General features: G+C 39.5%; 1 protein-coding gene across 1 annotated transcript; it reads right to left on the reverse strand.

The window, feature by feature from the left end:
• Window positions 1-5,784: 5,784 nt before the first annotated feature.
• Window positions 5,785-118,686, reverse strand: RSPO2 (R-spondin 2). The gene is made up of 5 exons (XM_051610817.1): window positions 118,579-118,686; window positions 63,959-64,147; window positions 51,363-51,506; window positions 50,213-50,401; window positions 5,785-7,877 (listed from the first exon to the last, which is right to left on the reverse strand). Exons 1-5 carry the CDS (start codon window positions 118,670-118,672, stop codon window positions 7,768-7,770), a joined length of 726 nt encoding a protein of 241 aa, XP_051466777.1. The 5' UTR covers window positions 118,673-118,686; the 3' UTR covers window positions 5,785-7,767.
• Between the last annotated feature and the right edge of the window lie 3,586 nt (window positions 118,687-122,272).

Below are 122,272 nucleotides of genomic sequence, written 5' to 3' on the forward strand. Positions count from 1 at the left end.
CGACTAGAAGAGGAGCGCTGCTGGATCTTGTGCTCACCAACAAGGAGGGCCTTGTTGAAGCAGTGGTGGTCAATGGCAGCCTTGGCTGCAGTGACCACGAGATGGTGGAGTTCAGGATCCTGTGTGGGAGGAACAGAATTTCCAGCAGGACCAGAACCCTGGACTTCCACAGAGCAAACTTCGGCCTCCTCAATCAATTGTTAAGGGAAGTCCCATGGGACAGAGTGCTAGAAGGTAAAGGGGCTCAAGATAGCTGGACAACATTCAAGGACCACTTCTTGCAAGCACAGGATCAGTGTGTCCCAATGGGTAGAAAATCTAGTAAGGGAGCTAGGAGACCAGCGTGGTTAAAAAAGGAACTGCTGGGCAAACTCAAATGGAAAAGGAAAATCTATAGATCATGGAAGGAGGGGCTGGTTACTTGGGAGGAATATAGGACTGTTGTCAGAGAATGTAGGGAGGCAACTAGGAAAGCTAAGGCCTCCTTGGAACTTAACCTTGCATGCCAAGTTAAGGATAATAGAAAGGGCTTTTTCAAATACATAGCCAACAAAACTAATACCAGAGGCAATATAGGCCCACTGCTGAATGAGGCGGGTGCCCTGGTGACAGAGGATTTAAAGAAGGCAGAGGTGCTAAATGCCTTCTTTGCCTCTGTCTTTACTCCTGCAGGCTTTCCCCATGAGCCCCAGTTTCATATAGCTCCAGTAGAAGTCAAGATAAAGGAGGAGTTTGCCCAGGTAGATGAGGATTGGGTTAGGGATCAGTTGCGTAATCTGGACATCCATAAATCGATGGGTCCAGATGGAATGCATCCAAGGGTGCTGAGGGAGCTGGTGGAGGTCATTGCTAGGCCACTCTCCATCATCTTCGGTAAGTCATGGGTAACAGGAGAGGTGCCTGAGGACTGGAGGATAGCAAATGTCACTCCAGCCTACAAGAAGGGCAAGAAGGAGGACCTGGGTAACTATAGACTGGTCAGCCTCACCTCCATCCCTGGAAAGGTGATGGAACAACTTGTCCTTGGCACTATCTCTAGGCATATCAAGGACATGGGGGTCATCAAGAGCAGTCAACATGGTTTTACCAAGGGTAAGTCATGTTTGACTAACCTCATAGCCTTCTATGAGGAAATTACTAGGTGGATAGATGATGGTAGAGCGGTGGATGTGGTCTATCTTGATTTCAGTAAAGCATTTGACACTGTCTCCCACAGCATCCTTGTAGATAAGTTGATCAAGTATGGGTTTGATGATCAGGCAGTGAGGTGGATCAAGAACTGGTTGAAAGGAAGAAGTCAGAGAGTTGTAGTCAATGGGGCAGAATCTGGTTGGAGGTGTGTGACCAGTGGAGTCCCTCAGGGGTCGGTACTGGGACCGGTGTTGTTCAACATCTTCATCAACGACCTGGATGAAGGTACAGAATGTACCCTCAGCAAGTTTGCTGATGACAACAAGCTGGGAGGAGTGGCTGACACACCAGAAGGCTGTGCTGCCATTCAGAGAGACTTAGACAGGCTGGAGACTTGGGCGGGGAAAAACCTGATGAAGTTTAACAAGGGCAAGTGTAGAGTTTTGCATTTGGGGAAGAAAAATGTCATGCACCAGTACAGGTTGGGGGCTGACCTGCTGGAGAGCAGTGTAGGTGAAAGGGATCTGGGGGTCCTGGTAGACAGGAGGATGACCATGAGCCAGCAATGTGCCCTTGTGGCTAAGAAGGCCAATGGCATCCTGGGGTGTATTAGAAAGGGTGTGGTTAGTCGGTCAACAGAGGTTCTCCTCCCCCTCTATTCTGCCTTGGTGAGGCCACATCTGGAATATTGTGTCCAGTTCTGGGCCCCTCAGTTCAAGAAGGACAGGGAACTGCTGGAAAGAGTCCAGCGCAGAGCCACAAAGATGATTAAGCGAGTGGAACATCTCCCTTATGAGGAAAGGCTGAGGGAGCTGGGTCTCTTTAGTTTGGAGAAAAGGAGACTGAGGGGTGACCTCATCAATGTTTACAAATACGTAAAGGGTGAGTGTCAAGAAGATGGAGTTAAGCTTTTTTCAGTGATGACCAGTGATAAGACAAGGAGTAATGGATACAAATTGGAGCATAGGAGGCTTAAGGTGAATATCAGAAAAAATTTTTTTACTGTGAGAGTGGCAGAGCACTGGAACAGGCTGCCCAGAGAGGTTGTGGAGTCTCCTTCTCTGGAGACATTCAAAACCCGCCTGGACACCTTCCTGTGTGATGTACTCTAGGTGACCCTGCTCTGGCGGGGGGGTTGGACTAGATGATCTTTCGAGGTCCCTTCCAACCCCTAGGATTCTATGATTCTATGATGATTCTATGAACGGGAGACCCCCTACAGCATGGGGGGCAGGGAGTAGGGTGCAATCAATACCCCCAAGTCCACTCAGAAAGAGAAATAAAACAACCTCTTGCCAAAGTTTCTAATAAAAAAGGGACTTCACAGGAATGGAAAAAAGCTCTTATCTCTCTTTTGTTTCCCATAAAGTCTGACAGGGAAGCTAAGACATAGTTGCAAGCCAAGACATGACATATTCTCTGACTGCCACTCTTTGGTCTCTTGAGCTGAATTTCTATTTTGAGATGTGACTGGGGAAAAACAAATCAGCCTCATTTTTAGTGTTTATTAATTTGTGGTCTATGAACTATTAGTTAGCTTCATTGGTATTGCCCAATTAAAATCAACAAGATTACATGAGTGTCACCGAAGACACAATTTGAAAACAAGGAGACTAGGCAGATCTTTCATAGCTGGTACAACCACAGATGGCTGTGACTATCACATAGTTTAAGTAAGGATCCAGCTTCACTGAGGTTGAGGACATATGTTCATTACACATAAACAGAGCTAGTCTGCATTTTGAAAAAATATCAGTTGAAGTCTAGAAGAGTTCAACAATGTGCTGAAGGCTGGGGTCATTTAGGATGCTCTTTCTAGTCATACATTCTTCACAGCACCTTTCACTCCTGAGAGGAGCTGCACTTCACACACTGGCCTGCCTTGCCTCAGGTGTCCTGTAGGTGAGGCTGCTCTAATCCGTCCTAATGCTAATAATGTCTTTTCCTCACTCCCAGACAGTCTTCTCATGAAAGAAATTATGCCAGGTTCAGCACAGAGCTTTCGGTAAAGAACTAAAAAAGCTGACAGTGGTTTCTGGGTTACATTTTCAGAAGGGTACGTTTTGTTCTTGTTGGCATCAGTCCAAAACAACATCAGTCTCAAGTTTACTGGAATTTATGCTGGCTTACACCATCAGAAGTGAGTGAGCTAGTGTCAAGAGACAAGTCCTTGGTGGTGGTGAAGGGGAAGAGGTGTTCACTTTGAACTACCCCCTGGTAAGAAGTAGCATCATCCATTTAAAAAAGCATGGCACTTGTGCCAGTAGGATCAGTTAATTCTATCCTATATTCTATTTCATCAGCACAACAAAGCTGAAGTACTAATTTTGATATTCATCAGTTAGGGAAAGTTGTCTCAATTTAGAAACTTTCAATAGAGATTTTATCAATATTTTTAGTTTTAATTAAAAAAAGTTAATGTGGTGTTTAATTGATTTTTTTTCTTACTCAAATGATAATCTGTATTTTTTTCTAATCTTCAGTTTTCTATACTACAAAATCCTAGTGATAAAGGAAGATACATCATGTAAGTTCTACAATTATTCACTCTTCTTTCACAGACATCTTTATGTTAAGCATACAGGTGTAAAAGGTTAAAAATTTCCTAATGCTGGCTTGCATTGCCATCATGTGGAACACAACTCCTTTTTTTTTTTTTTAAATTTTTTTTTTTTTTTTTTCCCCGGGAGTAAGAAAAGAGACATGCAACAATAATTTCTCACTAGCAAGAACAGCTAAGATGCATTAAAGACCAGTCAGCCACAAAATAATTGCTTTAAACTTGCACCTGTTTTTTTCTTTTTTTGGTGGACTTTGTAAATTTAAAGAGACAGATGCTAGGAGGTCAGGATAAGGTAAGGAATACTGAGGATAGAAATATCTTAAATGCAGAGTGGGGCTATGCAACTGTTTCTTCTGGGACAGGTGAGTAAGATATAAAAGAATGTACACTTTTGAGGAGTAATTTTTTGCCCGTCATTGCATAGTAACACTTTTTAAACTGATTACTACAGCATGTAAAGTTCTTTATCCTACTACCTTAAATCTCTTCTGGTTTTAAACAAATTGCCAATAGCTAATCATTAAGCTGGGGGCATAAACACCTTGTGAACACAGAAACTCCAATCTTTCCACTGTGTGAGAGAAACATTAAAAAAAGTGATGACAGCTTTGAAAGAGTCAAAAAGTGGCATCTGTACTTGGTCAGCTGCTTACCAGAAAAGAAGCAAGACCTTTACAAGCATGCTTTTGATCAAATTTAAATGAAATAAGAGGCACAGTGGCCACAGGCTGCTTTCATTATACCTGGCTTTGAAAACCTGATCTTCACTTTACCAAGAAACATTTGTTTGAAGATCCTGAAGTAGTAGTGTAAGCCAGAGCTGTCCCCAGTTCTTCAAGCATCCCAGTAGAAGTATGAAAGTCACCACTGAGAGATCTTCTCTGAGTCCCAAAAGGGAGACCAGGAGAGGTTGGACCTCTTCTGCCCAGCACTCACGTGTCCACCACTGGGGTTCTGTGGCTGTGAGAGGAATGGACTAATTCCACTGGAAGATAACTAAAATAGTTTGGGGGCTGGAGCACAAAATATCTTGAGACCAAACTGAAGCTGGATGTTTCAACTGGAGAAGAGGCAGCTAAAAGGAAATCGAACAGCAGTCTTCAGTGGCCTGATCAGGGCTTACAGAGAAGCCTGAGCTCAACTCTTCTCAGAAATGCACAGCAAAAGGACAAGGGAGAATGTACACAAATAGCAACAACAACAAAAATCCCTCTGAAGATGGTCCAACATGGCAACACAGACTAGAGAGGTGGTGAAATCCTGTGCCTCAGGTAGATTTGATACAAATTCGAGGTGAGCCCTGTTTCAAGCAGAGATTGGGACTAGATGATCTCTAAAGGTCAAAGAATCGTAGAATCATAAATGTCTCAAGTTGGAAGGGACCCGTAAGGTTCATTGAGTCTAACTCCCTCCTCCTTCCAACACTACCATATGACTAAAAGCACTATCCAGATGCTCCTTGAACTCTAACAGGCTTGGTGCCATGACCACTTCCCTAGAGAGTCTGTTCCAGTGACCCATCATCATTTTAGTGATGAATTTTTTACTATTTTCCAAGGTACGGTCCTTTCTAATCCAGGACAAGTATGATCTTACAAAAAGCCCAATGCTATGAATACATGGATAGGATAACCATGTAAATGCAGGTTAAAAACAGATGTACAAACAGGACAAAGAAGAAACTACACGAGAGGACTAGCTACTTAGGGATGAGTTTCTTTTATCTACACTCTGAAGGAAACACTGCATATAAAGGTGGCTGAGACAAGAGAAACCCATGCATATCTAATATACAGTGCCTTTTCAAACATTGAATTGTTTTGGTTGGAAAAGATGTTTAAGATCATCAAGTCCAACAATCAACCTAGCACTTCCAAGTCCACCACTAAATCATGTCCCTAAGCACCACATCTACATGATTGTTGTGCACATTTAGTAGGTATCAATAAAATAGCTCTTTGGAAACCCCTCAAACTTTCCACTCCACACTTTCTCCATTTCTTCTTTGTGTATGCTATTCCAAAGGAATACACTCTTAGAATGAAAAAGGACCAAAAATTTTTTACTTAAAAGCTTGTGACATCATTTTATTGTATTTTGTAGCATTCTTTCCATGACATGCCTAATACAGTATTTGTAACCACTACTAAAATGATTGTATGAGGGCATTCACTGCACTTACAGCCAAATTTGATAACCAATAAGCAAACAGGCAGCTACAGTTCTTATTGTCTATTTTTTTTTTTTTTTAAGTGAGCATTTAATGTCTAAAATAGCAGCCCAGGATCAGATCTTATTTTCCTTCAGTTTATTACATTCTAGTTAAATATGAACATATTCTAAATGAAAGATGGTGAAAACCTCATGCTTAAGTGGAAGTCCACAAGGAGTTTCATGGAACATTTACATGTGCCTAACTACTGCACATTTTTGTAGCAACATTTGTCCTACCTAAACCCAGATATATTTGTGCTTATAGACACTTTCTTTCCCTAGTTTATTTGTAAAGTATATAACCCATAAAACTAAAACTGAGATTTGTGGGATTTTTCTAGAGTATATGTTAATAAGAATTTTGTCTTTTTGAAGTCTGGTTCTGGGGTCTGTTTTAGCTTTCCTTGCTTTGTGTCAGTCATATACAAATTTAAGTCCCAGAACTGGAATAACTTCTCTAAGTTAAAATTAATTGTAGCCGTTTTAGCATGGTCTTTTCTCAGCAAGTATTAAAAAAATCTCCTTAAATGTAAACCCAGTAATGCTAGATTACCTAATTACACATCCTGAGCTGTTTTAACTTCCTACACTGAAAATTCTCTCCACCTCTCCCAAAAAATTCCTCAAAACAAACATCAGATGCAGATTAAATTTGCTAAACTTCTACAAATAACTTACAATACAGGAACATTGACTGCAGATTGCTATAGTTTTGACTGACTGCACTTACATAGCTTTTTCTTTTGTTTCTTCCCTATTCAAGTATTTGTTTTCTGTATCTGACTGGATCAGAAATCAAACACTGTGCATTCTATTAAAAAAAACCCTACACATACAATATTAGATATCAAGAATGTTCCATATAATTTCTCTCCTGACACTAAAAACATCCATCATCATTGTGCCTTTTCTTAAAAGAGGTACATTTCTTCTTCTGAGACAAAATACACGGGCTGAGATAGGAGTACAGAATAGCAGAAGAGACTTGTGGTTTACTAGTCTGGCAAGTATGCTTCAGACCTGACACTTGATTGTGAGGGTCAATACAAGGTAGTTTAGCCATTTGAATGTGTTTTCCAAATGAGAAAAATAGTTTGTAACTATTGAGAAATATGAGAAGTTACTTAAAACACAGTAAAAAGTAAACATTTAGTGGATTATTTTAAAGTATATTATTAGAACCAACAGGACATAACTTTCAACATGTATAAAGTATTATACATAAAAATGCATAGATGTACAGTAAATATGTTCATTTATATGTAGACAGAGTAATATGTACACACAGGGTCTGTTGTACTTCTGGAACTCTAGGCAGTGGTTCCTGCAGTATATTGTCTTAAAGCAGTTTTATTATACAACTGTTCCAACGTAGCAGGGGCTGAGAACAACGTACATTAAGTAAGTAAGTCATATCCATTTACTCTTAAAATGTACAAATATAGGAAACAAAGGCCATATATGCAATAGTACCTAAACCTCCAAGACTTCCTTTTTTATTATTTAAATATGCACAAGTCCGCCTAATGGTGATGTAGAGGTTTCTTTCCCGCTTCCCTTCCATGTCAACATGTTGACTGAGCACTCAGGACAAATCTGTCACACACTTCAGAGCCACTTTTCACTGATTCAACTCAGTGTGCTCCTGATCTTGAAGTCTTCAGGTCAAAATTGAGAGGAAAAAAATAAAATAAAAACAATATAAATAAACCAAGCAAGTTTGTGGGCTTTTCTTTTTTTTCACAAGGTATTTGCCACCAATACTGTCTAAGCAGCTGAACCGTAGTGCATCCATGGGCAGGAGCATATAGCAGCTTTTGTGCACTTTGCAAAAAAATATATTAAAGAAAACCAAGTCTTTACTGGCTTGTTTTATCTGTTGCTAAAAAGATGCTGTGCTGCTTCTGAGCCCTTTCCATCAAATTCTTTTTCTTCTTTTTCTTGTCCTTTGTTTTTGTTGGCCTTCTTCCTAAAAAGAAAAGGAAAAACGATATCAAATGGTCAATTATGTCAAGAATAGAAAGGTGATACTAGACTGCAGTCAAAAAACTCTGTGGCACAGAAATGATCAATGGGGACTGCAAAGGTAATATGCTGGCTAATGAGCTTTGATAACCAGTGAAAACAGAAGTTTTCAATGTGGTACAAGAGGAAACAGGATCATTGACTGTCATCACTTGTCCAAAGGCACAATTTTGCTGTTGTAGGTCCCACTTTCAGCAGGGTAAGTCCAATACATCCATGTTTTCTATGAGAGATTAGGCATCACAACCCATGTATTTGACTGGATATTATCCTACATGCTTTGGCAGAAACAGTGCCACCTATGCAAAGAACTGTTTTTATTGTTTATTAGTGCCTAATTCTCAGAGCATATTACTGTTCAGAAACAAAAATTTCATTACATGCTTCTTGCTATTGCAAGTTCACTGCAAAATAAACAATATCAGGAAATCAGGATCAATGCAGGCAAAAAAAAATCCTCAGCCTCCGGGATGGGGAAGTTTTTCCCTGTTCAGTTCTAATAATAAATTAGTGCCCTTTGATTATCTGAGCAAAGATACCATGGACTGAAAAAAAGCTAGCTACAAAGGCCCTCATTCAGCAATTAATATCTTTTAAGTATACGTTTCAATTATATCAACTCTACTAGGATTCAGGGAGATGACCAAATGCTGTTTGTAGTGAGAACAGTCTCTGTTTTCTTGGCAGTATCAGATACTGACACATGTGATCAATGGTAAAAAAAAATAAGGTTATTAAACTCTAGATATGCCAACTTTGTAAACTTTCAGGATGACTAACTTAAGAAGACAGTAGAAGGAAATTTAAGTAGCAGATGACACAAAAATGTGAAAATGCATTTTTCAACTACAATGTCAGTGCATTATTAATTGCGAGAAATATTTGCCAGTCTGACTTGGTCTTACTACCATATCATTTTTCAACTAAAAAGCCTCAAACCAGTAAGAAACATTTTTCTCTAGTTGATAATAACATTGAATAAATGTGACTTAAAAAATATAAAAAAAAATTATTCATTAAAAACGTTGGGGTTTATAATTGAAATTACATATTTCTAACATATCCAGGTTACTATTCTGTAGGAATTATCAGAGTACATATAAATAAAATAGGGTAGGGCATTAAGGTAATGAGCATGAGTTTTGTTCATATTAAAATCATAAGGGTCCTGGGAGTTTACTTCTGCTTCTTATTAAAGTCTGGCATTAATACTACTCTGGCATCTTGCCATTTTTAAATCCACTTAATCCTACACAGTTAAACCTCAGTCCAACCAATCATTAATCAAAGAGGCTTTTACATTAAAACTCTTTAGTAACACTGTACCTAATGACCAGGCACACCTAATGAGGTCAGAGGGAAGGAACACTTGACACAAAGTGGAACTGCAACAAGATGGCTTCAATTACAGAAATTTCCATATCAAAATTTTGTTATGGGATTCTACCAGTTGGTATATGGTCAGATATCAGAACTGGGATGAATGTATAGTCGAACACTGTCATCTATCTTGCACTTTAAGTATTCTGAATATTTTAACTCACAGCTTTGAAATGCTTATTAAGGAAGGAGTAGATGTGGGAAAACAATCTGACATGAGTGACAACACTGTTCATCAGAAGAACAGTAGAAACACTTTGAGCTTTACTGCAGTTTCACTACCCTGTTTGCTCAGTGATCTTACTTTTTTCACTGTATAGACCGATTAATAAAACAAATATAAACTCCAGTCAGAGTCACATCGTTTTCTCTACAGTCTCCTCCACAGAACTAGAGTAAATGCTTGCTGTAAATTTAAGGTAGTGAAAGATTCTATTATTTTTCCTCTGAAAATTCTGACATGCACAGATAAAACTACTCAAGATTCACTTGGTATCTCTTTCAGTCTTACAAAGTAGCTACTGTAAATCAAGCATCAACTCAAACTCCCAGCATGCTCTCCATGCAATATTCTTAAACCAGAAATTATCTGGACCAGATTTCAGTGTTTTGACATGTCACCAAGCAACAAACACATTAAAGTGCTTCTGCTGCTCTGCATGATCCATCTCTGTACCTGCTTTTGCCCCATGGCACACTGAAGCCAAATAACTTTCCTTTACATGTGCCATGGAGTAGCAACCTGTGTGAGGGTATCAACAGGTATCAACTGTTGATACCTGGTAGCTTGTTAACCTCTTAGTAAGCTCTTTGGCATCTCACCATATTTCCAAATGTTCAGTTGTACAGAGTAAGTTTCATTATTCTCAGGACAATACTAAACCACACAGAGAAAATCCAAATGAATGAATCCTGAATTCCAACTGTCATTTTAACCAGAATGCTGAATATAAAAGGTATTTATTGGCTAACCATCAGTTCCCATATTGCTACTAGAACACAACAGAGACTAGAGATTATCGAGAAAGAAGTAACTATAAAGACTAAAGAGTTCAAAGGAATCAGAACTTTTATTAAATTCAGATTTCAATTGCAGTGCTTGTTTTGCCAGCAGAAGCACAGTGAACAGAAGCAACTTCTGAATATCTTGCTACAGATGTATTTTGAAGAACCCGATGTTTTTGATGCAGAAAGTAGATCCTCAAAGAGAATCCAGCAGACAAACTCTCCCAGTTCCCCAGCTGGAGGGCAGTGGGGTGAGGATGGCTGGTGGAGGAGGTGCTTCCCTGAGAATGGGATGGCAGTGGCTCCTCCAGCTTCATGTGGAGAACCTCATCCACAGGGGGCCTTGCATGGCCTCCCTCACACCTTGCCACACTCTGGAGCACAGGAGCCCTGAACCCAAGCCCCTCTCTCCATGGGAAGCAGCAGGGCTTGGCTTTGCCAGTGCAGTTGAAAAGTAGTGGAACTAGTAGCAGTGTATTATAGTCCAGAACCTGCAGTTGCACTTAGAAGGAAATTCCTGGCTGAAGCCAACAAGGAGGAAAAGCAAAAGGAAGCTCTCTCTCTAGAGAGTTTTTACCACTATCAATAACAGGTTATAATATAACTGCACATGACAGAAAGTGACAGTATCTGAAATATTAAGCCTTATCCACCTAGTCTATAAACCCCTCCTGACTGGAAACAACACCCAAGTGAGCAAATCGTCCGGCTCACTCTTTAGGCAACATTACATCCTTCCGAGTGGTAACTCGCCTGCTTGTCACCCGGCAGACAGCCACACATCTGGCTTCTCCTTTCCAAGGTACAGTCTTCCACATCAAGTCTAATCGTCAATATTTACTTTATGATTGCAGACAATCTATTTTTTAAAGCCTTTAGTGTTAACAGCAATGGAAGAAAATACAAATAATTCATGCAAACAACAGGATATCTGAGCACTGTTCAGGCTACTGTGTTCCTATTTTAATTTTTATTATATTTTGCTTTGCATGCCAACTATCTAACTTTTCCTTGAAGAACATTTTTTATCTCTGACGGTCTAAAAAAGGGCTCCTCAGTTTTTATTATCAGGGTCAGCTCTGAACATAATTTACAGAACTTGTTTAATACTTTGTAAAGTCTTGTGTATACAGTGAAATGTATAGGGCCTAAGGAAGATCTGGCATTTAGCTGGATTTGGTGTTCAATTATCTAGCAAATAAAAGCCCTCAAAGCTTATCTATCATTCTGTATCTCATATTTCCACACACGTTATTTAACAGAAGCAAGATTGGCAAAGCCATTAATTCAAAACTTTTATTGTAATGTTATAAAATTCAGTTTTGCTATTTGCTTTATAAATTATCAATGAATAAGCCCTCATTGTCTAAGCAACTTATCTCAATGGTTGGTATCTTAACAGTGCTACTCATTAAACTTTTGTTTGGACCACTTGGTTCTGACAGGTAGATGGGCAACTAAGACGCTATGCAAAAAAACATTATCATTAGCTAACGATGTACCACAACTTCTATGATCACATACAGGTATTGGTGCAATACCATGCAGCTAACAATGCAATGCCGACATTAATTCCTGAAAAAATATAATTTATGCTAATATACACAGCAACTGTCCGTACACCAGAGAGTAACAGCTACGAAAATAACTATTTAACTTAGCTCTTGCTGGATTTTCTTCCTTTTTTGTTGTTTTTGTACCATTTTATCAGTATTGCTCCTACAGCTGCTGCATACTGGTATATTAGAGATCTGTGCTCAGTTGTCTGGTTTGTCTCTTGCCCTGAGGTGAAAGGTGTATGGAAATTCTGCATGTTCCTTCTGGATGGACCCACCTAGTCAACTAAGAATATACCTTATCTAGTTCAGAAGAAGACTTCATCACTTTCTGTCAGCTGCAAAGGCACCTTTCTCCAGAAAGAGTTTGGGCAGCAGATTCCCAACACTCAGGGCACTCTTGTTTCTTCAGAACTAAAATTCAGCAAATGTATTCACAGGGACTCCGAGCCACATTACTGGAGATGCTTGTCTCAGAAGGACAGCACCATTTCAGTATCTGAATTGCCCTTCATCTGCTGTATAAATACTATCATATGTACTGCTCTTCTAACAAAACATGTCCATTCTAGTTTCAGTAGACAGAGCAAACACAATTTACACCCACACGAGGGCAGCAAGGATTTAAATTTAAAACATTTAATATAGCGGCGTGGGGGGAAAGCAGCACCTATCTGTAGCTTTATTTCATTCCTCCCAAAAAAAATGTTTCAGTGTTCTTGCACACAAATTATTATTTTAGAGATATCAGAACGTTTAATACTCCCTTCTTTATTTAAAATATTTTTATATCCTATTGATGATTACTGAATAATGGAATTTACAAGTGTCTGCCTGGTTGCCTTCTCTAGATTTTCACATACAGAATTTCCAATGCTGGCAGCAAAGTCACAATTGTGTCCTGGGACAACAACAGGCCTTGGTAAATACTCCTTCTAATTATTTCCTCCCTTTCATTTGTCTTTTTAGGAGCTAAGTGTTGCACATTTGTACATTGTTCTACAGCTGCAGTTCTATCATGGACCCCACGTGTGGCAGCATCTCATCCTTGGGGGAAGCTAGAAAAGTTATTACACTCAAATCATATTACTGAAGGATGGCAGACACCAGGGAGCTAATGACAGCAGTGTAAAGATTATAGAGATATTTGATGATTACCCAGTCAGATCAACTCAAAAGAAAGATGGCAGATGTAAGCTTCTGGAGGAGCCCTCTCTGGCAGGACTTCTGTCCTGCACAGACCCACAAATAGCTCATCATTTACTCCCCACTTGCACCACACATCAAACTACACATAAACAGTGATGGCAAAAATCCAACAACCAAGCAAACAAAGGATTCCATCCAGAAATTATTCCCCAGAAGTAACTTATTTCCCAGGGCCTTCAGTAGGTTAAAAATTTTGGATACTAAAACTGCCAGAGAAAAGCAAAAATTGTTAAGAAATCTTATAAACACACAGTCAATGAAAGAAAAAGATTCCCCACTGCTACAAAGTCAACCTCTCCCTAAAGAACGTTTTACAAACCAAGGCTGACAAGCAGCCCACAGGAAGAGGACTCAAAGAGCTTTTTCATAACTTAGCAATCCACATGCCACGGGCACCTCTACCAACGTTACCTGCTACCAAATTCACAACAGCTTTCCTAAACTCGTGTGCAGCAGATTTTTTAACAAATTTAGGCTGGAATTGGCTATGCTCAGTGTGTGCTACTGAAGGAATAGGACTTAGGGGAAATCAGCCAAAGTCAAATAGCTTTTTTGGACAGGGAGTGAAAGATGCTGGGACTTAGATGGTGACACTGGAAAATAAGTAAGAAGGTGGAGGAGATAGGAAAAAAGGGTCGAGTGTCAGAAACCAGTTCCTCCTTTTCCTGTGTGAGTTTCTGATGCCATTTTAAGTCCTGTGAACACATATTTGCCTCTAAAGACAACAGAAGGGATGGTATGTTCACAGAGAGTACACCACCTGCCACAACACCATTTCAAATCCCCAAATACCAGAATTTAAAAAGATGAGTTAATTCATGTTTGCAAAGCACTGAAGCACAGTGTTAATGGACACCATAGAGAAACTATTAATTATTTTAGCATTCTCTGTTCATTATCAAGGGTTGAATAATGTTGAGCAAATGAGGGCTTAGAAAAAATACTGAATAAAATGGAAAAAAATATACCATAATTATAGACTTTGTCACAACTGATAGAAGGGAGGACCAAATGAAGACACTTCTGCTTTGAAGTGCTTGAGTTTGCTTTGAAGTGCTTGAGTTTGCAAGCTTGTAGATCTTTTGTACTTTTTGGTTCAATAGTAATAGCTACTGTTATAAATTATATGTATTTCTGGCCTACTGAAATTAATAAAAGACTAACAATATTAGTTCTGTTATGTAAATTCACAGTTTTACATTTTTCACACACTCTGGTCTATTTGACGTCAGCATTCTTGATGAAAAATTACAGAAAAGTCTGTCTTGAGTAAACCTTCTAATGCACTACCCTGGTAGTGCAGAGCTAACCTGCATGATATTTTATTCAGTTCCTGACAGTCAGAATTCTGATATTTTATTTTCAACTTAATAATTTCACAACTTTGATTAAATTATAACATCCCAACCAACACTTAACATTCCATATACTTGGTGTTTGTATACAGAAGGCATCAGATACTGAGATGAAAGCTAATTTAACAGTATCAAAGAATCAACTAAAAAGAAACACCAAATTATCCCAAGTTTCCATATCTTAATCCCACTACCTTTTTTTGTTTAGACACATTCATCAAGAAAGTAAGGAGTTTACTATTTAAGATAGAAATAAGTTAGGTACTCTCTCCCAAAGGACTCATCTATTTTTCATCTAGCCTGAATACAAACTAACTAAGCAATACTAAAATCTGATATTCTTTCCTTCTGGACAATATTGAGTATCATCAGACATTGTCATCTGTTCAAGAAATACTGATTCCTCCACAAAGAATGGAATTTACATGTCACAGTCCACTGAGATTCAGTGGTTTCTCCTCAACTTTAGGGCAAATTCACTGGGAAGAGTTATCTTACATCGCTGAAATGCAATGCATTTCCCACAGTGCAGTTTTCCAACGTACACAGTAGATGGCAGTGAAATATGTACTGAAAACTGCCTTCCACTTCTATCATTTCAAAGAACATAAGCCATTCTATTTATTAATTAATATAAAAAGTGCAAAAAATTAAAATTCGCACATATCGACTCAGAGGAGAAGGAAAAAGCACACTAGGGAAAAAGAAAAACTAGCAAACTCAAGGTGACACGGGAACTCTTAGAAAACTGTGATAGAAGTCCTATGTTTAACTGAATACATAGATGTTTAAATGTTGGGTTCTATTGTCCTTTCAGTCACAGTTGTATAAACTGGTGGGTCTCAATTGCAGCCAAAATGTTTATCTAACGTAGATGCACCTCAGAACTCAAATGATATGAATACCAGTGGCATACAGGGTCCTCCCTACTTTTATCTTAGTCACCACCATGTCAGATCAGATGCTGCACAGGCAGAGCCAAGCATAATATGTCCAATGACAGTTTGGGATGGCTTATTTTCCTTCCTTTTGCAGTGCAATATGAAATAAATTTCAAAATAATATAAATTTTATACACAGTCAAGTGTATACATACAGCTATAAATATTTTTTAACTCTATAGGCAACAATTATTGCTAAAAACTAATTCACTTTGATCTTCTCTATGTTTCACTGGATCCTAACATGACTTAAAACTCTCTTTTTCCAGTTTTTCAAAACAGATTTTCTGTTCTCTTCCATTTCTCCTTTTTCTAGCCAATTTAATTAACTTTATTTCTATCTCATATAGGAAATAGAAAACAAGTTCTACTGAGACAATATTTATTTGTAGCACCTGTGAAGTTTAATTTTGTACTGGAAATCATATTTTGTTCAATTAAGGGTTTCTTACAGAGAGAGATTATACTGGGAAGTTTATATGTTTTTAGAGATATTTTTTTTTCTTCTATGAAATACTATTTGGTTGTGAAGAGTTTGTCTTTTTTAATTCCCTTCAGGAATTTTGGTCAAGAGCTGAGGAACGATTTTGTGCCAGGACCTTTTTCTTTTTTTCTTTTTTTTCATTTTTTCTTTTTTTTTTAACTGAAACTGCTAAAAAATAGTTTTAATTATCACTCTTCCCTCTCTTCAAGTAATGCACAGGTAATCTTATTGAAGTCAGTAAGAAAAGCAGCTAAATTGAACACCAAACAATGGAATAAAGTACAATCCAGCAAGAAGACTCCTACTGAATAACAACTGGAAGTGAAGATCAATGTATGATTTCTAATAACATGATGTAAAATTATCTCTCAGTCTGCTCATCAGGAGTGGTGTACCATAACAATGGCAGCACCTGCATTGCTCACAGATATTAATTTGGTTTATGCTCAAGAAGGTGCTGAAACAGAAGGTATTCATACTGCATACCTATATTTGATCAGGTTAGTCTCTGTTTATCCACAATTACACCAGTTATCCTGGGTGCACTTCTTTCTCTTCAGACATTTGTCTGGTGCAGTGGGATGAAGCACGTGTGCTTCCTTTCTTCACCAAACCGACAATCAGAACTTCTCCATCCATTTGCTATCTGAACTAGGGTCATGATGGAGTCGCTGTCTTGGTCTTCTAATTAGCATGTTGCCGTTTTTGATATTCCCCCCCTGCTGATGCAGTGCAACACACTCTTTATACCTAATGATCTACACTTAGCTTTCAGGACTTCCCCTTGACCTGTACATCGCACACACTATGAACACAGACCTCTCCATGGAAATTCTACACCTGCGTTACTAAATAAAACAGTGTAGGAGAATGTCCCCAAATGCTACACCTTGATTATCTGTCATGTTGGACCTGGGACAACCCCTGCTCTTCTCAGGGTGACAGGACAGGCCAGGGCTGCTCCGACAGGCATGTCCTGGGCTCGGGAGCTCTAAGCAGAGCAATACGGATGTGGACCAACCTGTGGCATGCAATGCAGTGCCAGGTAACACCCCAGCATGTTTAGATAACTACAATAGAGATAGTCACCATCTTTGAGCTGTGGTTAGACAGGACTTAATAGAAATCCTGAGTTGGATGGCTTTATCCCTAAATGTATTCCAGTAGCTTTTCCACTAGCTTAAAGAGAAGCATTTTCCCAGGACTGCTTATGAGGACCTAACACTCATTTGCATGCCAGGCTGGTTTATGCTGTAACCAATTAACTCCTAATCACAAAATCATAGCATCATAGAACGGTTAAGGTTGGAAGGGACCTTAAAGATCATCAAGTACCAACACCCCTGCCATTCTTCCCCCAGCCTGTATTTGTGTCTGGGGTTGCACTGACCCAGGTGCAGGACCTTGCACTTGGCCTTGTTGAACTTCATGAGGTTAACACTGGCCCACCTCTCCAGCCTGTCAAGGTCCCTCTGGATGGCCTCCCTTCCCTCTTGGGTGTCAACAACACCACACAGCTTGGTATCAGCAAACTTGCTGAGGATACACTCAATCCCACTGTCCATGTCTCCAACAAAGATGTTAAACAGCACTGGTCCCAATACTGACCCCTGAGGGACACCACTCATCACCTGCCTCCACCTCCACATTTAGCCATTGACCACAATTCTCTGGGTGCAGCCATCCAACCAATCTCTTATCCACTGAGTGGTCCATCTGTCAAATCCATGCCTTGTCAGTTTGGAGACCAGGATGTCATGTGGGACAGTGTCAAACGCCTTGCACAAACCCAGGTAGATGACGTCAGTTGCTCTGCCACCATCCACCATCTCTGTAGCCTGGCTGTAGAAGGCCACCAGATTGGTCAGGCATGACTTGCCCTTAGTGAAGCCACGCTGGGTGTCACCAATCACCTCTTTATTTTCCATGCACCATAGCAGACTTTCCAGGAGGATCTGCTCCATGACCTTGCCAGACACAGAGGTGAGACTGACTGGCCTGTAGTTCGCTGTAGTTAAAAATAAGGGGCTCTGTTCCCTTTTTTTCAATCAGTGGGAACCTCACCAGACTATCATGACCTCTCAAATACGATGGACAGAGGCTTAGCAATTCCATCCACCAGCTCCCTCAGGACCCACAGGTGAATCCCATCAGGTCCCACAGATTTACGCACCTTCAGGTTCTTTAGATGGTCATGAACCTGCTCTACTCCTACAGTGGGGGGTAATTCACTCTCCCAGTCCCTGCTTTCACCTGTTGTGGCCTTTGTGCTGAGGTTGGAGCACTTGCCAGAGAAGACTGAAGCAAAGAACCTCAGCCTTGTCAATATCCTGTGTTGCTACCTTGCCCGTTTCCTTCAGGAGAGGGCCTACACTCTCCTTGGATGTCCTTTTCTCCCCAGCATACCTAAAGAAGCTTTTCTTATTGCTTTTAACATCCCTGGCAAGATTTAATTCTAGCAGGGATTTGGATCTCCTCACCTGATCCCTGGCTGCTTGGACAACCTCTCTGTAATCTTCCCAGGATACCTGCCCTAGCTTCCACCCCCCGTATGCTTCCTTCTTCAGTTTGAGCTTTTCTAGGAGCTGCTTACTCTTCCATGCTGGCCTCTTGGAGTTTCTACTTGACTTCCTCTTAGTTGGGATGCAACGCTCTTGGGCCTGGAGAAGGTGATCCTTAAATATCAGCCAGCTCTCATGGGCCCCTCTACCCTCCAGGATGTTATCCCTAGACACTCTCTCGAGCAGATCCCTGAAGAGGCTGAAAACTGCCCTTCTGGAGGCAAGGGTAGTAAGCTTGCTGTGAGCCCTCCTTGCTGCCCTAAGGATCTTGAACTCCACCATTTCATGGTCACTACAACCTAAGCTGCCCTTGAGCTTAACATCCCTCACCAGCCCTTCCTCGTTGGTGAGGACAAGATCCAGCACAGCATCTCTCCTTGCTGGTTCCTTGATTACTTAGAAAAAGAAGTTACCATCCTTGCACTCCAGGAACCTCCTGGGTTGTTTGCGTTTAGCAGAGTTGTTCTTCCAACAGATGTCAGGGTGGTTGAGGTCTCCCATGAGGACCATGGCTTGTGAATATAAAGCTGCTCCTATCCGTCTATTTAGTGCCTCATCTATCATTTAGCTACAAGAAGCTTATTCACTATGAGAAGCTGGAGAAAGGGCACTTTTCACCCTAAATCTTAGTAGTTTCCCAATAGTCACACACTAGCTTTTCATGGATATTCAAATTAATACTGCACAGACGTTTATAAAAAAAAAAATAAATTATAAATACAGTATCCAATACGGCACTTCACCTTGCTAAAGTTTTTGTTTGTGTTAAACCACTGTCACAACTTTAGAAACAGCTTCATGGCCCATGGAACTTTTTTGGAAGTCTGTAGTTTATATGGAGTCAACTTTACAATAAAGTTTAGAACGTAAAATCATTTGAGTGGGTTCTCTTAACTATGATCTGGACCAGCCTTCGAAGCTCTGCTGTTAACTTAGGAAGAGGGTAGCATGAGGAGTTCTGCAAGGAAATGGCAAGGCATCAGGGTGACAGTCTCTCCATAACTTGGTCATTTTGCACCTAAGCCCGGCTGCTGCCTCCGTGGGAAGTGGCAGCACAGCTCTCCCAGCATGTTGATGATCTTTCTTTTTCCACTGCAAACATGCCAGGGAGAGAGCACCTTGGAAAGGAAAAGCTGGCCTAACTGGTGAGTTTCAGCACTCCAGGGCAAAACACAGTTCCCTCCCTACCCCAGAACCAGTCTTCAAACAGGAACACAACTACCATACGCTCATTAGAACATACACAGTGTGTGTAACTTCTTTGGTTCTAATGGAGACTTATTCAGACAAAAATACCAGACACCGACTGTTTCATGCTGCCTGACAGATTTGGCCTGGAAAATGAAAGAAGGAAAAGTTGTATGACCATCAGCTGTTTGCATTATTGTCTTTTTTTTATTTAATAAAGAAGTACCAGTAACCCTATTTTAATTTTCAGGCACCTAGAGCTTTGCTGTAGCCCTGGCTCCTGGCCTGGCCCTGTTTCTGGCACACAGACAGTGTTTCTGGAATCCATCTCAAACTCTGGATCATGAAACTGTAAAAACATTAATCATTCATTTAAAACTACTGAATGAAATTTCTTCAGACTTCCTCCTGGACTTTTTTCTGAGGGTTTGAGCAATGTTTGGTTCAACTCTGCATAAATCTCGCCACAGGAAAGCTCTGCACACCCATCCCCACAAAACTCCCCACAAGCAGCTCTTTAAATGCCCCCACGTTGCTGTGAAGTGTTAACTAAATTATTTTGACCAGCTGGCATTTGTGGCTTGAACACAAGCTGGCTGAGGACAGCAGGCAATATTAGTAAATCAGGATCAAGGACCTAAGATAAAATGATCTTAAAATTACTTCTTTTTGGCTTTCTCCAAACTAACGCATAAACCGATCATGGGACCACTTAACTTTTCCCCCAAGGCACTAAACTGGTGTATAGCACTCATTTATTTCTTTTTCCCTAGAAAAATAAATTTTCTTAAGGTATCGTGAGCCTTTAAAAATATGATAGTTAATGAGTTTCAGTGAATGAGTTGTAAAATATTTAATAGCTTTTTTTGGTATTCTCAATGTTGAGTTACCAATAGGCATTTTCTCCCTTTTTTAATGTTAATCAGAATACAGTGTAAAAGAGCTAAAAGCATAAAATTCAATCTTATATGCTTGGAGATTTTCAAAGTGAAAGAGTGACATAGGAAGGAAATAAATTAGGTGGTTTCAAAGTTACAGTTATTTAAAAGTTCTCCGTACAGAAGAAGTTCATATAGAAACAAACAATTTATGCTGTACTTTCTTTGAATTATGCTCTACAGCTTTTCCAAATAAATTCAAGTCTGCATGTAACAGCAGTATTAGACATAACGTGTCCTAAACTAAATTTTACTGCAGATGCACATGGGAGCATAGTAAGGATAAACCACATGCCAAATAACCTGTGATTTCTCCAAGTTTATTATTAGATTTAATAACCTAAAGTGTCTCATTTGTCTTGAAGCCAACTGAATCAGTTCTGATCTGAGGTTCACTGCATCAAGATTGTCTCAGACCTGCATATCTTTTCAAAGTCTGTAGATAAAATAATAAATACCTAGATAGGAAAATTAGATAATGTCTCTTTCAGAATGCTTTATTCTCATATGCTGTTGAGGCTAACAACTTGTTGCAGAGCTATGTCCAATCTGGATCCAAAGACAAGAGGAGACGGAGGACCCACCACTTCCTCTGGTAACTGTCCTAGCAGTTATTGATCTCACTGCCAGACATATATGCCAAATTCCTAACTTAAATTTTAATATCTAGCTATTATTTATTATTATGCTTTTCTAGCCTAGATTAGACTTTTTCTCTTTATGTGTTGTAGATAAATTTCTGCTCATCATCCTTCTGGTAAGTTAAACATATAGCAGGCTTTGTGTACCTTTCTTTAAAGTTTATTTTGTAGCCCTCAAATACAGTTTTTGCTCTTATCTGCACAGTTTCCAACTGAACTATCTGTTCAGCTTTCCAATATCTTCTATATGGGTCAGAGTTCTGCTAATACATAGGATAAATTGATTTATTGTGCTTTTCCCTTATTACCAAAGTTATACAGTCAAGAACTGCATTTGAATTTTTTCTCAGCATTGTAGTGGACTCATGTGATTTCTTCTGAGAAACACTGCTTTTTAGATGCCACTCCTCATCCTTCAAGTATGCATTCATTGTTCTAAAACTCTTTGCTCCTACAGGATAACTTCACATTTAACTAAATTAAAACATCTTGTTTGAATGCGGGCACTTTACAAAGCAACCTGGATTTTCTTTATGTTTACTCTAGCATATTATTTACCATTATCCTCAGATAGTTTATTTAAAAAAAAAAAAAAAAGAAAGTTTATATAATTGACTGAAACAAATAGCAATGCTACAGAACTGTATTAAGGTAATCTCCACTTCTTCCTAGGCATTGGGCCAGCATGTGTTTTAATTTTATTTTTTGGCAAAGAGAAGAAAAGTTTATAGACCTATAAATGTCCCCAGCCTGAACATTTTCAAGTATGGTCCCTAGTCCTGCACGTGACTTTTGTGATGCTCCTGTTCATTTCTACCACTGCAAATATTAATGCAAAAGGAACTGATTTTGCAGAAGTTTTCAACATAGGAATATAAAGGCTTAACCCTCACACAAAGAAATTTTACTTTGAAAAGAATTCTATTAGGTTAAACTTACCTGCTGATGGTGGGACAAAAACAAACAAGCAAAACCTACCTTGAGATGGACCTAACCATATGATTCGAACAAATTTTACATCAAAAGCTGCCAAAAGGAAATAACAAAATGGGATCTACCAGGGGAGTGCCATAGACTTGTCATTCACCTTCCCTATAAAAACGTATGTCTAGGAAGAGCCACGAGAAGCCTGAATGGAGTGTTATTTCCAGAATGAAACCAATGTTACTGCAGTACGGGATCCAGCTGGAGCAGTGGAGAACATTTTTGCCCCAGCTGTTCCTCAGTGCCCACCACCTGGCAATTACCTGGCACAGGTCTGCAGAGGACATACAAACAACTGCTAACGCAGGGCAGCACAAGGCCAAGCCTGCAGGAAAGCTGGCTGCCCTCCTTGGTGCTGCAGGACACCCAGCAGAGCATGCAGGGCTTCAGGAGAAGCACACACATGTCCTTCCCCACAAAACACAGCTGCAGGAACACCAGCAGTGGGGCAGCACTGGCTTCACCTATAGCAACCATGCAGAACTACAAAAAAGATTTGAAAACTATTTTACCAAACTGAAGTATGCTTTTGACAGTAAATTTATCCATTAACTGTTTCACATGCTTAAACAGATTGAATAATGAATATGTATTTCAACCCTAAGAGCATCAGTGTTTAAACATGTCATATTTAAAACCATGTATTTTTTATATTTAGCATGGACATGAAGAACAATGAAAATACTTTTTGCCCCTCCCAGAGGTAAGAGACATGGATTTGCTGGGGGAACTAATGGTCTGCTGCATCTCTGCTACACCAGTCTGTTGCTGCAGCCACTCTCAGCATCATGAGGGCTTCTTTCCCCTCATACACACAGCAGCTGGATACAGCCTTGGCATCACATGATGTGAGCAGCAGTATAACATGGTAGCTAACAATATAAGTGGAGTGGACAAATTGGGTTCCCTTCTTATTCTGATGTACATCTGCAAGAAAGACAGCACTATCATCTCCACCACCAGTTTAAATAACCAGTCTAAACTAAACTGGAAACTAAAGTGTTCAGTTTTTTCCTTCATAAAATATTTTCAAGTATATCTACACTGATAAACTAGAAGAAAAATGTATGGATGCTTTAAGAAAAGGAAAAAGAATATATGAAATAAACACAGCATGTAGCTTAAAGCTTTTACTTGCCATAAAAGGCTTTTCCTGACTGCAAGTTACAGATGTACTTAAAAAACAGATGTACATCAAAGACTGGTGATTAGAAGCACAGAGAGAAGTAATTATCAGGTTTTTTTTTTTTCAAAAAAGAAATTATTTATTCTAATACCAATAAAACCTTAGTACGTACAGAATTATTCCATGGGTTTAATTAACCATATGAAAAATATAAATGTATATGCTATTCCTGCTCCACATCACATTCTTAAGGCTAATTTGGGTGAGCTTCTGATGGATATGAGATCTTGGCTTCATTATTTTGTGACAGTATTAGCTTAAAGACATTACATAAGTGAAATTGTTCAAGATCTATTAATGTTTTGTTTAGAAGTGTCTCATACTAATAACTCTTGGTGGGCCAGAGGTATATACAACAGTAGATATGAAGGCTGGCAGTCTTAGACAGCCCATCCTGCAGTATGATACAGTGGGAACAGCAGCACATACCACAGCTCTTGCTAAACTGGTGGCCAGCTGCAAGGGATGCATCTTATTCATAAGATAAAAAGAGCCTGAGCACAAGTTTGAGCACTGTCCTGAGACACCAGCAGGTTTCCTGGCATGTTTCTGACTTGTGCCAACTCCTGCTCCCAGGAATGGTCCTCTCTTCTCTGTACATACTTTGTGGAAGACCAAGAGAGGATGAAAGAAATGTTTACTCAAACCCGTTCACTTCACTGATTTCAAATTAGCAGCTTTTTTTCAAGCTGAACAACTTTTACAGTTCTGATTTTAGATGCACATGTGGTAAGACCCTGGACTGGAATACAAGGACCTAAAAACCAGACATGCAAATGCATAACTTTTGGGGGGGGGGGGGCTGGTTGATAGTGCATTGAATGCTGGAAGGAAGTATTTATTTGAACCAAAGCTCAGCTAAGTGATTATCAGCTTCTCTGAAGTATAGTTGATCTCTGCTGAAGGGTAATTATTTCATCATGTTAGCAAATACTCATTTCTTGGCCAGTGCCTTCATCACAATCTGTTCCATGTGTTGATTTAAACTGTCCTATAAGATTAATAGTGGGTGACAACTGAATCATTTAGGGTGTGACATACTTATCAAATTAGTTACAAGAATCCATCCACTCAAATGTTTATTTTCTCTGCTGAGACAATCAATCTACTATTATAGCCACCTTCCTTCCCTCAGACTGGAAGGTAGTGTTTTCTTCTTCTCATTTGCTGACTTCAGGAGATTCCTTTCAAAATCCTATTTTAATTTATTCTCTTTCCAGTTATGCTTAAGAGCTTTCAGTTTCCTTCTGTTCAGCTGAATAATGACTTACTTCCTAACACTATACAGTTATTCTTCTTTAAACTTCTTTTCACATGTATAGGCTTTAAACGTGATTTCTGTTGCTGTTAATTCCTGTGTAAATAAACTTTAGATAACAGCTCTTTCCCCAGACCTGATTTAATCAGGAAACATAAGGTACATGAAGTCAAGAAATGTCTGTAACACAGAACAAGCATTTCTCCCTGGTTTGCCGGTCTCTGTAGACAATTAAAATCTGCACAGTTATAGGGATTACTAGTTAGAAGTTGCCAGTGTTGTAATTTCTCTCCATCAGAACTATGGAAACATTCTAGGTAAGAGTCAGAAAGCAGATTTACTCTCATATCTCCAAGATGAACACTCGTAACGTGCACTAATATTAATTTAAATGCAATTAACTAAACGGAAAAATTCTGCCATCTATAAAATAAGCATGTCACATATAAAAAATAAATACATTTAAAAGGCAGTTTAGGATATAATATCATCATCATACCATAAGTAAAAGAGTAATTTATAGAGCTAAATTTTCATTGATACATGCTTAGCTTTTCAAGGGAAAATACCTTAGCCATTTCAATATCTCCAGAATACTGAAAACAAATTGACTATTTTAAACTACTTATCAGTTTTGCATGGCTCTAAAAAACAGACAAAACACACAGAAACATTTAAGAGTGATTTGTGAGCTAAGAGCAACAAAGCAATTATTCACTGTCAGGAAATGTGCCTATTTAGTTAAATGATCATAGTATTATTTGTTTCCAACAAATACAATTCTATGATCTTTAAACAATGCATTATTTTGAAATACCTCTGAGTTAATAAGTTAGATGACTGATTTATTTTTGAAAATCTGGATAAATATACAAGTGAAATCCTTGTGAATCAAGACTTTCCATGCCAAGTCTCTACTGTGAGGGACTTTTTATGATTAAGTATGAATTCCTGGAAAACATGGTTTATCACAGAAAAACTGGCAAAACTTTCACAGTATTTGCTCTAACAGGCGCCACTGTAATGGGCTGCAGACCAATGAACAGGCCAAGAACAGAAGCTAAAACTAACAATGAAAAATACAAAATGATACAAAGTGGGAAGATAGAGTTTGTTTTTTTTATTGTTTTCTAAATTGTAATAGATGGGATTGATTTCAATCCATAATTTACATAATGAAGAACTTCACTGGCCAGATCTCATAATTTCTCAAAAACATTGTTTTGATAAATGATTCTGTTCTGAAATTTCATCTGACAATGATGGTCATTGCTGAAGAACTGATCTATTCTCTTCTTGCAAGAACTACTGCTTGGGAACATAACTGAGCTTTAAAACAACAGACCAGATATAAGTTACTATTGCTAGCAGAATTTTGTTCATTCCATGCTGGCTATAAGTCTTCAACAACATGTTGACCTTCAAATTTCACAAATCCTTAAAACCCTGTGTGCATAACATTATGGGGTGAGATGGTGAGCTGGTAGCATCAGAACACAAAACCATGAAAGCGGTTGCTTAGGGTCAACCAGGGATCCAGTGCAACCACTACTGCAATAAAAGCCCAAAACTAACAGGTCAGTAACAGCTTCAGAGTAGGACAAAAAAAAAACCCAACACTGCCTCTCAAAAGAAACTTCACTACTAGGAGTGAGGCCTGGCATGTTCGTGGCAGCACAGAGACACTGACTGAGGATGGGCTCGCAAACAGGTTTTTGCTGGGAAACGTATTTTCTGGTCAAACTCCTGTAAATGAAAGCCCCACCATCTGCCCTCCTGCCACTCAGTAACTTCTTTGCCACTTCATGATCCTAATGCTGAAAAGCTAATTAAGGTCATGCAAGCATGACATTTTTGGCTCACAATTTTTCAGCTGATAAGATATCAAGCCAAACTTATTTTGAACAGAAGGGGCAGCAGAATCTGCATGACACTGAAAATGCACAAAAGCTGGGCTTACCAAGGTAAAAAACATGGAACCTGCAGGTCTCATGTGTACTTCCTGAGGCATGAGAGACCAGAAACAATAAAGGAAAATCCAAACTGCTGTATGAGATGAAACTAACAGAGAGCGGAAGAAAGAGTGGAGTTACAGCGATCAGAACAATGCTTTCATGTTAAAAATCAGGATATTTGTTATCTCATGGCCCTGAATATCAGGTTTGTTCCTGACATGATAGGACGTGCATGAATTCTTTTGCATTGCCAACCTACAGAATCATACAAGGGCTGTCACTGAAAAACTTGTAGCTCCACAGCGTATCATGCAAAAATATACGCATCACTCACCTCTAATATAAATGCCTTACAAACGAGGCCCATAATTCCTGCATTTTAGTACTCCTAGGTTTAAAACTATAGAAAGTGATTGCATTTTTGAATATGGCTTCCAATTACCAAGAGTTTTGAAAGATGAAAGCATGTGGAGACAATTTCTGATAAAAATGACTTGTTAATATTCCCTCTCATAAGCTGACTTCATCAGAAAACACTCTGAAGTAAGAGCTCTTTGTGAAAGGAAACAGATAACTATTTATCCTGTGCTTAAATGGGGTCAGAAAAGAGAAAGGAATCTGTTAATATTCTGTGTTGGGGCAAGCTTATTCCGCCAACTATTGTGTTAATGCAAAATACAACCGTTTGCTGCAGATGTGCAGCTGAATATAATGCAGCCAGATCATCTGGGTTTTTTGCAGTAAGAAACCACTCACAGAAGTTGATGGTGGGTTCAATAAGCATTTTAAGATAATTTTAAATACAGTCCCTTCCTGTCAATGGCCCTGTCTCAAACACCAGAACTGCAAACTTTCAGTTAATGTTATTTTGAGAAGATGAAGATCTAGGGTGATTCAGAAATCAAAGTGGCTAATGGATTTCAGGCTTTAATACTGACATTTCATGGCAGAAGGAATCTTTTTAAGGTTCTATAGTAATTTAATTTATATTATTAGTATTAGTAATAGCATTGTAGGAGAGAGACAGAGGTTGATAAGAGTGACTGTAAAATAGAGGAAATGTTTTAGGATATAAGAAAGATACAAAAATTGTGCTAGTGTCTCAGTTGTAAGGAAAGATCCCTCCTAATGCAGCCCAGGACACCATTAGCCTTCTCTTCTGTAATGGCACATTGCTGGTTCAGACATATAAATATATTGAGGTTTCTTATTTAAAGCTTGTACAAATACACCCTCCATTTACTTAGATTATCCATTAAATACAAAACGGTATAATCACCAAGCATCACTATTATCTGGTAGGCTGATAAAAAGGATATTACCAGTCTAAATTAATTATATCAGTTTATTTATTTCACACAGAACCAAAGACAGCTTGCAAACTTGGAAGACTGAATTATAGCACTGATGAGTAAACAGAAGAGGAATTGTCCTGGTTTGAGTCAAACTGTGACAGGCATATAAGTGGAAACCTCTCGTTATTAAAAAAATAAAATAAAATGCAAGCATAGGAAGCAGAAGTAAACCAGGGAACTGGGGACAAATATATTTAAATGGAGAACTGTGTCAAAGAGAGAAACATAGAATGGTTAAGCTTGGAAGGTACCTTATAGATCATCAGGTTCCAACTGCCCTGCTATGAGTTGGACGGCTAGACCAGGCTGCTCATCCAACCTGGCCTTGAACACCTCCAGGGAGAGGGAACAACCACCTCCCTGGGCAACCCATTCCAGAACCTTACTACCCACTTAGTGAAGAATTTCTTCCTGATGTCTAACCTAAATCTCCCCTCTTTCAGTTTAAAACCATTACCCCTCGTCCTATCACTGCTCTCTCTGATGAAAAGCCCCTCCCCAGCTCTCCCGTAGGCCCCTTCAGGTACTGGAAGGTGCTATAAGGTCTCCCCGGAGCCTTCTCTTCTCCAGGCTGAACAGCCCCAACTCTCTTAGCCTGTCTTCATAGCAGAGGTGCTCCAGCCCTTTGATCATCTTTATGGCCCTTCTCCGGACCCTCTCCAACAGTTCCATGTCTTTCCTGTGCTGAGGCCACCGGAACTGTCTGCAGTATTCCAGGTGGGGCCTCACCAGGGCAGAGTAGAAGGGCAGAATCACCTCTCTCAATCTGCTGGCCACACTTCTTTTGATAAAGCCCAGGACACAATTGGGTCTCTGGGCTCCAGCACACACTGGCAGCTCATGTCAAGCTTCTCATCTACTACCACCCCCAAGTCCTTCTCAGAGCTCCTCTCCAGTCATTCTTCCCCCAGCCTGTATTTATGTCTGGGGTTGTGCCAACCCAGGTGCAGGACCCTGCACTCGGCCTTGTTGAACTTCATGAGGTTGGCACTGGCCCACCTCTCCAGCCAGGAAGAAGAAAGCACACTGAGGAAGTAGAGATGTCCAGAAATAGTTCTGAAATGTGCTAGGAGCCTGGTAGTCAGTAGGCATAACCAAGACAGAGGAAATGACATGTAGACATTTTGGTGAATTTATGTTAAGTGATGGTTGTTTGTAATCACCCGCAAAATTAAGTAATTACTTATTTAATATATTAGTTTTTAAATAAAGTATTGTAATTATGTTATGGGAGGCAGAAAAATGTTAGTGTTTTGCAAGTCTGCTAAGCTCAACAACTTCAAAAATTCAGGTTTTGGTAAAGCTGCTACAGTTTGATGTATACCTGGAGCTGTGAATTTCAATATGCACTATGCAAGCATCTCCACAAGATCTCTATGTGAGTGCAGAGTTGCTCCATCAAACAAGAATATAAAATTTTGCCTCACAGAGAACTGAAAAATTATGTGTAAGATTTGAATTAAATATTATTAAATACTATCAGACTTTTTTTTTCCCTTCAAGTGACTTAAAAAAAAAATATCAATTTTTTTGTGGCTATGTTAGAGAACTAAGTAAAAAAAAAAAACAACAAACCTAGAAGTAGAAATGTCCCAGCAAAAATGCACAGTGTGCTCAACAGCTACATCTTCTCTCCAAGCTGCATTATTCCAATGAAACACATTTATTGAAGTAACGATGAACTGGAGTTTTAAGGTTATTTTAAAGTTATTTAATAGCCACATATTGACATTTAGAAAAATAGTTGTGTATCAAGTAACACAATTATACACAGTACGATAACAATATAATTGTACAAAACAAAACGCAATCTGTTAACCACAATTTTAATATTTTCATCTGCTTCTGCAATTCCCACTTTTAGCCAGCAATAGAAGCTCCAAAAGACTTGAAGAAAAATTCTTCTATGGCATGATTACAAGGAGAGATTTTACATCTTTTTTTAATGGTAAGATAAATCAAATGATGGTCAAGAATTATTGTGATGATACAGAAAGCTAAATATTCTTGAGGTCATGGTCAGGATTCTAGGCATGTGGGTTAATACCTGTATTCACAAAATACTGTGCTATCATTATTCCAAACTAATAACTCACTCACAGGTACCTACAATAAAGAAATTTCTGTCCCTCACTCTTCCTCTCAGTATTTCACCTCTAGATTTAGCTCTCGTAAAAATAAGGTTTTAAATACCTGAAAATAAATGGAGTATATTTTCACTGATACCAGGGAATTCCGAGCATAGTTAAAAAGGAAGTTTCATTGCAAAACTGTTTCAAACTCAACTTCTAAACCGAAGTCATGGAGGGCTCCTTAGGGAGTATTCAGCACATGCAACCACTAGATTATTTTGTCCCATTTGGACTAATAAACGTAACTACAACATAGTCAGAAATATTCCATAAATTAGGTCACTGCTCCTGGAGGGGAAAAAAAAAAAAAAAAAAAAGAACATGATTCTATGGGACTATTTGTAATCTAGCATTTTACAATCTTGAATTTTACTATGGAGAAATATGAGACTGCAAAAATCCCACAGCACGTTCTACATTACTGTGGGCAGAAAAAGACTAACTTTATGACGGACATTTTCACAACCCCCCAAGGGATTCAGAACAGCAAGTCCAAATAGAAGTCAGCAAGGCATTTTGAAAAGAGCCAAAGGAAACTCATTACACACATTCATCCTTCTGCAAGTGCACTCTTCAGTAGTAAATGTTCAAAAGTGCTCAGCACATAGCAGGGCCCATGAATAGCAGAATTGTTAGTGAACACATTTTTGAAAGCCTTTACAACAGCTGTGTATCAAAAGAAGTACCAATAGCTAAAGACACAAATTATTCTAGATGCAAGTATCTTCTGGATTGAGGAACTACTAGCAAGCCTAGAAGCACACAAACACTTTTTTTTCTATGCATATACACATGCATGTTAGTATTTGTATTACATATAAACAAACTACTGTCCCAGTCTCTCTAATGTGGAGCATTAGCTTTTAGGGATATAACATGATAAGTTTAAGGTATGAATGAAAAACATGAGATGTCAAACCTATTTAGAAAGAAAAAAAAGCACATAAGAGCACACAAAATCAAAATTTCTGTATCTTAGCCAAATGTGTTCAGAGTTATAAAAATCAAAGCAGAATAAGAAGCTTTGGCTTTTGAGCTACAGTAACTCAAAGAAAAATATTTCCAAGTTCTAACATTATATACACAATTAAATACTCCATTTCCTGGAGGTTTTTCTTCCATCAATATTAAGCTAGACTGTAATAAACACTGTATGAAGCTTCAAGCAAGGAAGATTTAGACCTGATTGTTATTGTTTATTTTAAAAAAATTGGCAGAAAAACTTTCCAAAGCTTCCAAACTAGGCAAAGTACCTCTTGCACTTCAAACTGGACAAAGTGTCTCTTGCACTTATCTTCAGAAGTCTAAGATCACCATAACTACATTTTAGCTACTTTTTAATGGGAAAATATATTTGCTAGGAAGAAAAAAAAGAAGAGGTTATGGGGCTTGTTCACTTTTACTTCTGCCAAGCGTAAACAACTTTTCTGAGTCCATCCTGAGTCATATGGCTAGCAGAAGTAACTATTATCATTTTCTGTAAAATGGCTCAGGCTTGAAACCTACCACACAGTCCCCTACTCTGAACTGTTTAACAATCAGAAAGAGATTGCTTTCAGTATCTAATATGTGTGGTAGCATGGTGGTATCACTACTGTTCAATGACCTTTTAAAATGTGCTTTTTTAATTTCAAATCTGGTTTAGCTAAACACCATGTTCACAGTAACACTAGTGTAAAGAATAACTTCAATCAACTCAACCTTGGACACTACAAGTAACATTTTTTTTTTTAAAGTTACGTTTTACTAGCAGAATGTAAATGTAACTGAAGAATGCAGTATTTTTATCTGTAGCAGGAAATTGCTGTGCTTAACAAAGGATTTGGAAAGTCTTACTGTATCACAACCGGGTTTAGTGTAATCTCTTTGAAGACACAATTATACCTATTCAAGACAAATTAAAACTGCTGACAGGAACCAAGGAAGTAAATTACCAGCTATTATTTTGCATTGTGTTAGTTCAATTTTCAGAGTCTAAACTAGAACATGAATTTCTAATCTCAAATCAGCATCCTACACATCATGGCATTGAAGTGTTTTTCATTAATGACACTTGATTTTTTGCTGCTGACTTGGTTTTATGTAAAGACCACAGAAACAAGCTCTTTGGAAATACACCAAAACTATAGTCCTACATTAAAACATTCTCTTCTTCATAAATTATATTCCAAATGTTTTAATAAGAAAATACATCATCATTTTCACATTAATACCTACATGAGACACAGCATTTTAGCAAACATCAAAAAATCTAAATCAGCACCTTAACAATGCTCCTTTTGGGTTTGGATGTCAAGTACGACTTTGACAACCACATTGAGTTAAAAGTCACAAGTAAAATTTAAACCCACTAGATTTTAAAGCAATAATTAATTTTTAATGTTTTTTATTTAATTTGTGGTGTTGAAAAATTCAGGGTGTCCCTGTTTCCAGACTCTTGCCTGCAGCTACAAATACTGGAAAAACAGCTAAAAGACGAAGGTTGTTATTATGTGGTGGTTCCAGCAGCTGAGCTTCAAGAAATCTGGAAACTACTGGCAAAAATCACACAAGAAAGTAATACAGGGAACTCCCATTAATGTCCTCATTACTACTTTATTCTCTTCACTTAATTGTCCTGGGAAGTAATAAGGTAAAGGCTTTTTATAACAATTCCTGAAAGTAACAGTAACTTCCACAGTTGGGGGTTCTGCTGAAGGAAGCACGTGAGCTTTCTGCCAGTGTCCACATGGGACGAATACTCACAGATTTCAGGGCACTTGCACCTTTCCTTTGGCAGCTGAAACACTGCCATGCTGATAGTATCAGAGTTTCACTTCCTGAAAAAGTGTCTTTCCAAAATCAGTCATTTTTGATTGAGGCAGAAGCCCAAAGTTTCCACATTATTATGCTGTTCTCTGTAAAAAGGCCTCTCCCTGTTCTCGTTTATTACTGTCTTGGAACAAAACTATTAGAAAAATTAGGATAAATGATACAAAAGTATATAAAACAATTCAATTGCTAGTGAACTGACATCATGTCCTTACCACGTACAGACCAGTTGTAGAGAATTTACACAGTTAATTGTATAATTAGATTGGTTCACATAGAAAAATAAAACACAGCACTATTGATAGATCCACACCCTGTTTTAATAGCCCTGAAAGATGATACAGAGATGCTGACTTAGACAATGGTCTTAAAAAAAAAATAAAATAAAAAATTAAGTGGTTCTTTTGCAACATGTTTCTCTCAGCTTTGAAGTGCAGGCACTGATGCAGCCAGTTATACCTCCAAGTCCAGCAATGCTACTTAAGTTCTTATTCTATACTTAACTGGTTGGGAAAAGTCGGGGTTTTTTGTTGTTTTTTTTTTTATCATTTATTCTCTGACAACCTTCTCTGAACTAGAAAAGGTTCCAAAATTGCTCAGTGAAGTGAGAAGGACTGTAGTTATATTCCAGCTCCTATTTTAAATTCACTTTTAAGTTCTGAGATCATGTTACTTTGCAGAACCAGTCATGATTATGAAACAGCCTCATTTTCTTCTTATTTAAACCAATAAAGCAATGAAACTTCAATGGAACTTCTGACTTTTGGCAATAGCAATCAAGAAGCTCATGCTCATCAATGCTACGAGAGATCAATGGGACATCATCTACAGAACAACACTGACCTTTTCCAAATAAGTACCTCACCCAAAGAACCAGCATGTGAATGCTTTATAAGCCTAATTCACACTTTGAGATACTGCAAACCTATGACACTGACACAAAAGGGGGGCATGGATATTCCCCTCCAAAGGCATGGAATCTCTTTTATCTCCCTGGAAGCAATAATACAGATGGTTAGAAAAAAAGTGAGAGAAAAGTAATATATTATTCTTTCACAACATACTCAACCCAAAAACACTATTCTGGAAAAGACGTATGAATCAACTTTTTGTGGAGCCTGAAATTTTAAGGACAATAACTTATTTAATAAAAAAACTTCAGTTGAAAGAAATATTCAGCATGTTATAAAATTTCTTACGAAACACTTTGCTGTTTTTTGGGCCATCGCTATTACCGAGTTCTGCAGAAATGATAAATCCCTCTTCTCCTTTTCCTTGCCACAGCTGCAAGAGAAACATGAACCTTATGTCCCAGGATTTTTCCATTTATACATCTAGGACTCATGATGCACTGGCTTCCTCTGCTCTCAGAAGAGGTACTACTGCAGCCTACTGAAGCTGGCATTGGGCTGCAGAGCTGATTAAGAGTCTCGTTGCAGAGCACAATAATCACATACTGAGTACTGCTAATTAGAGCTGATAGCAGCTATTCCTAAATCCTGCAAGGAATATATGTTTAATCACCTTCAATGATTAAAAAAAAGTTATTTTTTCCACTATATCAGAATGTCAGTACTTTGTATTCTTTTTACTTCAAGGCTTATCTCCCTATGTTCTGTTTCTGTTCCTTCTTTTAGCTAGAAAACTTCTACCAGTTATTCTACTTTCTTAACCAGAGAAAAGATTTGAAGCCTGACACAGGAATTGCTCAGTAGATATTTTTTCTCGGTGAAGTTTTTATGGCCCAGAAATTTCTGAAGCCATTAGTTATTAAATAGAATCCCTTGTCTTCCACTGTACATACACTCAATTAGTCCTACTAAGGCTATATAGCAGTTGTGAACAGAGTTTTAGTGCATCCCTCCTGCAAAATCTTTTGCAATGCTTAAAAGCTATTCTCTGTATTTGGCCAGGTCGTGGGTTTTCTTTGCTAGGCCTCACAGAAGTTGTTCTTTCTAGTTTAGATGTTATAAGGAACAGATGGTAAATCAGGAGGTAACAAAATAATCTGGTCTATAAATTCAGAGAAAAAAAAAAAAAAGCTGGAATTTATTCATCTTTGTGGTAGTTTTTAACTACCTTTGTTTTGGAAACTCTTTAGGCATTTTTCATGTCAAGTAGCAGATAAATGCAGAACTTTTGTCTGTATTGAAGATACTACAGTATTAAAACTAAATGCAATCTAGCTTCAAGGCAGCTATGATTGATCTGATCAAAGCTGGTTGACACTTTTATCTAGTCAACAGCTAAGGTTTCATTGTGCAACTTAAAAGCAATGAATTAAGTAAAAAAAGTTTGACAGTATTTGCAGTACTCTTTCTTCTGTGCTGAACTCCTTTCATACGTACAGTTGGCAACCCATTCAAGATGTTCACGTTTGTATCTGACAGAGAAGCAGAATAATTTAAGAGCTAGCTGTCATTTTCATCAGTTCACTACAATGTGTGTCATGGAGTTATCATGGGATATTAATGTTACTAGAAGTATCTGTGATCTTTGTGCTACATGATAGTGCAAATCAAACATGAAACTCATGCCCTTTTTTGACCTTCTTAAACAAAGTTCTTAATAAATCTGACATGCTGTAAAGCACCTGCTCTTATTGGTGTCCTACTGCTGCTGCTCTTTGCAACTAGATACATGCACACTGCTCTGCTCTCTAGTAGAGTCTGACTTGGTACCAAGTTCACAGAAGTCATCTGACAGGTGCCTGATCATTTAAGAATGCCAAGGAATGCTCATAGAAAATCAATAAATAATAACTTGAGTAAAAAGGCTTGAAATGGACAAAGATATGAACAGCCAAGCTAATCAGGTTCTACAAGAAGAAAAATCTCAAATGAATAGCCTTAGAAGATGAGCTAACAGTTTGCTACTATGTCTGTGATATTTATATGCAGTAAATAGATGTGTGACTAAAGTGTCAAACTTGAAAGTGATATGCAAGGCTGTATAAACTCAGCCTTCTTTTGAACTCCAGTAGCCTCCTTGCTGATTCATGCTGTACAAAGAAACAGAAGTTCAAACTCTCACAAAGACTACATAAGATTCTAATTCAGTGGAGGACACTTTCCATTAGACTTTTCAGGCCCATTCAGAACCTACACTGTGCCATTTTAGACACACAAAATAAATATGTCTAAGAGAGAGAACTTAGTGTATAATGGCATAAAAGAACCCCTTTGGGAACCATCATAATTCACAGGGCTTCTATGTTTGATCATCTCGTGCAGAATGTTATACTGACACATGTACAATGCTGAGTTATTTCTGAGGTATTGCCTTGCTATTTTACATGTTACTGCTCATTTTAAACAAATTCATTGTTAAGACTGTGTGCAGAAAATTATTTATATCTATCCATTTTTAATGTGAGGCATTAATACCATGCAAAAGAGAAACAGGGAGCTACTGAAGAGAGTCCAGAGGAGGGTGATGAGGATGACTGGAGCATCTTTCTTATGAGGAAAGGCTGAAAGAGGTGGGACTCTTTAGCCTAGAGAAGAGAAGGATGAGGGGAGACTTTATCAATGCCTATAAGGGGTGAGCGCAAGGAAGATGGAGACAGGCTCTTTTCAGTAGTTCTCAGTGTCAGAACCAGGGACAAAGGGTACAATTTGGAACATAGGGAAGTTCCATTTAAATATGAGGAAAAACTTCTTTACAGTGCGGGTGACAGAGCACTGGAATAGGCTGCCCAAGAAGGTTGTGGAGTCTCCATCTCTGGAGATATTCAAAACTCACCTCGATACAGTCCTGTGCAAAAGTGTTCTAGGTTATCCTACTTCAGTGGGAGAGTTGGACTAGATGATCCCTACAGGTCCCTTTCAACTGTAACAATTCTGTGATTCTGTGAAAAGCAATGCATTGTAGGGATGTTCATCAAAAGCACTTCTTGCTTTCTGTTGCCCTTTTTCAAGGGCTCGTGCTCCCACTCCTTTTCCAAACATTATCTGTGTTTGAAGTTCTTCAGAATAAACCTGAAATTCAAACTGTTCAAAAGAAAGTTCCTTTCATTCACCTCTGAGCTGCAAAGCAATAAGTACTACGGCAATCAGTGGTGTTTAAGCTTTCTAACTTGAGGCAAAATGATCTCAAAATATCTCAGAAAGCTCAAAAAACCCCAAACAAACAAAAAAAGCAATACAAAACTCCAAACAAAATTTTAAAAAGAAGAAAAGAAAGTAAAAGAAAGTAAAAGAAAAGCAGCAGATCTTTTTCTCCATTCCCTTCTTTCTGTGCTGCTCACAAGATGTAAAGATGTAGACATACCTAGAAACTCTCTACAAATTATTTCCAAAACACATCTTGAAAAATCAGTGCAGTTGACTCCAGCCTAATTCTAACACTGGCAATGACTTGATCAAGTGAGAGCAGCTGGGAAGATTGCTCCTCCACCTGTTCCCTGTTGACTTTCCCCTATAAGTCCTGTAACCAGCAGATCAAGTTAATTAAATTAAATTTGGCCTACAGCAGAGTACTGGAAGCTGCTGCATTTATTAATTGATCAGTGCCCCCTTCCAGAATTTTTGTGAGCCCCTCTGTGGTAACTGACAGGAATAAACCCCACAAGAGAATGAGTTTCCCACATTGGCACTAATGAGCTATGCACCCATACAGCAAAACTTAGTTCCTTACCTCAAACATAGCACCTCATGCCCTGAAAACATTGTATCTGTACTGCACTGTGCCAGATCTAATAAATCTCTCAGCAGGGGTGATTCACTCCTGCACAATATTATGCTGACACTTTAAGGCTGCTTCTATTTCTTGAGCTACCTTATTCAGCACCAGCTTAGGAGCCTCTGAACTACCCATTGCTGTAGATGTGCCCATTGTGTGTCAGATTTTAAAAGCCACTGGAAACCGGTCAATGATACAGCCTGTGTGGATAGGCTTTACCTTATGCACTCAGCTAGCAAAGTCATTAATTAGGAATCAAATATCCTTATATTATTTTTTTCTCTCTGAAGAGACACAGAACAGAAGAAACCATAAGTGTCTGTTTCTCAGATTCTTTCCTCTCTCCTCCTCTTTGCTGGATTCTTTATTCTCCAGATTTGTCCTGGCTGGTTGTGGAACAGAAACAATTTATGCCGAATTCGGCCTGAATCCATGAGGCTTCTGTTTTAGGCTACCTTAGGGTGCCACTAGCTACACGAGCAGGTCACAAAGCTTTTATGAAGGTTACAGACAGGCCATCACAATCAATCAAGTTGCAGCAGTGTAATGAGTTCCTAGCTTAACAACCAAGCAGCTATAATTAGCTGCGTGTACACTGCAAGCCAACTGCAAGGCAGAGGGCGATAATTTACTTTGCATTGGTACTGTGCAAAGGGTATGCACCCATGTATGCCTCAGCTGAAAAGCTTTATCTATACTGAATAGTTTCTAAATGTTACAGTATGGAGAAGTCTTTCTACTTCAGTTTCAGTTTCACACTATTTATGGGGTAACTTCCAACATTCAAACACTGTAATTGTTAGTACATGTTCTGCTGGAGAGATGAATGGTACAAAAGATGAGAAGTGTCAAAAATGCCCAGTTACAAATTCTGATAGAAGTACATCAGGATGTGGCCCTTCTATCAAGGCAAAAAGTGTCCCTCAGGGATCAGTACTTGAACCAGCATTTGTTCTGGTTTGGTGGGTTTTTTGGTAGTGGGGGAAGGGTGCCAAGAGTGGCTCTAGTATGAAGCTGAGAAGCTTCCCCTGCTCCAAAACCAGCCAAGGAGCCATTAGAGGACAATAGATGCCCTCAGTGATTAACATATGAAAGAACTGAAATGAGCTGTGCTGGTGGTTGGTGAAGAAGAAGGGGAAGAAGGTGCCCAAAAAGAAAGTTTGCCTGCAACCCATGGTGAGATGGCAGCTGTCCCCCTGCACTCATGGAGCAACGTGGTGGAACATTCCCTGAAGGTGCCAGGAGGGGTGAGCTTGGCCAGTGGAGTTGGATTTTGTGGGTATGAATTTGCTACCTGTGGACTCTGATTACACAGCTTTGGAAAACCCTGGCGCCAGGGGAGTTTGTTCCCGAAGGAGCCCATGACTCTGTGGGAAGCCCAGGCTGGAGCAGCTTTGGACCTTGTGGGAAGGACTCATGAAGGAGAGGTTTGTGGAGGACTCTCTCCCATGGGAGGGACCCTGTGGGGAAGCAGGGAAGGACTGTAAGGAATCCTTCTTCCTGAGGAGGAAGGAGCAGCAGGAACCACCAGCCTGTGAACTGACTCTAAACCCCATCCCCGGGGAGAAAGAGGGAAAGAAACCAGGAACAAAGTGATTTGGGCCCAGGAAGAAGGGAGGGGTGGGGGTAACATATGCAGGCCCTGCTCTTTGTGTTGTCTGTGTCCTGCATGTTTGATTAGTGTGAAATTATTTTTTTTTTCCCCAAGTTGAGTCTGTTTTGCCCAGGACCTTAATGGGTGAAGAACCCTCCTTGTCCTTTGTCTCAATCCAGGAGCTTTGTCCTCCTCATCCCAGTGTGTGTGTGTGGGGGGGGGGGGAAGTTGAGTGAGCAGCCATGGGGCTGTTCCTTTGCTGTCCTATTGGGCCCAAATCATGATAGCATTGTTTAATATCTTTATTAACGATACTGATGGTGGCACTGAGAGCACCCTCAGCAAGTTTGCTGATGACACCAAGCTGGGTGGTGTGATCAATAAGCCAGAAAGACAGGATGCCATCCAAAGGGACCTGAACAAGCTGGAGAAGTGGGCCCAGGTGAACCTCATGAAGTTCAACAAGGCCACTGTGCAAGGTCTTGCACCTTGGCTGGGGTAACAAGAGAGACTAATATAGGCTGGGGGAAGACATGCTAGACAGCAGCCCTGGGGAAAAAGACCTGGGGGTACCAGTGGATGAGCCACCAATGTGTAATTGCAGCCCAGAAGGCCAACCACATCCTGGGCTGCATCAAGAGAAGTCTGGCCAGCAGACTGAGGGAGGTGATTCTGCCCCTCTACCCTGCCCTGGTGAAGCACTGAATCCAGCTCTTGAGCCCCCAACAGAAGCAGGATGTGGACCTGTTGGAATGTGTCCAGAGGAGGGCCACAAAAATGATCAGAGGGCTGGAGCACCTCTCTTATGAGGTCCCCAAGATCCCCAAAAGGGCTAATGGAACCCTGGGGTGCATTAGGAAGAGTGTGGCCAGTAGAGGTCATCCTCCCCCTTTACTCTGCCCTGGTGAGGCCACATCTGGAATACTGCATCCAGTTCTGGGCTCCCCAGTTCAAGAGACACAGGGACTGTCTGTGACTGGAGAAAGTCCAGCGGAGGGCAATAAAGATGACTGGGGGTTTGGAGCATATCTCTTATGAAGAAAGGCTGAGAGAGCTGGGACTCTTTAGCCTGGAGATGAGAAGGCACAGGGGAGACCTTATTAATGCCTAGAAGTACCTAAAGGGTGGGTGCAAGGAGGATGGAGCCAGACTCTTTTCAGCAGTGCCCAGTAACAGGACAAGGGGCAATGTGTGCAAACTAGAACATAGGAAGTTCCATTGAAATATGAGAAAAAACTTTTTTCTATGATGGTGGCAGGGCACTGGAACAGGCTGCCCAGGGAGGTTGTGGAATCTCCTTCTCTGGAGATATTTAAGACTCGCCTGGATGCAGTCCTGAGCAATGTGCTCTGGGCCATCCATCTTAAACAGGAGAGTTGGACTAGATGATCTCTAGAGGTCCCTTCCAACTCTGACAATTCCATGATTCTGTGATTCCATGAAGACAGGCTGAGGGAGTTGGGCTTGTTCTGCCTGAAGAAGAGTCCAAGGGGACCTTATAGCGACCTTCCAACACCTGAAAGAAGCCTATAAAAAGCCTGGGGAAGAACAACAGGACAAGCGGTAATGATTTCATGCTAGAAAAGGATAGATTTTTGTTGAAAATAGGAAAAAGTTCTTTAATATGAGGATGGTGGATCACTGGAACGGGTTGCCTAGAGAGGTGGTGGAGGCCTCATCCCTGGAGACATTCAACATCAGGCTTGATGGGGCTCTGAGCAATCTGTTCTAGTGTGAGATATCCCTGCTTATTATAGTGGAGTTGGACTAGATGACCTTTATAGGTCCCTTCCAACCAACAACATTCTATGATTCTATGATCAGCTACAGCTTTTTTCAGTATTTGTATTTCCATGTGGATTAGGAGCTGGCTCTGCTTCAGCATTTTTACAGAACCCTGAACTGTGTAATTGCCATGGGACAGTTCTAAATCACACTCTGGTTATTTAGGAGAATTTACACTCTGGTACTAACTCAGTTATTCATTAAAAACAGATGACTCCCATTGGAGTTATTGCATCACATGATACTCATGCTACTTCTGAAATACAATATACTTCAGGAAACACACATGTTGAAAGTATTTATCTGATCTAACATATAACAGCAATAAATAAATTGCTCATACAACCTTTTAATAGTTGGAAATACTGTGTGAAAGTCTTCCCAAGAAAGTACTTCCTCTTACTTTAATTACAAGGGAGACTGAAGGATAATTGCAGGAAAAACGTGCTGGAGTTGGCTCTTTTGCACTGCTAGCAATTGCCTGATAATCCCTTGAAAAACAGTTTAAAATGTATCATTACAAGGCATAAAATTCCACAGACTGAACTGTCTTTATAAGGTATGTAGAACTAAAACCTTGCACTCAGACAAATATAGTCCATTGCAAAATACCACTGCTTCAGGCAGTGGTACCAAAGAACAAAAAGTAAAACAAAAATCAGATGCCAACAATCGTTTTCCACCAAAGTGTTTTGCTGATGTTGTGAAAGGTACTCTCTAAAGTGAACTTTAGACAGATTTTATTTCTAGTCTTAATAAACATCATGTATTTTTAAATTCTGCTCAAATCAAAGAGAACTAAGCCTCTTAGAACTTTTCGCAACCTGACACATCAGTTAACTAAGCAAACAAATGAAAACAACACTCCACTACAGCAGCACTCAGGAAATTTAGGCCACTTATATCTATCTAAGCTAAGCTATAGGTTTCAACTTAATTATAATTTCACCATATTCACACAAATCCACATTTGGGTGGGGGATTACATTTTTAAAACAAGTGCTGCAACACTTCAGCTGAAATATTTTATGTGCAAGGAAAGTTTCAGAACAGGATTTTATACATTTATTCAATCACATATTCCCTTATTCATATGACCACATAACACACAAATTATACTCTACGAAAACTTATATTTATGTTATTCTTTCCATATCTCTGTCCTATAGCTGTGAACATCAACATGTCATACTTGGTTATCAGGAGCTAACAGATTTGTCATACATCAGCCTTAAGGAAAGAACATACTTGCTGATGTTTTATCACTAACACACCTTAATTTTCTTTATTGTTCTGACACAAAATCATGGAGAAGAACACTCCTCCATCAACAGATTCTTAATTTTCCCATCCCTGCTGCAGGAGGAGAATAGAAGACAAACACATAAAGAATATCAGTACACGATTTTTGTTTCTAATGAAAAAAAATATGATGTTTTAATTCAGAAAAGAAAAATCATCACTTCTTGTTATATTTCAGTTACTTTCCAGTATCCTATCAGCTGAGAGGTACACTGCATAACTTTTATCTGCAAATCTAAGAGGCATCAGTTACAGAAGTGCTCTAATAAATGTACATACATGTATGCACATCTAAGTCTCGGTGAATGCAAATGTCATTAAAATATAACTACGAATTTGCAGTGCACTTCTCTATTTTTCAAAACAAACTTTGAAACAAACAAAGCCAACACAATTTTCCCTATAATTTATAAGTCATCATCTCATAAATAATCATATGAAGAGGAAGAGAGTTATGACCAAAAAAAAAATATAATTAAACTCTTATAATTGTCAGAGTAATAGCTAATCCTGGTTTTCTCACAGTTGACCTGATTTGAACAGAAGACTGGACTAAGTGAACTCCTGTGGTCCCTTCCAACCTGAACTACTTATGATGAAATTGTGATTTATTTATTTTTTACTATTACCAAAATTTGTGTTCTTTTTAGAATCTGGCATAAACTTATTGACTGTTGTTGATATAACTATACATCTTGCCTGTGTGCCTTTATTTAAAATACTCAGTCTCATTGCAGGAACTCTCACTGAAATGAGCAGTCCTATGGGTTTCATTTTTCTAAGGGCTTAGTTTTCCTTTACTGTCACTTTTCACCTCCAGCAGTCCCTTCTGTATGTGATCAGCTAAAGGGTAGAAACAAACAAACAAACAATATTTTAATACTCTGAGCACAACATTTTCTGTATGAAACAGATGTTGACAATCCAGAGGAGCAGATTCTGCAGCTGACAAAAGCCTGTTTCCTGAACAAACATTCTAATAAGCATGCCAGGCTCTGAGGGTTAAGCCACACTATAAAACAGGTTTTGATTTCTGGAAAGCCTCCAAATTACGTTCATCTTGTCCCTTCTTACTCCCACTTCCTGGCTCCTTCACAAAATGTGCAGAATGGCCATCGACTAAAGTTCTCACAAAAATATTTGCTCATTACTGTTGCTTTCCCAGCCTGAAGTGTGCAAAGAAGGTCTTTGGTGGGGTTTACTCCTTGTAAGCTTTCTGCTGATGCTGAAAAATTTTTTTCCTTCTTACCTTCAGAATCTTTGAGTTGTGCTTTTTAATTGAAAACAATAGGTTCTATTTTCATACAATCCAAGGCCAAGTCTTCTTGGTCAGAGTGTAATTGGTGCTCACAAAATACCTCAAGGAGGCAGCCTGCTTGGTGATACTAGTATTCTAGCGAAGGCAGAAGTCAGTGGAGGTATACCTAATGCAGTTTCTGCCTGTCTGCTGAGAGCAAGCAAGGGCAGATTTGGTCCATTGCAACAGAGAGCTGCAATAGGCAGTGCCAGCATATTGTAAATTCTATGCCCTACAGTCTTGTTCAAAATGCTGTTAAGATTTGTAAAGCCTAGTTTTTAGTATTACAGTGATAAATGGTATTCTGATGTCTTCAGGATTCATGCAATACTAACCAAAGCAGTAGGATATTGCTGTTTGTAAATCTTTTCAGCTTTCCCAAAACCATAGTGCTTTCTGTTTGCTAACTTCACTCTTCAGATCATGCCTCTTGAAGTAGGTTCATTTTCTTTTATCTCTAACTTGCCACATTTATGTCATGACTTAACTAACAATGGAATAAAATACTCAAGTTACTAAAAATGTCAGCAAGTTAGACCAGACTTTTCTTTAAGATCTGAAAAACCAAAGAAACTCTAAAACTAAAATACAGCTCTTTATCTGCACCTCTATAGTTCCACTGCTGCAGGAATGTTTTCTTAGACTGCCATAGCACATTAACTTAAAATAAAGGTATATTGTGCTATGTATGTTTTAGTTACTCTACAATATTTTGAAAGTACAAGTGTGAAGCATTCAGCAAAAGACAAATAAGTGAACAGGTCAAATAATAATACAGTAAACAAAGAAATCAGAACTCTCAACTAAGCTTGCATCCTGATTCAAAACACTAGATAAACTCTGCATACCATTTCAACATCCATAAAACAGGTCACATTAAAGAGATCTCAGCCCTGTAACACTGGAAAGGCTTGTTTTGCTCCTTTTCTCTATGACCAGTCATTACAGCATCTCTCTAATTGGGAGTGGAAGATACCAGAAATTTTGCAAAGCCAAATCGAAGAACAGTGTTCTTCTAGTGAAATCCCACAGCACTTTCTGCAACCACCCAGGTTGGTCCCCAGTCCAACTTCCTGCTCTCGGTAGCATCAAGACCATTCAGACCAGATTGTCTATGGCTTTGTTGAATCAGGTCTTGAAAACTTCCAAGGATGGTGAATGCATAGTCTACTGAACCAGACTAGCCAAATGCTCAACTATCCTCATGGAGAAGGCAGCGATTCTTTGTGTTCCTGGACCAGCCTTTGCCACTTCATCTGTTCTTGTGGCAACATAATATGACAAACAGGAGACATAAAATGAGGTGGTGATGTTTACTGAGACCCACCTAGAGCAAAACCATTGGCTCTCAAAGGGCAGATGGTGTTTGTAGGTATTGTGCACTGAGACTGACTACAAGTGAAAGGTATAACTGAATGTCTTAAAATCATCCTGGCTTACGTGTTTTTTAACATTGGGCACCACAAGTGTAGATGTAGTCGGAAAGCTCAAAATAACATAATCATCTGTCACAAAGATCACTCACTGAGTTCCCGTGCTACATTGACTTTGAGCTTTTTGGTTTTTTATTGCTCACTTATAAAGAAGAGATTCATTGGAGCTCAAAGGAACCCATTAAATTCAACAAGGACAAGTGCAAAGTCATGACCCTGGACCACTTTGTCTGACCCTACCTGGAGCAGGATATTGGACTATGTAACCCCCTAGGTACCTTCAGACCTGAATTATTCAATAATTCTTTGACTTTGTTGGTTGCAAAACTAAAAAACTCTTTAGTTAGCCTCTTTCAAATAAATCTAATAAAACAGAGAAATCCTGATTTCCTTTGCCAGGTTTCATAAGAAAACAAATGTTATCACCAAACTTTTGGGGAGGCTGAGAGGACAAGACAAGAACATTTTTGACCCTTTATACTGCAGGTTGTCGAGTTAAAGCCAGAGATTTTAAAACATTTCCTCTCAGAGAAATGTCAATTTAAAGAAGGAAAATATACCTACTAGAGATTTCTATACCCGTCACATGGCTTCTATTAAAAATTATGCTAGTGTATTATACTTTAAGTGTACAGCTAGTGTCTTCAAAGTTTATGTACAGTTTTAATCTAAATACTGTTTATCCTACCTTAGATAGTTTTGCAAACTGGGATCATTAACTCCTTCTTTGCCATATCACTAGTAGGTTATCAGATTAAAAGAAATTACATTACTTAGTTAATATGCATTTTGTAGCTCTGCATATTTATTATTTTTCTATATTTAAGTATATATTCTCTAACCTTTTATTATTTTCAGTCCTAATTTCTGAATATTAATAATGAAATTTAACTGCAGCATAAGGACAGAAAGCCTGACTGGGTCTTTTTACTGTTACTCTTTCAGAAGTCTTAAATTCTCTTGCAGGAATGGTAAGAAGGATTGCTGCATAAAAAGGCTCCAAAGTCTAATCAAGCAGTATGAAGTCAATCCAATTACACATCTGGGAAAAGGAAAGAGCCCCCTCCCTCTATAGCCTTGTGAGCTGTCCTGCTGCCTTTCCTCTTTCAAGGTCAGGAAATTAATGCAGACATACATCCCATCTTCATCTTTCTTTCTTCATGTCCGAAACTAGCATCCAGAAATGGCATCATGATTTCTACTAGAAATAACAGGTTAATATTCATGTATCTGATAACTTGGAGTTCTGCGCTCTGGTGGAAGACTAAAAGAAGTAGAGAGCTGCTTTGCTTGCTTTTGAAATACTTAATAAGAAACATGGGAGCAATCTGCAAGTACCTCCAGGGTACAAACAATAGAAGAGTAATTTATTGAGGTGAACATGAGGAACATGTGAAAATAAGTAAAAAGAGAATACTTCTTATAAAATATGGGGAAAACTTCTACACAGCAAGCTGTATCTGCCCATTGAACATTTCTGCCTGGTAAATTCCCCATTGCTTGTAAGGTAATCCCTGTTTTTAAAAAATAAAATAAAATAAAATAAAATAAAATAAAATAAAATAAAATAAAATAAATATTTTTGAGCTAAGGAGGAGAAAATTCCTTATCTGGAAAAGGTATGGGTAGGAGGTGGTCAGAATGATCTTTTTCTGAGTCTAACCTCTCATAGTATGAGTCATGTTACACCCAAGCCACAGGGTAACATACATAACATGAACAGATACACTAATGTGACATTCCCATTTGGTAATAACAGTTAAATCAATTAATACTGACAATAAATATCACAGAGTAACGTATTTGCAATCAAGTATCCTCTTACACTGCTGGCTGCAGTTGGAAAGAAGTGAAATCATCTTTCACTTGCATTCCAGCCTGAATCTCTAGAACTCTGCAAATACTGGGAAAGTGATAAAGAGTTCTTCCTCTTCAACTAATTTGTATCACAGCCATATGGCCGGACGGGTAACATCTCAATTATCCCTGATAAATATGAAACTGAAGCACTTAGTAAGAAAACTGAATTTAACTCCACTTCTGCTGCAAACATGTAAAAATCTCTTTCGGAAGTTTTCCTACAGTGTAGACCAAAATAGTAACTGTAAAATGTACAGAAGTAGGAAGCATGTGTCAAAAGCAGTTTATTTAACCATGTTATAGCAAAAATATCTTTACATCCTGTGCTCAGTTTAATCCATCACAATCTACAACCATCCTAGCTGTATAATCCAATACTTATCCTACACATTTGTGAGAGTTTATGTACTGAGAACATTAGGAAGAAAGGATTTATTAACAGCCTCTCAATCAACATTTATAGGGATTATGGTTCTTCAGTCCCCCAATAGTGCTAACCTTACATTTTTGTTGTTATTTCCTCAGCTTAAAAGTGCAAATACAAAATTTCTAATATTAGGAAAACACCACATTTTTAAAAACACAGAATCCCTTACTTAGCAGCCAAGACTTGCTTGATTTGAGCTTCTCTGTAACCAGTGTCTCTGCTTCCTGCTACTTCACAGTGATTAAATAAACAACAAAACATTTTTAGGGTCTCAATGGGGTAACCTGCTAACTGCATTAAATATGATAAAGGAATGGGATCTTAGCCATGCATATAACATTAACTAAAACATAAAATGAAGCAGAAGTATTCAACAAGAAACTCTGTGGTTTCCTCACCGGCACAGATAAGGAGGCCTGGGGGAGATTTAACCCAGGCTACAAACACTACTAACACACTCCCTCCCAGGAGCTTCTTAGGGGAGAGAAAGGAGTTTATAATATGGCTCGTGTTTTACATGATTGCATGGAAGCAATATTAAGCATTATCATTCATTGTGGAGAGTTCAAACTTGTAGGTTTGTATATTTGAATTTTTGTCTCTGAAAACACAGGCAAGGAATTCCACACCATGGGAGGGCAAGAGAGGACTGTAATCTTTAGGATTTACTGGAGCCCCTGGTTATGAAAGTACTACAAGCCTTTTACACTCAATTTGTATTTGCAACAACAACTTTCCTAGTATGTAGTGAAAAAAAATTCAGAGACTTGGTCAAAGATCTGGATATAGACTAGGCAATAAATATCCTAACTCCCCCACTGTGGGTGGCCCACCACTGTCCTGTCAAAAAAATAAAATTTTAGAGGTAAATCTTGATCAGTGATCTGAATTGCTGGACAAGAACATTTGAAACCACCTAAGAGGAACTGCTACAAAAAAGTATGAAAGTTCCATAGCTCCAGATTACCATAGTTTCATAAGCATGCTATAGCACTCAGAAAAATTGCGGTCCACTTAAGCACACTTCTCAAACTATTTACAATAATTGTAATAGTTTCTATCTAAATTATCAAGAGTAACTAAATTATCAAGAGTAAACATACACCTGTAAATTTCTACTTGTCAGGAGTTTATATAAAAGCTGGACATTTCATCCATGAAACACCTCCCTCTCTACAGGTTGGGTAGAAAAATCTCTACCACATAGAGTCGCACTGAAAATATTCTTCAATTTTCTCAAATTTCCACTACAAGGTAAACTTCATGCATCTGAATGGCAAAAAAAAAAGAGAAAATCTTGGAGATTTTGTAGAACTTAGGCTTTTTTCTTCCTCCCATTTTAGCAGTAAAATATTCCCCCAGTTGATATGATCACTACCCCCATCTGGGCTTCAGAATTTGTTAGAAGTAACCAGAACAGCTGCAAGCACTAGTAAGTGTAGTGAACCTTGATGTAAATGCAGCTGACTCGCATTCAGAGATACCATGAGACACATACCACAGCAGCCCAAATCAGTTTCATTTTTTACTTTTTCCTTCTTCTGGAGCTGTTAATTTTGTAGCTTCTAATCTTCAGTGTCTTTGAGAAGTTTATTTAGGTTGCAGATTAACTGATCTGTACAACGCACCCCAGCACACGATGTGTGCACACACAGGTGTATGAGAATAGAGAGTGGAACCGGGAGGGACAGTGCGTAACAGACTCAGTGAACCCGATAACAAAGAATCAGCTTTAGATTCTCTTCCAGACTGTTTCAGGGTCCTACATGCAAAAATAAAGCTTGCACAGATTTAATCTACACACTAAAACTTTATATATAATTTTTACACATACAGGTGGGGCAGTATGTTCAAGGCAAGAGAGACACAGTCAACAATCCCAGAACACAAAGCATACTTATTTATGTACCTATTCTAAGATTTTTTCAGTTTTAGCTTATTTATCAGATTATGACTTTTCTCAGTACTCTGCAACGTTCAGTTGCTTGTATTTGTCTGATATCATGGTTGACCCTGCTTGCAGAAAGACTGGACTACAGAGCTCTTTAAGCCTCTCCAAGCCTGATACATTGTCTCGTCTTAATCCTACAACTCCAAAAGGAATATCATATTTATCAGCTGTTGATCGTGAACCTCTCCTACAAATTCTGAAAATTTTGTAAACGTTCAGTCTGCACAAGTAAAAGGTTAATAATTTCCATTTAGAAGATAACAAAAACTCCTCTATACTGGTGATCTGTCTCCACTTCGGGGTCTACAAAACTGAACACAATTTTGTAACTCTATTTCCTTCCTCAAATCAGCATCACTGCTAAAGTCTTAGAATACCATGACAAAGAAATATTATTATTTTATCATCAACTTGTTGTCATTGCCACATCTGGTCACATTCTGAAAAGCTTGGTATCTATCACTATTCTGCTCATATCACATCTAGCAGTTTGCCCCCGATCTACGATATTCAGAGCAAGTAATACATTCCAGCTAATAGTTGCTGCTAACAATGCCATGTGTAACTAACTTGATTTAATTTAAATACCTATCACATCAGACCTGGGTGTGCTGCCTGCAGTGAGGTTTAGAATCATCATCTTGCTTGCAATGTGCAGAGCAATTAGTTATTCCACCATCACTATCATTTTCATGCTGAAGCTTAAACTGCAACCTGCTATGGTTCTTCCACGAGGAATCTCTTTAAAAAAGCCTCAATACCACACCAGGAAAAACAGTTTCACAGTCTACGGAAAGACCAGTCATTCCCGTGCTGAGCGTTTCCTGGGAGTCTTGCTGCACAAATCAGGACTGCCGTAGTACTGCTGCCTTTCAGCCTTGTCTGGCAGAGCAGAGACAGGATTTCCCCTTCAGCTGGGATGAAACAGCTCTTTTTTTTCAAGTTAGAAATAGGACTGAAGCTAAGGAAAGCTCATAAAGATTTTTGTGGCATGCACTACACACATACCTCCTGGACAATGCCTCATGGCCATTTTACACCGTCTGGATTCCGCAATGGTTGGGCACGGTATCGTGTCTTTTGCTGGCTTCTTCACAATTTGTCTGGTTCTTGTTTCCAGGCCCCACTTAAATCCACAGGTTTTGTTATTTCTGCTGCAAGTTCCCCACTCACTCCACTGACCTACTTCACAGCCTTCTGATAAACCAAAAGAAAAAAACAAGTTAGCAATTCTGCTGGTTACAATTTCTTTTTATCTTTGTTTTATTAATAAGAATACACTATTAGAAAGCATCACTTAAAAGCTTCACTGTTAACAGGCAAAAATTTAGAAACAAAGTATTTTCTAGAACCTGAACAAATCTTTTAAACCTGCATCAACTTGAGCATAAAATAGCCATATTACCAATCTGCCTGTATAGACATCATGTCAGTCTCAATTGTTCAAAAACTCACCTAAAATCATGGGATTGATTTAAATTTTTCTATTTTTAATAAATAAATCCTATCTGGTTGTCACTTGGGTTTACAAAGCTCAGGAGTTCACATTTTAAGGTCCTCTCTGTTATGAAATGTAAGGAATACTCTTGAAAGAGTACATTCTGACAAAATTCTCAGACTTCAAGATCGTTCAAGATTGATGTGAAATTGTGAGTCTCGAGAAAGCTTGTGAGAACTGACAATGCTGGCTCAGTTATAAACTTCTTTTAAACCCCACTTATTTGGTGGTTTATATTTCTTACTTGCTAACGCATGTTAGAGGAATTTAATCTGCCAGCCCCTGGGTCCTGGCCTTGGTAAAAGGCAGAATGAGTGGGTAGTTTCATAAGGGTGAGGATCCAATGAGTTCATCCTTGACTTAAAAGTTCTAATGCAATAAGTGGCCTTCCTGAAATCTTACAAATTCTCAGTTACAAATTGTTATACAAGGTGACTTCCAGTTAAGAGGACAGAACATGCTTAGGCAGAACAAGAGTAGCATTCCCAATAATGTAGTATCCTAAACTTTGAAAATTATTATTACTACTACTACTGGTAAAGAGATCCAGACACAATCCATTAGTGAGTATTTCTTGACAGAAAATGGTAAACACCAACTTAAAATTAAAATTGAACCCTACCACCTGCTTCAGCAGCACTGTGGTGCTGCAAGACTCACCCACACATTCCATAAGCTCTTCCAAGGCTGCAAATCCAGGGGGGCATCCTCGGAAGCAGCGGCCTCTGTGTGAGTAGAAGCCAGTTTTGCACTTGGTACAAAAGTCTCTGCTAAAGCAGGAGTCACAGTTTTCTATTCTGCATCCTGAATGAAAAAGATCATAAGGAAGAATGAGATAGCTAGGTTAGGGTGAGACTAATAATTAAAGGATTTCTAAATCAAACACAGCAGCGCTATAATCAGGAGTATTGTCATCCTAAAATCTATCTGTCCTATAAGAAAAACTGCAGTTAACCATAATTAATTACCACATTTGGGGCAACTGCAAACACAGTTACAGGTTCAGCAGAGAATGGATTGAGAACAGCCCTGAGCAGAAGGACTTGGGGCTCTTGGTTCATGAAATTCTCAAGATGAGCCAGCAATGTGCACTTGCAGCCCATAAAGCCAACTGTGTCTTGGGCTGTCTCAAAAGAAGCCTGGCCAGCAGGTCAAGGGAGGTGATTCTGCCCCTCTACTCTGCCCTGGTGAGACACCACATGGAGCACTGTTTTCAGTCTGGAGCCCCCAACATAAGAAGGACATGGGGCTGTTGGAGCAAGTCCAGAGGAGGGCTGCAAAGATGATCAGAGGGCTGGAGCACCTCTCCTATTCAGACTGGCTGAGACAGTTGGGGCTGTTCAGCCTTGGGAAGAGAAGGCTCCAAGGAGACCTTATAGCACCTTCCAGTATCTGAAGGGGGCCCACAGGAAAGCTGGGGAGGGACTTTTCACCAGAGAGGGTAGTGATAGGACAAGGGATAAAGATTTTAAACTGAAAGATGGTAGATTTAGGTTAGACATCAGAAAGAAATTCTTCACTTGAGGGTGGTGAGACTCTGGAACAGGTTGCCCAGGGAAGCTGTGGATGTCCCCTCCCTGGAAGTGTTCAAGGCCCATGCAGGGGAGTTGGAAACAGATGATCTTTAAGGTCCCTTCCAAACCAAACCATTCTATCATTCTATGATTTTCCCCTTCATCCTTTCAATCCTATTATTTTGAACCAAAAGTGTAGATAAAACCCCTAGTTAAATTACATTTGAGTTAACTACACCTTTTTGGAGCAAAAATGTTCAACATAAATTATTCATGTGTTAAGTAATTTTGAGGAAAATAAGATGTGACAGAATATTTTGGGAGGCTTGCATGTATTATATGTACTGTATTCAGTTTATTACTTGTCATTGCAAGCAGGATACACTTTTTTTTTTTCCCATGGGATGACCCTATAAATAGCTGAATGAGGTTTTATGTGTTATGTCTGATTACCATATCTATACAGATGCAGGTGTTACCATGCAAAACCCCTCAGTTTTTCTGGATATAATTCCTCTTAATTATGAATTAAGTCAGTCCTTAAAAAACAGCTATTAAATTACAAAGTTATTATTAGTAGGAAAAAAACAAACAAAAAAAAAAAACAACAACAAACCCCAAACTACTGCCTTTTGATTTCTCTGAAAATTTAAGAGAATTATAGATTACAGCCTCAGAAGCAGACTGTTCAGAAATATCCTATGCCATACTAAAACATGGTATCTTGGAAATGAACTAGATATCAACAATAATATGTACACCTGAAAAGCAGAAATACTTACATGGAGGCTTAAGAAAGTCATTCATACATACCTATAAAAATGCCAGGGAAAAATGTTCCAGAGATTAAAAAGTTAAAGCCATTATATATGGAACAGTAATCAACATTTTAAAATTAATTTAAATAATCTAGTCCTTCAGCTAACATAGATAATTCATGTAAACTTATTAATTGTATCCTGTCTTCAGCTGTCTGAAGTCACAGCAGAAAGTATCTCTTGTTCATTGCAGGCAAAAACATACTAATCTTTTTGGTAACTTATGTTATTAATTTATTCTTCATTGTTTTCTAAAGAAAAAAAAATCACAAACTGTTAAAACACCTTAAATAGTTACTGATAAATATCACAGAATCACTTAGCTTGGAAAAGACCTTCAAGATCATCGAATCCAACCATTAACCTACTCTACCAAGTCCAACACTTGTTGTTATCCCCTAACAACACTTCAAATTTAGACAATCTTTAAAAAATTGATTTTAATATTTATTTTTTAACTTCAGCAGGCCAAAATAGGGCTCACCATAACACTTAACACTGGGTGGTAGTGGGAAATTATTCTTTGTTAGCAATCAGGGAAATAAAGGCTTTTTAGATCAGGTTTCTTGTAGCATTGGACAATAAATTAGGCAGATTGCATGAAAAGGAAAACCAATATTTCAAATGCTGGTACAATTTCTTTGGTTAGAAGGAATGTGAACACCAGTTTTAAGTCTTGCACTGCCAAAGGGAAGCTCTGCAGGCTGTTTAGAAACAACCTCACACAACCTGCACAACCCGAACTCTGGTGTCCAGCATCTCTAAAGGGGCCTCTAGAACTTGTATTCATATAAGCAGCACAAGTTGGGCTTCTTATTCACAGAGCAGTTTATAGGAAATTCCCAAGAATGATAATTTCTTTCTCACCAGTCTCCAAAGACCAGTACATCAATGTCCATACGATGACCCTGCAAAATCACTTCCTCAGATCAATGCATTTAAAGGCAAAAGTAAGCTGAGGTGCTCTGGAGATGTGCTGCAAAAGTTGATTACAAATCTGGTTTGTTACACTCATGATGTACTGCAAGTATTTTATTAATTGCAATGCTTGAATCAAACATCCAGTGTGTTTAAATAGTCAGAAAAAACATTTGCCTCTTGCCCACCCAGCCACGTACAGTTTGAAAAAACATCATGTTTTTTCCAAATCATTATTATCAGGTGAAGAACAAATTATTCAAAGAAAAATTAGCATCATGTGACCCTCCCTCACATCCAGGTGACACAAGCATATACTTGAAATAATATTTTAACTATTGATTTCAAAACATGTTGGGGAGTAAATGTTTACAGTTTACTTTGAACTTTTTTGGGTGAAAGAGGAATTACATGACAAACTTTTAGTGTAAGTTGCCTTTTGATATAAATACTCTTAGCAGGCAGAAGCCTGCCTCACCTTACACTAGGGAAATCCTCCACAAAGCTATGTCTACATAACAGTACGTCTGGAAATTCCCCATATTTAGAAAATGAACGAACCTTCATTCCGTATCTTGATCATACTTCAAAATTACCATCCTATTCATATCTTTTGCTTTTCCTTCTATTCTAGTTTTCTTTTCTATCACAGTAGAGTCCTTGCCGTGGTAATTATATTTTGGAAGGATTAGTGGGAGCTCCTGGCTTATGGCTGGCTGGCTATTTCCACCAAGGCAGCTTATTTTTTTTTTTTTTTCCTATGAAGATAAATTACTCTAAATATGAAATGTCTATTATTTAATCTGTTTCAGCTGTAATTTAGGGAAAAATACTGAAAGAATATTAGGAAAGCTTTAAAAATTCTGAAATTAAAATATTAATTCACCAGATAGATGCCCAGCACAATATTTGGAATTACTGGGTGCAAAGATAATTTAACTCAGTAATAGACCACATTGTAGCTGAAAACCCACTAGAATTGACAGCTGCTACTTTTTGACATCCTCAGCACACTCTGTTTCAAATTATGTAGGGTGCTGGTGCAGCTCTAAGTCCTGCAGGGTTTTAAAAATAAAATTTAAATAAACTAAAGAAAAGCAGTATTAAAAAAATTAGAAAAGCTAACTTTCTAAAATTCTATTTCCAAGTACAAAGTCTCATGGGGGGGGTTATAATATACAGACATTTTTTAAGAGGTGGGGTTTTTTTCGTGCCTAGTTTCATTTTATTATATTGTTTAAATGCTTTGGGGGCAAATTTTCTTTTTTTTATATAGAATGCAATTAATAAATTATTTAACTGTAACTGAGGTTAGTAAGCTCAAATAAATAAATTACTCAAATTCATGTGCTTTTACAGCTAAATATACCAATACAGAAAGAGGAAGAAAGTGTGCACATTTTTAGTTGGACTCCTAGAGTGCTGATACTCCATTACGAATATTCATAGAATCATAGAGTGCCAGGTTGGAAAGGACCTCAAGGATCATCTGGTCCAACCTTTCTAGGATAGAAATAAACCTTATTAAGATACATTGGTCTGGCATTAAATACAGCTGGGCCAAATTTGTATTTCTTATTGTTAATCAGCTTCACTACGTACGTATACTTTGTTAAATATATATTTTAATAGAAGTATATTGCAGAATTTGAATTTTGAAACTTTTTTGCATTCTACTTTTATTGAATTAGAAATTAATAATCTACTATGAAACCTACAGAAAAGCTGTTTGACACTGTATAATATAAGGAAGAAAAACAGCATTTTGAAAAATGGTTTTAGCCTTAGCACATAATAATAAACTGAGGAAATATCTTTTTAAGATACTGACCTGACCTGTTTTCTTCTGATTGCCACAGTTTTTAACCCTTCACAATTTCTGATCTCAGCATCTTACGCCAAACTCTGGAGAAGGTTTTTAAAAAAACCCTTTCTAAATCCTTTTAGATTTCCTTTAAATTAACTAGTTAGCTTACTGATATAATAAACTGAAGCAAGTGAGTTTGCTTTTTTTTTTTACTCTGGTGGAAGTTCTTGTCCAAGTAATTTCATTGCTTTAATTTACCAGCTATAGATCCAATTGCTTTCCTCACCAGTTTCCTCAATTGCTTTCCTCACCACCTCACATGGTTTCATTTTCTGTATAATTTTGGTAGCTAAGCCATGTATTAATGTTATTTCACTTCAAAGATTACCTATAAGTTTACAATACCAAAAAACCCCAAAGGACACAAGACCAAAACACCTGAGCATAGCTAAGGCTTTAGACTCAAGGAGCTCTTTAGAGGAAAGAAATAGATATTTGCATAACCTACAGTATTCTTCAGAAATGTTTTGATTTCTCTAATCAAATGTTGACCACTAGAGGTTTCCAGATAGACAAGTGTAACTACCTGGGAGATTTCAGAAGCAGGAAGGAGAGGGAGCCTGGAAGTGGAAGCTTTGGAGGCACATCAGAAGATCAGTGTCAAGGGGAGAAAGAGTTGATAAATTCAGTCATGCCAAAGAACCCCCAAGAAAAACCACATACCTTTGGCAGGCCTACCACACTTGCAGAGCAACAATGACAAGGTTGGAAACCTCATCTTCAGAACCTGAGAGTGAAGAAGGGTGCTTAATTGCTGTAGTTCTCATTTAGCTATCAACAGCAGGTCTCTAGGTTAGGGCAGACACTTGCAAATCCCTCCATCTTCTGTCCCTTGTATTCAATTTGCAGCACCTCATCAAGGGTCTCCTTCCTACCAGACCTCAAATGCCTTCTATTCCTTGTCTCCTTGTATCCCAGTGACTCTAATACCGTCCACATTTGCCAGGACCTGTCAGATTCATCATAACACTCTTACAGCAGTTCTTCTGGCACAATCTCATAATTTCTTTCATGTGTTTCTGCCTTGGGAAAGTTAGAAAGCCAATTATTTGCTTCTATCTTTTCAAGTGAAAGGCAGAAAACACCCTTGAAAGCCACCCCCTTAGGAAGACCACTCAACTTCCTCTGGTAGCATCATCACATAACTGGACTACAACAAGCACTCAGGGAGACCCAGAGAAATCTGCTGGTATGTCTCATTATTTAGCACAGTCTATTTCTCAACTGATGACATTTTTTAAAATGTTACACCATACTTCCCACTAGACTCGTATGTAAATGCTTATAGAACAACATTCTGACCTCACTGAAACCTATGGCAAAGGTCCTAATTACTTAAGCAAGGGCAGTTTAATAACTGTCTTACCCCATCAGATAGAGCAGAGCCCACTGCAATTACTTCAAAGGGAAAAATTAATATTAAAAACCCTGATGAGAGATAATATCTCAGGATAAATACATATTTATGAAGTGAAAAGTGAAAAAAGCAGTACTCCAAAATTCAGAAAAGCTATATTTCTAGAAGTCTATTTTCAACCGCAAACTGCCCTGGGAATGGTTATAAATTTACAGCTCTGTGACTTAACTTCCCAGAGGAAATGGTGGAAGGGAAGTCACTACTTTGTCTGCTGAACCTAAGCTGGGCTGAAATTAGACAGAAGCATTCTACTCACGTATTTAGACCAAACAAAGCAAAACAACTTATTCCTTCCATAAAGCTCTGAAATACTGATTTATGGGACAAGCTATGTCCCATACCTTCTCCAATGGAAAGTGTATTGATATTGTGCAGTCTCTTAATTTAGGCTGACAGGCAAGAATTTGAATGACTGACATTTCAGTGCAGCACAAGGGTAGATTATAGTATGTAACAGTGCCTCCACATTTGAGAGCAGTTACAGAATATGCTCATAAAAGAAACTTAACTCCATGAGCCACTCCTCAGTCAGCGACCAGGAAATCTACAGAACCAAAGAACCAGTTTCTTTGGTTCTGCAGAGGAGAAAAATAAAAATAAAATAATTTAAATATCATCGTATCTCCATCAAAAAGGCCATTGTCAGAAATTATCCAAAGACAGAAATTTAAAACATCTTTGACTTTGCTTACAGAGACAGAGTGGCAAAGACTCAGGAGTCAAAGTCCCTTTTTCCTTAACTGTCAGGGAGCTCTAGCATTCCAGGGCACTTCAGAAATAGTTTTCTTCTCAAGAAATACACCAGATTTTTTTAAAAAGTAATAACAACGAACCATATTTCACTTAAGGTTAGGGCAATCAATCTGGTCTGTAAAAAGTGCATTTAGCCAGCCAGCAACAAAATATTTGTATGTAGCCTTTATAATCTCATCCATATCACCCAAATGTTTCCTGCTGTTTACTTACACAGCACAAAAACCCCAAATCTGATTGACCTGAATGAAACTTGAAATATTTATAGAAAATTACATAAATGGTGCATTAAAGAACTCTGGAAGGTTTCAGAAAGCCCAGATTACAAATAATGCCCAAACTAGAGATACATTTTAAGCAGATGAACCACAGTGATATTAAAAAATGTTCCTGAGCTGCTTTCGCTTCCTGACAGTCACGATAAGCCACTCCTACTCATTCTTCTTTTAAAATAAGCATTAAAGATTTGACAGATTTAACATTTTTGAGAAGGAATCAAAAGCCCAGGAGTTGAAAATACAAATTCAGACATTGAATTAAATTTAGACCCAGGTGCATATGCTTGTTATTGTCAAAAAAGAGTATGTGCTCCTGTAAACAGTTTCATTCTCCACTATAATTACAGAAAGCATAACACCACAAAAAAAAACACCTGTATTTTGATAGTAAAATTTATCACCAGCTTGTAAGGTGAAGCAGCGAAAGCTGATTTGTAGGGAAATATAATTCATTTGAAGTGGAAAACAAAGCATAAAATGCTCCATATTACCCATGCTTAATATTTTACCACCCCTTAACAAGGCTTACCATATTAGCTTCTCACACTAAGTGCATATGATGAATTTTAGAGTCAGAATCTCAACTGTAAAAAGTGGTTACTCGTTTGTAAAGTGTTTTTACTGATACGCAAAATCTTGACAAATTTACACAAGCCTTATTTTGCCTTCGTGAAAGATCCCTAGTCTGTAGCATTTCCATTGTCACATTGTTCCTTTCTAAACATGATCAGTATGATTGAATGTGCATCCATAACACACTTCATGTCAAACATATTTTGTAGTATGTGCAGTGGAAAAGACAGCTGGTCAGTTTGTAGTACAGTTAATAACTACTCTGCATGAAACACAGACACCAGGAAGAGCAGCTGAGTGTGGGAAAGGGAAGGGAGAACACACAAGAGGATCTGCATGAGTGGAAACCAGCAGCCACCAGTATAAGAAAGAGAACTGAACTGAACACCTTCAAGATGGAGAGATAATGATCATGTTTTGCAAAGGGAAGCAGCAGACTGAGGCTGAGGAAGGAAACGTCACATTCCCAAATGGGAGGGCTTGGTAGTCTTTACACTGAAATTGAGTTCTTGTTTGAGGTGTCCCATTGTGTTTAAGAAAACAGAGTAAGAGAGGGGGGGATGACCCACTACAGTCAGCATTTTCCTTCTGGAGGTCAAAATCAGCCTTTCCATTAAGACATCATTCCAGAGGAGTCTCTGGGTCCATAACTTGTGAGATTGGTAATCCAGGGGTGTGATAAACTGTTGCTGGGTCCAAAGCACCTAGTTTGCTCTTTCACACCAAGCTCTGACTCAGCTCCCTACTTTTCTTCCTGCAGATCTCGCTGACTCTTCCAACCCAGAAACTCCTAGCTTCACCTATCCCCAGACTGTCCTCATGTCCACCACACTCACTCCTTCCATCTGCCACTCCCATGCCTCTGCCACTCAGTAAAACAGCATCAGTGCTACAGTCTTCACTTCACACCACCACTCTGACGTGTCCATTGCCACTCAACACCAGTTTGCCATTGATCCACACCACCTTCTGTGCTGATCCTCTCCTGCATTTCCTGAGCTGGGAGGGACTTAATACAGCCAGACCCCACATTTCATAACTCACCATGAGGACAAAAAGGGCACTTGAGGAACAAAGACTGTGATAGCGCTAACAAAAGCAGGAGACAGAGGCAAGGAGCTGAAGAAAGCTATGATGCGAGGACTTCTTTTAGCAGATGGAGTATCAATTGGACAACCAAGAAAAAGAGAGAGAGTAACTGAGGAGACAGTAAGGAGAGGAGGGAAATGATAAGCAAATGAGTTTTAGCCTAGAAGGGAATAGCTATTTAACCTCCTAATAGGCTTAGCTAGTTGCAGATTTTATTATTATCATCATAATCATCCAAACAAAGATTTTTAAACTACAACTTTCTCTAACATGGGTGTTAGACAATGATACACACAGCCACTTGAACATAACAGTTCCTGAAGCTTACCACAGGTCTATCATCATTTATGCAGATCCAGGCTTGGAACACCACATGCTTATTATAAAACACTATAATGAGGATTCTTTTAAAATAAATGTACTTAATAAACACATAGCAATACATTTCCAGTATGTTCTAATCTGGATTCATTATGAGTTGAGATCTTTTAAACAAATGCCAAACCACAGCATTTTAATTAGTACTTTAAAGATACAATTGCCCTATTAAATCTAAATTGACTAAAGATTTAATGAAAAAGAACTATGATGATTTTTGTTGCCAGATGGATGGAACAAAACTTTTCTGCCAAATACAAGGTAAGGCAAAGAATCCAAATCCATTTGATGGAGGGGAAAAGTGGAAGGATAGAGAGAGGAAAAAAAAAAAAAAGCTTATTAAATAATGGCAAGTAGACATCAATTGCTGGCCATCCAACTTCATTTTCAAAATTAAAATCCTGTATTAAGGCTGTTTTTAAAAGATAAAGCCATATTTGAAGGAAAACAAACAAACAACAGCAGTAATGAAAATTCTTTCTAGAAAGAAAAATTATTTAAAGTAAACTGTGCTGCCCCTGTGGTAATTTAACTCCCTGACAGACTGTTACAATTGCTCTGACTGTAAGTCTCAGACGATCATACACCCCACTATACTACATAAGAAATAGTGAAGCCATGGTATATTAATGATGTCTTGCTATTTTTGAACAAAGTTAAAAAAAATAATTATCTTTATTAATACAGTGAATTAACTACACATGTTTAATAAATGCTCCATTTGTTTAAAAGCTGCTCTTGGTTTTACTGAAGGCTCATGGAAGGTAAAATTACAATTTCAGCAATGTTGGCCCCTCCAGTGAGAAAAAAGGTGAACCTAAACAAATGGACTAGCCAAGCAAAGCTGAAGGGAGCTATATTTTCTAAATTCAGAGTGCTTCCTCCCCCTAAAATTGTAGAGGTTACTATGGATACAGACCAAGTTGAAATGTTCAAGATAGGCCTGATCCATTAATCAGACCAATGTTGAAGCAACCACCCAGGTGACAGATTTCATCTTGCTATTTAATTCCATTTTCCTCATGAGATTATTTCTTGTTGGAGCAGTTCCATTCAAGGTCATTAATTAATGCAATTTCTTGGAAAATTAACAAAGTGTAACTCTTCTCTTGGGCATTCTTCTACAGAAGAGACTCAACACTTTCCAATTTTGTGTCCAGATGTACTACACTTTCATACTTTAGTGTTCAAGATGAAATGATTCTCCAGCACGAAACTCTGCATCAGTTCCTAGAGACAAGCAGTCTCAAAATTACATGATTCACTGTTACTAGAAAAACAGTCTAGAGCAACAGAGCAAATTCATGACACACATATTATTTATATGTAGAAAAGAAAATTAGTCTTGAAATGCAAAATTTCCATCATTTTAGAGCTGCTGCGCTTGGCTGTGGTATTTATTATGTTACATTTGGCACTAACTATGTTTGGCTTTTAAAATCATGTAATCATTTTCCATAAAAATATGTTCTATAGCTTCTCTAACAAAAATGGGCAAGTGTTCCAGTAATAAAATGTTAAACAGTTTTTGTGCCTATAAAGACACTAAAAGGGCAGGAATAATTTCAACTTATGTAATTCAAGCCCTGTAACTCCCAGAAGAATGTTAATGTAGCCAGATTTTTTATTCTTTTTAGCTGAAATAGTACTATCTGAGCACTAGCATCTGTAACTAAGCCTACCTAAAAGTATCTAACATCAAGTAAGAAGAAACCTACTCTATTTTTTAAGACTGTTTATTTTAACTTAACTTCAATCCACAAAATGTCTGTGTATCCACAATGTAAAATATGTGCCATGCAAGATCACCTAACCAAGAAAGGAAGGAAGGTGTGATTTGTAAGTATGCCAGCTGGCAGTGACACTAAAGTAAAAATATGTAGTACAAAAACCATTGGAGGGGAATCAGGACTGGTCAATAAATGCAACTGCATCCTTCTTCTCAGAGATACACACTGTCAAAAGCATGAGGGAGAGTTAAACATCCAACACTCAACACACGCCAATATGGGTTGGACAGAGTTTGCATTGATGCTTTTCAAAATCAATCCTATAATTCAAGAAAAAAGGCCACTTTCTGTAAGTAGTAAAAGTGAACGTAAGTTTTATGGAATTCACCATCCACCTTCTGCAAATTTTAAAAAGAAAAAAAAAAATTAAGGAAGACTACCAACACAGATTGCTTTTCCTATCTCAAAAGAATAGTGCAGGCTAATAAAGATAGATTAATCTATTTCCCAAAATTGCAATTATATTCAACAACATTTTTACATGGGCAAGTTTTTATAGCTCAATTTTGAAAGGTTTAAAGTGGATGAGTTGCTGAATTCACAAACGTGTTATAACAATTAAGGCCAAGCTCCTAAATTATTCTACAGAAGGGATACATACACCATATACTGGTCTCATTTAATTTTTCATCAAAACCTACCCACCTGGTATAGATAAGGCAACACTCAACAATATTACACAGCAGTTGGGAACACAAGGTGAAGAATATCATATCCATGGAGCCCTCACAGGGAATGAGGAGGAGGCAGAACACCACAGCATGGGTTGGGACAGGTCCAAACACGGCCATGAGTGCTCCTCGTCCAGCCCAGACTGCCACCGAGTGACCTCATGTGAGTCTCAAGATTATGTGTGACATGAAAAGCAGCACCCACTTTCTCACAATGCAGTGCATTCCAGTGACATGTTGCAGTACTGAGGGGCAGAGTGCCGTGCATTTAACAGACTCTTGATTAATCCAAGAAAGAAAGAAAAGTTATTTCTCTCTTCAGGTTCTCAGGTTCAGTGACCTAACTCTGGTCAGAATATGACACACATGCAAATAAAAACAAACAAACAAAAAACAATCCAAACAAAAAACCCACATAAATGTGATTAAGAGGTAATAGCAATTATTAATAATCCATACAGGGAATACTCCACATATGAACATATGGAAAAATCAACACGAATCGGCACAACTGCCAGACAGTGGTGAAATGATGTGTAGAGATTCCAGAGCACTTGCTGATTTTAACAGTTGTGCTTCTAGGCACAAACATGCAAACAGGGAATCTTGTTGCACATTAGCAGGTTGTAAATTTCCAAATAAAATACAGTACTAAAAGTGAAAGGTTGTTTGTTTGTTTTTAATGGTACATCTGTTTTATTAAAATAGCAACACTTACATATTAAAGCATGTCTGGTGTGAGGTGTCTGGTCACCTGAAATTTGTGTGGGAACAAAAAGCACAACAAGAAGCCCACCCATATATCAGTGCACATACTGACTAGTACCTACATGAGGCACTGTTAAATTAATGCTTAATCCTTTTTATTTTCACGTAGTGGGAATTATTTTGTTAAAACTAGGAATATCTGCTTAAATCATCATTCTTTCCTCAATTTCTCTTCTAACTAAAGCAGTAAGAACGATAAATACAACAACAAAAAAAACTAGGTTAATGCATCAACTGTTTAACCCACTGAATGCTACATAACTTGTAACGACCTGGGGTGTTCTTTAGCAGAGATGATTTAGGATGATCTTGAGACCTCTGCGAAAATACCACCATGTTCCACAACACATCATCTCAAAAAAGTGAGTGTGAATTATGGCCTTCCCACAGAAGTGAATGCAAGGGTTCAAAAAGAAACTCACTTGAACATCTGTTCATATCTGGCGTTCGGAGTCCGTAGTACCCTGACGGGCAGGAATGCAAGCATTCACCATATTGTCTCATTCCTTCTCTTCGTAGGAAGAAGAATAATTTGTGTTGGCATCTGATGCACCCATTATCCTTTGAACAAGATAAACAGCCTTTGCAAATTGGATTTGGTCCATAGCTAGCTGAAAAATAAGAAGATAAGTTACAATTTAGGATCATTTGGGAATCATTTTGTCTGGAGGTCCTCTTCCCTTTAAAGTATTACTTATCTACCACATGATTACAAGTACTTTTGAAAGAAGGTTCTGAAAGTGCACTCACTCATACATCTGAACTAGAAAGTGAATAAAAAGAATTATAATCTCTGTATTTTTAATTGTATATAGGGCAATTTAATGAATTTATACACAATTAAATAAAGGTACAGGCAAGCAGAGACCAAGCTATATAAAGTTTACCAGTGAAACTAGGTAAAACCCAGGCACTGGACTCTTAGTTTGCAGCTGGAGACATAAGCACGTAACACCAACAAAATATAAGATCAGGACCCATATGCACCTGGAATTATATGTTCATGGAAATCCAGCAAGAACACTAATGCAATTTCTAACTTGTAAATAGAGTAATGTTAAGAGCAAAGAACTCTCTGCAAAACTACCCCAAATGGGCTGAAAACCAAATGAACACACATTACTCAAGGAGGGCATTTCATGCAAATCACCATTTTAGGTCACCGGTGGCTGGGCTTTAATTCTGTTCTCTTGTTTTGTTCCTTGGTTTGGGGTTTTTTTCCCCCCTCTTTTCTTTTAAATTATTTGGCTGATAACTGCAACACAAACCTTGGCTGCATCACTCTTTGCCCTTATGAGCTTTTATTATCCTGCCTTTCTTCAGTCACAGAACACTCCCCTGTCCCCATGGGCTGTCAACTCCTCCTCAGGCGCTGAGTCAGCACAGCAGAAGAAGGATGGCTCAAGACATTCCTGAAACCAGCATAATTTAACAGGTCTGTTTTAAATATTAAATTGGCTACAGGACTTCACAGAAATTTTCCAGTTCAAACCTAGTTTGCTGGAAACAAAATACTATGCAACAGTGGAAAAGTATCTTTGGGGTCTCAAGAGATTTTTAATAGGGGCCACCCCGAGAGAAGCCAGCCAAAAGGGCAACAATTACAACATGTGTAATTGTTAGATTTTAAAATATTTAAAAGGCATCACACCCTAAAATTTTACTCTGGTACTTTTATCTTGTATGGCTGGACAACTGAGATTGTTCAATGGATGACTTCACCAGCAAAGCAAGGAAAAAAAAAAAAAAGGAAAAGCCCATCACCCTCTGGAACTGGTAGCTGATAAGCTCTACTCTCACCTTAGCCCATCTGCACGCCACATTCCCCCTCCTTCTCTGCTCCTGTCTCCCACACATGCCTCTCCAAGTTCAGCACAACATCATTCACCCCCAATACTTCATAAAATAATCCTAGTGGGTGGCAGACAGGACAAGAAGCCAAGCAATCCACAGCTCAGCCAGTGAGACCCTTTGAATGTTGGAATCCTCTAACACCACGCTCAACTGCTGAGATCCTATTCATGGGAATAGCCTCCTTACCCTCTATAGCATACATATGAATCTTTGGCTCTCTGTTAACCCTTTTGTAATGACACAACCTACCAGACCAACTGCTTTATCCTCCCAAAACAGTTCCTTCCCATCTCCTGCTGCCCGTAAGACCTCAGATACAACTTTTCCTACAGTTCACTTTGCACCTATTCTCATTCACAATCCACATCTTCAAAGACACACAAAAAGAGAAGCAAAAAGATCATGAGCTAGGCCTGGTTGAGCTAGGTCTCTCATCTCACTGTCAGCAGGGATTGTCTATCTGTAACCACATCAAATAATATGTAACCATGTACTCCAAAGCAATTGTTTCTTAGCACATGGCAGGCAATCCTGTAGACTTTTGAATCCTCTTTTAGCCTCCTTGCATCTCACTCTCAGTAAATCTATACTTCCAGCTCTTTCAAGGTTCCTCAGAAAAACCCATACTGTAACAAAATTATTCAAAGGAACAAAGCAAAAGTTAAGATGTGAAACGTCTGAATTTATACAGTACTCAAAGTGGGTTTTGGAGTTTGAATCAGCTGAAGTCAGGATCTCATATACAGCACATACACAACTATGGCGTAGGGCCAGGCCAATTGTTGAACAGCATGGATATAGCTGAAGACTGATATTCTTCATAGTGTGGTTTGGTGAGCAAGGGTTAGGCTCTGGACCAGATACATCTGTAGAGTCCATGTAGGTCTCATGTGTACCTTCCCGCATTGACTCCCATTAAAATTCAGATTTCTTGGCTACAAAATATGTCTCTGACTCTACTGCCCAACGTTCCTTTATCTACAACTGCTCATATGTTACTCTTCTCAAGTACCTCTATTTTTCTATTTTTGGTAAAATTTCTTTGTTGATGACCCTTTGTTCTGCAGCCAAATTTAATTGTGGTGACTTCTGTGGTCTTCAAGCATAGCTCTGTCCTAACACACTCTCAAATAAAAAGGAGCTAACAACGTAAAATGATCCTCCATTATCCTGTGCTATCCTTTGTTTGGGAGTTGGATAGCACACCTTTCACAGCTTACGGTCAACACAAGACATATATAAAAATCCAGTAATACAGTAATTTTGTAAGTTGCATATTTTATGCCAAAATTTTTACTTGCATGTAGGTTACCCAAACCATGACATCCAGGCACTCCTTCTTTATCTCCTGAGTGGCCTTAACAAATTATTGGTAATTTCTATGCCTGTGCTTCTTTCACTCTTACAGGAATGCTGTGAGAATCAGCTCATCAAAAAATGTAAACTGCTCTGAAATCCTCAGATATGGGGTATGATAGATGTGATACACATATTGTTATGAACAATAATCAAACTTGCACACTGAATTTGGATAACAGAGTTCAAGACGGTCACATAGTTAATGATCATATAAAGATAACTTTCCCTGTTGCTCTCCTAGTCACTAAGTTAAAATAAAAGCCTAAAAAAATTTGATATTTTTCTCTTCTTTATTACCACATTAAACAAAACAAACAAACAAAATTGCAGAAGTCTTATACAATCTAAGGGGAGACAACGTGATTTCTGTGCTGTAATACAAAAAGTAAACTTTATGAAAAAATATGAAAACTTCCCAGTCTGCTGATTAGGCAGCAAACTAAATAATTTCCAGGTATGTTGGAAACAATAAGTTATTGTGAATTGTATATATGACAGAATCTGTGTCCTTCCACATCGCTGTAGAATAGTCTTCTTTTCAGATCTTCACTGAAAGCATACTGACTTCTGTAAACCTTCTGCCAGTTCAACTTGTCCCAAAGCAGAGAAAATCATCATATGCTCTACTACAAAATCACTTGAACACTGAACATATACTTTAATAAATCAAATACCATAGCACTGGTGTTGGTGTCACACAGGCATACCATTTTGAAGATACCAACTTAACTTTCTCTCTTGTCTCCATGTACACAGGCTATAATTAAATCCTACAAAATTCTCCCTGCCCCAAAGTCTTCCCTTTCCATCTTGGTTTCTTAACAAAGCAAATCCAATATATTCTTATCAGATACAGCTTTTTCATTTCTCATATAATTGCTCTTTCAAGGGGGAAGTGTTTAAAAGATACATACACTTCATTTTGTATTTCTTCATAGTCTATTATTTTTCCTTCTCTATTAGACTGCATGAAAAAAAATTACAAGCTTACAAAACAGGGTCAATCACATTCTAAGTTACCAGCTGCATCACATGCAATGAAAAACGTCATGTTACTCATCTCTATTTCAATCCTGCCTGGAACACCCTCCTCAGCTCTGTGTGCCAGGCAGGAAGGTTTCCTCCAGCCAAATCCCTCATGGGAGCTCACTCCTTCCACAAGGCCCACAAATGTTAACCAGTGTCAGAGTGCTGCTGTCGTCACATCGTGAAACTGAAAATGCACACATGCTCCAAGTTAGCACCATCCTCTGGGTCTCAAAGCGCATGATTGCCCTGGATGGCTGTTCAAACTGCAGCAGAAGCAATGTTTTGTACAGTCACCTAAGTAATTAGGTGGCTGTGAACACCCGACAAACACACACCTTTATACAGATAGCAAGTGTTCTATTCTTTCCACTTGCTGCTTCTACAACTGCTGTAGAGCATTTCTGTATCTAAAGAAAAAAAAACATTTACAGACTTGATTCCCTATGTTGCTTTTTTTATTTTAAATCTGAGATAAAATTTGCCATGTTTGTAAAGGTTACTTGAGAACACAGACTAGTACCCAAACACTGAATGAAACACTTCTGAACTCTAGGGGTGTTCAAAGCTTCATGGTTTGGATCCATATCAAGCAAAATCGAATGTCAGCTAATTAGTTTAACTCTTGTCTGGATCAAATGTATTTAAAACCACTTCAGCAATATGGCTTAAGTGAATTGTTATGACTATTGGAAATCACAAGAGAATCAACAGTTCAAAATTAGTCCAGCCTGTTCCCCACAAGAATACAAGTCATTCTGTAAGCAAGAGAACTAAGAGCATTTGACTCCCTATGATCTTACTGTCTTACAGCCCATACCACAACAACTGCTACTAATTTGTGTCTTTCTTGTACACCCACTTGTTAGGTGTCAGAAACTTCTTTTGAACCTGGTGCTTCAGCTCACCACAAGAACCCGATATTTTCACGCTTCAGTAAAAACCGGGCTGAAATGGACAAATTAATCCAAAACCAACTGAAGGAGGGCCTAGCAGAAAAACAAGCAGGAGAAATAGTAATTATCTAAACATTTTTTTCTTTAGAGGACTAAATTAACATACCCATTATGCTCCTCAGATCACTCACTGCTTGGTCATTGTGTCACTATTCAGCAGTCTCAGATCTTCTGAACTCTCTGAAGTCAGAAACTGAGCTTAATGGTACAATGGCCAGCTTAATGGCACTCTGACCCTAACTAAGATTGTAGCCACATAAATGCTGGTATCTGGATTTTAGTTCAGATCTAGCAGAAATCTCTCCAAGATGCTTACCAATACAAACATGAGGTGTGCAGACAGGATTAATAAGAGAGAAGTAACTAAAAGACCACTACAAGACGCATTTATTGCAGGAAGAGTAGATTTCATAACACAGGCTTCAATTAATGTGTTAAAGATATTCCATATATATCTCAATAAAACCAAATAAAATATTCTCATGCTTGGCATATGTCTTCAGGTACCAAAAAAACAAAGAGCAAAGGATACAGCCTTACAGATACATCACTTTTACATAATATACCAATGTACTAACATTTTAAGACTGCAAGGTCATGATAGGTAAAAACCATCTGATGGGCTATGTACAGAAGTTGGCTAAGGAAAATACCTATCTTTCATTAGAGCTGTGCTAAAGCAAAAAACTAAATTTTGCACAGAAAACTTAAATAACTAAAAAAAGGAAAAAAATTACTAGCTTGACTTTAGTCATTGTCTTTAAGAGGTTCAAGGTCAAAGGGAATTTTTATTAACAATTAGTCCAATGCCCCGTACAAAGAAGCCACAGAACTTGTGCTTTACTAAAACATATAATTTAAGAAACCATTCAATCTTGATTTTTAAATTGTCAGTGGTAAGGAAACCACCACAACCTTTCTTAAGACATCATAGGGGCTAATCACTCTCACTGTTGAAAATCTGTAGTGGAATTTTGAACTTCAAATAGCAACCACTGGACCTTTTTGTATCTTTGCCTGCCAGATTGTTAACAATTTTTCAGTGTTTTTTCCCCAATGCAGACATTGATCAGGTCAAGTCTTAGCCTTCTCATGAGTAAGATAAACAGAGCAAGATTCCAGAATGTCTCACCGCAAGGCAAAGTATCCAGTCCTTTGATCAATCCCTTACTATTTTATCAGCAGGCTTATGGACACCAAAAAAAAAAAGAGTTCAGCAACAGAAAAGCAATTGTACCAGGGCCAAATACAGAAGTGATATAACTTGTCAACTTTTCCTAGATATTATTCTCCTGAAGTGTTCATGTATTATGTTTTTTTGACCACTAAACCATTTTTTCCCAAGAATCACACTGCTCTGGGTAGGAAGCTGCCATTTTTTGGGGTAACACTGGAGATGACCCAGCGCTATCTTTCTCAGGATCATCTTCTTTGAAGCTGTCCACAACTCAGAAAACCCACATGATCCCCACTTGTCCTCTGAAGATAAACTAACTGTAGGGTGGCATTTCACTTCAATGAGTTTGGTATAAGTCTCACCAAATGTATGCTCATAGAACAATTTTGCCTGCTTATTATAAAACCATTTATTCACTTTCTCTGGGGCTCTTAATTCTATTTTCAGTATCATAACTTTATGCTTAAACTACTCTTGTTTGTTAGCCCATTTCATTTTCTTATTATTGATATAATGTCCTTCTGATTATTCTAGTCTAGGCCTCAGGAGACTTGTCTTCATTCCATCTATAGCCAAACAACAGGAGATTTCTATTCCACTTCCAAATGAAAACATTTTATTTTTTCTATGTAGCTATCCAGCTGAATATCTTTGGAATTTTCTGTACTGCTTTCCTCACCAACATGGCAGGGGAAATCTCTGTGAAGATCAGTTAGATACTATTGCCCTTTAGCATGCTGGCAAGTCTCAAGAAACCACCTACATGTTGAGATATTTTATGGTATTTAGTGACTATATGCATTATCAGCATTGCATCCTGACTACCAAATTCAGAAGCCCACTTTATCAATAAAATCACATGTATGTTGGCTTCAGGATGCTTTGGTTGCTTAAATGTTTTGAGAACATTACTGACTTTCCATCTGGGCTGAACTGCCAGTCACAGAGGTATCTCAGCCATCTTTCTTCATTCAACCACCTGGAGCTTTTAAAGGCATCTCTCATAGTTTACTTTCTGGATACCTGCTACTCCCCTTGTCCTCTTTTGTCTGCTTCACTTTGTCTTCAACTCTGCTGATTTGGTACTTCTGGACATGCTCTACTGGCCAAGGTTGTAGGGGGTTATTTTTGTGTCGATGGTTGGACTCGGTGATCTTAGAGGTCCTTTCCAACCACGATGATTCTGTACATGTCGCTTCCTCCTCCTACTTACAATGTGAATCCTCCTCCATAATTCCTCTGTTCAGTTCCTTGGGGGACATTTCCTCTCTCCCTGAAAACAGAGCAGCAATGCATCCTCAACATGGTTGCTCAGACCTCTTTCATTTCCCTAGTATTTCCCAGTGACAGCACTAACGCTTCCAGCCCAGAAATCCAGCAGTGTCAACAACTTACATTTTAACCACAGGAAGTCCTTTCTGACTACTGGATGGAAACAAAAATATGGAACATCTGTTGCAGGTCACAAACACCACTCCATCACCTGCCATCCTAAAAATCAAGTACAGAAATAGACACAGAAAGTGTTCCATTCTCTGTTCAAATACTAGCTTCTCTTGCTGTTTGCTGTCCACAGATTTACCAGTTTTATTGTGTGTCTTCCTGCTGTCACTGACAAAAGTAAATTCAGTACTCACACTTGAAACACTGGGGATTAAAGGTCCAAGCATCACAGCCAAAAAATGAAGTTAGAGACAAAAAAAGTAAAGTAAAATAAAACACGTTAAAAAAAACTTGTTTGCATTAATGCATAAGGTGAGTTACAAAGCCTGTTCAGAAAAAAAAAAACACAACAACCCAGTCTTGCCAACCAAGACTGGCCCACAAATACCACTCACAGGTCACCTATCTTGAAGTCTAGCCAAACATCAGATACCTATGTTTGGTGTTCAAAAGCCTTACACACTCATGATGCACACTCATGTGCCAATCCTACTTCTGAGTTTCAATTTATAGGTCAATCATTTTCAGCTACAGTTAAAAATTGCCTTACACCAACAAATGGACCAGTCATCTCCTTTAATCCATTCAAGTTGTTGATTTATAAAATGGCTGCTTCAGTTGTTATAACAGTAAGAAAAGTCCCTCCAAGATGATGTGTTTCATCTGCTTATGAATTGTTAGAATTATACTTTTTTAGGAACCCTGAAGTCTAGCAGTACCAAAACATGGCCAATACATGCCCATCACTCTACTGTTTGCATAGCTGTGGTAAGTTTTGTCTATTCCAAATCTCAAAAGTCTTTATCTTATCTGGCATCTTCAGCCTCTGCAAAAATATCCAAGATATAAACTTTAAATAAACTTCCATCAGGTAGTTTTATGTTTAGGATATTTTATAAGCCCCAGATAATTTGATTAAATGCTGGTAGCTTCATGTGTAGTGACATCACACGAAACTCCAACCATAAAACCCAACAGGATTTTGAGCGTGCAACATTTTTTAATTATAACTTGTCTTCCAATTTCTCTTATTTAGATTTTATACTGATTACACTTTCAGCTTTTTGTACATTTATAGAATAAAGGGAAGAAATTCCCCAAAGCCTCTATTTAAAAAGAAGAAAATAATCACATCTGATTTTCTATGCTGTTCCCCAAACCACAGCAATTCAGACATGGAGGCAAAGATCACAAGTCATTACCTTTGGCAACAGCACAGGTTAATTACATCTGATGAAAAGTGAGTAAATAAGTGACAGGACAGACACCAGACCCCAAGCCTACTCTACCGCTTGGATCTACCCCAATGTCCAGCTCTCTCTGGCATGTCCTTTGTGCAGTGGTGGGGCTCTTTTGCCTTAATGGCACAGTGGGCTGTTTTCAATGAAGGGATGTCTAGAGCAGCCTCCCACCAGGCCACTGCTCCAACACTCACCAGTTACCGCTCTCCTGCAAGCAGTGAAGGACAGAAGAGCAGGAGTACTGAGCAGCCCAGCTGATCAGCACAGGGAGCTCTGTGCACACATTCAGCCAGCCTTAAACCATCTACAGCAGGAATTGGGAATTTGCAAAACCAATCACTGTGTCCTCCCAAACAGGCTTTTGAAAATCACATTCCACAGCTACAGATTTATCTATTATTTTACTTATGTGTCCTGTATCTTGCCTACATATGAAGCACAGGTTTTGTATGTAGGAAGCGGGAAACAGGGAAGACAGTACATGACAACCCCACATTCCACAGATTATTTCAATTGGGAAGTTTATTTGCCTCCATTGTAAATAAATCACATTGGGAAGCATGAGCAGATGCTCAGAGGCTGGTAGTTACACTTCTAATATAGAAGAAATAGTTGTGGTCCTTCCAGAGACTTATTATACCTTGGACCAGCTCTTTACATGTGGTGTTAATGTAGAAGCTGTGAAGAGAAATACAAATAAAATGCAAAATTCCTTCTCTTTCCTCATAACACCATGCTGGTGGGCAGGCCTGGTCAGTGGAGTCCACAAGGATGTGTATTAGTAACTTTCAGGTGGTTAAAAGTCACTTGGACACCAGTCTCAGCCCTTTCCATTTCAGGTTCCCCTGCTATAGTCACCCAAAAATGCACAGGCAGTCACAACCTGCTTCTTAATTACAAAACTGCACAGAAATGCACAGGAGTGCATTTTCCCCGTGTACATTATCTGTGTGCCACAATTTCATGGCACATTCAACAGCAAACTTCATCCAGCATATTGCTGCTGCAAATCAACATCTGGGACACAAATCCTATTGGAACAAAGTCCTAGGTATTTTTTAAAAAATCATTTTTTTCCAAGCTTTTTAATATCTAGAATATTTCAGCTAGCTGCTATGAATAAGTTTCATCTCCAACATGCAGGTGAATAAACAGAGATTTAACTTTTTCCCCTTTGATGGTGTGTTTACTTTGTCTTCTATTGTAAGTTATAACTTTTCCAAGTACTGAAAACTGCAGGGATCCAACATAGAAGCGTTCCAACAAAAACATAGTTCCAAACCCAGATCCACCCAAACCACTGAAGACAAAACATTTTTGGAAGCGCTAAAGCTGAAGAGGTGAGGATCCAGAACACTCTGCTTTAGACACAAAGTACAAGGACATACTCAAGAAGACTTTATGTATGATACGTGATATTTCACTTTATCTTTTCATGCTTTCACTGAACAATTCCTAAAAAGGTAGAAAAGATTGAGGAACAGAAGGAAAAAAAAATAAAAAATTGTAGTTAGAGAAGGAGCTCAAGTCTTTCCTTTTACTTCCTGGATGATTAAATTCAACATATTTTAAAAGTGAGAGAAATCAAATCTGGACTCTGAAACTAGATAATCCATACTGCGAGTCCAAAAGAAATAAACAGAGACAAAGACTATATAGTTATTTTCATTGCTATATTAGGCGCAACTGAACTAGTGACTACATGCTTAACTATTGTTTACTATCACATTTTATTGTACAACAGGAACTGGCATGCAAAGGAAATGCCAAACAAATAAATACTTGACTGTGATTGTAAATCTGTAACAGTGGAGAACATGCTTTATTTCTCCAGTTTATGGGGCAGTGAACACACTGGTTAGTGTTTCAGAAATACCAACCTTCCGAAATGATGAATAGCATATAATTGGAGATTTCGTTTTAAGAATAATATTAAACTGAACGGTACAGAAAGTAGTACCCTCTAAGAAGGAAAAAATGGAAGAGTTAGATAGTTGGGAATAGTCTGGAAGATTGAATGGCCTCAGAATGTAGAAAAATTTAAAATGCATATAAGGTTATATTCACAGTATAGTAAGTTTGTGGAAGTGTTGTACAGGTTCATACATAGAGCAAAAACTAGTTCTGAGCAAAGCTTCAGTGGGAGTCTGTAAAAGCACATTTGCCAGACGTCCAAGGCTGATGGAAGCAACCTGGGTTTCAGGTCAGGCATTAGGTTGAGAATGAAGCTTTTATCACACAGAAGCAAAACTGTAGTATTGCAGAGGACTTGGCTGCTAGTCTCCAGGTAGATGTGTAGTTTATGCTATGTAAACTACAGCAGCTGTCAGAGAACTCAATAATTATGTTTGTACTAGAAAACAGACAGCACTTGCAGGTTCGGGGGGGGGGGGGAGGGGGGGGGGGGCGGGGGGCGGGGCAGGGCGGTACTTGGGCAAAATCCATCTCAACTCTGCTCAAGCACTAGGCAGAGAGGAGATACTCTTTTCTCCTTGTGCAGGAAGGCAATTCACAGCCAGATGGATGCTATGGTTACTCCAACAGCTAACCAGTTTCAGTGAGTCCAGGACTCCAAGTGGAATCATGGAATGGGCTGGGCAGGAAGGGACCTTAAAGATCATCTAGGTCCAACCCCTCTGCATGGGCAGGGATACCCCCCACCAGACCAGGCTGCTCCAAGCCCCATCCAACCTGGTCTTGAATGCTTACAGGGATGGGGCATTCAAAACTTCTCTGGGCAACCTGTTCCAGTGTCTCACCATGATTGTTTTGATTCAGCCCAGGACACAGATGGCTTTCTGAGCTGCAAGCACACATTGCTGGCTCATGTGGAGCTTCTCATCCACCATCACCCCCAACCTGTTTTCGATCCATTCCCCATCCAACCTGTATTTGTGCTTGGGATTGCCCTGACCCAGGTGCAGGACCTTGCACTTGGCCTTGTTGAACTTCATTGAATTTGCACAGTCCCACCTCTCAAGGTCCCTCTGGATGGCATCCCTTCCCTCCAGCATATCAACCTCACCACACAGCTTGGTGTTGTCAGGTAAATGGCTGGCTAAATTGAACTGGCTAAATTTCCACTGCACAATCAGTTTTACAGAATCACAGGCTTAGGGGTTGCAAGGGACCTCAAAAGGTCATCTAGTCCAATCACCCTGCCAGAGCAAGGTCCACTAGAGTAGGTTACACAGGAACACAGCTAGGCAGGTTTTGAATGTGTCCACAACCTCCCTGGGCATCCTGCTCCAGTGTTCTGTCACCTTCACAGTGAAAAAGGTTTTTCTCATGTTTGCGTGGAACCTCTGATGTCCTAGTTTGCACTCACTGCCCCTTGTCCTATCACTGAGAAGATCCTGGCTCCATCCTCCTGACACTCACCCTTAACATATTTGTAAACAATAACGAGGTCGCCCTTCAGTCTCCTCTTCTCCAAGCTGAAGAGACCCAGCTCCCTCAGCCTTTCCTCATAAGGGAGATGTTCCACTCCCTTAATGATCTTTGTGGCTCTACGTGGGACTCTTTCAAGCAGCTCCCTGTCCTTCTGGAACTGAGGTACAGAGCATAAGCCAGAAATGTGAAATTATGCAAGGGTCAGATTCCCCAAGCTTAAATCACTTGTTGGCATAATTGACTGGAAAAAAAAAAAAAAATTAGATGTTAGGAAGAGTAAAAATTGGTAACTGTTTAAGGATATTCTACTGGGTGAGTAACAAGCCACAGTACCACAAATACCAAAACAACAACAAACGTATGGCAAAAAAAGATCATTCTGACTTATGAAAAATTATGTGGAACTGGTGTTAAAGCACAGCTTCAAAAGATGGAAAAACAAGATGTAAACAGCAAATAATGCAAGTTAAAAAAAAAAACACTACATAATTGACAAATAACCTAAAGTGATTTAAAAAAAAATAATTAAAAAAACAACTCCACCCCTCTAAACCCTCAAATCCCAAAACCCAACAGTGATTACAGACCAGAATAACAAATCATATTTCTACCACTTAAAGTAACAGAGAGAAAGCAAAAGAACCTAACAGTCACATCTCGTGTTTGGAATAAAGCAGGATGTATCCACCCAATGTGATAACACAGCTGCAATCAAAAGCTTGCCATCCATACAAAAGGAAGCCATGCATGACCATTTGCCAAAGAGAAAGAAAAAATAAGCAAATATCAGTCAATTGTTAAATGCATTAACTTAATGTTTCACTCTTTTTTGTTTTGTTTTGTTTTGTTTTGTTTTTTGTTAGTAAGTGCTTGAAGACTGAGGTAAGCCCAACAGCTCAGAGGACAGCCTATGTACCAAACAGACTGCTTCACCGGATAGATCAGTTTCAGGGGAAATTACTGGAAGCTTCAGTTAGACTTGAACTAAGATAGGATGTGTTCAAAACGTAATTAAACACTGGAACATGCTACCTTTAAGATGGAGGCAGGGGAAGAAAGGAACGGGAAGAGGTTTGGACTGGCTTAAGCTTTTGTTAGGAAGACTACCTCTCTTCTCAGGTGCTATATGTTTTCATGGCACTTCTGGGATTAAGTATTTGGTTTTGCCCCTGGAGATATCATGCAAGCACTTCAGAGTACATGAACTCTGAGTGTCTGTCACAGTTTGGATCAACAGTGTGCTTTTATATGAATCATCCACTACAAGACAGAGCTTTACATGACAGAGCAGTCCTGGAGCTGCATTACCTTTAAATGATCCTGAACTGGAAAATATGCTCCAAGTGTACATGTAACACTCTTCAGCAAGCAGTATGCATCCAGTTCACAGGACCAAATTAGAGCTAGCCTAAAGCAAAACCCTGAAACATTTAAATTATGTATAAATTAGTTGTTCAGTTCTACAAATGTACCTCACTGGACCTAATTTCTTGCAATTGTAGACATGGCCACTGAGTCTCTCCTGGTTCCAGATAGGACACAAAACCCAAGATTGCCCTCAGTAGTCTCATGTCTGTTATGAAATTAGTTATAAAGCACAGAGTCTCATACTCCAGTGTGCAGCCATTAGCCTGAAAAGGTTACAGATTTAACATGCTACCAGCTGATGTATTTTCCCAAGAATAAGGGAAAAATATTTTTCTTTCTCTGAATGATTGAAGACTGGCCATAACTAAGGGCAAGCAATGTGCTAGATTAAAACTCGTGTCTGGTTTGCCTGTGTTCCCCATATACTCAGAGTCAAGCTAGTTATCAGATTACACTCAGAAAGGAATTTTCTTCCATCAAATCAGCATAGGCTTGCAGCATGTGGCACGGTTTACCTGCTGGGACTGTCTGGGCAATTTTAATTTAGTTAATGTCTCACTTTTCCAAGGACCTGAAGTGTTTTGCAGCTGCTTGGTCACTGCTGTGGTCTGTGACACAGTTTAGTAACCTGTGAACTGAAGTGCTTTTTAACAGTTTGAGTCTTTAGACTACATACATCTGAGTAAAAGGTAATACTTGGCAATACATTATAATAACAGTCCTTCTTGGTCTTAAAAACCAAATGAGGGTATGTTAAATAAATCAGTTTAATTTTTATTATAAAGTCTGCACCTCTGAGAGGAAGAATTAACTACTCAAGGGACCTCTCAGCTTAGGATAAGACTCACCTAGGTTCAAAGAGTAATTGAGCAGCAGCTGTTTTCATGACCTAGGCAAGTAACTTACACCTTTCTTACTCCAAATTCCTTATTCTTAAAATTAAGATAATAGCACTTCACTATCTCAGAATAAAAGGAGTGTCAGTGAGTTAAAGTAAGAAATGACACAGGTTTATTTTGAAAGGGAGAAGAGGGAATCGGTTCCATTTAAGAAGTGGAAAAACTTCATTTCTGCAGTATTTCATAAGAAATTATTTCTCCAAAGTCCTCCCCTCAAGTCTCAGAACACTTAATCCTAGAGATCACCAGATGTAAAAACTGCATAAGCCACTAAAGAAGCATCTGTTGAAAAACACAGACCAGAATTTCCAAATGAGGCACCTGAAACCTGGCAGCTAAATCAATACTTTGATATTCAAAGAGGTTTTTAATTTTGATATTGCTGAACATTAACAAACTCCAATAAATTCAAGTACTTCACTAGGAGCCAGAACGATTCCAATTATGAGTCTCTGATACAGTTTTCTTCATGACAAATATTTTTTATAGTTTTCCAGAGAAAGGACGGTGTAGTACAGCCCTGGTGCAACTATGATCTTTAAATCAGCCTGCTAATCCATATCATAATTATAGTTCTCATTACTAGTTTTTTAACTTGAAGTAATTGAATGGAAGAAAGAAAACTTATCTTCCCACTGGAAGCAGATGATATGAGTTGTCTGTAAAGACAGGCAAAAGCTGCTTAAAAATTGAACTATTTGCAAAGATGGAGAACCCAAAACCTGAGTAAAGAAAATTCTACCCATACTGTCATTTAAAAAAAGAAACCTATATATTAGCAGTACTAAACATGCTCTCATACATATTTGTCCAAAATCACATACAAAGACCTCAAAAAAAAAAAAAGTCCTCATTCACATAAATATCTGCAAAAAGAAGCCTTGATATAGAGATGTCTGGGCTCTAAAACTGGAAGTGAAAAATGACTGAGAACACATTTTTTTCATTTGATATATGAATGCAAGCACATGCACCAAGGTGAGAGTGCATGCCAGTGAACCCCAAATACACCAAATTTCTTCACACAGTTATTATACAGGAATATAGTGAAATATTCAAATGTATCTTTCTTTCTGTATACCAGGTTTACTTGACTTTATAATTCTATAAGAATTTGGGGAGATATTTTTAACACAAAGCTGCGGCTGAGATCATAAGCACATTTCATCACTACCACCAGAGGCAGATTTTTAGAAAGTTATGACACTTACTTCTGCCTCTGAAAAAAATATCATTAAACACATTGATATTTAAGTTGATATTTAAGCACACAGGTACTTATACTGAAACCTTGACATACTCATGTAATCTCTATGGTGTTTGTTCTTCTGTTTGTTTTTATTATTTTCTGACATTGTGAAGCATACAGAAAACAGGCCTTCCTAACCTGAAACACAGAACCATTTAAGAAAAAAAAAAACACACACACAAAAAAAAAACCTGAACAAGTGATGCATTTAGAAAATTCTTCAAAGTACAGAAAAGTCAACAAGAATTACAATCATCTATGTCTACCATGACAGCAAACATGAAGCACCTCCTAATTTTAGAATCATAGAATCACAGAACCATTCAGGCTGGAAAAGACCCTTGGGATCACCACGTCCAACCATCATCCCTACTCTACAAAGTTCTCCCCTAAACCATATCCACCAACACCACATCCAGACGACCCTTAAACACATCCAGGGATGGTGACTCAACCACCTCCCTGGGCAGCCTATTCCAGTGTCTAACCACCCTTTCTGTGATTTTTTTTTCCTAATGTCCAGTCTAAACCTCCCCTGTTGAAGCTTGAAGCCACTCCCTCTTGTTCCGTCGCTAATTACCTGTGAGAAGAGACCAGGTAATGTCCCCGTCTCTCTTTCTAGTGTCCTCTTATGCTTAGTAAGCAACATCAGGGTCTCCTTATATTCTCAGTCATGGGACAAGACAATGGTCCAGCCCACTAAGATCAAGGACCTGGCATTGCCTCCACGAAGGGAGAAGAATGAGAACACCAACCCCTATACATACAGTGACTGACAGTGCCTCCATGTGGAGCTGTGAACTCCACAACTGTCTCCACGCTGGTCATCACAGGCAGGCAGTGATAGTAAGTTTGTGATTACAGGCACCCCTTTCAGTACACCTGCCTCCAGTTACTCCCTCTTTCCTACTGAGCAGAAGCACTGGCCTGTGTGATTCTGACCCTGAACTCGGACCACACCAAAATACAAGGCAATGTTAATTTTGTGGCTGTTGTCCTTCAAAAGAAGCTTGCCTTACATCTGCCTGGACATAAAACAAAACAGGTATCTGATCAAGACCAAATATAAAGTAGATTATTTAGACTCACCATGGAAAATGCAAGATACATAATCATGTGTGATTATCAGACTTACATTGCAGCCAGAGGGGAAGACTGGGTTTTGGAAACAGTTTCCCCTCTCTGCAAGCTTTGTGTAGGGGTTGTTTGATGGACCGCAGTCAGGTCAGACCACGATTCTGGAAAGAAGTTATAAAATATCCTGCAAAGAGGGAATGAAAGGGGAGGCAGAAGAGGGATATATATAATGGCACCTTCCTATGCCCATTTTCTCCTCCTACACTCCTCATATATCACCATTCCCTGTGGAGCTATTAAACTCAGTGTATAGCCCCTTACAATTACTATAACCATCTGATTTTTATAACTTCCCACTTCAGGCTTTCATTAACCCCAGACTCACTTGATGCCAAGCGTTTTCTTCCTGGAGCACCAAGGCTATGTGTGGAGTCCAGCTGGCGAGTCAGGGAGACATCGTAAATTGGAAGAGTGTGCTGGAGCTACTTAAAGTTGTGGTGAACCAGAGGAAAAGGACCAATTGCACAAAAGATTTAGGAAATGGATAGAAGGTGTTAAAATATCCATTGAGAGCATAATTTGTGAAATGACATCCAGAGCACAACAAAACCTATCATTTAAGACATCTACACAAACCAGTATCATCCATCCAGACCACTCTGTGCATAACAACCCATAAAAGCAGACCCCAAAGAGCCACCATACACTTATTGTCACACACTCCCTGACTTCTAGGAGAGCAGCACAGTCAGAAAGCAGCAAATTTCCCTGTCGTTTTGGCATCCCTCTAATTTCCAAGCTGCCAGACTTTAATTGTATCAGCAAAAACCTGACATGGCATGCTTTGGCTGGGAACATATTTTTATAGACAGTTATAGCTCCCTATCTTAAATGGAAACACTGACAGGTTTCTAACTCCAGAAATATTAGCAGGAATCATAGCAAAACAAGTATGGTTTAAAATGCAACCTGTAACCTGAAAAGGCATTTTTAACACTTTGTGTTTTAACATTTTGTGTGCCTTTTAAGCATTGGTAAAACATAAAAACAGAAACAAAGAGAATCCCAGGTGCCAAAAATGCAAAGATTTCACTCACTCTCCATTATGGCCCTAGTTGAAAATCTGCCTCCTTGGTCTCCAAAGATGAAGAAAAAAACCTAATTGTGCTATATACCTGCACTAAAATGCTGTGCTATGGTTAGCTCTGCTTTGTTGCAAACACTGTAAAACACATGCATTTTAATTTGTGTTTCATAGAATCATAGAATCCTAGGGGTTGGAAGGGACCTCGAAAGATCATCTAGTCCAACCCCCCTGCCAGAGCAGGGTCACCTAGAGCACATCACACAGGAATGCGTCCAGGCGGGTCTTGAATGTCTCCAGTGAAGAAGACTCCACGACCTCTCTGGGCAGCTTAATTCATATCTGGAGAAGAAGACAGAAGGATGCATTAACACATTCATAAAATCATTTGGGTTGCAAGGAACCTTTGAAGGTCATCTAGTCCAACCACTCTTCGGTGAGCAGGGACATCTTCACTTAGATCAGGTTGCTCAGAGCCTTGTCCAACCTGACCTTGAATGTTTCCAGGGATGGGGCACCTACCACCTCTCTGAGCAACCTGTTCCAGTGTTTCACCATCCTCACTGTAAAAAGTGTCTTCCTTATATCTCATTTGAATCTACCCTCTTTTAGTTTCAAAACATTACCCCTTGTCATTGCAACAGGCCCTACTAAAAAGTTGGTCCTTCTCTTTCTTATAAACCCCTCTTTAAGTACTGCTTTTCATCCACCAATAGACTCAAGTCCTTCTCTGCAGGGCTAGTCTCAATTCATTCACCCCCCCAGCATGCGTTGATACTGGGGGTTGTCCAGATGCAAGTGTAAGACCTTGCACTTGGCCTTGTGGAACCTCATACAGTTCACACAGACTCACTTCTCAAGTTTATCCAAGTCAGTCTGGACTTGGGGCATCCATCCCTCAGGTGTCAGCCACACCACTCAGCTTGGTGTTGTCCTCAATTTTGCTGAGGGTCAATCCTCCTGTCAGCATCATTGATAAAGATATTAAATAGTACTGTTCTCCATCTGGACACTCAGCCATTGACCACAGCACTGCAGCAATCAATTTATCTGCAGGCAGTTCTAACAGGACAACCAGTTTCTGACCAAGTTGAGACAAACTCCAATACATGCAAAATGATCTGGTTACACAAACTCACTTCCAAAATGAACAGGTTATTTGCTAGAGCCATGAACTCCACCTCATCGAGAGTCAAATAAAAGCACCCCAAATGCTTGATTCTTCAAACAACAACTATTCAGCCAACTCAATGACAATTGTGAAAAAAGGAGTTGGTTAGAAAAATTATACAAAGTGGAAGAGAATTTTTGATGTCATGTTATACTTCCATAAAACTAGTTGTGTGGTTACTTTCTAAATACAGATTTTAAAAGTATTCTGCTCCCTAACTACAGATCATTTTATGTGTCTCAACCTAATACTTCAAAATCTTGTGGTACAAATCGAGTCCTTCTCATTTGCAGAGATGTACAGAAAATATAATCCCTCTTCACATAATATCTTCCTGTTTCAAAATCATTCTTAATTCTAGTTCAGAATAAAGTAGGAGTAAATATTTCAAAGATAAGCCAAGTTGTGGTGCTGCCCACCTGACAAGAGTATTTAATTGCACTAGGAGCAGAAACACAAGCACTTGGGACCCGGCATCCCAGGGCTGCCCAGCTACTCATGCCCTTTCATACTATTTAGTGGGCTTAAGGGAAGCCCCCTGTGATAGGCACCAAGACACACCAGTCTGCTCCACACTGCCTGGGAAGTGGCAGACAAAGTCCTGGCAGCACTGGAACATCACAGTAAAGTGAAAGCCCCAGAGCTCAGGAGCTGCAGCAAACCACACTGCCAGCTTCAGCCTCCACAGCATCTCTTCTGGCTACAAAATAGTGCCCCAGGAAAGCCCACCAGACCGAGATTTATATGCCAGTGATTTCTGCAGTGATTCCATGATGGTCCAGACTTGGCTGCATTTAATGACCTGCTGACTGGTAATACTTATGTGCACTCACATTTATTTTACGACTAATCTTCCCTGCTATTGCATTCAGTAGTAACAGGGTCTCTCTGGCTCACTGCAAGCAGACTGGCTACAAGACAGTGGATGCAAGTACATTCACAGTGCAGTATTTCAGAACCAGCTTACTTTTCAACCATCTCAATTATGTTTTACATTGTTCCACACCAGTCATTTCTTCAGCAGAAGATACTTGATACAGAATGGAAGAATGCTGATTTATAACCAGATGAAATTATATCTATTACTAGATAAATTGTCTTAGAGCTGAAAGAGAATATTAGGAAACACAAATTAAGATGTTATAGAGGATATACTTTACTGCTTAACTTACTGGTTGAAGACTGGAGAACATGCATTTATCAATACATAGAAGTCCAATGGGAAAAATAATTACCATCTCCTTTTAAATGCTGTCTGAACTTTGTTTCCATAAGGAAACAGAGTCTTGCCAGCCTTAATTATCGTTTCCTCTGACTGTAACATTCATAGCTCTTAAATCCTTAGTTTTATAGCTAGTAATTAAAGAGTGTATGGTTTCTGTCAAAAAGATGGAATTGTTTTAAAATATTATTAACTTTGTGAAGAAAATTAAGTACTTTGGTACTGGCAAATGACCATTTCACCCTCCTCCCATCTAATTGCCCCCACTCTATTTTGCTGTATTAATTTTGGCACATAACACGTCATGCTTGGATTTGTTCCAGAAAAATGAATTTTAAATCATTATTTATAATTTACAAGGCCTGTTCTAAACACATTTGGCAACCAAATCCCAGCCAGATTCCTTTTTACCAAAGAGATTGTTGGACCAAGCAAGGCTTTAGACACCAGGAAAACAATTTGTTCTGAGAGTTAGATTAGTACTAAGCCTGAACTTTCAGTCTTGAATATATTCCGTAAAATTAAGTGCACTTTCAGTATATAAAGTGAATAAAATATATTACTGAAACACGTGGGCAGTATTTTGATCACTGCAAGCTGGAAACAACACATAGGTTAAACAGCCTCGTTAAGATGTGGGGTGGGCACACACACCACAAAACATATGCCTTAGCAATCTTCTGTTATATTAGCCAACTAATGACACATGCTTTGCATCCAAGTATCATTAAAGGAACATGAACAAATAGCATCTAGCAAAGCAATGCTGTGAAACTGGACATAGACTCCAAAAAGCCATTTCACTTCTAAAATGAAATCTTTGAACTAGAAACTCCACTACAGCTACTGCTACCTCAGGAAGCTGCGGTTTGCTACTTGGAACACTTCATTCATGTACTATTTTTAGGAAAGTTAACATCTAAATAAAATTTTGTAGGCACACAAGGTTATCTAAGGGTAAAACTTAGTTTATCATATTCAAAAACATAAGAGAAAAGGAATACAGAACAATACGTGTTTTCTGGGGCAGACTTTTTGGAGAATGTGGTGATTAGGAGAGAAAGAAAGACTTGTCATAACTTTCAGTCTCAGTTGTGCTCTCAGAAATCTGCACCACTGCAAGGCTCAGAAGGGGTCTCAGATAAAGAGATTATAGTTTGGACACCACTTCTTTGCAAGAATGAATTTCTTCCCCATAAATAGCTGGCAGACAAGCAGAAGTGCCTTGGTTGGTAATGACTAAGCTGAAGTGTTTTTCTGGGTTTATCCAGCTAATGGTGATGAAGCTGGTATCTTCTATTTAACCACAAATGTGGTCTTTCTCATAGCTTTGTTCCTACTGATGGCACAGGTACCACTAGATTTTGCTGCAGGGACACAGACCTCGAAGGCCTTCAATTGGTCCATCAGAAAACTGTTGTAGCAGCTTTACCTTAACCTTTTCTTTTTCTCATAAAGGAAAGTTCCAGCCAAATGCTGTCTTAGCACGTTCTCCTGCAGCCCCTGTACAACCACTTAGCATGGCACAGTCTCCTGTGGAAAGGCCTACATTCTCTAACTAGGTGCAGAGAGAATTAGAAACAACTCAGTCAGGAACTGAGATGCTCCAGTATTATTTACATGCCCAAGTGTCTAATTCAATGTATTCTGTAGCAGAGAAGTAGCTCACATCAACTTTTTACCTCAGAGGGCCACAAGCCAGTCTGAGGGCACAAAGGAACACTAAGGGCACACAGAAGGACTTCCAACAAGCTTGCCAGGAGATCACTGTGCAATACAGTTTTACAGGGGGAGAACACGTATGGAGGAAGTACGGACAAGAAAAGGTTCAAAAAGGAAAATTAGGCCATCACATTCGCACCATTTTCATGGTATTCCACTTCTTTTATCAGAGGAAAAAGTACCACAAGCAACCTTACTCCAGGCCAGGCCATTAGACTTGAACTCTTTACTTCAGTTCCTCACTGTACCAGATATATATTAACAGGAAGCAGCAGAGACACAGTAACAAGGAAACCTAGGTTACTTTGCAACAAAGAAATTCTGTGTGCTGCAGCTAGATTCCCCATCTTTATTTCTAGTTCACTGTAAGATGGCCATTAGTTTTGAGTAGCAAGATGCTTAAGACCATTCCAGCAATCTTCTTTCACTACCCATTGCCCCGCTCTTTTTGCAGGCCTCCACAGTACAAGTCTGGTTGTCAGAAAGGCTGCAGGTTATGCATTTACATTCTGTCCTGATCTGGCAGAACATCTACCAGCATTCAGCTGATGTAGTCGCTTAAATTATAGGAATTTCACATACTTTGGGGATTGCCTTTCTGCTGTTCGCATTTGGCAACTGTGCCATTCCCACCCCCACCAATCCTGCTGTGCACAGGAAGTCACACTCCTTTTGGGATGTTATGCTTGTGTGTTTGTGTGCGTGCGTCTGTATCCAATGTTAAACCACTTCCTCGGGCTTCAAGAAAAGGGTCTTCAAGAAGGTGGTGTGCAGAGGAGAGGATGTAGAACAAAGCTCTTGTGGGAAAGGGAGGAGAAAATAAACATCAAGGTAAATTTAAGCAAAGGAGTTTGTTAATACTGTGTTTCACGGTGCTGGCTGGTTTCAGGTCCGACCTATCTCAGCCGCAGATGCAGAATTGACAACTGATTATTGGATTAATTCTGCATAACATGAAAGTCCAGTTAAAACCTAAGAGAGCTTTCACATTTCTTCTGTTCCCTAACAGTTTGCAGTTCCACACTTACCTCCTAGATGTCAGCTGCCAGTTCTTCATGCTGCTGGTACAGACTAGCTAGTAAGCTCCAGCTGGAAGTTAACAAGCTGAATCTGGCCCAGTGCCTTTTCCCTGGAGGAGGCAAACCAGGCAGCACAGCCCAGCCCAGCCAGCTGCCTCTCACACAGCTGGGCTGGGAGCATCTGCCACCCCACAACATCACGGCCTTGAAGAAACCTGAGCACTGCAGTTTTCTTCAAGCATAGAAGAAAGAAGAGTCAGCAGAACTGCAAGTTGCGGTTTATCAGAGGAGGAAAGGAGACAGGAGAGGAAGAGGTCAGTCTCCAACAAAGCTCAAGGTTGCCCTGAGCTTCTACTGCTGCTGTCTCCCAAGAAAAAATCTCAAACTGACATCAAGTTCATGTGCCCAGTGGTTAAGACCAAACCACCTTAGTCTAAATAAAATCCTAACCATCTTATCTCCTGTATTATGTTACCTGTAATGTCCTCAAAATAGAAGACCCAAAAAAGCCTTATAGAACCAGATAAGAATGGCTGAAAATATTAACTGCAAATGTGCTAAACCCAAACCTTTCCTCTCACTTAGCAGTAGGAATTGTCAGTTTGATGTACACAAAGGAAAAGATCACACTTAGCAGGGCTCGGAGAAATCTCAGTGGTATTTCAGCCCTGTGTAGAACATTCCCGTGGTGGCAGTCAGCTGGAAAGGCAGGGAGGTGCCAGGCTCTTCCAGGCACAGAAAGTGTTCTTGGAGTCCTGCTAGGCAGCTGTAACATCTCTACCCATTCATCAGCTTTTCCCCAACAGTTCCTGCAGTTCAGGAAATCTCCCTCCAACTGCCATTTTCTGCATACACTTTCCATCCAACAGAAATTAACAGGATATGGTGAAGTGGGATTCAGAACAGGAGTTAGATTTTCTGAAAACCTCTGAAAAAGTCACCTTTCATAAAGAGCAGTGATCATCTGGACAATTTCCCTTCTTTTTAATCATTCTCCACCTGCTGGTAGGAATATTTTGACACTGCAATAAAAGAGAGAGTGAGGAAAAGTACCTGTCCTTATAAACAGGAATTTATAATTTCAGAAAAAAAACTGCCCAGAAACGAAATCTATACACACACAGAGTCAATGTCTGCAACTGAACCACTTGGTATCAGAGCAGTGCTCTTTTAAGAAAAAAAAGAGACCATGACTCAGTAGGACTAAAGATACACAGAAAAAAATTAGACATCAGTCCAGACTGACACCAGATCCTACTGCAGTCCCCCAAATAACTTCTTTCTCAAATTTCTCCTCTCTCAACTAGAGATTATGATTAAATAAAAATGCATTTATTAAAATATGGACAGAGTTAAATACTATTTCAGTAACAAATCAGTTTGGAGATTCTAAAAGCAATTATAGAATCATAGAATCCTAGGGGTTGGAAGGGACCTCGAAAGATCATTATATCAGTTAAGTGTTTGAACTGTTTAAAGATTAGTCTCAGCTTCTTACAGCTGCTGCTCATTCAGACACATGCGATCTCAAAATACCATGTGTCCAAACAAACAAATAAAAATGCACCCAAGAGCGGAAAAGCTTATCCAAATGTATCTAAGTGTCTTTGGCAACACTAGGCACAAATACATGAGAGAACAGACCGGTTTTTGCTAAACTGATACATCAGCATCTGACCATACCCAGAAAGTGCGCAAATGTGAGATTCTGGCATACAGCTGGAGAAAAAAACATAAGCTAATCTTTATAAACCACAAAGTAACATCTGTTTACATATGTGGTGCAGTTTCAAGTATGTTCTTGTGAGATCTCCCATCTTTACATAATTACTGTGCAGAGCATTTTTACAGGCTAAACCAGAACCTTTCCAAAGAAGACACCACCATGGAAAGACGAGGTTGAACTCTGCTCAGCTCCACTTGTAGCGATAGGAATCCCTTACCAGCTTAATCCTACTCAATAAGCATTTGTATGATAACAGATGCACCATAGTCAGAATGGAAAGTATATTTATACTCCTTTCATCCAACGGTCTTGAAGCCAGCCTTACTTGATTACATATTTTAAATCAGTTACATGTGTACCAATTCAAATTTGTTTGGGAACATGAGTATGGAAAGTAACTTGCATGGTGAAATGATAGGGGAGTCTAGACAATACGTGGTACCAAACAAGCACACTTGGGACAACAAAGCAATCAATCAAGCCATGTCCCAGAGATCAGGTACAATTCTTTCCCTTGACATCAAATAGCAAGTACCTGGTCTGTCCTTGCCATCTGGAGCAGCTCAGCACAATACCCTAAACCCCTCCCTAGCTACACCAAGTCTGGTCAAACAGTAATACGTGTTTGTGGAACCAGAATAGAAAGATGTACAGCAACAACGAAGGCCAAGTACAAATGAAATAACCAATCTAGTGAGGTGTTAGAAGTTGCAAGAACACACATACCACTCTAGAAATCCTACATGAATGTATAGGTGCATACAAGTCATTTCACCTGTACGTGGCCAGTAACTTTACCATGAGAAAAATTACATGCTCAGTTATAAGGAATCAAAGACTAAAATATGAATTATCTGTTTTCTAATTAAATAAGACAAACACCTTAGAATAACCCTATTTTTTGTAGTAGGGAGGGGAAAAAACCTAAACACTCCAGAAACCGAATTAAAATTCCTCACAGAAATAAATTTTTAAAAATTGCTGAACATATTTTCAATAAATCCTTCAAAAACCCATGAAACATGATTCAGACCAACTCTAAAAGCACTTTACAAACTCCCTTTGATCAACACTGGAGATGTAAAACCCACCTACAAGGTCAGCTGTGGAAATATAAAGAAAAGTAGGGGCCACACAGAAGCACTTGCCTACACAGACAAAACAAATACAATACATATAAGATTTCAACACATTTTCAAGTGCTTTCAGAGTTGGCAGAAAATGCATGGTCCCTTGAGTCCCATTGAAACTATAAACCTTACCCAGGTCTCAGCTTTGAGAGTCTGTTGAAACAACTGTGTTTTCCACAGTGTATTTTGTGTTGACTACAAATGTTAGGAAAAAAAAAAACATATTTTTTTTCCTTTTTTTGTTTTTGTTTTCCTCTTTTTCTTTTCCAAGTCAGTAAGTGAACATATGCAACAATACAAAGACCAAATTGTAACACACTGTGGAAACTCTAAAACAAACATAACACCACAAATATAAGTATTAGAGATAAAGATCAGTAGCTACAATGCAAAGGAAAAAATATTTAGGAATTAAACAGAAGGCAGAAGCCAGTCAAGCACCAGTGCCAAAAAGAAAAACAATTTAAGAGCCAACCCACCACTCCACCCTACACACACACACACAAAAAAAAAGCCCAAGATGGTAACTGTGCAAAGCCAGACAAGAATCAGAGGAAAACAATAACCTATTTACATATGCAGAATACTATGGAGAAATTCATATTGCTGTTCAAATCAACATATCAAGATTAGGAGCTTGGCAGAACATCCTAACATGCTATCTAGGCAATTCTGAAATTCAGCACACCACGGACAGACTCTCCACAAACACTACTGCTCAAAAAGTTTCAACTTCTATGCTGCTTTAAGAGAAATGGAGACAAGAAGATTTCCTTATTTGCTACGTTTTTCTATGAAGTCATTGACAGTTGTGACAATAGGGGTGTTATCCAGAGGAACTGTCTTAGCTTTGGGCACACAAAGATTTGCAGGACATGCTAACTCCAATCTACTTTTGAGAAATTAAGGTTTTGAAACAGAGGAAAAAAAGGACCTTTGCAGGATGTACAATGCAAAATATTTGTCATAATCTTTTCAAGTTCCATCTTAAAAGTATTCTTCTACCATAACCCCTTCTGCTATCATTCCATAATGGAATCATGTTTAAAAAAAATTCACTGAAATTTTGGTCTTCAGGCTCTACCAGAACTTCCTAGATCAGAGCCCCCCTGGAGGAATTCTGAGTCTTGACAAAGGGATTTCTTTTCATAACCTCACAACTCAAAATGTTGTTTTGCTCAACTATGTTAAAACAAATTATTTGCTTTACTAAATTTCATAACAAACATGACTTACTTTCCACCACAGATATCCTGGATAATTCTCAAGTCACAAATAAGTATGCCCTAGTAACAAGCCACAATACCCAGCAAGCTAAGGATGGAATTCACCTCACCTAACTTCACCAGCTAAAACCTTGAAGATTCACTCTTCAGTCAGCCCCTTGGTATAAGACAAATTGCCCTCTGGACAGGCTCACCCTCTCCCACTGACTACAGGAGAACCTAAAAGCCATGTGGGCTGAACATCACTTCTGAGATACCAAGTTCATTTCATAGAATAAATCATGGAATGGTTTGGGTTGGAAGGGACCTTAAACATCATCTACTTCCAATCCCCCTGCATGGGCAGGGACACCTCCCACTAGACGAGGTTGCTCAGAACCCATCAAACCTAGCCTTGAACATTTCCTGGGACAGGGCTTCCAGCGCTTCCCTGGGCAACCTGTTCCAGTGGCTCACCATTCTCACAGTAAAGAATTTCTTCATAATGTATAACCTAAATCTCCCCTTTTCCAGTTTTAATTCATTAGCCCTTGTCCTCTCACTACACACTCTTGTAAAAAGTCCCTCCCCAGCTTTTCTGTAGCCCCCTCAGGTACTGGAAGGCCACTAGAAGGTCTCCCCAGAGCCTCCTTCATGCTGAAAAACCCCAACTCCTTCAGTCTGTCTTAGGAGAGGTGCTCCAGCCCTCTGATCACCTTTGTGGCCCTCCTCTGGACAGCTCCAGATCCTTCCTATACTGGGGGCTCCAGAACTGGACACAGTACTCCAGGTGGGGTCCCACGAGAGCTGCGTGGAGGGGGATAATCACCTCCCTTGACCCGTTGGCCATGCTTCTTTTGATGCAGCCCAGAATATAGTTGGCTTTCTGGGCTGCAACTGCACGTTCCTGGCTGATGTTGAGCTTCTCATCAACCATCACCCCCAAGTCCTTTTGCTCACAGCTCTTCTCAATCTGTTCTCCAGTCAACCTGTATTTGAGCTTGGAATTGCCCTGACCCAGGTGCAGGACCTTGCACTTGGCCTTCTGAACTTCATGCAATTTGCACAAGCCCATCTCTCAAGCCTGTCAAGGTCCCTCTGGAGGGCATCCCTTCCCCCCAGTGTGTCGACCTCACCACACAGTTTGATTTCATCAGCAACCTCCTGAGGGTGCACTTAATTCCACTGTCCAACACACCAACAAATACGTTTAACAGCACCAGTCCCAGTACCAACCCCTGGGAAGCACCACTTGTCACACGTCTCCATCTGGACTAATGACTAGGTCAGAGTGAATCAACCCTTCAGATGGCTAAAACTCAGTGGAATGGGTCCTTCCCTATACTTTGTGATTCTCTTGTACTCTGCTGTAACAACCTCTGTAACTCAAGGGTGCTACACACTTAAGGTGCAGGCAGGAAGATGCTTGCCAGTAGTTGTCTGTTTACCAGGGAGCAGCTCCAAAAACATATCATTTACGTAAATATCCATCAGAAAGAATGGAGAACCTTCAGTAAAATAAGGGTTATTTTACCTGTTATTTCATAAGAGGTTGGAAAATATCTTCTTGCTGTACATTTAGCTGGAAATGATTGCTCAATGCAAATGACCTCATACCATCTCCTTGAGGTTGCCTCCAATGATCCTTTTTATCACAGCTTATTTATTACATTTTAAACTCCTTAACCACATCAGAAAATTACTTTTGGCTTGAATTTCAGTACAATTACCTTTCAGTGGTAGAATTTCCAGCTTTGAGATTTACAGGGATTTTCTGGGGTTTAATGCTTTTTTGTACATATGTGCATTTAGCAGTACTGTACTGTTAGGCTGGAGGAAATGAGGCACTAGTACTTGGAGAACACCAGCTTCTTGTTAAATTCAATCAGCAGACAAACAACTGTGTCTTTGTCACAGAAGCCTAAGTTCAAATGCATAAGGATCAGATAATGAAGAAAAAAAATCCTGTACGACACAATATGCTTTCACTTTATTTAAGAAGTGAATGCACAAGTATCTAAATCTGATGCTCTTTAGATAAGAGCATTTTAAAGCCTAAAATGTATGTAAGCAGCTGCATAACAACATACATTACATTGAAATTAAGTTAAAATCAGACTTTATTCTGGCAGTTAAAAATATGAAAAATCCCATAATTAAAAAACACACTACAGACACACATAAATGTCCCTAATCTCCAGAAATACTTTTAAAATTTGGGGAAAGGGGCATTGAAAGAATCAGAATTAATTTTCAGAAACAAGTTACCATCTAAACATCCTTGTCTTTTACATTGTCAGTATGTAACAGGAAGTGGGAATTGTCAGAGGTAAGTATAACTGTGCCTAAATTATAGCTATAAAGCCAGCTAGCCTAATTCTTAGAGAACTCCTAGTTAGAACCTACTCAGATTACATGCAGATAATAAAAAGAATTAAACTAGGAAGCTGAAGTGGGTTTTTTTTTTTTGCCCACACGTTATTTAAACATGAATCCAATTACTGAAGTTTCATACAGTGGCTGTCTCGCTCCATTCAGTTTTCCCTGAAACAATGGTATTGGCTGTATTGCAGTGTTGAACAATCCTGAATTAATGTGGGCAAATGAAATCCTTTCTACAACATTATTCTGCTGTAGGAGGGGATGTGGAAGAATCCCTTTTAGCATAATAAAAAATTATGGTGATATAATGAATAATTATCATGGGATTTTATAGCTGGAAGGCATGGTAGTTATTTCAAAGCTATTTGTAATCAACAGCCTTATAAAAAGCTAGAATGTATCACATATGTGCAGAAGGTAACTGAGAGAATGTATTAAATCCCAACATCTGAAATAATGAACAGATGTTTGTTTCTGAAGTAACTACTTCTATCATATGTGGGCTGAGGAGCAAGTAAATTATATTTTAGTCTTTTAACAAGACAGAAATGAGGACTTAATAATAAATTGCTGTGAGGTGAGAGCTCTGCTTTCCTGCTCTGATATCTGTATCATTCCCTCCTTCCAGCAGTCTGGTGTTCTGGTGAAATGCAAGGGTGGACAAGCACTCATCGATTAATTACTTCCACTTACCATTTCAAAAAAAGGGCTGATGCCAATGAGCAGAGCCCCCAGAAGGTGGTATCGCTCACACTTAAGATGTAGGAGAATGAGATCCCAAATAACCAGGTCCTGTATTCATGTGATAAATAAGAGCAAACCTATACCTCACTCCTCTAAACATAAAGTTTCCCAGCCCAGGACCCAGTGTATGTCACATCTGCAGGCTTTGGCTTTTTGCTACACTTGTTTCACCCTGGGAAGTTGTGAATCACAGCCCCATACCTGTTTCTTTCCACAAAAAGTCCTCACTGGTTTGTTTTATTGGAGTTGCACAGTAGGCCATATTACATTTAAAATGTTAACACATGCATACGTAAACAGAAGGAATGATGGATTTTCCTGCTCAGAAAGAATACTTGGAAAAGAGATCACTCCTGCCCAGTTATCACTTTCTGTTCTCATTTCAGCTAATGTGTCCATAGTTAGAATCATAGAATAACAGAACCTCTTGGGTTGGAAGGGATGAATAAAGGTCATCTAGTCCAACCCCCCTACAACAAACAGGGACATCTCACACTAGAATAAATTGCTCAGTGCCCCATAAAGCCTGATGTTGAATGTCTCCAGGGATTGGGCCTCCAATACCTCTCTAGACAACCTGTTCCAGTGATCCACCAGCCTCACATTAAAGAATTTTTTCCTAATGTCCAACAAAAATGTATCCTTTTCTAGCTTAAAAACATTACCCCTTGTCCTATCGTTACATGCTACTTTCACAGTCAGTTTACTTTTTTAACCAAACCTAAGCATTTCATGGAATTGGTAATTCAATATGGGTGGGGGGAAAAGAAAAAAAAAGAATGAAAGTAATAGAAAGGCTGAACTGTAATCGTTTTCCCAAAAAGTCTCAGAAAATACCATTTTTATATATCATTTTGTAAAATTTTGATTTTTGGCACCCAGGCAGAACATGGCAAGCACTTCAGCAGTATGCAGTTAATTCCTCTGTATTTGCTCATACACTGTAACACACACATTTGCACACACTTTTCTGAAAAGCACAAGCCATTTTAATCCTTTCAATAGAGCCATGGCCTTTACTTTCCACCCAAACATGCTTGTGCTATCAGTAGCACTCTGTGCAAGTGACCAGAACTCCAGCCTCAGGGTCCATGGGTAGTTTTTGTCCCCCCCGGCAGGCGGCTCAGTGCCACTCAGCGGTGCAGAGCCACAGAGCAGCAGACCCAGCTGGGTCTGAACAGGGCAGCAGAATATCCTCCAACACAGCCTGGGTATGCACATTCCTCACCAGCCTGTCCTAAGGGATGGAAGCAAAGGAGGGATAGCTACAGATTTAACATGCTCCCCACAGGAATGATGATACAGAATCCAGGGATCTGATTCAGTACAAAAGGAGTGGCTAGGTCAGGCAGGGCACATTGAGGGACAGTGAGTGCAGAAATACTCCCAAGTGTAAGTGCTGTATTTGGAGGGGAAGGAAAGAGGAGCACTTCCATACTGTGGCCCTAGTCTTGCTCCCCATTAGTACCTAAGCACCAGTTCCTAATGATGGTGAATAGAGCTGCTTCATTTAAATGTTTAGCCGTGAAACAACTTTTAAGAACTACTTATTAACATTTCTGTATTAAAAAATTACCACTGATGCAGGAAGACTGCATCCTATATCCATAGTTTCCTACATACATCTACTCTTTGTAGGCTATTCTGAAAGAGGATAAACTAAGGTATGCATTGAAACAATTGTTTCAAAATGCAAGTGATATAATTGGAAAGTTCCTTGTAGTTAAAAATCAGTTTTTTCCTCAAGAGCCAGGATATTGCATTTCAGTTTTTAGAAATTTAAAGCTACAGTGCAACCAACACTGATGCCTGCTTACCGTAACAATCTAAACCGTAATACTCTTGGCTTGAATCCATGAATAAATTAATCTTTGTCAGAAGAGTGTCTATAAAGAAGGTTCTTAAAAGACCCCAAAGACATTATAGCACTGATGGTTTACCATTATGTGGTATAGCAAAGTTTTACTCAACCAGTTCTAAAAGCAGACATATGGAGTCCATTAAACCCTTCTCTTTTTTGTGGTGTAATTCTGAATGGCTGTATTATGCTACTTATCTAAAATATGGATTGTAACTTCCACCACCAATTAATAAGAGCTCTACACATTGTATGCAATTTATAAGACGCACAAACTTTGTCATCAGCACCTAAAACTGAAGCAATGTCAAGAACTGTATTTCAGCTAAGTGTAGGAAATATAAGATTAATATGATGAAAGCCAAATAACATCAACACTAATTAAGTCAGGGACACAAATTAGCTGCTGTTGAATTCAATGAAGAGGTGTTTCTCCCATAAAACTCCTGATATTTTAAATGGTTTGCCTTTTTTTTTAAACATATACATTGCTGTCCTCTGCCACACATGCATATCCATATTCAACCACAGTATTTCTAAATAAGGAATTTATATTTAATTTTATAAATAAATGTCTTTTTTAAACAAAAAAAGCCCACACATGAAATTAATCAACTCAGCAGATCTCCCTTCCAGTATAAAAACTGCCTTCTTCACTGTTCCTTCTTGGTGTCACATTTTGTCCTCTTACACCAGCATCATCTTTTCCCACCTTCCTTTCTTTACTATGCTCTTTTGGATTTCCTCATTAAATCAATTAAGCCTTAGTGGTTTCTGCATTCAGTGGAGTTGAGTATGAACCCACAAAATCCTTTGCATATACCTTATTTCAATATCAGGGCTGTAGTAAAAGATTCCAAGAGGCAAGGACTAGGGCTCTCAACCAAGGTTCAAAAAACTGTTCTTGCAAAGCATCCTACCCAAACAACAAACAGCAAGAAAGTAGAGTTTAAGAGATACTTAGAAAATGATAGCTGCATTGCACTTGCACACTTACTTACTTCCAGTTAAAAACTTCACAGCAGTGACTAACTACAAGAAAGCATCACTAGAAAGTTTGTTTATCTTCGCTTGGCTTTCTATCACTGGGAAATGCAGACAAAACGCAAAACACACCAGGCTTTATAAACCTCTCAAGAAGATAAAAGACATAAAGAAAATAATTAACTCCCTTGTCTTACTGAAAAATTAAATTTTTTCAGGTCCATATCTTCCCCACATTCCATGTAACACAATAATACCTAGCACTAAAAAGTGTGAGCTTTTGCCACAAAATCTAAGGGAATTTGAAGGTCCACAAATACAATATCTCACACACATGCTGGTCACTAGAAGTAGATACATTGAAGAAAATGGGAGGGCAAAAAAAGACAGTCCCTTTAAGACTGTTCTCCTCACATGCCAGCTCAGCCTGTGAAGTGTTACAAGGTCACAGGATAAGGATGTGCAAGGTTCTCTATTAAGCAGACCTGTGTCTTGCTGAGCCCGTCACTGGCTTGCTTCATCTCAGGAAGACATCAAGATGAGGTGACCATATGCTGAAAGATGTTTATAGTTAATACTTACCAGCACCTGTTAAATATTGCAAACAGAGCTGCAGCCAGACTTGGTGAATGTAAGGTCCCCAGCTAAATGCTTAATCAAGCAGATACCATCACCTGCAGTTTCACAGGGACACTATTGCAGCTTTTTCCTTCCTATTTTGGCCTTGTTGGCTTTATTCTGATTTGGTGAGGCCACATCTGGAATATTGTGTCCAGTTCTGGGCCCCTCAGTTCAAGAAGGACAGGAAACTGCTTGAAAAAGTCCAGTGCAGAGCCACAAAAATGATGGAGTGGAACATCTCCCTTATGAGGAAAGGCTGAGGGAGCTGGGTCTCTTTAGCTCGGAGGAGACTGAGGGGCTACCTCAAAGTTTACAAATATGTTAAGGCTGAGTGTCTGGAGGACAGAGCCAGGCTTTTTTCAGTGATGTCCAGTGATAGGACAAGGGGCAATGGATGCAAACTGGAGCATGGGAGGTTCTATGTGAGTATCAGAAAAAACTTCTTTACTGTGAGAGTGACAGAGCACTGGAACAGGCTGCCCAGAGAGGTTGTGGAGTCTCCTTCACTGAAGACATTCAAAACCCGCCTGGACACGTTCCTTTGTGATGCGCTCTAGGTGACCCTGCTCTGGCAGGGGGGTTGGACTAGGTGATCTTTTGAGGTCCCTCCCAACCTCTAAGTTTCTGTGAAAAAAAGAGAAGTATCATCTCTGTGTGAACCAACAAAAAGGCTCTCCTTTGAAAACCAGCTCTTACACTATCTCCATTCTAAAGTTCTAAAAACCTTGAATACTTTACACAGCAATAATATAGCCAGGAATTGACAATCAAATCTAACACACAGCAAATGCTCCCAGATGAGTCACCATACGCTTTATATTCTTGATTTGTTGGCTTCTTTGCTGAGCAATCATCAGTTAATTATTGGCCTAACTATAGAACATGAAAATTATTACATCTGCTCAGACATGCCATTGAGAGAACAAAAGAAGATCTCATTTCATATTTGAGTTAAAATGAAAGTGCATGTAATGATACTTTTCAAAATATCTCATTACTGCTTTACTTCAACTATTTACCATTTTTCACACCAAGACATTCTTTCTGCTTTTAAGAGGACCACACAGCTGTATTATCTGCCCACCGCAACCCTATGTTCAGGCTACTCTCCCAGGTCTTGTAATACATTTGAGTAGACTTGAGTTCCTCAATTCAGGATCTGGAAAATTCCAATTAATTATAAAAACAGAAATAACCTTTTGACAGAACATAGGGTGCCATTTTTTTCACTGGTTTTGCATCCCACACACATGAAGCAAGTAATATCAAATACTACACCAAAAAAAGTATGGTTATTTAATCAATACAAAAGCCAACACAGTAGACAAGACATAGTTGTTCATTGTACAGCTCCTTTGGATTCATAATGTGTGGCTCATAGCAAGGACCTCTGCATCTGGGGTTGCTTCTGGACCATCCTGCACTGCATTAGTGACCTGTTAAAATCATCATCGTATCAACACAAATGCATCTCTCCCTACTGACAGTTGTTCAAAAGCCAAAGTACTTGCCATAAAAGGACTGGCTTTCATTCAAAGAAAACAACACAACATGGACAACAGGCAGCGAAGCTGTAACAGCAGCTTTTAAAAATAGCAGAAAAAAAAAAAAAAAAAAAAGGTAAAGGTATCTAAACAACTTTTTCTGAGGGATCTCATCTTTAAGGAACTGTAAGAGGAATCTCTACTACTGTTAAGATACAGGTACCAGTGCTGGTAGATATTAAGCTTCCAATTATTTATTATAACACAGCTGAGAGTGATTAGACAGTTTACATATGACTGCTAGGAGCCCAGTGCACATTATGTGGGCCATCAGGTCCTGCAGCCTAAACACAATTCTTGGTTTAATGGATAAATGAATTTTGCTAAGCCACTTCAAATAAAAGAATGTTTTCTGAATCTGTGCACAGGCTGTGAGTATATTTGCATGAAGTCTCACTCTAAAGAGATCACAATGTACTTTTTCAGACCCAGTAAAAACTGCACCCCAAAATCCCATACCAATGAATTAGATACTGTTTCCTATGGCTGCTTATAAGCTTCTACCTGATGTCTGGTTTGGCAGTTATTCTTCCTTTTACTAAACGGTACTTTCCATGAAAGTTGTCTGCTTTTCACAAAGAAGGTGGTGTTTTTCTCCTGTTTCTCTGCCTAACCTCCCCCACTTCTTTGTTTTTCTCCACCAAGCACACTGGTTACTTTTCTCATTTTTCCAAATCAGCATCTCTGCACTCAGGAAGCAGAGGGATCTCAGTCCTAAAGGAAAGATCTAAGACTTAATATAGGGTCAAAGTAAAGCTACAAATTCTTTTCCACTCCATCCTCAGTTGCTGGTGTTCTGGAACTTGACTTCTTACAAATGTCATTATTGAAGACTTGAACTTTACTTTCCTACTTCTTAAGTGATCTGAGTAACACTCAGATTGAACCTGGGAAGGAAAACCAGTCCAAAATTAAGACATGTTGATAAAACAGAAGAGCTTGGGTTTACTGCTTTGTTGACTGGATTTTTTTCTATTATTATTATCTCCGATGTAAAAATGTAATCATTCTCATAATTGAGGGTTCTTTTCCTTTTGTAAGATTCACTTAAGAACTCTTCACGTGTTCTTAAAGTTCTTGTTCTTCGATTCAATGAGCTGAAGGTAATAAAGCCACTGGCCTCATCTATGCTAAGTTATGTCCAGTAAGATGTGATAGGCATCAACGCATAATGTCAAACAGTCGACATTTCTTAAGGCTTTTTACTCATTACCCCAAAATAAACCAATAGCAGATGAGCCTTGTCAACAATTTGCTAGTCGCTTACTACACTCAGACTACCATGTTCTAGAATGCATACTATATATATCTGGTTGGTATTAAAGTGCATAATGAAGAACATACTTGCATCCTGTATTTTTCCAATCTTATTCACTATATTACAGGATTAATGGGTCTACAGTTCATGTCAGGAGCCAAATTGTTCTAATGAAATATGAAACATTTATCTACTGAGAGGCTGAAAAGGGTACAGTTTGTTTATTGCCAAGCTTGAAACAGTACTAACAAGAATGTATATTACTAAATCTGATTCATGCTCATAAGCTTTTACATGCTAAGACTATGCTGAGTAAATAAAATTTAGAAATCTAAAGGAAATCCCATTCTCTTATTTTTTGAGCATTATTAACAGGCTGGGCTCCATATTGGAAATGGGCTGTTTTCCAACTCACCTCAGCTACTTCTAACGTACCTAATGCCCCATTATATTTTACATAAGATATGAAAAGTACATGACAAACAAGGAACACAGTTCTACTAGAATCTGGGAAAATCACGACATAAGCAAATTTTGTTGACAGACACATCGAACTGTCACAGCATGTTCCCTGGCACATGGGAAACACTGCTAGTATTCCCGTTCCACTCAAGTGAATGAAAAGATGTGCGATGCATTTCATAGGGCCAGAATTCTCCCTTTGTCTTAAAGAGCTTACAGAGCAGTTCAAACAACTACACTGCCTCAGAGTCCTAGCATGAGGTTTTGACCATCACGTTGCTGTTTTTGGAGAAAGCCTGTGAAGAACATGTTGGACAAACGTACTAAAAGCAAACAATAATGAATGCTATGGAAGAGGTCTTCCAAGTTGCAAATACACCAGAACAAAAAAAGTATGTAACAATTCAGGTAGAAAAGAGAACTAGACTGCAGAAATTAATTTATTTATTCTAGGAGACAGTCTTCCACATTATAGTGCTGTTACAGGTCTGTGCCACAAGCAAATGTGTATTCATGTTTTGCAGAAGAAGATGGGGACAGGAGGTGGACTGAGTAACTCACCATGGTCACATACACTTAAGTGTCAGAGCGTGAAAATAGTTCTTCTGCACCCTGAGACAACTCCTTATCACTACAGTCCTCCTGCTCTAGATCTTCACTGCAAAACCATAATTCATAACACTCTTAAAAAAATTCAAAATACATTTTAGACGACCTCAAAAGTTCCTACAAAATTTTCTTCCAAAACAAAAATTAACTGTAAAATAAATAAATAAATAAATAAACACACAACACATTTTCAGTGAAGACAGGTTTTGGGAGGATTGTGCACAGAAAGAAAATAATACTTCCAATAGATATGGAAAGAAAAGGAAGGATTTATAGGCATGACAGAACAGCTTATAAAAAATTGGGAAAGCCATGAAGGAGGAATAAATGCTAACATTATTTTAAAGCTATACATGACTGAGAGGAGGAGCAGCAAAGCCATCGAATTAGAAACGGGGGAGTTAGAAGAGCAGAACTGGTATCTTCAAACATAGTGGAGAAACATCAGATTGGAAAATTATAACACTGGAAATATGCATATATTATGACATCTGAATGAATCCGAGTTACAGAAAGATGTATGGAAAAGACAGCTTGAACTCTTGACTGTTTCCACACTACATAAATAGACACTTAGCTACAGGACATGGCTTTAATTCAATCCAACAGCACTGTGCTTTATATCCTGCACATACTTAGCACATTCAAAACATCCACCAAATCTTCTGTCATCCTCCCTGTTGTCAGCCCAAAGCATCAGAATTTGAGACATCAAACAATGATGATGGACCAGACTTAGAAATCTTGAAGTAGAACAGATGATGCTCATTTGCTGTTCAGGTATGTATAGCTTTATCTGCTCATCTTGCAAGAAAACTATTAAAAAATTAAATTAAATTAAGTAGCTCCTGTATTTCAGATCTACTAAATCACAGCAGGCTGAGTCTCATGCAGAAAGAATGACACTTAACGGATATAGGGCTTTTTTTTAATCCAAAACAATTCTGTCATAAAAAAGACATAGAACAAAAATGTATTAAATTTACCTGTTCACTCTAGGTGCTTTGCACTCAGCACATTTCAAGTAGAAATTATAATTAATAATTATAATTTAGCAAAGGGTTACTGAATTTTTTTTGTTATTCTGTGGGAATGCAAATAGTCTTAAAAAAAGACAAGTCATATGTTTATAAAACTCTAAAAACCACTGGGTTCATATTACATAGATGAGGTTTGTAATATGAGTAATAAGAGCCTCTAGAATTAAAGGAAAGACACTGGCAGCTCTGAGGGGCTAAAAAAATATGCTATATACAAGTTTTTCATTCTTAATCTAAAAAATATACACTTCTGAATTTTGAGAATGCCCTAAAATTTAAAGCTATGCTTCCATTTTCAGATAAGTTTAAGTCAGTGGGGTTTTCAAGTTTAAGTATCTCTAAATGCAGGCCTCTTTGAAACATCTTCATTTCACAGCCCAAGTCTGAAGTGCCTCAAAAGCCTCTTGTCATTTTCAAAATCTGATAATACAATAATCTTATTTAGGTATTAAATAAAATAGTTTTTTTTAATTAATATAAAATTTGTTCTTACAGCAATTTTATCGGCCTACTGCAAATGCCTATTTGCTTATGAATATCTCCAACTCTTGTATCCAAAACTTAATAAACTGCCAGGAGGAAATAATTTTTCAGATGCATATCTTGTCATTAAAAAAAGCATAGTAAATTCTGCACACCACACAGAAGAGATGAAGAGTCACACAGGTTTTGATATCTCATCTCTGACAAACATGAGAACACAAAAGACTTCACACCAGCTAGAGCCAGCACTTCCTGAATCTTAGATCACTGCCATGGATGCAATGTTCTACATACAGGTGTTTGCTCAGCTAATAAACTTAGAGGCAGGAAACTCATTTATGTGCTTATTATCCTTCATAATAACCATATACATGCCTAGAGATTAACACCAGGACCTCTTAGCCATGCAAATCACTGATACAATTTAAGCGGCACTGTGATAAAACACCACCCTCTGCACCAGAGGAACTGAGGCACAGAAGTGAAATAAAAACTTGCAGTTACTGTTAAAGCTGTGACTGCGTTTTTTAAAAACAAAACAAAACAAAAAATCCCACTTATTTGCAGACACACATGCAAAAATCTATTATGGGGGTAGTGGGGTAGAAGAATCTGGTTTTAAACTTACTGACCAGCTCTGTTGGTAACAGAACCAGGCACCTTGGATTCAAATTTCATGCTCTCACCACTAAACCACAATCCCTGCAGAGCATTTAAGTAAAGCTGTAAAATGGAACATCAAACAGCAAATTCAAAGCTCTAAGATGTACTTGAAAACTATCAAGAGCATTCAGCTAATCAGATTTCTCTGAAATTATTCCATACAGTGGAATACCATGGGGATCTCTACGGGGTTACTACAAGGAGAGAAGCAATAGTGTTTCTGTTACAAACTAAGTATGAATGACAAAAATTGAGAAATCAAATTACCATGGTAACAAGCAGTGATGAAAAACAAGTCAATTATATTTGTGGCTAAACAAAACGGTCAATGCTTAGTCACAAGCACGTAAGTCACAACTTTCATAAGTTACCAGTGTAAGTGCTAAAGGACAACACTAAATAGTTCTGACATTGAAACATTTCAGCACTAGTCCCTTGAGAGACATGCTGTTCCTCCACAGCATTGCATTTCATCGTGTGCTTCTTCTCATCACATATCTGCCAAGTTTAACTGTGACTTGAGGTTTTTTTAAGAGGAGAGATCAAGGTACATACTATGCTGAGCCTCATAAAAACTCAGAACCAAGTATCATTTTCTGAAGAAACATGAACTTTATAATGAAAATTTTACATGGAAATTGATATACTGAAGAAAAGCATTGCTCATTCCACCAGCAGTCAATCATGCTTTAGGGAAAGGTACAAGAAAACTCTTGTTGGTAAAGGCAAATTACTTTCTACACTAAGAGTGTTCCTAGTCTGTGATACTCAAGTCAAAACCTAGAAGCATGAGATTAAGTAGTTCCTCTGAAAAAAATCTAATCTTAATAAACATAATTTATATGGAAATTAAAAAAAAAAGTATTCCCCACTTTACCCTGCAAAAGTCAAATGCTAGATTTAGCAGGAATGGCTGCAAGTGGCCTGCTGTGGTAAACATCCACCTTGACGCATAATGTGGACACAACCATTTCATTTTCTTCTACCTCATCCCAATTCATGGCAGGGTTGGGTAAGAAAAATCACTTGAGGAGGTGCTAAGTATTCCCAATCCACATTAAGCATCCCCTGTCCTCATTCTCTTTTACCTTACGGAGGAACTCAGGCCTTTGTAACTCAAGGAGTCAATTTTTACACCTGTAAGAGATACCCCTTGCTTCAAAGAGGTGCACTCCAAAAGACAATCACAAAACAGAAGAATTATGTAATTTTCAAAGACAGCATCACAGTAGGCATTAACCCCACACAATCTCAAAGACTGTGGTAGATGAAGAACCATTGCTACTAACCACTCCACTGAGTCTTCTCCTGGATTTTGAAGTGTTAAAGCATGTATTTTTTAAGCTGTCCACATCTAAGGATATGAACTACACATGCAGCAGTTTATCAGCTACAGTGTGTAAACCCAGGTCCCAGTGAGGATAAAAACAACAGAATGTAGATTTAAAAAATGTTAAGACTTTAGTAATTAGAAAAAGCCAGCTGCAGCTAATAAGGAGAAAGAATGTTAAATAAATAAATAAATAAATAAAAATCCCAGTTTAACTTTACTGCAGCTGAAACACAGAAGCCAAGTAAACCACTAGACTCTTTCACTGTATGACTGCTGGTAGAAAATTGTGCATGGAAAAACTACCACAGCTGATCTGGTAGGAACACAAGCCCTAAATGGAGGTCTTCGTTCAGGTCAAGCTTTGGCAAATTCTAATCCTTCTCAGGTGACACTACTTGTATTCAACCACATCCAGTTGATCTCTTCAAATATTTTCCTTCCTCTGCTTCTTAAGCCTTCTAGAGTGTGTTTAAGTAGCACAGACTAATGTTATTTTACCCAATGAGCCTCATATTACACCAGGCTCAATATGCAGTAGTTTCACTTAGTGGCTGCTTGGAAAGCTATTAAGAGAAAACAATATGAAACCAAGTCTGTCTTCAGATTCAGGTTTAATAGAGTCACATTTCAACCCTTTTCCAAAAGCTGAAAAAAACCCTACATATTGATGCCACTGCTAATGTTACAATAACTGAAATAAAAGTTGGAAGCAGCAAGACTTTTTCCAGGAGTCTAATGGAAAGAACTAGAAGTAATGAAAATGAGTTTGAGCTTTCAAATACAACATTAGCAAAATGAACTAAAGCTCTTAAAAGAGAGAAGTGCCTGACTGTCTTTCTGTAGGATCCGACAGTAATATCGCATGACACAGCAAACCAGAGCAAGCACCACTTCAGAAACACACTCAGACAGATCAACATTACCTCCAGAGCTACATCAAAATGAGTAAGACCAGAGTTAGATCTAATATCTTAACCATTCCATTCAAAATGCAGTCCTTGGTATTTGTAAATAATGGGGGGAGAGGTGGGAAGAAAAAAAAAAAAAAAAAGAGGGAGCAAGGAACTCCTATGATGCAAAATGAGCATGATAGAAAATCTTATTTTTATAATAACTTTAAATGAATCAGATCACCCAAATCTAATTTTTCATGTTCCATTTGATTTCACCTCCTACCTTTTATTCCCAGTGTGCATCACTGCCTTTTTTTTTTTTTTTTTGCATGGAAGTGTGCATAGGAGGGAGAAAGGAAGTAAGAAGTGGAGTAGGTGCTCTTTCAAGATTTCAGCTAGTCTGGGAATCTTGTTGAGGGAAAGTGACTGAACTGGGAAGTCCTGTGTCACTACTAAATACCAGGAAGCTTTTCTGGTTGACCTCAGTACTTCAACAAAGTTAAGGTATTTGTGGCTGTACATGATTTAGTTACATATGCCTAAAGGACTGGACTCTGTGTTTCCTCTCTACCCCTGATTATTACTAAAACCAAGCAGGCACAAGCTAAGTACCTGATACATTTCCAAACAACCATTCACGAAATGGTTGAGGTTGGAAGGGACCTCTGGAGGTCACCTGGTCCAGTCACCCTGTTCAATATGGTTTCCGAGTATCGCCAAGGCTGGAGACTCCACAACCTCCCTGGACAACCTGTGCCAGTGCTTAGTCACCCTCACAGTATAAGTCTTTTTTTATCTCCAGAGGGAACCTCCTGTGTTTCAGTTTATACCCATTGCCTCTGGTCCTGGCACTGGACACCACTGAAAAGAGCCTAGCTCTGTTCTTTTTGCATCCTCTCATCAGCTACATTGACAAGATTCCCCTCAAGCCTTTCCCAGGCTGGACAGTTCCAACTATATCAGCCTTTCTTCATGGGAGAGATGCTCCAGTCCCTCAGTCATTTTTGTGGTCCTTTGTTGAACTCTCTCCAGTATGTCCATTTCTTGTCCAGTCTTGTTCTGCCACACTCCAGATGTGGCCCACCCAGTGCTGAGCAGAGGAGAAGGATCACCTGCTGGCAACACTCCTCCTAATGAGCCAAGAATACCATTAGCCTTCCATACAACCGGATGCAACGCTGCTCATGTTCACTATAGTGTCCACCAGAACATCCTGGGTCCTTCCTACCAAGCTGCTTTCCAGCTGAGTGGCCCCCAGCATATAGCAATGCATGGGGTTGTTCTTTTTCAGGTGCAGGACTTAGTATTGTTGAACTTCATGACATCCTATTGATTCCTCCAGCCTGTTGAGGTCCCACTGGATCTGGGGTAATTTCCAAAATACTGCTGGCACAAGAGGCAAATAACAAGACACTCAGCAGAAAAACAGGCAATGTCCTCTTCTTGTACCCAGAGTTGAGCAAAACAAGATTCCCATTGACACAATCTAGAACTCTGTATTGGTTTGCAGAGATTATGCAAAAGAGATGGACAGAGCATACACAGCACAAATACAGGAAGACAACAGGAAAATTGTTGACTTTCTTGCTAAGAGAAATGCAGATGAGGCTGAACTGTGCTATTTGCAATGGAGAAAATACTGGGGGTTTTATGCTAGTGAACACCCTCAGAACAGGGGGCTGCATAATCCAGTGAACAAGGACATTTGAAAACCAAAACTGGAGATCAGATACCCAACTTTGTCCCAAACTGGTAATCACAAGGTTATTCTATGCTTCCTTTTCCTCTCCTCCCCTGTGTCAGTTTTGCTCACTTGAACCCTTCAAAAGAAGTATGTATTTTTACTACTACATGTGTACAGTACTAGAGATACACACTGCGTAGCACTAAGTAGCCTACAGGTTCTGTTCACCTAAATATAATATTCTGCAGATTTGCTTCTCAATTTCACAGCAAACAAATTGCATTGAAGCAGTTAATAGATTCCTGCTTCTACAACAATCTCTACTAAAAAAAAAAAAACAAACACAAAAAGCAAAACAAACCAGAAACAAAACACAAACTTGAATCAAAGTAAGCTTTATAAAAAAAATAGTTACTTAAAACGCTACAAAAGTGTTGAGGGTTTTTCTCATTTTACTTTACAGCTACAAACGTTTCCTAAAACTCAGTTCCCTCAAAAAAACCACTGAAAGCCAAGTGCAACAAATTAAGTTCAGTAAAATCTGAAGCTTAACAGAAGAGTTATAAGCATTTGTAATTCTGCATTTTCATTAGCTAAAAACCATAACCCAACGTCATCTCAACATCAATGAGGTTGCTGCACTCCAGCATACTACAGTAGTGCTGTCAGAGATACAGTTGGAAGCCAAAGCATCTGTTGAGAATCACCGTTTCAATTAGATGCTTTTTTAACTCACATACTGCCATAAAATTAACTTCTTCATATTGTCATACTTCTTACCACTTACATACAACAGGGATTTATATTTAATTACCATTGTCATTGATGCACACATGCATTAACCAAGAGTTTTACACGTGGAAAGACAAAGAAAGCAATCACTCTGACTTCCTGAAGGTACCCTCTTGCCATCAAGGCAGATTTCCCAGACCACACCCCATCAGGCATACAGCACAGACACAAAACTGCCATTGCCAGTGCGCAATCACTATTTTCTCAACATCTTAAAAATAAATAAGAGAGGGAGGCATGCAGGCCAGGTATTTTTTACATGGCCCAGACAAGGAGAGTAAGTTGAAGAACTGCCCTGTCATCAACTATTGACTCAGTAGATCCCAGCAGCAAAGGCACACGCTATTCAACTCCAAAAAGTGCCTTCTCTTGGATGTCCCTCAGAAAGCCAGCTTTCCTCACAAGCAACCATTCAAAAAAAGTAGGGGAAAGAAGATTCAAAAAAGTAGGGGAAAGAAGAATGACCATTTTGGAGAGGACAAAAGACCAAATTTAGAGGTAAAACCACCTCCTGAGAATGCTCCTGATGAAGGTATTAAAACACATCATTCCGTAAGGTCAGATAAATAAGCAAACACCCTAATAAATGTTCTTCAGTTTTAGGTCCCTTGCAAGAATGAAACAATTCAAGTTGGAGGCCATATCTAAGTATTTTGCAATAATTGGTAATATCTTTAAACAACCTCAGTAGCTGCTGTTCTGTTATGCTGTGAACACAACCTAATGTACCTCAGATGCATTGCAGGCATCCTGCCAAGTTGCAGTTACTACTGCTGAGTGAAAAAACTGAATCTATGTCCACTGTGTTATTAGCATGCACTGTGTAAAGTGAGAATTAAAATAGGTCTGAATTAGATGTAATAAAAGACCAGAAAGATTTCTGCTAGTGGAGGGAAATCCATAACAGATTCTGCTCTGACAACCTTAACTCAGAGGCAATTGTCTAAGCATGGGTAGCACTACAGGGCTTTACCTCAGTTGGGATCCTTAAGTACTATCTCAATATAGATAAAGTGAAGTTAGAATCATGGAATCATTAAGGTTGGAAAAGACCTCTCAAATCATCAAGTCCAACCATTAACCCAAGACCACCATTCCACCTAAACCATGTCCTGAAGTGCCATGTGGGTTCCCATTCAAAAGAGTCTTGGCTACATGTTTCTCGGTGGAATCAATAGGTAAGTCAGTAAGTTTATGACAAAAACTTATCACACCTACCAAAATGATGTAGTAATTCCATAAAGAACCAAGAGCAACTCAGTAAAACCTATGTTTGCTAAGCATAGTTGCTGTTTCCGTGGTTTCCAACTTGCCTAGCAAGTTTTAGTACGGACGCACTGGGTGTTGTCAGCGCTGCTATGCATGTGCAGATTAATATGTGTATGCACAACAGCCATTTGTCTGATGTGGCTAGTTTGGGGTTTTTTGGTATTTCAAAGGTGGCAACCATACGGCTGAAAAGCCCATACATTAGTGCAGAGCATATTGTTATGTGTAACATATTTCAGCCAGCATTTCAACTCAGAAAATAAAATAACGTGTCTAGATCAGGAAGTTTATATTTTGTCGCATCAATGCAACTATCTAACCCAAACACTGTTGTCCCTTTGCAGTGCAAATCAGTACACATTTCTCCCAATATATGAAAAGGCACAGACTTTGTCTTCATTGCTGCACATGGTGTACTTGGAAGTCAGTGCTCACGCAACTGCCCAGTGATTAAAAGAAGCACCAGCTTAGGCAGTACCTAAAAGTCAACCTCACAAACACTATTTATCTTTTAGGCCCCTTTCTCTGTCTCACTTCATCTATGTTTGGGTCTGCTTTTCACCAAGATGGAGAAAATCTTGACAATTCTCAAAAAAAAACAAAACAGATAGAAGTTTCTGCAAGGTAAATTTGAGACTCGTAATCCCTCAACCATACACTCTGGATTATTTTTAGATTTCCATTTTTTAAATCCTAGAGAGCAAAAAATAGGTTTTAAAAACAGAAAATCATACTAGAAAAATTTTCAGAATGTTTTGCATCTATGTTAAAAGTGCATGAGATTTGCTGCTGCCCTCTTCCTAATTCCATTACAACAGTGTTTATTTTGAAATGCAACTACAGAACTGCATGTCTCTTCCAAATATTACTTGTAATTACTTACACTTTCCTTGTAACAGTCATACAAACACCATCCCATAAAAACAAAGCAAAACCAAAAAAGAAGGAATACAAGCAGATAGCATAAATTCCATTGCCTCATAAAAGGACAAAATTTTACAGATACATCAAGCACTTAGCTCTACTGAAATCAGTATTTCAGAAAGAAATACATAACTGATTAATTACTGGATGCCAAGATTTGCAAACTGCCTGCTGTCAAAAGATGTTTCTCCCATTACAGTGAAATGAAAAAGCATGAACATTTTTTGCACTGCTCATTGAGATCTTATGGGATCTTATAAACCTCTCCTTGAACACATAATCAAGGTACCTAAAATGCCAGTTATTTCTCAGATTTCCCTTAAAAAAATAATCTTCTTCTGCCCATACTACCATTTTACTCCTTTTTTTAATGTCCTTTTGAGCTTCACAGTTTGCACATTCAAGTCCCTAAAACAAGAGGAAAGACTGGGAAACATAATCACCATTCTTTTGCATGCTACCACCTGAAAAGAAATTTGAAGTGACAACTTTGCATTTAAGCAACAAGAAATTGCATCCAAATAGAGCAGGATTAAAGCACAGAAGATATAGTCATTGGACTATTGCATTCAAGAGTATTTAAGAACAAACACAAAGATGAGGTGGTGTGAACTGTATGTGTCCAGAAGATTCTAGCAACTGCTCCATGAGTCACAGTCCAATAAATAAAAGTTAGAGATGACCCCAAGCTGTGTGGTGTGGTTAACAAACTGGGGTTAACAAACAAGGTCAAGTTTAAGGTCCTACACCTGGGTCAGGGGAATCCCAAATACAAATAAAGGTTGCTCGGAGAACAGATTGAGAACAGCCTTGAGTAAAAGGAAGCTGGGGGTGTTGGTTGATGAGAAGCTCAACATGAGCCAGCAATGTGTGCTTGCAGCCAGAAAGCCAATTGTATCCTGGGCTGCATCAAAAGAAGCAGAGGTTATTCTGCCCCTCTACTCTGCTCTCATGAGACCCCACCTGTAGTATTGTGTCCAGTTCTGAAGCCCTCAACACAGGAAGGACACAGAGCTCTAGGCGGGAGCCCAGAGGAGGGCCATGAAGATGATCAGAGGGCTGGAGCACTTTTATGAAAACGGGCTGAGAAGGTTGGGGCTGTTCAGCCTGGATAAGAGAAGGCTCCAGTGAGATGTCATAGTGGCCTTCCAGTGCTTGAAGGGGCTACAGGAAAGCTGGGGAGGGACTTTTTACAAGACCATGTAGTGATAGGACAAGGCATAATAGTTTTAAGCTGGAAGAGGGGAGATTTACATTAGACATCAGGAAAAAATTATTTACTGTGAGGGTAGTGAGGAGCTGGAACAGGTTGCCCATGGAGGTTGTGGATGCCCCCCTCCTGGAAGTGCCCAAGGCCAGGCTGGATGTGGCTTTGAGAAACCTTATCTCATGGAACATGTCCCCGCCCATGCAGGAGGAGTGTTGGACCTAGGTGATCTTTAAGGTCCCTTCCAACACAAACCACTCTGTAGTTCTATGAGATGTGTATGGCTTTGAAAACAAGGTGCTAAGAGTCATCAATCACAAAGCAGAGACACAATTAAGGTCTCAAACACTGTAGTTTCAGAGGAAGATTTAAAGAGGAAAGTATTGTGATATTTCATTTTAGATGGCTTGCAGTCGTCATCTCCAGTCCATGGTGAGAGCACCAACTTACACATCAACCAGGTATTTTGAAATTGGATTTTGTAACGTTTCTTGCAATTCTTCCTATTCCCCACCTCAACTGCAGAAAGAGGAGATAGAGGAAAATGCTGGATCGGAAACGTGACATTAGTTAGGGTGCGTGTCAGATGCATTCACTCACTCTTTTCTCTCCTGTGCTTGACTCTGTTGCACCATCATCTGTCTTTTGATGAGCATACAATGGAAAGACCACCACCCATGATCCCTTTTGACTTCTTTTGTCCTCTGAGTTTTCAAAAAGTATTAGTGAAAATGGACAGGACTGTTCACATTGTGGTTAACCCTCTGAAAGATGCAAATGTCAGAAGTAGAGAAACACAGCTGCATCAGGGTAATCTCAAGTCAGGCTCACACATTATCTTACTGCTCACAGATATTGAAGTTCACCAAGGAAACTCTGGTCAGTGACATTTATGTAGGAGCTGGTTGGACAAAGCCATCATGTAGATAGGAGAAATAACTATGACCCAAATTCTGCATCCGCTCACTAACAAGACCACTTAGCATTACTTCCTAAAATGTGTTAATCAGAATCTATATATCAAAAAGTCCTACACCAAAAATGACTTGAGAATAAATTTTCAAAGTTGTAAAACACAGTAAGACTGCTCCAAGAAGGGATAGATTTGTTCTGCATGCACAGAGTGACTTCACAGCACCTGATACATTCCAAAGCACTGCATCTGCTAAACAAGTACTACAAAGACAATGAGCATACAAACCACGGCAGCACCTAATTTTGGTGTCCAAAGCAGTCCATGATGAAAGGATCAAGCTGTTATATTTATGCATTATCAACAGCCAACATGTATGAAGTCATGCTTTTCACTCAGAAAAGGATTAGCAAATACTTGGAGCTTAGACAAACACAGAAGGTTCTCCAACTGTGCTTGAACAAAACTTTGAGGTGAAAATAGAAGACATGCCTGAGGAATTTAATTTAGTATTAAAAAAATTTCTGAAATTAAATAAATCTCTAATACAAAAGAAAATACAAATTTCAGGGACAATGTGTGTTGAAGGTAACAGAGCTACACCAACAGAGTTTTAATAAAGGTCAAAAGATTGGATGTGCTAGATCCCTTGTCATTTGGGGTTGATTTCAGCTTACTTCAAGGGCTTCATTACCCAATGAAGATGTGTACATCCAAACTACAGTTCTATGATAGATAGAGGTAATCAAGTAATATTATTTAATATTTATTGATTTGGGGGTATGCTTTATATGATCAAAGGCAGACATGTACTGTAGGATGAGTGAACTGCACCTGCAATTCCATGGACTGTACTGAGTAGCACTACATCAATTATAAAAGAAAATTTAGACATTTATGTTGCAGATAATTACATATAGTCACATGAATCACAACCCTGGCATTTATAAGCAAGGATGTATTTTTTGAAATGGTTGTTATGGTCAGCTTAAGCTTCTGAGTTTGATTTACAGTGCACTGGGAAAAATCTGCAACCTGTGATGATGTGCAGGTTTGAATAGATAGTCCCCTCTTATCTGTGGTTAACCAAGGGGTTTTGGTATTAAAAAAAATAGACAATCAGAAATAAAATGCGGGGGGGGGGGGGGGGGGGGGGGGGGGAGGGGAATAAAACAAACAAACAAAAAAGAACAAAGAAACAGCTTACAGAAAACCTATTTCTTCATACCTTAAATTTTGATAGTAAACATCACTTCCACTTTCTAACTTTTAAATAATGACATTTTTCATTAAATGCAGCTTATGTAAACAACATGCTAGCATACTTCATCACAGGAATTATGCTGGTCTGTATACTACAAATGATACATTGAAATGAAAAACTGCATTCTTGCAGTTATCATACCAGCATCCCTATATTAGCATACAACCTCACTTTTGGTATTTGTCATGTATTTTGAACTGCTCTAGTAACAGATTTCAGCCAAGCTTTAGAAAACATGCATTTCCCCAAAAAATGGAAAACATAAAATTAACCAAAGTTTATCAAGCAGACAAATATAATTCCTTCACCACACTGTAAATCTTCCTGCAGGTTTTAATACAAAATAAGGTATGCATATACTTCCAAGGTCTGACCAGACCCAGCCATCTAGCCCAGTGTCCTAACTTCAGGTCCTGTAAGGGAAGCTAAGGGATGGATACAGGCAAGGAAAAACATGCATACAGCAGCACTGTGCCAGCACATGGTCCCCATTTTCAGTTGCCACCATAATGGGCCTGCAAACACCTAAGGGTGTCAGATGCATACGACCTGCTGCAGGGTATCCTGCCTGGCCTCTGGTTGCTCAAAAAGGTCATGCACATTCCAAGCCCAAAAGGATAATATTTTAAGTATCACAGGCAGCACTAGGAACCTACCTCAAGAAACTGAATCAAGTAGCTAAACTGAGGTGTCCGTTTTTGTGGAACATCACCCTTGGCATTTTGAGCACCTCTTCTGCAAATCTTTGCAATCAACTGGAGCATCAGTTATCCTCAGTAACACTGCATCATTAGCTAGTTTGATATTCAGTCATTCACACACATCTTTTGACTTCCTCTGACATTTTAGTTTAAGAAATTTCGTCAGATTGACCGGATAACAGGGTGTAAGTGGCCAAAGTTTTTATTTTTTCAATGGTTACAGTGTTAGGATATTCTTACTGCTGTAGTAACAACGTGTACATAAAGAAAGTTTAATAACAAGCTATCCTAAGTAGTAAGGGGCTAAGGTAGAGAAACCCCCCTCCAAAACTTTACTACTTTCCCAAAAGCTGACCACAAAATTCAACTGAGACAGATTCCAAGATTTTCCCTGTCTCAGCCAAGTATCTCGTTAGGAAAGCTAAATCACGGTCCCCAGTATCTGACCAGGTTTTCCTCCTAGTTGAAGTTGTAAGAGCTTTCCATATTATTAACTGGTTTGTGGTCAATATTTCCACCTTATTATAAGATGGTACAGATTAAATGGATGTACTATGTTCCTCTCTATATGCACACACTCTTATAAGCACCATGCACAGAGCTATAGTAAACTCTGAGAAACACTTGAGGAAAATTCCCTTCCCAGGCACTCCTCCTGTTTCCACCTGTGACTACTTTGCCATCACCACTGTCACTTAAGTCACTGTCACAGATATTGTCCCTTTCTTTCTGTGCATCTAATACACACAGAGTGCAAGCATCCATGAGATGAGCATGCACCTTAGCCCATAACATACTCCTTGAATTAAATAGAAATATAGGTATTTGATAGCACAGTTTTTCTTTGAGTTCTTAAATACAGATGACTTCCAATTTCCCAGAATGAGTGTTATAATTCCAAGATTGGAATAATCTTTCATTAAGTCTCATGAACTCTGGAGAGCCTCCACATCCTACAACTAAGTCTTCCTATCGATACAGAACCTCTTGTCATATTGATTTTGTTTTGTTTTGTCAGGGCATTTTGTTAGCATCCCATTTTTGATGACTGTTTAAAACAAACCCTATACTGTTTTCTGTCAATACTTCTTCAAAACACCATCACTCCTCCCGGTAAACCAGCCTAACAGTCTTCATTTCTATGTACTCCCATTCTGATCTGAGGTACTCTGGGAAAGTTGTCCTTACCATGTCTCAAAGACAAGAGAAAAACCACTCATCTATTTTGCGCCCTGTGACGTGCAGTGAAATGCTAAGACATGAAGCTGCTTAACTTTTACTGAAAACTGAATCAAAGATAGAAATTTAACAAGCAAAAAGGTATCCAAGAGAGATGACGTCATACAACTAAACAAGAAAGGGAAAGGAGATGCTTTGACATTAGGCTGAGTCAGCTGTGAGATTATACCACTGATCTTTAAGCCATGTAACCTTTAAATATGTTTTAGAATAGTTCCTGCAGGAAAGGCAACTAATCATTGTTACCAACTCAGGACAAAGACTTCCATGCAGAGAATTTGCTGGAGGGTTTCAAGGCAAGCAAGGTTCTGCTCTGAGCCAACCAGGCAAAGCAATATTCTGAGCTGCAAAAGTAACTAAGAGCAGCAGTGGAGTTAGCAGATTCTGTGGATTATAATGCATTTATTGAACAATTTTTAATAAAGTGACATTGACTAACAAAACACAAATTAATGTCAGGTAGGAACCACATTTTAAACCTTAATTTTTTATTCCACTTCTACTGCAACGTTGCACATGTTAGTTTGGAAAAGGGTTGAAAGCAGAACAGGAATGAAGAAATCTGGGAATGTCCACCCAAATTTACTAAACTCTTGTTTATTAGGGTATTCTATATCAGTGACAAATCCACACCAACACTAACATAGGCAAATATATTTAAAGTTTACTGTACATTTAGCTGCTTTAAAAAAGAAAAAACAACTACACGTTATATTAGCCCTTTATTCCAGACTGAAGGCAATTGATTTCTACCGCACAGGAGACTTAATCTATGCCAAAACTTTTATTTCATTAAGAAAATGATATTATGGAGCATCTGAGATCATGTAACGGACAAAACAGAATGCCAGAGAAATTTTAGCTGCCAGTACCCCACAGTGAATGCCTGATTATTTGCAGATGGGATATGGAAAAATTGTGAAATTATTGGAATTTTGGGTCCTGTACGAAAGCATTACTTCAGACTGGATGTGTCATGGCAAATGTCTACTGTAATTTGAATGCATTCTTAGAGTTTGCTTTCAATGCTTAGAACTGGCTATGCTTACTTCTTTAGACTTATTAACTGAAAGTGCCTGCATTCTTCAAAAGCACAAAACAAAACCCTTAGGTGACAGCACAAAACAGTGCCAGTAAGTCAACTGTCAATACTGACATTATTTATCCAATAACTGAACTAAGAACTAATTTAAATCAATCTCCTCTGGAAAAGCCAACTGTTCAACAAGGACAACAATTGGTCTAAGATCAATCAGCAAACATGAGATCAATTAAAACCAGCTTAAGTTTTTGTAGGAGGACAATTCACACAACAGAGTTAGATGTCTATTCATTTCAGTACTCCCACAATGCAATCCTTAAGCTCTGTTGTAAAGCAGAAATACCACTATCACCCTCCACTGTCTAGCCAGCACTCTAAGTAGTTCCACATTTAATTAAAGACACAGCATAGCCTTTGTTAGCACAGATAGTCTGGTCACTTTAAAGGACTGCTATCGTTTTAGCCACACACACAAAAATTAAATTCTGGAAGCCATCTGTTGAAAAACCATCCAAACTAAATTGCTTTACAATTTTATTTGTACCTAATCTGAAAGCAGCATATGCATGAGAGTGCAAACTGTTTTCCTTTCAGTTTTATTACTATTTGTACTGGCTTACTGCTGGAGATGTTAGCTCCCTCCCCTTCCAAATAATTGCACCAGGAGTGTAACTCTTTCAGAAATCACAGTTTCTCAGCAGCTGAGCCACCTGATTTTTTTCAGGTAACTTTAGAAATGGAGGCCAACAAAGTAATAGGAAAAGGGATTGCAAAATAATTCAGAACGTGTGGGTAAGAAAAACCTTTTATGCTGAAGGTGTACCCTCGCCCTACAAAAAAAAAAAAAAAGAAAATAAATAAATAAGGAAGAAAAAAAATAAAGAGAAGCCCAGCGGCAGCCCTGACAGCTGCAGTAACCTTTTTGTCCACATGGGTGCTGTACTGGCACATTTCACCGCTCCGACTCCTAACTGGTAATCCCGACACCAGCATCTTAGGAAAACAGATTAAACCCTAACGCACCGTTTCTGTTTTTCCCTCCAAAGGATCTGCAGGCTTTCAGCAAAAGCTGGCGGCGCGGAGAGCCCCTCGGCGCTGGGGAAGGCGCGGTTGGCTCGGTCGCCGCGGCTCTTCCGCGGGCTGAGCCCCCGCGCTCGGGGAGCGGCTCGGCGGGCGGGCCGGGGGCGCCGGCACCCGCGGCTGCGAGGGGGAAGCCGCCGTACTGCCCCGGACAGCCGCTCACCCTAAGGACGGCCCAGGGAAGGCAGCCCAAGCCCGCTCCACGGACGTGCGAGCCCCAGCAGCGCGGGCTACCAGCGACCAGCGGCTGCCGCGAGCTGCCCGGGGAAGTTCGGCGGCGAAATCGGCCGCTTCCCCTGGTGGCTGCGGCCGAGGGGTCAGCGGCGGCTGCCGGCAGCTCCCAGCGAGATCCCCCCGGCACTGCCGGCACGGGGGGCTCGCACCTACCGCTCGACGTCCCGGTCCGCCCACGCGGGTCGTGGATCAGTCCCTCCACTGCGGCCGGTCCCTTCTCACCGGAGCCCACGTCCCGCCGCTCCTCCCGCTCCGGCCCGGCCTCCCCAGCAGGAGGGATAGCCCCGAGGAGGGGTCGCCACGCCGGCACGGCCCGCGCCCCGAGGCTCGCTGACGGCGCATCACCTGCCGGGGAGCTCCCCTTCCTCGGCGGAGAGGAGACGCCTGCGCCGTCCTCCGGCAGCCCCTCCTGCTCCCCAATCTCTCCTTCTCCCCAAACCCTCCTGCTCGCCGCTCCTTGCGTGCGGGCGTCCCGAGCGAGCAGGCGGCGGCACTCACCTCTCTTGCTGCGTCTCCAGCGGCCGGCTTGGCAGTGGCCGTAATCCATACAGTTCAGGATGATCAAGGCAAAGGAGAAGAGGCGAAACTGCATCCTGGGCCGCTGGGGTGGGCAGCCTCCTCCGGCGGCAGCGAGGGGCGGCGGAGGCCGGCGAGCGGCTGCGTGCGGGACTGTGAGCGGCCCCGGGCGAGGAGGGGACTAGCGGGAGCTCACACGCCTCCAGCTCCCCTTGTCGGGAGCTGCGAACTCAGAACCTCTTCCAGCATCTCCCCTGCCCTGCAGGAAGAGCGAGGGGAAACGCTTGGCTCCTGGCTCGCACGGTCCTCCCCCTTCTCCGACTCTCCCCGAGAAACAAAAAGGGGAAAAAACAAGTCAAAAGCCCAGGTCGGGGCAGGAGTGGGGGCCCCGAGCAGAGTCACCAAGAGCCCCAACTTCTTCCCCCAAGCGGCCGCAAGCCGCGAACAAGCCCTGCCGCTGGCTCGGCACCCCCGCACGCCCCGGGGACGGGCTGTCAGCCGCGGGAAAGCGCTATTTATCCCGGCGCAGGGGCGCACCCCGCCCACACGCGCTCAGGTCGCGGGCACGGCGGGACGAAGCCGCCCCCCCGACCTTCCGCGGCGCGGCCCCGCGGCCATCCCGCCCTGCTGCCGGGCCCGGAGAGCGGCTCCGCGCCGCGGGCCGGCCCCCCGCGGTCAGGCGCGGGCCGGGGCGCGGGAGCGGGCTGGGCAGGGCGGGCGGCGGGGGCTCCTGGCCACATGCAGGCGGTGTCCGCACCGCCCCCCGGCCCGCCCCCGCCCACTGCTCCTGTGCGACGGGGCGGGGGCCGCCAGCCGGGGGGCAGCGGGGCCGTGCGGGGGGGTGCGCGGGGGGCGCTGCGGCCCTGGCATCTTGCACCCCCGCCCCGGCGGACCCCAGCGCCCGCCCCGGAGCCCGGAGGATTTTGCTTGGAAACTGTGCCTCGGCGGGCTTTTCCCTGTCCCCGCAAAGCCTCCTCGTCATTTCCCTGCGCTGGTTATAGCCTTGGGAAACCTTGTCCTGCTCTCTTCTCTCTCTTTTTTTTCCTTCTTTTCTTTAGTTCTTTCTTCCCGCATTGTTTGGTTATTAACTCATATTTCTTTATTTCATCCCTGTTTAAAGATTTTAACACCTTCATCCGTTTATTTTCCCCTCCTGGCTTCCTAAAATCTGATCTTGCACGTTCCAAAGCCTCTTCTTTGAAGTGCCACTTCCATTGTCCTAGGAAGATGGCTCTTAAAGTCCTAAATTTTAAGTTTAGCAAGTGGTTTTTAGCTGTTCCTAGCCATAGTTCAATGATACAGATCAGAGGGCATCAAACAAGGGAGCACCCAAGAGGCTCCAGGTGAATTTAGCTCCGATCCAGGAGGGTCTGTTAACTCCTCATAACATCAACTACACTGACCCCACAGAGCCATTTGATTTTTCTGCTCCTCACTCACAGTCTGTTCCCCAGTGCTGCAGGTATGGACAGACCATGGGTCCTTGGTTGGGGTGCTGGACTTGCTCTGCCTGACCTAATGAGCCCCATAGGACCTGGGGTGCTGTGGGGCAGGTGCAAAAGCTGGGGAGGCAGTGTGGGTCTGGCATGGCTGGCACAAAGTCAGGTCTCATAAACGCAGCTGACTCTGCTGGGTGTTTCTGTTCCTTTCCACTCCAAACACTTCTGGTTGTGGGAATGTGGTGCTGAAATACCTGAGCTGCCTCGGGATGGAGCCAGCTAGGTTCTGACAAAAGCAGATGTACTCTTTCCAGAGCAGAGCTGGCCCTAGAAAGAGTGTAACTGCATTCATGTGGCACTGTGCCTGAACTAATAAATTGTGTTAGACTAAAGCTGGCTTTTCATCCATGGCCCAGACAATCTGACCACAGATAAATGAAGTCTGACTGTATAGTGTTTGCCACACCATCCTGAGACATCAGAACTTTTGACTGTATTTATCAGCATAGTATTCCTCAGAAACAGAGAAGCATCAGCGTCTTCAGCTTGCAAACAGAAGACTGAGTTATAAAGAGCCTGATGTCAAAAGGGATGTGTGTGACTGTCAAAACATGGTCCTGGGTTTTCCAAGTTCTTGGACAATGCTGTAACCCCTGGGCTGCCCTTCTTTACACTTATCTACTGTACAGGAGATAATACTGTAATAGCTTAACCACTAGTATGAAACGTGGAGGCCTTTTCAATTCACATTACAATATATAAGAATATCTTCTGATGTAAAATCCTTATTTATCTTAAGTGCCACAATAGGGTTACAGTGCATGAGATGCCACTGTGCTACACAGAGTGTACCTTTCAGTGTTGTCATGATCCAAGAAATACAGAGATCAGACCCATCAACTAATTAACCCAGACCTAAGTACTCGGTCAGTCAAGGTCATTCTAGCTCAGTGTCAGGGGTCTCCAAGTGGGTTTGGAGTAGATGCTGCGAGAAAGAATGCAAAAAATAAAGCATGTGTATATATGGTTTGTGGTCTTTTTTTCCCCCAATCTACTTACACAGTGAAACTTTCCAAAGGAGATACATATATGTATATAAAATTCATTGCAACAGAGGCCTTATGTTATTTTAGTAGAGGATGTTTACAAGCAACTGGAGTTTTCCAAGATGGGTAGTCGCCATATCCACTCTGACTTCATGTGACAGATTGTGTGCAGCAGACAGCTGAGACAGACTTTTTGTAATAGCAGGATATTTAGAGTACATGATTACTCTTTTCTGATGCAGAAATAAAAAGTGTACCACCACCTCACAGATCCTCCAGAGCTGCAATGCAAGGGGGAGAGAGAGAGAGAGAGAGAGAGAGAGAGAGATCAGACTACAAGGGGAAATCAAACAGAACAGTGAACTACACCTTTGTGAGGACTCTAGAAATGGATCTCCTTTACTGTTTTTAGGTCTACAAAGCCATACTAGTGGGGCTTCGAGTCTTCAACAGTTACCTGGAGATGAGTCTTTTATGTAAACACTGATATCAGGACCTCTCCACAACTCTATGTCTGGATGTGTCTGAAATACATAAAAGTATAAATAGACTTCGAGAAAGGTGCCTTGCTGACACTGAAGATGACTGAAGTCTCTCAAAGTGCAGTACTGGGTTTCAGAGGAAACAGGTCTCAGACACTTCCCTTAAGGAAGGGTAGCTTGTTGTTACCCTTCTCCAGCCTGGAAGGCTGGTCTCACAGACTTGGAAAATAAATACAAAGAAAGTAGTTCCAAGGGAAATCCCTAGTCCTTGAGTGCAGGAGTAAACCTCGGCACTGAGTTTTTCCTGTATGCAATGGGGCAGGCAGTAGCCCAGGTGGAAGCCAGCTCTGCAGAGGAAGCCTGCAGTTAATGGTTCAGGAGCTGGCTGGGATTTCAACATCTGGTGCCAGCCAGCCAGGCTAGACCACCCACAAGCAGCCCATGAAATACCTGGCAGCACTAGCCCTGGGCTATCATCCTATTGTGCCATGTAAGTACTGGACATAGCTACCTCCTCAAGACTGCTTGTGATTTACAGCAAGAGAGCCGGCAGGGAACATGTGCAGACAATGAGATGCTATTGGTCTGTAAAAGGCAGGTGGTTGAGCTGCAGTGGCATTTTCAAGACATTGGTAGGAAACAAAGCTGTGATGACTTTAAAGGAATAAAATTATTATTTTTTTTTAAGTATTTGTCAAGAGCTGATGGG

This window comes from Apus apus, chromosome 2, assembly GCF_020740795.1.
Source record: "Apus apus isolate bApuApu2 chromosome 2, bApuApu2.pri.cur, whole genome shotgun sequence".
In the NCBI taxonomy this organism is placed as follows: Eukaryota; Metazoa; Chordata; class Aves; order Apodiformes; family Apodidae; genus Apus; species Apus apus.

Coding starts and splice junctions, on each gene's coding strand:
- RSPO2 (XM_051610817.1), bottom strand. CDS start 118,672: ATGCAGTTTCGCCTCTTCTCCTTTGCCTTGATCATCCTGAACTGTATG. Junction 64,148..118,578: donor CTGGAGACGCAGCAAGAGAG/GTGAGTGCCGCC, acceptor CTTATTTTTCAG/CTAGCTATGGACCAAATCCA. Junction 50,402..51,362: donor AGAGCTTATGGAATGTGTGG/GTGAGTCTTGCA, acceptor TTGGTTTATCAG/AAGGCTGTGAAGTAGGTCAG.